Source organism: Eublepharis macularius, chromosome 5 (assembly GCF_028583425.1).
Source record: "Eublepharis macularius isolate TG4126 chromosome 5, MPM_Emac_v1.0, whole genome shotgun sequence".
In the NCBI taxonomy this organism is placed as follows: domain Eukaryota; kingdom Metazoa; phylum Chordata; class Lepidosauria; order Squamata; family Eublepharidae; genus Eublepharis; species Eublepharis macularius.
This window is the reverse complement of record NC_072794.1, coordinates 17,731,884-17,854,032: the sequence shown is the minus strand read 5'-3', so window position 1 is coordinate 17,854,032 and position 122,149 is coordinate 17,731,884. Positions and strand designations below refer to the sequence as shown.

Below are 122,149 nucleotides of genomic sequence, written 5' to 3'. Positions count from 1 at the left end.
TGACGCGTTTTATGACATCATCACACCACGATGCCGCTCTCATGGTGCGATGACACCAGAAAAAGCCCCAGGAAGACGCTATCATTCCGACTGTTTGGCACTATGCTGGTAAGTATGGATTCAGCCCTTAATCCTGGGTAAATAGGGACAGCTGGAGCATACATTGCACTCAGTTGTGAAACATAATCTTGGGTCTCAATTTTGGGAGAAAAGCAGGTTAAATGTATTTGTATATGTAGATACATGCCTTTCACTTCCTGAAGTTATTGGCGTCATTTCCCCCTCTATGCTATCGATGTGTGCTATGCATCAATAAAACACTGCAAAAAAGATCAGCCGTGAAATGTTTGCATATATAATTGCATTGGGATTCTTTTTCTACGGATGCATGTGTGTGCTATACATATTTATTTTTATTTAGTGAGACAGTTAAAGGTTGCTTTGCTTTTCTCCCCAGTGGGGAACCAAAGTAGCATTATATCGTAATTGCTGTTCTCTATTTTATCCTCACAGCAACAGCCCTGTGAGATAGGTTAGGATGAGAGAGAGAGAGAGCAACTGGTCCAAAGTCACCCAGACAGCTCCCACGGCACAATGGGGATGTGAGCCTGGGCCTCCCAGATCCTCATTAGACACTCGTACTATGACACCGTGCTGGTTCTCATGGGTAAAACACCACACAAAAAGAATCATGTTATGACCTTACACACAAGTACAATATGGTTGCTCTGGTGCTGTTTTATATAAGTGTGGACAGATGCATTGCTAATACAGGGAGGGGGGAAGGCGCAAATAAGCTGAACAAAATGAGATGTGTGTCCAATCATACATGCACAGTACTCTGTAACAAAATTTGGAAACAAAAAATGGACTGGGAAGATTTCTAGTAAATCAAGTCTTTTTTGGAAACATGACGAAGTAATTTGGAACTCTAAAATCCAGGGAAGGGGAATATTTCAGAAGTTCTGATGATTATCTTCTCTAATCTACAGAGGCCAAGATGTTCCTCAGCAAATGCGAGGGGGAACTCAGCGAGTTGCGGAAGAGTGTGGACAGTGAAGGAACGACCCCGGAGAATCAGGACGAGGAGCAACCCAAGAAGAAGCATCGCCGCAATCGGACCACTTTCACCACCTATCAGCTGCACGAGCTGGAAAGGGCCTTTGAGAAATCACACTACCCAGATGTCTACAGCCGGGAAGAGCTGGCCCTGAAAGTCAACTTGCCGGAGGTCAGAGTTCAGGTAAGAACGAGAACCATGTCAACATCCAACTGGCCAAGTGGGGCTCTCATCCTCCAAATGTTTATGCTAAAATACAACCTTGGCCGTTTTCACACTACTTACCTGCTCCCGGAACGTTGAGAAACATCACGCAAAACCCGCGGAAGATAGTGTCTTCTCGCAAGAGTTTGGTGCGACATCGCGCAAAACTCTCGCGAGAAGATGCTATCTTCTGCATTTTCTGCGCAATGTTTCACAACGTTCCGGAAGCAGGTAAGTAGTGTGAAAACGGCCCTAGTTAGAGGTGGCGATAGCTAGGGTTCTCAGGGGCCAACCAATGTGGGCAATCGCCTAGGGATTGCTGCAGCCCCCCGGAGATTTACTGCTATTGGCAGGCAGACTGGGGAACTAGCTGCACGTGCAGGCCCGTGCTCCAGCCAATGGCATCGCTCCAGGGCCAGAATCGGCCCCAAACATAGCACCCTTGCTAGTTCCCCCTTTTTCTGTTGTGCCTGTGCAAAGCTGTTTTCAGAGTGTCCCTGCAGTTCAGAACTACTTTCCGCCCCCCCCCCTTCTGTTCTTAGCTGCACTATTGTGTGGCTCAGCAAGAAAAGGGGGGAAAACTTATAAAGGCCTACAAAGGAGGGGGAAGATAGTGCAGGGCATCAAGCTGCCCTGTGCCATTTTGACAGCAGAACTTAGCTGTACCTTCTCCCCATAATTGCTATGGGTGGGCAAGTCCATATGGACGTTCCAGTAGGCTTACCAGGTGCCCACTGGACAGAGCAGAAGGAAAAAAAAATGGGAGGGAGGGGACAGACAGTGAACAGTCTCTTTAACGTTGGGGGATTCCTTGAGCATCGCAGATGTTGTGGTGTCACCTCCAAATGCTCCCCTGGAAATGATGTCACAGTGTCAGTAACACTTCCCTCCCCAGGCTCCGCCCCCAAATGTTCCTGGGGGTTGTTAATGCAGGACTGGCAACTCTATGTTCCACATAGAACTAACCTGGGCCCTTTTCACACTGCCTGCCTGCTGCCGGAACATTGCAAAATATTGCGCAAAAAAACTGGAAGATAGCATCTTCTCACGAGAGTTTTGCGAGACATCGTGCAAAACTCTTGCGAGAAGAAGACACTATCTTCCGGGGTTTTTGCATATTTCGCGATGTTCCGGCAGCAGGTAAGCAGTGTGAAAAGGGCCCTGCAGTTTCTCCTCTGAGCTAGAGAAAATGCAGAATTTATTTTCTCTGGCTCAAAGGGGAGAAAATCAGGAGCAACAGGAGTCATGATCAAGGTAGGCATGATGTCACCTGGATGCTCCCATTTACTGTGGGGGGCTTCCCATGGGTCAAGTGTGTGGTGGGGAAGCTCCATGTGGGAGCAGCCAAAATAAAGCCCAAAGAAATAGTAAGACGTTTTGAACTGGCTGTAAGGAACAGGGTGGAGAGTATTAAATCATGTAACGAATTGGTAACATATTCATTTTCTTTTTGAAATAAATTATATTGTTGTCACTGTTATATATGAATATCGGATCTTAAAGTCAGTTTTAATATTTTATGTATTGATCAATTAATTTTTTAAAAATAGACAAACCCCCAACCATTACAAAAGAGCAAAACAGCAAGGATCATAGATTCACAGGACAGCACAGCACGGTGTAGTACTAAGAGGGTAGTACGAGGAAGACCCAGGTTCAATCCCCCATTCTGCCATGAAGCACATTGGTTTGACTTTGGAACGATCGCTTTCATTCAGCCTAACCAACCTTGTAGGGTTGCTGCAAAGATTAAAGCAGCAGGAGGAAAACCACGCTGAAATCTTAGCGGAAGAAGTGGGATAAAACGCGCTAGATAGAACAACAACAAAAATTATCCTCCAAAATAAAAATGTCATAGTCAGATGTTGAAAGGAGGGGAGGGGGAAATCTGTCTATAAATCTGTCTGTCTCCCTTGCAGAAGAACCTACCTGCAGTCTAAGGTGGATGGGTATAGGGTTAAGTTTACATTGATTAGGTAAGATCGTTGGCGAAACTAGAATCAGGGCCAAGTTACAAGTGACGAGTGACACTTGAAAGGCAAGTGAACAGACTCACGTGTATTCCTCCCTGTTCACTTGCAGTCCACTTGATCACGTAGCGAGTCTGTTCACTTGCCGTTCAAGTGTCACTCGTCACGTGTAGCTTGGCCCTCAGTCTGATCTGAACCCATGCAGGCAGTGTCCTGTGTCTCCGGGTGGCTCTAGATGTTATTTTTCTGCACAGGCCTGCACTCGTTTTAATGTGCTCCCCACAGTCAGAGGGCAGCTGCGAGGAACTGCTTCTAAAAAGGAGAGTAGATGCCCAAACAGGCTTGGAATGGAGCCATAAGAAGAGGGAAGTCTCCTGCCACCAACACAGTTTTCTCGTGTGAAAACCATGAGAAGTTTTTTGGCTATTTTGGAGCATCTGTGCACAACAAAATAACTCTTCCCCACATTGTTTTCACACAAGAAAACGGCGGGGGGGGGGACTTTCCTTCCCCATGACTCTGTTCCAAGCCTGTTTAGTCTCTCTCTCTCTCTCTCTCTCTTTTAGAAGCAGTTTCCCACAGCTGCCTTGTTACTGCAGAGAGGACATTAAAAGGAGTGCATGCCCTTACCAAAAAAAAAGTATTATCTAGAGGCGCCCTCTGATTGGCCGTTACACCAAGCTTTTCTGGACCTATTAGTAGCACCATCTGCTGGGCAGTTATTCACTTGCACGGCATAAATGAGTGGCGTTCACTCATTTATACCGTTGCTTAAGGGCCAAGGCAGGAGGGGAGGTGACATGGTATAGCTCAATCTTATCAGAGCTTGGAAGTTAAGCAGGGTTGACCCTGGTCAGAATATGGATGGGAAACCACCAGGGATGACTAGGTTTGTTCTGTAGAAGAAGGCAAACCATCTCTGCTTCTTGCTGCAATCACCATAAACCAGTTGCAACATGACCCTCGAACTGGGTCTCTTGCTCCCTTGAGCAAGCGAGATAGCAATATGGACCATGCTTCTTTGAGTATTTAAGGAGTCCTTTTCCCTATCGCAAGTTGACACAGCTAGTGTCCACCTGCTAGAGATGAGATCATTTGCATTCTTTCATTGTTCTGTATATTCTCTCCGATACTGAGGGCCAGGGCTTTTTGGGGGGGGGGGGAAGGTGGTGGAACTCAGTGGGTTGCCAGCACAGGGTGCAACTCTTGACGGGAGGTGGTGCCCCAGGTACCACATGTGTGCGTGCAAAGTGCATGCATGCTCCCAGGGCCAATGATGTCACTTTGGGTCAGCTGGAACAAGGGGAGAGTTTTTAAAAGTTTAAATCACCCTCGTAGAAAATGGTCACATGGCCGGTGGCCCTGCCCCCTGATCTCCAGACAGAGGGGAGTTTAGATTGCCCTCCACACTGTAGCACGGAGGGCAATCTCAACTCCCCTCTGTCTGGAGATCAGGGGGCGGGGCCACCAGCCATGTGACCATTTTCAAGAGGTTCCGGAACTCCGTTCCACCGCGTTCCTGCTGAAAAAAAGCCCTGCTGAGGGCCAAGCTAGAAGTGACAAGTTACACTTGAATGGCAAGTGAACAGACTCACGTATTCCTCCCTGTTCACTTGCACTCCACTCGATCACGTAGTGAACAGGGAGGAATACATGTGAGTCTGTTCACTTGCCATTCAAGTGTAACTCGTCACTTCTAGCTTGGCCCTATGGCAAGCGCCATGAGGACTACATTTCCCAGGGTGCTCATCAGTAAAACATGCCCCAAAAAGAATCAAGGTGTAGTCTCATGTACAATCACATTCAGATTTCTTTTGCAATGTTTGATCAATGTAGTGATGTATGCAGAGGAAAGAAGAAATGACTGAAAGAAGGAAGTGTGGCGATCTGTGGATGGCCACTGTAGCCTGTACAAAATTCAAAATTAAAAAAAAAATGAAGGTACTCCAATGTACCAGGTCTACTTCATAAAAAGACCAGGTACCTCAGAAGTCCAAAACCCAGACATGAAAATCAGGTGAGAATTCTGAAAGCATCCCTACTGCTTATACACTTACAATTGCATGCTCAGATTTAATCACTTGATGTGAGTTAATGATCCTTTTTCTGCATTTCCATCACTGCCAAATAAGAGCTTCTAATGCAGAACTAGGAACTGGGTTGGATCCAGACTAGAGGTTTCCTCTGGCACAAAGATTTTTGCCCACAAAGTGCAGTTTTCCCACCTCCTCCCTCCCTCAGCAACCTGAAATGTCCCCACCAACCCCAACCTTGTAACTGGAGGAAAGGGAACTCCCAGGAAAAGAACTGGGAGGGGAGCATTTCAGAATTCTACAGGAGGAGGAGGCAGGAAAATTGCTGTCCGTGGATGGAAATTCTTGCACCGGCAGAAACATTTAGACTGGATCCAAGCCATTAATATGTACTCCAGATCAATTAATTCAGAGTACAAGGGGATGTATGATCTTATTCATATCATACTGATGGTTTGAAAAACTATTTCCTACATATCGTTGACAAGATCGTCCATGGGCAAGGGTCAATTCCAGTCTGTAAAGAATGACCCCACATCTTATGGTTAGGGGGTCAAGGCTTAGATGGGGCAGCTGGCCTGGAAGTATTAGCTGCTGCCTTTCTCGTTCCAGGTCTGGTTCCAAAATCGAAGGGCCAAGTGGCGACGGCAAGAGAAAATGGAGTCCAACTCTATGAAGCTTCATGACACTCCCATGCTGTCCTTCAACAGGCCCCCCATGGCTGCTAATGTTGGACCCATTGGCAACTCTCTCCCATTGGACCCATGGCTGACATCACCCATCTCCAGCGCCACCACAGTGCACAGTATCCCAGGATTTATGGGCCCCACCCAAGGCCTGCCACCCACCTATGCTGGTCACTCTTTCCTCAACAGCCCACCAGCCATGCCCCAGAGCATGCAACCTATGGCACCCACACCATATCAGTGCACCACACCTTTCATGGACAAGTACCCCTTGGAGGACGTTGACCAAAGGAGCTCCAGCATTGCTTCCCTGCGCATGAAAGCTAAGGAGCACATTCAGACCATTGACAAAACATGGCAACCAATTTGATGGAGGATTGACATGTCGATGCCAAACAAGTGAACTGTTGGTTCTCCATAGTAGGTGTCTTTGGAACATCAAGTTCTCATCGTGGAACTTGCAAGGGACTGGAATGTGATGCATCGCAGGCTAGAAACTTGTTTTTAATTTTACTTGAATGCTCAGCTAGTTGGACTTACATTGGTTGATGTGTGATTTTTATCTTCTGCGGCTGGACACGATTTTGAATGCGCACCTTCATTCAACAGTGTTACTGGAAAACAAATTAAGCACATGGAGGTGATAAAGAAGTAGTAGGGGAGACATTTTGCTAGTGTGTGTTTCTTGTGTCCTCAACAAGACACAAGAACTCCATTCCCCCCGAAATAAAAACATATTTTCTGCCTCAGATTGAAGAAAATTGTTCGGTTAACCAAGGCTGTGATGCGGAGGACGAAGGGCTCTAACAAAATAGGACCAGCTGTCATCCTTGGTCACAGTGGTTAAGTGGCTTGTCCTCGTGGAGGGCAGATGGGATTCCAGCTCTGAGGAAGAACGTCCGGAGTTGCCAGTAAGAGGACAATCCAGCTGGCAGTTCTAAAAGCTGGCACCTGCTCTCACCCACCTTTCCAAACTGAATGGACAACCTAGAGGGTTGGATGTTCTTACTGACCAAAGGTGGCACCAAACGGACCTCATCACGAACTGTTTCCTGTTTACATCGCAGCTTCCCTTTTGATCCTCCCTTGTGCTTCACCCACTTCCCCTTCCCTGGGTTGATATTCCTTTCACCATTTTGTCTCCCACGGTGATGCTCGTTGCCATTGTTATACTGCAAAGTTTACCAAACAGAATCGATTGGGGGGGGCGGGGGGGGGAAGAGATTTAGTTTCTTGGACAGTGTCTCATTTCTCTCTCCTCCCCCAAAGTGCTGTGAATAAACAATCTTGACTTTGCCAATGCACACAAAACACTGAGACACAAAAATGGGAGAAAAAATCCCTAACCAAAATAAAACACTTTAATTGCAATGGAAGTCAAGGTAGACTGGTCCATTACCTTACAGGGAGAATTCCTGGCAGGCTGCTGCCCAGAAGAACCAATACCCATGGTAGTCTAGAGCTACCAGCCTTGTGCTGGAAAAAGTTGGGAGGTGATGCTTGGGGGTGGAGGAATTCCCGGAGGGTGTGACGTTATTTCTGAGTGATGCTCTAGAAATTTCCTTTTTATCTCTATGGCAAGGGCCAAAGAGACTGAGGGAGAACCCTAGAGCATCACTGTTGATACCATTTTCCCTTCCCATGTTTATTCCTATTCCTCAAATTATAGAGGATGGGAGACTGAAGGCAGAGGTGGAGAACTGCCAGCTGCCCAAGGGCAAATGATGAGCCTAGAGTGGTTGCTGCCAGCTGGACGGGCAAGCGGAGTTCTTGGTAATCCCAGTCTGCCCCTCTAAACTGAATGTCTTCTCTAATTCCTCCAAGGGGGTAAGGCTGGCTACGTACATTCTAAAAGGGAAAAACCCCAACACTCTGTACATAGTCTGTGGCATTTTATTTATGCTTAAAAGTAGTCTCTGTTGTCGTTCCATCTGTGACAAGGCTCCAGTGGTAGGTTAAACGATTTTGAAAGTGGAAAAGTCTGGGGGGGACAAATTAAAAGACCTCAGAGGTCATGTGCTCTTGGTACAACAGCTCTGTGCAAGACATCAATGTGTAAGAGATAAGGTGGCCCTCCAAAAGGCATAATTGATTTGTGTCCAATTCACTGTTTTGCTTAAGGCTATAAGAAGCAGTTTGTAGACCTGATTGACAGTCCTTGCAAGAATCCCAAGTAGCAGTGACTCCCACAGGGGAAAACGGTGGCTCCTCCAGGCTGCCTCAAACTTAAGCCCAATTGCCCTCTGCTCCTTTCTTCCTCTGTTTTCCACAGCCTCTCTGGCCCAGCTGGCGTTCCGCTCTTCATCTCCTGCCTCTTTGGTGTGTGTCAGACCCAATTCCTTATTGCACGCATGGCTGCTCCCCTGGACAAAAGGCCCTGGCTCAAGCCCCTTTCTCCCAGGCCCCAGCCTGCCCTGAGACCTGGTGTCAAGTCCTTGGGAAAGACGGGAGGAGGGCTGCGTATGCCATTTTGTCTTGTTGTCAGGAATCTGTTCCCCCATCATTCTGGAGGTTTTGAAGAGGGCAGGAACTAACTCTCTCCCCATAGCCACTTACTAGTTAGACCAGAGACGTTGATTCTCAACTCTCAGAAGTAGGGTTTGTTCCCTGGATAGATTGTTAGAAGTGACATTCTTCCACACCCCTATTTGCCAGGCCTAGCCCCCCATACCACTATTTGCCTTGTGCTATGTTTGTGTTGTATTCTTTCATGTTGCATAGTTTCCTCCCAGCTGTCCACACAAATAGGATTTGTGTGTGTGTGTTATGTGTCATCAAGTTGCTTCTGATATATACTCACCCTATGAATGAACAATCTCCGAGATACCATATCATTAACCGCCTTGCTCAGATCTTGCAAATGTAAGGCCTTAAAAGTAGGATTTACCAACGTAAAACAAAAAATCAAACAAAAAAATCAACAATAACATGAAATTCTCATCCTGATTGCTTTGATTAAAAAGCCCCCTCTCAATATCACTGGTGCAAATCAAAACTTTGATTCTTTATGTTTGCATAGAGATAAGAATTATGTAATCCATCTTGAGTCCCCGTTGGGGAGAAAGGTAGGGTACAGTAAATAAATAAAATCCACAGATTACAAAACCCTCATCTCTTCCACCTTGCTCAATGAGTTGTGCGCTCAGAACTTAATGTGCAAGTACACATGGGCCCAAAGTGGATTGGGACCACAGGATGCACAGAAAGGAGGATTAAGCCTTACCTCCCACCTGCCATAAAGAGAGAGCTGTTTATTTGCCCTGTTGGAGGAACGCGCACTGATGGGCCACGTGTAAGTTTCCACAGTAGGGCAAGCAGAGGTCCCTTGAGTCCATTTCAAAGCAAGAGAAAGGGAGGAGGACTTAAGCTTCGTCTCCCTGTATACATGCAGGGTATAAATAGCAGCACAGATTTCTTTAAGTATCTACACCTGATTCATAGATCCAAAGGAGCTAGCCGTGCTAGTCTGTAGTTGTAAAATAGTAAAGAGTCCAGTAGCACCTTTAAGACTAACCAACTTTATTGTAGCATAAGCTTTCAAGAATCACAGCTCTCTTCATCAGATGCATCTGATGAAGAGAGCTGTAATTCTCGAAAGCTTATGCTACAATAAAGTTGGTTAGTCTTAAAGGTGCTACTGGACACTTTACTATTCTACACCCTATTGAATTGTTTATTGAATATCTCAGCCACTGACCTTATTGATTTACACTGGGTAATCTGCCTTGAATCTCAGTGAGAAATGTGGTCCCGGTCAAATCTGGGCTCATATGTAGCTGGGAATCAAGATCTGAGCACAGAACTCCTAGCATATGTCTACCAACATAATAGATGAGAAATTTACAACATGTGAACTGGCCCTTCCCCCATAAAACACACACAAACCCTGTTCACGCTGCAGTGAATACAGGTACAACCTGCTCTAACCTGCATACATCTGTTTGTATGAAACAGTCAACAGACATTTTCTTTACAAATGAAATTGAAGACCAGTACCTGCATAAATGTGTAGCTTCAATCATATAAAGATTGTAACCTAGATTGTAACCTGTGAACAGGGCTTCCCAATATTATACATTTATTCTATGTAGATGTGACTCTACACAAAACCAATAGCAAAAAGTAGCAAACTGAAGCAGACAAGAATACAAACCAAAATCGAGGCAACTAGGAATGTCTGCTCACCTCTACTAAAAATACTATAAAAATTAGCAACAAAGATTTCTTTAAAAACCCGATAGATGCCCATAGCTACATAATGTGGGGAGGGAGGGAGGAGAATCCCAGATCCTTCAACAGTCTCAGTATTCACTTCTCCAAGGATATTGTGCTTAAATCTTGCAAGTTCAACTTTCTACAGGATAACTCAATGAGTGGGGAATAGAGATAGGCATGAACTGGAAAGAAATGAACCATGAAGTTCGTGGTTCGGTGTGTTTCACAAACCACGAACTTTCACGAACCTGACCTGGTTTGCGAACCAGTTCATTTGGTTTGTGAAAACGTCACTTCCAGGTCAGCAAATTGTCACTTCCAGGTCAGCAGAAGGCCTGCAGAAAGCCCAACCCCCATTGCCTAGGAAACTGATTGATCGGCACCAGGCTGTCTGCAGTGACAAACCGAAAAATGAACCAAATGAACCGGCCTAAAGTTTGTAGCAGTTTGTCAGAAATGGGCTCTGACAAACTGCTGGTTCACAAACCATGAACCAGCCCGGTACATGCCGAACTTTGGTTCGTATTTCAGTTTGTTCCCATCTCTAGTGGGGAATGACAGATTAATCAGGTCAAACGCTGGCACGCATGCATATAGATGTACATGCATGAACAATAATACAGCACACGGTGCAATCCAATGTTTCACAGCCTGCAGGTATGGAGGTATATTTTGAACTGTTGACAACTGACTGTAGAAAAAGGCCATTTTTCTTCCACCAAAAGCATGAACAGCTTGTGAACACCATGGTGAAAGGAATACTTATAGCAGTGATCCTTGGGGAAGGGACTGGGAGCATTACCATCAGGCCACAGTTTTCACTTGAGCAATGGCAGAGATGCCTCATAAGGACAAAAAAACCCTTCCAGCAGAAGCCAGCGCAGGATGGGAACAATGCAGAAGAAATTAGTATCACAACACCGAGAACAGCCTTAACATATAAAATGGGGGTAAGAAGCATGGCATCATGGTTCGAGTATTGGAATCGGGAGTCCCAGCTTCAAATTGCCACTCTGGCATGGAAGCTTTCTGGGTGACCTTGGGTCACTCCCACTCTTTCAACATATATCCTACTGCACAGGATTGTTGGGAGGATAAAAGTGGAAGCAGAGAAAATGACGTTATAAGCTGCTTTGGGTCCCCATTGAGGAGAAAAGCAGGATATAAATATCTAAATAAATACGCAAACAGGCCAGTGGTAGAAAACTACCTGAAAAATAACTAAGTGACAATACTGTTTGCGTTTTTAAAATACTTCCACACATTCAAAGTGCTGTGCATACTTGCAATCCCTGTAAGCAGGGCTCATTTTGAGGGGGAACGCACAGGAATGCAGTTCCGGCAGTTCCCCAAAGAGGTCAAATATCAGGTGGCCCCACCCACCTGACTCTCGGCCATTTTGGGCCTGTTTCAGCCTGGATTGGGGCCGAAATGGCCCGGATTGGGCCTCTGATGGGTGGTGGATCACTCTCCCACTCAGCAGCGGCCCAATCCTGACCACTTTGGGCCCCTTTTCGGCCATTTTCAGCCCTTTTTGCCTATTTGGGCCCAATTTTAGCCCTGACTGGCCAGGATTGGGTTCAAAACAGCCAGGATAGGTGATGTCATGGGGTGTGGCATATGCAAATCAGTTATGCTAATGACACACGTCTGGTGATGGCAAGGAGTGCGGCATATGCTAATGAGTTATGCTAATGAGTTCCTCCAGCTCTTTTTCTATGAAATGACCCCTGCCTGTAAGAAAGGGCAGTTCCCATCTTTAGCCACCTATTGCAAGCTGAGGCAAATAGACTGAGAGCCAAGCTAGAAGAGATCAAGTGGAGTGCCAGTGGAGCGCAAACGAACAGGGAGGAATACACGTGAGTCTGTTCACTTGCCATTCAAGTGCAATTCGTTCTAGCTTGGCCCTTAGTTGCTTGGGGGGATTTTGTGAATCTGTGGCAGAGGAAAGATTTGAATCTCAACACGTCATCTCTCAGCAGCAGCAACGTGCCAGCTCTCGAATATAGGTGAGTAGATTCCCCCTCTTGCCTGGAGTGTTCCTGCACATCTCCCACCAATTTAATAGGGGGAACTTCAGAAATTGGTCCCAAAACTTATTTCAGCTTGCTGGCATCCGCCTCGCCTACCAATGTGATCCATACGCACAGCTGCGTCAAGATATTTTACTGATGCACAGTTGTGCTCTTGTGCATTGGGAAAGCACCGTGCAAAAAGAATCGTGATACAATGACACGCACAATCATGTCAAGATTTCTGCTGTATAGGTATTTTGATTAGCATGCACAGGTACCTTGGTAATGTAATAGCACGGGGGGGGGGGGGGGAGGAATTGAAGTCATGCACAAGCTCTGCCCACAACTGGGGAATTACTAGAAAAGAGGATGAGTCGTGGTAGGATCTCACTTTTAACATGAGACCCCATAGGTGTCAGCTTCAAAATTTGAGACTTTGGGACCAGGACAGTTTCAGAAGCATTCATAGGCAAGAGTGTTACCAGTTTCCTCTGAGAAATGCTGGGAGGAGGGCATAGGGCACCTGTCTAAATTTGACCAATTGGTCTGAGCAGAATTGTATACAGATGCCAAAATTCCAGACCAGCTAGCCACATAGTTAGCCGTTGGTCTGAAGGAGGGTAGAAAAGCACTCCCCTTTTCCATTTTATTCTCACAATAATCCTATGTGGTATGCTAGGCAGAGTGAGAAAGACTGGGCTAAAGACGCCCAGTGACCTTCTTGGGTGAGCGAGGATTCGAATCTAGGTGTCTCATCATTACACTGCACGGGGCTGTCATTTGCTGCAGGATATCAGCTTCGACTGCACACTTGAACAGATGTGAGAGTTTTTCAGCACCAAGGAAAGGAACCCTAAACACACTAAAGCTCTTCTTTTTCACACGGAGAAACAGGAGGAAGAAAGAAATCTCAGCCAATGCTTAGAAACACCCAGAAGAATTACCGTAAACACAAAAGCAGAGATCCTAACTGGAGCGGGGGTGGGGGGGCGCTAATGGTGGGACAAAAAAGAAGACTCAAACTCATCCCTGTGCTCCATCTTTTTTAAAACTCCGAAGCCAATACTGTTCCTTCCATTAATGGAGTGCAGACACCTGATGCTCTTGATTTCATTCATGTGTAACCCCACCCCTCCCTGTCAATCAGTTTGTCTCCCCCACTGGTGGTTCATGCTGGTCCCATTAGCCATCCCACCGGGTCACGGGAGCAATTAAGTGCACGATCACTTCTTCCCGTCGGCCCCACGCTGCTCAGGCTGGTCTCCAAATTATCACTCCCTGCCGGGTAGGCGCTTCAGGCAAAAGGGACCCACTGCAGCGGCACTAATAGGGCTTGATTGCTGTCAGCCAATGGGGTCAGGCAGGGCTGTGCTTTCTTCTGTGCTTGGCATCAGTGGAGAGGCCTGGGTGCAGCAGCTGGCGCCAAAGTCAAAAGCCTGGCGAGGAAGCAGGACTGGCCCTGTCCAATGATCGAGGAGACTCATGGGAATAGCCACTTCCACAGCTGGTTGGCGGCCCTCGTCTGCTTTTAATGCGGTGTTAATCAGGTCAAATGCTGAAACTCAGCCGCTCGGAAAGATGTCCACCCACAACATGTGGCCAGCCCCCTTACACGAACATGTGAAATTGCTTTATATTCAGTCAGATTGACCACTGGTCTGACCAAGCCACTCTTTGCTCTCACAAGCAGTGGCTCTCAAGTGAGCGTCTTTCGGACCACCAGCTACTGGATCCTTTTAACTGAATGGAGCCTGGGACCTTCCCGCATACAAAGCAGATGCTTTACCACAGAACCATGGCCCAATTCCATAAAGATTTGACTAAAAATGGTGATCTCCTCCTTGGGCTATAGGGAGGGATATATATCTTGGTCTTTGTACTAGGGACCTTCTGATTCTATCTCCAGTTAAAGGACCGCAAATACTCAATAGAGGGATTACATTCTTTGATTCTTCTTTATTTTATAATAATAACAACCATGTGCTTATATACTACTCTTCTGGATAGATTAGTGCCAGACTCAGAGCGGTTTACAAAGTCAATGTCATTATTATCTCTACAAACAGACACCCTACGAGGTAGGTGGGGCCGAGAGAGCTCTGAAAGAGCTGGGACTGACCCAAGGTCACCTCGCTGGCTTCAAGCGGAGGAGTGGAGAATCAAACCTGGTCTCTCCAGATTAGAGTTCTGCCGCTCTTAACCGCTACATCAGGCCAGCTCTTCATCATCTTGTGACCTAAGCTTAGCTGAAAGTGATCAGTCAAGGTCACCGGATGAGCATCAGAGCGGAGAGGAATTTGAATTGTGGTCCAGCCAATCCTAGTGCAGCCACTATGCACTTCCTGTCCTCCTCTTGCTGGCCTTTAGAGGGAAGAGACTTCCCCGCTGGAGGTGTCACCAAGCTAGCTGGGATGGGGTTCCTGCTTTCCTCCCAATGGCCCCCCAACATTCCTCGGTGCAGCTGGTTTCAATTCCTCCCAACAACTCCAAACCCTGGCAAAGCATTTCTGCCTCTCCGGTGTCAGAGCAGCTTAGCAAACACAAGTCAGCGGCACCTCCCTTCTCACCGCAGGCTCATTTGCCATTCACAGGCATCATTCCATGTCTAAACCACTGCTGGGCTCTTCACACATTAAAGCCGAATGAAACCTAAAGAGAATCTTTAACCACGGCATTTAGTTTATTGCACAGAACTGATTCAACAAATCAAAGAACAGTAAACTCCATGAGCTGACGTCCCCCCACCCAAGACTCAGTAGCAGCCAGCCACCAATCAGAAAACAGAGAGAAGTTACACCATCAGCCTTCAGAGCAATTGTACAAGACAGAAAGCCCAAACTTCCTGAAACCTTCTCAAAATTCACATTTTCAAAATGGTTGCTGGCAAGTATTTTGCAACAGATTTTTCCTCCACCTCTCAAAATCTGGCAAACTCTGTTTCCCAAACTCAAGATTTGGCAAACTCTGTTTCCCATTGTGAACCCCGTTAAGGAAGTTCTGGTTGGGAAGAGAGCCGATGAATCAAATAGACAGGCAGCCCGCACTGAAATGCTCCGTTCGAAGCTTCCATGTATTCCTGAGTCACACAGTTAGGAGGATCAAAAAGAGTCCAGTAGCAGGAGGAGATCCAGTGCCAGTTTTTCCATTACCTTTCTAAAAGGCAATAAAAACTACGCTTGCAAACGGCACCTGAGAACATTACAAGAACAGCATCTGTAGGACTCCACTGAGTAAACAGAAACTTAGATGAACAGAACCTTGAGAACGTTAAAATCTTGCCATATTCGAAATACTCCATGCACACAATTACACTCCCTTGGGGGTGGGGGGGGGGGGAAGAGCTACGACTCTCCCAACGGAGAGTGTCCTGTCTAGCCGCGTTCCATTTTGGTGATGTGTAGTCACCTTCTCGAGACCAATGTGTAATAGCAATACTGCAAAATCTGCATTTTGAGAAGGCCTAAATGTATTTTTATGCCCCACCCCCCAATACTTTCAGAGATGGGAACAACTCCCATGCACAGTTTCAAAAGGAGGGGGGCTAAGTAGTATCAATATTACCCTTTGTCCCAGTTTTTTATTGTCTTCGATTGATGCTCCCCCACCACTCCGCCCTGTCGACCCCCAACGCATTCAACAAACATTTAACAGACTTCAGAAGAATTAAGTCAACCATTCCAGATCAGAGGGCAGAGGCAAAGTTAGGAGCTGCTTCCTTGTTTCAAATACAAAGCGGCTGGTTAGCAGGCCCTGCAAACGTCACTCACCTTTGTTTTGCAGGGATATTTAAAGGTTGCCGCTGAAAACGTTCTTGACTGCAGATCTATAACGGCAACAGCACTTGAGAGGGAAAGAGGAAGACGATCTAGGTGTCCCCTTGCCCTCTTCCCAGTGAACCATTTTTTAAAAACAGGGAAACACTTTTAGCTTCTTAAAGGGGTTCAATTGTTTACATTTCTGAACCGCACCCTTGTGGACTCCCACAGACCCTAAAAGCAGTGACGCCTCCTGCTGGATCTTAGGAAAACTATACGAGATCGCTTTGGGCGCCAGTGGAGAAGCAGCCAGCACTTCCTTTGGGGGAATGGGAAATAACACTGCTCGCTTGAAAAACCAAAATAACAGATGATTTCGCAAAGAATTTGCATTGGAAGTTGTGTTGCCAAAACATGGAGCAGAGGTGGGGGGAGAAGAGACCCGAGAGATGAGAAAAGAAGATGCCTTCATTCACAGGTGGGCAAGCACGTTTCTTTCTGTAGCTCATGGCAGGGAAAATCTAGAACTTCAGTCTTTTTTGGGGGGGTGAGGTTTGTTTTTTTTAAAAAACCAGTCATCACGTAGGTCTTCTTTTTCGAAGGCTCATTTCATGGCTTCTTTGGATACTGCAGGGAAGGGAAAAAAACACACACAATCAGAATAGCTGTAAATAAGAAGGAAGATTTGGAACCATTCAGGGCCTTCTCTGGATGCCACCTTGCAAATGGGCAAAACCAACAACTGCTCATACATACACATTCTCTATAGTGACGCCCACCTTATGGAAGGGGTGGCCACAGCAGATGAGGTCAGGAAAGCTCCCACTCTCCCCAGCATTTCACAAACTATGCAAAATGGAATTATTCAGTACAAACACAAATTATAACAGAATGCCTCCGGAGAATGCTTTAATGAAGCTGTCAACTCTACATTAATGGATGTAGTACATACTGTCTGTTGCTGTAAGTATGGCCCTACTATGCAATTTTTGCATCGTTTAACATGCCGTGTTAATGCTTATGCTTTAGTTCAACTGTTTTCAGATTTCTGCAATCCAAATCCTATTGCCTTGTTTCCTGGATGCCTCCTCTTATAGACAGTGTGTGATTCACTTTCAGTCTCAGAGAAAGCAGCAGTTTATAAATAATGTAAATAAATAAGTAGTAAGCTGGTTTCTTGGAACCAGAGCTTCTGTAGACAAACTGGCTTGAAGGCGAGGGGGCGGCCGTGGCTCAGAGGTTGCACATTAAAGATCCCAGATTCCATCCGTGGCATCTCCACCTTGAAAATGTCAGGTGAGGGTGGGCAGCCTTGCTCTGCCCGAGACCCTTGAGAGCTGCTGCCAGTCACATGAAAATGAGCTGGGTGGGCCATGGGGTTGGTCTAGTATAACAGTAGTTTTAATGTGCTGGAAAGCAAGAATCTCTTGCCTTTAGCCATGGCTAAAGGCAAAATACACCTGCACTGCGTACAGAAGGACTAATACTAGTTTTAAAAAAATATCTCTGGTAGCAGAAACTGCCTGTCAGAGTAAGCCACCCTGGGCAAGGCGGATCAATAGTCTGACTTGGGGTGAGGCAGCCTCATAGGTGTGTATATGGGCCAAAGTCTCAGAAGCTGAGCACACATCTTGCATGCAGAAGCACTGCAGTTCAGTTCCCAGGATTGCCGGCTAATCAGCCTCAGGGCCAAGCTAGAAGTGACGAATTACACATAGTGATCGAGTAGTGCGCAAGTGAACAGGGAGGAATACGTGCAAGTCTGTTCACTTGCCATTTCTAGTGTAATTTGTCACTTCTAGCTTGGCCCTCAGAGAGAGGAGCTGCCTAGAACCCCAGAGCCACCTCCCCTGACTGGCAGCCACGGCAAGCTAGATAGTCCAAAGGTCTGTCTCTGCAGAAGGTAACTTCTAGACTTGACCTTCTGGAGTCACGAAGAGACTAAAAATAGCCTCTGCCTCTCTCCTCCCCCCACCCCCAGATATCCCAGCCGGTGTGTTTCATTGGCAGGAAAGCACAACGCCTCTCTAATCCACTTTGCATGCTTTGGTTAAGCCAGAGCTGAGCTGAAGGGGCAGGTTTCTACTGGTTGTGTGTGTGTGTGTGCGCGTGCGTGCGCGTCGGACACAGTGAGAACAGAAAGGGAGTCACGAGATCTGATGTCACACCCATTTTGATGCACTTCTGATTGTGGTGGATGTCATATTTATTACAGCAACTTGACAGATGTCGGGGGGGATTACATAGTGCTTTAAAAAAAATCTCACACACAATCACAGTAAGCCACACAACAATCTTGTAAGGCAGGCCAATAATGATACTAAAAAATATGCCATTTCAAAGCACTTCCCGTAAGTTACCACACTTTTACAGCTACCTGAAAGGACAGTTGGAAAACATTCCAGGCTGGAACAGACGTGAGGCCAGCAATGGAGATTTCTTGGGGGTGTTCATGAATTTCCTTTTCACTCCAAACTGAACTGCTGCTTACCCATGTGAAATTGCACTTGGTCATAGCCATGTTTATGCCTTCTTGCACTGCACTCCCCCCAAATTTAGACCCCAAATTTAGACCGTCATCTCCTTGGGGCACTGCCCAGACTGATGTTTATGCTACTCTGGGAAAGCACCATGCATGAGGACGGTGGTTGATTATTCATTTTTAAAAGGACTTCTAATGAAATAAGTCTCTGCACTCCTGGAGCACTGCAGCCTTCCCAAAACACAGGTGTCAACTTGCTGCAATCCTTCCAAACAACCCCAGAGGTGGGCCCACATTGCTATTCCTATATTGCCAACTGGGAGACAGCAGCAGAGAAAGAATGTCTGTGCCAGAGACGAGACTGAATCCTCCTGGATCACAGCTCAGTCTGTCTGCCACTCTATCTTTCTGGCATTTGTTACATTTTGACACTGCACTACACCAATGAGTTTCCCCTGGCACCTGGGACTCTCTTGCCTGCCTACTGTTTCGGCCTTCCTGGTCTCTCCAATTTGAGCTTCAAGATTCACAGTTAGTCGTGGCTATTTTTTAAAAAAAAATATTTTGTTTAACTTATATCCTGTCCTTCCCGCAAGTGGGCACAGGGTGGCTTCCAACAAAAATATACAATTAAAACATACAATAAAAATCCAGGTGCTTCTAAACAATCAGGCTACTACAAAATCTCTATAAGCCACAGGCGCCGCCATGATGGAAATCCAGTGCTGGCCCCTAATCAAAGCCCCAGTGAAACATCTCTGTCTTGCAGGCTCTGCAGAACTTGTAAAAGGTCCCGCAGGGCCTGGATCTCCATTGGGAGAGTGTTCCACTAGGCTGGGGCCAGGGCAAAAAAGGCCCTGGCCCTAGTCAAAGCCAGCCAAATGTCCCTTGGGCCGGGGGCCACCAGAAGCTGCTTATCTGGCGAGTGCAAGGCCTTGCAGGGGACATAATGGGAGAGGCAGTCCCATAGCACCAACCCTTGACTTCGATCCGCAGCTGTGTGAACAGAGCTGTGCTTAAGGCAGGTGAATCCTTCCCCAATGCAGTCTACTCTGCCACTTCCATGGAGGTCTTGCAGGGTGGGGGCAATGTGAGTTTGCAGCAGAAGGAGAAAACTGACAAAAATCCTCCTCTTCTCCACTGCAAACTGAAGGTGCTGTTCTATCGGAGGAACGGCCATGGCACTTGATGAGGATTAAAGCCTTTGTACTGAACCCAAGGTTTCTAATCGGATAACAGGCCATTTGCGGTTGAAGCCTTTGGTCCACTTTCTTTTATCAAATACTTGGCTTCTAACATTCAGAAGTTTGCTCTCGTTTCTCCAGCGCAACGGCCTCGAGAAAGGCAGACAAGACAATGGGAAGTCAGGCCTGCCAGATCAAATGTTATGCTAAACAAACCTGGCTTGTAAGACGCTTCAAGCCACGGATTCCAATTTACCAAAGGTTTGCCCATTTATGCACATTCACCACCAAGCCACAGATGGGCTTCCTTCTTCAATGCATTTTGGCACAACGTCTGAAAACAGCAGACTAGTGCACTCAAAGTATATAACCCACAAAGTGTCAGGGACTAGATTTTCATCTTCCAGAGAGGCCTCCCTCCGCAACACACACACACACCCAGCAGAATGAATCTCTCCCCTGATTGCCATGAAATGCTGCTCCTGGAAGACAGGAAGGCCATGAGAAGCAACATGGGGAAGGGGTCCTGCAAAGGGAAGGGGAAATTGGAGGAAATGGCTAACTTAGTCGGGATCCAGCCCAGCTTCTGCTACAATTGATGTGCATCTCCTCCCAATCCATTACCAATATTGCACACACAAAACAAGGATAACACATTACAAAAAGCAACAGCAATATGATTGCACACATGCCCCCGCTTCTACGGCAGTTCACCAACCCACACTATTCCCGTACAATAGGTAAAGCACCTCACCATGGAATCTTGGCACAAGCATGCATGTGATCACAACGAGACTAATTTTTTTTAGTGAGAAACATTACTGTGTGCACTGATTGTGTGGGGGTGGGGGTGGGGGTGGGGGGAGAGAGAAATTATCTGCAACCTTTGTCAAGCCACTCATTCCCAGCTATCAGCACTAAGCTTGAAAATGGAAAAGTGGAACAAAGCAGTTTCCTCTTCGTTCCGCTTTGGATATGAGAATCCACACACCCGCGGAGTGTCCCAGCGTTGCGCTAAATGTTCGCTAAACACCCGGAAATCAGAAATTGCGCTAGAAAGACGCTACACTTCCGGGTGTTTAGCGAACATTTAGCGCAACACCAGGACGCTCCGCGGGTGTGTGGATTCAGCCCAGGAAATATGGAACTTCAAAATCCAGGGAGCAATTTGAAAGCATTCCAATCTTCTAAAAGAAGAAGGGCCCTGTCCTCGAGTCATGGCTAAGATTTCCCATAGTCCAGCATTACCAGGTTGCTTCACCCATCCTCGCAAGACAACCTGGTTTCTGGACAGCCCTGCTGGTTTGATAATTCCTGACGTACTGCAAAAACGAAGTTTTACATGTAGAAGGTTCCAGCTGCCTAAACAGGTTTTTAGAAACTTAAGTGGCATCCATAAATCCTGAAGGATTGGAGTGGTCAGGTGCCTATCAGGTGCCCTGTGCTTCTGCATCTTTGGTGACACTGCATAGCATCCTTGTTTGCACATTTCAGGTCACCCTGTTCTGCAGAACCGTCTCATCTCAAGCTGGCCTACCTTCCCTGGAAGCTGCAGAGGCTACGTTGAGGGCTCTGCCGCTAAGGTCACTTAGGACGTTGTCCACTGTCTGGTGGTGCTTCAGGAACCACGGACGGATGAAACCACGGTAGAGAAACTGGGAGCCGTTCCACGAAACGGGAGCCATGCACCATACCAAGAAGAGACACTTGGAGAGAATTGGGAGGTAAGGAGTGGGGAGAGAAGAGATGTTGAAAGAAGAACTGGGAACTACAGATTTGAGAATCCAACAGTGGGCCCTCCGTAGCAATTAAATGAGTACTCTTCTCCAAGGATGCCTGTCCATTATCTGCACACCAAACCGTACACAATGCTGGGAGATCTGGGACCGGATCCCCAGAAGGACGTTTCATAAAGTGAAAAGCCATTTGTCTGCTGGCTCTTCTGTTCTCTTCTTTTTTGCTCCTCTGTCCCGACAATCTTTGTTATATAAATAGTACTGTTGTTGCTAATGCTAATAATAAATCTTATCACTTCTTTTGCATACAGCACCATTTTAATGGCTGATTCACACATTACCAAGTCCTCATGTTCCCCACATGTCCAGAGGATGGGGAGGTTTAAATCCCCACACTTGGGCCCTGATCTGAATCTGGTCCGCTCATGCTTGGAAAACGAATTCCAAGCCTGGAACTTCCAGCTCACATCTAATCGACAGGACTGGGGCAGACATGGTTTTGGTTTTGACCTATAAAGCCCTTAGCAGACAGGGACCAGCATACCTGTGGGACCACTTTTCACTGTATGTACCCCAGAGAGTGCTTAGATCAGCTGAGAAACCATCTATCGGTGGTCCCTGGCCCCAGGAAGCTTAGACTGGACTTGACCAGAGCCAGGGCCTTTTTGGTCCTGGCTCCAACCTGGTGGAACTATCGGTAGATACAGGGGCCCGCCAAGATTTTTTATCCTTTCAGTTGTTCTGCCAGGCATATGGTTGAGGCCAGTCCTGTATCCCTCTGGGAACCTCCCTGCTGGTCTTTTATCTGGGAAGGGGCAGTATAGTATCTTGGCCCCTCATATGAGTTGTAGGGGGGTAGAAATGATGGTTTCCTCCCCCCACCGTACACTGCTGGCAGGGGTGGGCTGCACTAAGTTACTGCTCTGCACTGCGGTTTTATTATAACTGATGCTGTTGTTGATTCTATTGTGATTTTAATATGTATTGAAATTGTCGTAACCCGCCCTGAGCTCAGTTGTGGGGAGGGTCGGCTAGAAGTTTAATGAATGAATGAATGAATGAATGAATGAATGAATGAATGAATGACATGGAGGAAGGAACACGAGGAATTTTTAACATGTGACTCAGCCCTGATCCAGTTCAGGTGCCAATGTATCCTGTGTTGTCATTTAAGACTTTTCAGAACTGTAGACTTTGGGGGTTCTCTGTGTACCTTGAAATATCTATTTGCTCCGTCCTCTTCCCTGTTTTCGTTTCTCTACTGAACATGCAGCCCGGTGAAGCATTCTGAGGAACTCGGAAGCTGGCCAATTATGTGATATTTTGAGTGATTCTAATAGACCATCACTTCCACTCGCATTTGAGTACCAGGCCAAGACACATTTATTGATCCAGGCTTTTGGATCAAATGTTAACCTAGCCATTTGCTCTACATCACATTATCCATATCAATGCAGGATGCAGTAGAGATCTTGGTTTGCTGCCTGTTGGCTGTGGTCAAATGGCCAGAAGTGAACAAACTGGAAGTGATGCTGGTTGGGAAGGCAGAGATCTTGAAGGGCGCTGCACATTACCCATTTTCAATGGCGTTTGTCTGACCCTTGCAGACTCAGTTAAGAGCCTGGGGGTTATACTAGATCCAGCTCTGCTGCTAGAAAAGAAAGTCACAGCAGTGGCAAAAAACATTTTCTACAAGCTCAAAACTAGCCTGGAAGAGGGTCCCTACCTCGAAACAGCCAGTCTGGCCACCTGGATCCATGCCATGGTAACATCAAGACTTGGTCTAAAACATTGCAGCTTGCTTATTATCAGGAGCTAGGAGGACCATGAATATCACTCCCATTCTGCAGTCACTCCATTGGCTGCCTATATACTACTGGGCTCAATTCAAGGTATTGGCTATCACATACAAAGCTTTCCATGGCCTTGTTTCATCTTATCTACAAGCCTCCCTATATTCCACCACATCCGCTTTACTCATCTGAACAAGGCCTTCACATGGGCAAAATCAACAGCTGCTCGAACGTGTGCCTTCTTGGGAGTGGCTTCCACTTTATGGAAAGCCCTGCCTGAAGAGGTCGGGAAAGCTCCCACTCTCCTGGCCTTCCACAAACTCTGCAAAACTAAATTATTCCAGAGAGCTTTACTCAGATAGGAGGGCTGTACTGTAAGGACGTGTTCTCAAAGAGTTGCATAAGTAAGGAGATAGGGACTATAGACTTTACTACTATGTACTGTTTGTTGATGTCAGTATGACCGTACTGGATAGTGTCTGTGTTGTTTAATATGTCAATCTCAGGATTGCTTACGCTCTGTTTTAGCATTTCTTCAATTCTGCATTGGATTCTTGATAGTTTTAAATATCTGCAATTTGCATAATTTTATATACAGTGTTTGAAAATGACTGCACTGATTTACACTGTGGAATCATCCTGGAGTGCCAGTAAGAAAGACAAGAGTATACCTAATGAAAATAAATAAAATAAATATTGAGCTTGGTCTAGCTTCTCACCTGCTGATGTCCTTACGGCCTGCTTTTTTCAAATCAATGATTGGTTTACATGACTGATTTTAGTGAAGGACTGCTGATTTTAGCATACATATTGGTACAGTTTAAAGACTATGTACGTGGTTTACTGAAAAGTTTTTAAACCATTAAACGTGTGTGTCATTTTAAAATGTCTATCATTTGTCATTGGGGATTCATTGGTCAATTGCTGCGAGCAAGAGACAAGAATAAGGCAGCTAAATAAATACCGCATACTAAATACTACTAAATACTGCATACTAAATAAATAAATTAATTAATTGTTTTACAAGCCCAAGAAAAAAATGTAATGAGAATTTCAGATGGATCTCTAGAAACTAATGAAATTTATGCACAAGGCCCGGTGGAAACTCACATTTCAACTAAACCCGTTTTTTTGTTTGCCCGTCCCATCTTTCCCTGTAGCTTCCTGATTCTCTGCTTACCTTGCCAGCATAGTAAAATGGGAACCAGTACAGGAAGGTGTCGGAAAAGAATTCAGCAACGCTGAAGAGGCCATAGACCACCCAGTAGGTCAGCCACATTGTGTCATCATCCTTGGTGGAGCTCTCAATGGCTTTGATGCTGAATCAGCAATCAAGAGAGGAGGACAAAGTCAGGCCGAGAAGATTAAATCCACCCCATTCCCCAAATTTTGGTAATGCTTTCGATTTTGCAAAGATCGGTGTAGTCTTGTTGGGGTCAGACGGCAAGAAGATCAGTTTCTCTCTGTCTAACCTACCCCTTGTTGCGAAGATAAAATGGGAGAGCAGAGACGTCACCCCGAGCTCCTTAGAAGAATGGATGGGATAAAAGCGTTACCAATAAAGAAATAGATGGCTCTATTTGGCCTGGATTATCTCATTCTGCTTCCCAGCATGGCCAAATCCCATAAGAAATCCCCCCCTCTATTATCTTGGGAATCCCATTGCTGACCCGTAACTTCTTTTCTGGCAGAAAGACGCTGTATGTGCATTTCATTGCTAGTTAAAGTTGCCAACTGATCAGGAAACCAAACATTTACACAGTGCCTGATTGGTGCCTTTCATTTCCAAGCAGGCTGGTCAAATACCAAAGACAAGCCCGGTTTCCCCCTTCCCCAAAATGTTAAAAAAAGCTATATTCAAGAGGTGAAAAGAAGAAATTCTTCTCTCCCCTTCCCAGATCTCTCAGAGGCTCCATTCCACCAAGCAAGATGGTCACGTGGTTGTAAATTGCTGGCTAGCAAGTGAGCAGTTCTCTGTTTCTCTATTTTATCTGCACCACTGTCCTGTGAGGTAGGTCACAGAGAGAGAAAGACTGACTTTCTGGTCAGCCGTGGAATTCATGGCTGAAGAGATTCGAACCCAGGACTTTCTGCCTTAGTCCAGTACTTGGTTCACAATACCATACAGGCCTCTTCCAGGACTGCTTCTGATGCATAATTCCCAAGACAAAACAGGAACAAGCCTGAGAAAAGAAAATCTGGTTTTCGAAACGGACACTTACGAGACGTAAGCTGGATAGGTGAAGCCAATGAGATTGCAGAGGAGAGAAGCCCCATATCCAAACATCAGGTAGAGTCCCAGGAAACCAATGAAGCCTGTGGAAGTTGAAGGGAGGTTGTTGGCAAAGAGGTATAGAGAATTCCTTCATTATTTAATGCATTTTGTTTGACCCAGGCTGGCCATAATTAAAAGCGTCCACAAGGCCACGCCCTCAAAATCTAAGCAAGCTGAGCACCAGCTGCTTAAAAATAGGGACCCTCTTGCAAAGCCCCCTATCTCTCAACAAAGATGAGCCCCCATCCCACAGTACCGCTGCACATTGCTCAAGCCTTGAATATAACAGTCTGGCTATTTTAACCTCTCCTCAACTCAATTAAAAGCCAATTTAAACCAAATCCATTTTTCAAGTCCATCTTGCAGTATGTTCTCAGTTCAAACTATACCACTGCAGTGAATTAAATGGCAGGCTGGGCACTGCATGCGTTCATGAATGCACATATAGGGTTGCCAACCTTCAGGGGCCTGGAGATCGCCTGGAATTACACCCGATCTTTTCTGGAGGAAATGGCTGCATCGGAGGGTGGAATCCAGCATTATATCTCATTGAGGATATATATCCCTCCCCAAATCCCGCTTCCCCCAAACTCTACCCCCAATCTCCAGGAGTTTCCTAACCTGGAGTTGGCAATCCAAATCAACAGACTTGTGAGCTGAGATAAAAGTCTTTCCTTTCCTCTTTCAGAGTTTTCACTTCCAGAGACATGGTCTCCCTCATAAACAGGGCTTTTTTCTGGGAAAAGAGGTGGTGGAACTCAGTGGGTTACCCTTGGAGAAAATGGTCACATGGCTGGTGGCCCCGCCCCCTGATCTCTAGACAGAGGGGAGGCTGCTCCAGCGGCGCGGAGGTCAATCTAAACTCCTCTCTGTCTGGAGATCGGGGTGGGGCCACCAGCCATGTGACCATTTTCAAGAGGTTCCGGAACTCTGTTCCCCCGCGTTCCCCCTGAAAAAAATCCCTGCTCATAAAGCTATTCAGACATAGTGTATGTCTATTTTCTTTTAAAGTCAGTTTCTTCCATTACAAGGTTTGATCTTGCAAGTCTGGTTCTGCAATGTTCAGCTTTCAGAGGTCATACAAAGTGCTTTGTTTTTATAGGTCTTTCTCCCTCCACGGATCATGGGGCATACATCGTTCTCCCATCTCTCAGTTTATTCTTACAACAACTCTGCGAGGCTAACAAAGAGATTAACTTGTCCAAATCCACCTAGTGAGTTTTTAGTAAGTTTCATGGCTGAGTAGGGATTTGAACTCGGGACACACTAACCTGGTGCCAGTTCTGACTAACAGTCTCCAGACCTTGGACACAGAGGTCTTCAAGCAGCCAATCCCACCCCTTCGAGTTGCAAAATCCCATTGCTATTTGCACTACTTTGCAAAACCCTTAAATAGAATTTGAAGAGCATACTATCATATTTAGTTCAATTAGGAACAATAACTTGCGAGCAGCAGTTGCATTAGTTAAGTACATGTGTTAATTTAATTAAGTTCCCTTTATGAACTGGACTTTCCGTCTCCCCAAAAATTTACCTAGGGCGCTGGCTGGTCTCTTGTCCAGTGGACAGGATGGCTTTACAATTCTGAAAAGGCCTCCCGAAAAATAGCACTCTATTTAAAAAAAAAAAATTGAGTGGATCTGAATTTATTTTCTGTTGGGAATTTTGCAAAAGCCTCCAAGACAAACCTGAGCAATGAGATGTTGGGAGGCTGCGAATGGAGGACTAGAAATTGATGCCTTAGAGAATCTTAAATGGAGGAGACGATCATCTGGGTCCTAGCTAGAGGTGGGCGTGAATCGTAATACACATTAAAATTCAGCACGAACTGGGCTGGTTCGTGGTTTGTGAAAACACGGTTCATGGGGCCGCATTTTCCACTAACTATGACTTTTTTGGCCCGTTTGTGTGAGTCGTGAGCGGTTTGTGAAGCCAGATAGGCTGGTGCCGCTGATCCATTAATTCCCACGTGGGGTGTGTGAAACTGACAGCCCCGTTCTTCTGCTGCCCACGAGCGGCAGGAGAAGGGGACTGTCTGTTTCAAATGCCCTGTGCTGGGTTCAGCCAATCGGCTGAAGGCGGCGCAAGGTGTGTGAAAGTGACAACCCTTCTCTCCTGCCACACGCGAGTGGCAGGAGAAGGGGGTTGTCACCCCCCCCCCCGCCATGCTGGGTTCAGCCGATTGGCTGAAGCCGGTGCAGGGTGTGTGAAAGTGACAGCCCCTTTCTCCTGCCACCCGCAAGTGGCAAGAGAAAGGGGGCTGTCTGTTTCAAATGCCCCACGCTGGCTTTACCCGATCGGATGAATCCGGCGTGGGCTGTTTTGAAAGTGACAGCCTTCTCCTGCCGCTTGCAAGCGGCAGGGGAAGGCTGTGACTTTCAAACACCCTGTGCTGGTTTCACCCGATTGGATGAAGCCTTCTCCTGCCACTTCCGGGTGAAAGGAGAAAGGGGCTGACAGTTTTTAAACACCCTGTGCTGGCTTCAGCAGTGGCGCCAGGTGTTTGAAATGCCACGAACTGATTCGTGAACCACGGAAAGTCCATGGAAGTTCATGGTTTGCGGAACGTGACGAACCACGAATCACGTGGTTCATTTTTTTTGATTCGTGCCCATGTCTAGTCCTAGCACGCAGAAGGATGAGACCAGAACAGGGTGACAAGGTAGATTATGCCACTTCAAGACTGCAGCCAAAAGTTTGCAAAGTTCCTATCTTTGTAAATAGCAGGATTTGGGTATATCCTGAAAATCTTTGGTCTCTAAAGTGCCATTGGACTCAAATCCTGCTATTCTACTGCAGACCATCATGGCTACCTACCTGAAACTATCTTTGTAAGTAGAAAACCAGCACAACAAGTGAAAGAGCAGGCTTCTAACCTCTCTCCTTGCTGTGCTTGTTTGTTTTTTTTTATTTGCAGGGAGTTTTTAAAATGGGGAACAATATGAAAGCAAATCTCTCCCACCTACAGTCTGGAGGCATGAGCCATTTTACACCTCTCTCCCCTTGATTTTATATAGCCAGCACCTTAGCAGTAGGAGACTAGGCTTAAAATGGATCAGAACCAAACAAGAAAGGAGACGAGATCCTTAGTTTGTTCATTTATACAGTACACTGCTTGCATCTCCAATGTATCCTCACAAAAAGCCTGTGAAGTATGACAGCAGCATCAACAACTGTATTTATATACTGCTCTTCTAGGTAGATTAATGCTTAGTGAACAAAGTCAGTGTTATTATTCCCACAATATATCTGGAGGGGGGACTGGGGCTGAAAGGAGTGGCTGACCTAATACCCCTTTTTGATGTTATGGCAGTAGTGGAATTCGAACCAGCAGAGCGCTGATTCTCAGCCCAACCTCCTAATCACTTGAACATCCATGGCAGATCAAACCTGAGTCTCCCAGACCCTAGTCCAACCCTTTAACCATTACACTACTAGTAGGTTGCAATTAATGTGTGCAAGGCAAACAGAGCTGAAATCAAGTAAAACAAGAGATCAAAAGTCTCCCCCAATATCAGTTTCAGCATTCCAATAACCCCTCCCATAAACACAGTATATATTTGCAAACGAAAGCAATGCCTGTGTTCAAAACTGGGCTTCTCTGAACTCACCAACTTTTGTTACTTTTCCCATTTAAAGGGCCCATTTTGTAAACACAAGCCAACATAAGCCTTTCCAACCTCGCACAGCAGCAAGGGGGGGACCACAGAGGGTAGCCATGCCCTACCCAAAACAAAACAAAACTGCTGGAATAATGCTTGATAAGGGAGGAGGGATGAACTTCCATTCACCCGCCCCCAAAGATCAAGAAATTATCTCAGCAGAATGAGTTAAGGAATCAGTAACCATCAAAGGCAAAGTCCACACCAGCTGCAAAGCGAGCCAGGAAAACAATTGGAACTATTTTCTGTGTCCATTGATCAAGAGTGCAGAGGGCAAGGGCAATGCAGAACTCAGTTTTAAACACACACACACACACACACACACACGAGTCCACATGTTCAAACTGTCCCGATTTACTAAAGATGTGCCCAACTTCTGGGTCCCAGTGCATCACAATCCCAGCCCATTGCTTTCTGCTGGGGGAGCGGGGAGAACCTTAGTAACATTTTAAATGCAAACTTCAATTCCCTCCCCAGTGCCTCTCAAAATTATACTTCTGAGTAGCACATGCACCGGCATGCACCTTCACAAGATCCATGCTGGAGGTATAATTTGAACTGTGAGAAGGTATTCTGCAGTTGTGGCTTCTCTCATACCTTTAAAACAGATATACACTCAGCTTCTAAATCAATAGAGGAGAGATGACCGCACAGTAAGTGAATCCAACATACAACAATCAGAGTATAGCTTCAGGTTTCTGTAATCGGAAGAGCCTTTAGTAGCATATAGGAAAAGGTTGCCAACATATAAACATGGCGTGGGGGCTGAGCTGCCACCATGCATCTGCCTGTATCTACATGACCCTCTTTTCTCCCTTCCAAAACTCTCATTCCTTCCTTGGTAGGGGGCTTGGAGACTTCCCGGGTCACAAGTCCCTAAACCCTCTGTAGCTGCCTGGGCGGGGGGTGGGGGGTGTCTGACTCTAACCAGCTTTCAGACCCACAAAGTTAGACTGCTTACCTGCCTCCTGTTTGTAAGAGGAATTATAATCAACCAGGCAGAGAATCCACTGCCATACACGCGCACAGATATAATGCAACATCCTGGCTTTCTGGCAAACCAGACCAACCTGTCTGGGACCTCCCCAGGCAAAGACATCAGCTCATTTGCTTTCTCCATTTTCTGCTTCTGCTTTTTGCCTCTCTTAGGCACGGAAAGATCATCCCTGGTTTCTTAGCAGAGCTGAACTTATACTCCTGAAGGCTTGCAATCTACTTAAGGCTGGAGGGCTGCCAACCTCCAGGTGCCACCTGGAGATCTCCTAGAATTACAGCTGCTCTCCAGATAACAGAGAGCAGTTCCTCTGGAGAAAATGGATGAGGGTGGACTTAAGGCGTTCTACCCCTCTGAGGTCCCTCCCCAAACTCCACTCTCCCAAAGCTCCACCCCTTAAATCTCCAGGAATTTCCTAACCTGGAGCTGGCAACCCTACTTGACCATTTTTTTTTAAAACAAATCTACTTTCATTCCTTGTCATACAAACCATCATGTTAAATAAGTGGCACCAAAGTTTAAAAGTTGATTAAAAAAAACTTCACATCACCCCTGCTTATCAAACCAATGGTCCCTCTAGCCCAGCACTCTGCTTCCAGCAGAGGCCTGTTGGATACCCCAGAGGCAGAGATGCCGAAGCCTCCCCTGCTATTACAGAGAGGTTCTATCGGTGATCACAACAACAACAAAAAAGCCATCCATAGATCTATCTTTCAGGACTTTTAAAATCATCACTATCTCCAGCAGCAGCAATTTCTACAACTGAATGATGTGTTGTGCGAAACCACATTTCTTCTGCCCTGCATGCTCTCTCACTGCTTTTCCACAGCTGCTGCCTTCTGTATCTGCTCAACCCTCAACGGAAAAAAATGTACCTTACAAAAATGTGTTTCTCTTGGTTGTCTGAGTATTTCTTTACTTCATTGAAACCTGACGTTTCTCCCTAAGGAGGACACAAAGTGACTTACGACATTCTCTCGTGCTCCATTTTATCCTCACAACTGTCCTCTCAGGTAGTTTAGGTTTGAGAGTATGTGACTGACCCAAGGTCATCCAGATAGCTACCATGGCAGAATAGGGACTTGAACCTGGTTCTCCCGGATCCTAGTTCGACCCTCTAACCACTGCACCACACCGGCTGACCAATTCTTGGATACATTCAAGACTAAACAACAAATCTGTAAGAGCATGGGTTGTGATAAATACCTCATCCCAGACTGTGGGAGCCCCTGGTTGATCTGCCAAGTCGTATGTGAAGGTGTATTTGCCTCAACAATGGGGAAGTCAGAGGGGCTGGGCAATGAAATGGCCCCTGACAAGAGACAGGGCCCTCTTGCCATGGTGACAGTAATGTGGTTCTTGATATCTAAAATTGTTTATTTACTTCATGTATATTGCACTTTCCTCCACCATGGGAACCCAAAGCAGCTTACATCATTCTCTTCTCCTCCATTTTATCCTCACAACAACCCTGCGAGGTAGGTTAGGCTAAGAGTGTGTTGACTGTCTGGCCCAAGGTCACCCAGGAGCTTCCATGGCGGAGTTGGTATTTAAACTCGAATCCTCCAGATCCTAGTCTGAGAGGCTTTGCTCTCTCCAAGACGCCAGTTTAGCTCATTCTGCCAGGCTCCCAAAGGTGAACACATCCATCAAATGTTCTACATTGGATTGCAAGTATTTTGTGCATTCTTGCACTGCCATCTGGGAACTGTAGTTCCATTTGGCTAGTTCTGAGCATGTGCCTGTACGATGGCTGTCACCAACCATTCAAATGCAGTTGAGAGCCTGGGGCATACATAGCCCAAGCAAGTCAGTAACTCATGTGTGTATGCCAATGGTGACTACCTGGCTGGACACCACACCAAATGCTAGCTGTGCAGCTGCAAGACTCCTTGGAATGCTGTTTACTTTCAGCCAAGTCGAGCATCCCACATGCTTGCGCTGATGACCTGCTTGCCATTCCAAATGACCACTGAGAGCAGAGTTAATTTTGATTTTCCAACAAATTATAAGGAGGTCCAGTGGGGTAGTCCTGTGAGAACAACACTCTCCTTTTGTGGAGGGGGAGAAATTGAACCAGGAAGAGGGGAAGAGAAGCCAGTGAAATTAGCAACCCTTGAAAGATGCAAAGATGTATTGTTAAAACATATGACTTATAATTTAGCCAAGAAATAGGGAAATAGGCAAGGGGGAGGCAAGAACCGATGGAGGAGGATCTAGATAGAACAAAGAGAAACATACAGGTAATTGGGGGGGGGGGTAAATAGCTGACCTGAGCAACCTCCCCTCCCTCCTGGTTTGCAAGCTTTCATTTTAACCCTGGGTGGATGGGTGAGCCATAATTACTGAGGGCGTTAGTTTGCACATGCTCATTAGTAGGTCTATTAGCAGAGCAAAAGCCCTCATATTGAAAAGGGTGGGAAGAACTTAAACTTAAAGCCAGGCTATACTGAATTAAAGAACTTATGTCTCCCATCCCCAAGAAGGAACAAGAACATTTCTGAGCATGTGCAGAGCTCCTCACCTCTGAACACTGTAAGCCATACGACCACCAGTGATTGGGAGCGATTAATAATTGTTTTGCTATTAACAGAGCCTCTTTAACTAGGGTTGTTGTCAGCCTCCAGGTGGTGGCTGGAGATCTCCTGGAATTACAACAGATCTCCACGTGACAGAGATCAGTTTCCCTGGAGAAAATGGCTGCCTTGGATGGTGGACTCTATGGCATTATACCATTCGGAGGCCCCTCCCCTTACCAGCCCTGCCCTCTCCAGGCTCCACCCCACAAATCTCTAGGAATTCCCCAACCTGGAGCTGGCAACCCTATCTTTAACAATAGAGCCATGCAGCACAGTGCAGTTTCCTAGGCAGAGAAGATGCAACCAGCCATCTGCCCCAAAGAGCTTACAGTTTTAAAAGTGACACTGATGGGGTGGAGTGAGAGATGGAGGCAGGTAAGCAATATGGTGGGTAGAATGAAGACTCATTAGCCACTGGCTGCCAAAAACCAGGACATCTGAGCCCCAGAAACTGAGAAATTAAACACCAACAGGCTTCCTATTCCAGTTCTGCTAAGGCTACATTGCTCAGGAGTAAGAACATGTCCAGGGTCTTGAATACCATAGACAAGCTCTTAGCCCCAGAGCCTATTTTTCCCCAAGGGGAAAATAAATGCTTCTGAGCAAGTCCAGAACCCCTTAGCTGAACAGCTTGCCCCCCCCCCTCCAAGAAACAATGCCTCTGAGCAGGCATAAAGTCTTTAAACCACAGACCCCTCCTTTTTTCTTTTTACAATGAGAAACAAAGTTTCTAAGCAATCCTCTAGCTTCAGAGCCTATTTACTCCCAAGGGAAACTATATTTCTGAACAGTTCTTTAACCCCAGGATCTCCTTTCCCCAGAAAAGAGAACTGATGCTTCTTAAGAAGCTCAGAGTCCTTCATCTCCAGGTTGGGTCACCAGCTCCAGGCTGGGAAATTCCTAGAGATTTGGGGGTGGGGGTGGGGTGGAGCCTGGAGAGGGTGAGGTTTGGGAAGGGGAGAAACCTCACTTAGATATCATTTATTTATTTATATTCCACCGTTCTCACTGAGACCCAAGGAAGATGACACAGTGCAAGAGAACATAGTATAATCGACAGCTAGGCCGTTTACTGAGCAAAATGCGAGATGATCAAGTTAGGACATTCAACAAACTGATGCAAAAGAGTATGGTATCTAATAGAAAATTCGAAAACAAGCATGAAGCCAAACACAGAGACGAAACCTTTCCGAAACAAAGCACAACTAATTAACACGTCCTCTTTATGCTATAGAGATCACCCTCCAAAGCAGCTATTTTCTCCAGGGGAACTGATCTCTGTAGCCGAGAGGTCTGTTGCAATTCCGGGAGATCTCCAGCTACCACCTTGAGGTTGGTAACTGAAGCCCCAGGACGTATTCCTTCCCTCCCCGTCCTCTCTTGAGAAAAAGGGATGAGTTACACTTTTCTAGGTTTTAGGAGCAGAGCAAGCTTGTTTCCTGACGCTTACGACCCGTTCCAGAACTTCATCTTCCCGGGGAGCCCGGGGGGTGGGGGCGCGGACAAGGCAAAACAGCTCACCTGCGGCCAGGTAATAACGCTTAACGCCGCTTTTGGCTTCCAGGTGACCCAGGAGATCACCCAACAAGCCTGGCCGGTTCAGAAACTCCTGGAAGCTCTGCTGCATGGCGCCCATCGCAGGTCCTCTGGTCGTTGGACTGCCAACTAAAGAGAGAGGAGGACGCCGCGGCTAGATCCGCTTAGAGCTAACGGTGGGTAGGCCGGGCAGGCCACGCCTCTTTCAGCTACGGGGGCGTGGCGGACAGGTGGCACGTCATAGCGGACAGGTGCTCAGCCAGCAGGTAACCTCCACCTGGTTCCTTCCTGCAGCCAAGAAGGGAGGGAACAAGAATGCCTTTGAAGATATGCAGGGCGCCCAGAGACGCAATTGTTGTCTTAGGGCACCATTCCAGACCTTTTTTCCGGGGATAAAAACACGGGTGCAGGTCCTAGGCATGCTTACTTGAGAGAATAATGATGATGATGATGTAGGTTCCCATCTTCCAGGTGGTGGCTGCAGATCTCCCGGAATTACAACTGATTTCCAATATTTTGGGGACAATAGCACTGACTTTGTTCACCGCTCAGGATAAACCCTAATCTGCCTGGAAGAGCGGTATACAAGTGAACAGGTGTTATTGTTATCATCCAGGTTGGAAAATTCCAGATTTTGGGGGTGGTGCATGAGGAGAGCAGGTTTTGGGTATAATGCCATAGAGTTCATCTTCCAAGACAGCACTTTTCTCCAGGGGAACTGATCTCTGAGGTTGCCAGCCTCCAGGTGGTGACTGGAGAACTCCTGGAATTACAACAGATTCCCAGGCCGCAGAGATCAGTCAGTTCCCCTGGAGTATAATGTATGGCATTATGCCCTCCCCTGCCCTCCCCAACCCACCCTTTTCAGCCTCTAACCCCCCCCCCCCCCAATCTCCAGGAATTTCTCAATTTGGAATGGACAACTCTATTAGCAGCTAGGGAAAAATTATATTAATTAGGTTTTTGGCCATGTTTTCAAACTCTTTCGTCCGTTGCCATTCACATTGGGACAGTAGGGTATATCGATTCAACCAAGCAATAAAGAATTATGTTCTGGGGGGGCCAAGCCATGAAATCCCACAACTCATTGCTTTCAAGTAAAGTTTCAAAAGAAAACTACAGTTCCCGCCAGTCTCCGTGGTTATTTGCAACTCTTCCACTCTTTAGGTCCGCGCATGGGCTCATGGGATTTGCAGTTCCTGTTTTCTCAGCTTTCAGCTTCAGGTTGCCATAGCGACACGCGCGCCTCCGAACACGTGGAAAGACTGAGGCCGCTCCAAGACTCCTGGGGGTGGGCGTGAAGTGAAAATCGAGGCCCAGGCTTGAAAGAGAGTAGTAGGCCGCAAGCCAATATAAGGACCCGACGCGGCTTAGTTGGGGCAAATCATGAAGGGGGTGGTGGTTACAGAGGTCGGGCTTTGCCTGTTGCTCCTCTGGTGCGGCGCCTCCAGGGGGCGCGTAGGGCTACGTATCTTCTTGAGCAGCTGGGCTATCCGCGTCCCCGGAGGCGTGCTGGAAGTACAGCGCTTGGCACGCAAGCATGGGCTGCTCTACCTGGGCCAGGTGAGGGAGGGAGGAAGGAAACTCATCTCTCCTTCTGCTGCTGCACCTAGAATAAGTGGGGGAGGATTTGGATGGTCTGGGTGAACTTGGAAAAGGTGTGGCTCAGAGCTTCTGAGCGCGCACAGAATATCTTAGCAATGTGTTTGAACAGACAGGGTGCTTTGGAACACATGCAGAATGCCAAAAGGTGTTTGTTGTTTAGCTCAAGATGGGTACCCGTGTTTGTCTGTAGCAGTAGAAAAGAGCAAGAGTTCAGTAGCACCTATAAGACTAACAAAATTTGTGGTAGGTTGAGAGCTTTCGTGAGCCACAGCTCACTTCTTCAGATATTTCTTCATGAGCCTTCTGAACATATGCAGAGTGACCTTAACTGAGCAAGGCGGTGTGGGGGGGTGGGATGTCTATTTAAACATAAACAAACCATTAGTATGGTTAAAAGGTCCCTGAGCATGGGCCTAGATCCATAGGAGTTAGCTGTGTCAGTCTGTAGTAGCAAAACAGAAAAGAGTCCAGTAGGACCTTCAAGACTAACCAACTTCATCGTAGCTTAAGCTTTCAAGAACCACAGGTCTCTTCATCAGATACATCTGATGAAGATAATTGTGGTTCTCGAAAGCTTATGCTACAGTAAAGTTGGTTAGTCTTGAAGGTGCTACTGGACTCTTTTCTGTTGAGCATGGGCAGTATGCCTTTCCTGAGCTGGAGAAAGGTATCTGTATTTTAAAAGGCTGCAGCCAGGCCTCTGAGCACATGCGAAGTGTGGTTCCCTGAACTGGACAAAGTGTGTTTAAAAAGCCTTTTGGTAAATTTCTTCTGCATATATATAGAGCCATTCCACCGAGCTGCCTGGTAGCATCTTGTAGAGATTATCATCGTTATAGTGTTCTCGATGTGCATGGTGCTATACAGAGTAACTATCAAGAAGTCAGATCTCACCCTGTCCTAAAGTGCTTACAAGCCATAATTCAATCCCGGGGGAAGGATACAGAGGGATAGGATAGGGATGCTGACTCTTAGTTGGGAAATTCCTGGAGATTTTATGATATGGAAAGAGAGGTTTGAGGAGGGGAGGGACCACAGCAGTTTATATTGCCATATACACCATTCAAAGCTGCCATTTTCTTTAGGTAAACTGATTTCTGTCTTCTGGAGATCAGTTATAATTCTGGGAGATCTCTAGGCCCCACCTGGAGGTTGGCAGCCTGAGGATAAGAAAAAGATACAGCTGATTTCAGCACAAGGCTGTCTCTGTGTGTAATACATCTGAGCATGTGCAGGGGGCCTTCTCTACATGGTGCACACTTTTTTTTAAAAAAAAGACAACCCATATCTTTCAACAGTAATGCAAGAATAAACAACCAAACAGCTAGTCCCATAGGCTTCTTTTTTTCTAGCTTTCCACTCACCAAATTTGGCAACTGAACAGCTGGTAGAAATTCTTGCCAAGCTGACTAAAATCAGCTTGATTAGCAGCTCTAAAGGGGAAGATTTTCTTTCTCAAATGAACGCCCAAGGGCTATGTATTCCTGAGCATGTGCAGAGTGCCGTGGCTTTTTAAAAAGGGGGGCCCTTGGAATGGGTAGCGGAAGAGGCAACCCCCCCAAACCAGCAAGTTGTGCAGACTTTCTCTGTTGTATGGTTGATTTGGTTGCCACTTTGCACTGAGAGTGATTGAATAACCAAGTTGCATCTGGTGCATAGCCCCATTAAGGACTGATTGGTATGACGTGAAACCAGCACTGTGAATCATGCAGATGTGCAGTGGGCAGCCTCTTTGCTGAGAGAGCTCACAAGCACCATGAATTTATTCCCTTCTTGTATTGTACAAGTTAGGGAATGTCTGAGCTTATTTTGGTTATTCCCTTAAAATATTCATGCCCTATCTGTCTTCATGAAGTCAGTGTGACTTCCAGTTATTAAAGCCATATACATTAAAAATACATAATAATTACCCTCATAAAAGCCAGATCATATAGAGACTGCTCTCTTGCCAATCACTTTTTAAAAAGGCCCCAAAGCAAAATAGCAATTAGAAATAACAGCATCCTAAATCAATTGGCAGGAGTGGAAGTCTTTCCTATTGCACCAGTGTTTATGGGGAAGGGTGACTGAGGGGGTGGCAAAAGATTTGGGGTCTGATATCCCTGGCACTGATGAGATCTTATTTTTGTATAAGTATAGCACTTTTATGACAGCGTTAGAGTTGTTGCTTGCTATTATGGAACATTAAAGGATTTTTTTCCTCCTGATGGACAAGTTTGATGTAGCTCCTATAATGAATGCATTGATTTTGCTGCTGTTCTGAATTATCTTTTAAGAGACCTGGCCCTGGGGGAAGGGTAAAGGGGACACTTTGAGCAAGCTTCATTTTGCTTTCACGTTTTTGAATGATTTCCCCTTCAGTTTCTTTTTACCTTGATTTCTTTTATTTTGTCGACTCTTTCAGCTCTCTGCTTTTAGTTTTCTCAATACAGTTGTCTTGCATTTGCACATCATACAGATTTTGTATGCCGTATACAGCAGATGTCATATTTATGTGTCCTGGTGACATCTTGGCACATGTAGCTATAAAAACGGGTCTGTTTTGCAGCAGAAGGTGTCACAAGACTCGTGGATTTGATTTTCCTGGAAGGGGGGGGGGGGAATCAAGAGGCGAATTCGAAACACAGCTAAAACAAGCGGGATGAGACATTGGAATTGATTTGAATTAACCTTCTCTCTGTGTCATTTTTGTGGCTCAGGTGAATCACACTGTTTTTGTACATTGTTCAATTGTACCTGCAGGTGATCGAAGGGGGAAATTATTACCACCTTGAACACAGAGGTGTAAAACAACAGTCTTTAAATCCACACTGGGGTTGGCATGTACGTCTGAAAAAAGAACCTAAGGTAGGCAGATTCTTGATTAGTACTGTGTCGCCCTTGTGACATAAATTAGTTTGGAGCACCTGTTAGTCATACGGCAGCTATCTGCAATCCATCTGGGCCCCTGATTCGAATTCCTGCTTTGCTGTGATTCACTCAGTGGCTTGTAGCAAGCTGCTTTTTTGTCTCATCCTCGCACCCTTGATGGCCTACTTTGCAGGCATGTTGGAAGGATTACACTAACACGTGTTTGATGTAGTGGTCAAGAGCGCGGGACTCTAATCTGGAGAACCGGGTTTGATTCCCACTCCTCCACTTGAAGCCAGCTGGGTGACCTTGGGTCAGTCACAGCTTCTCGGAGCTCTCTCAGCCCCACCCACCTCACAGGGTGTTTTGTTGTGGGGATAATAATAACATACAGCTCTGAGTGGGTGTTAAGTCATTCTGAAGGGCGGTATATAAATCAAATATTATTATGAACACTAAAAGTACCACCTCAAATTCAGAGCAGAGTATGTGCTTGTGTGAAGTGGAGCTGGCTTAACAGATCTCTGTGATCACAACTGTGCTTTGTTGTGTTGTGGACCAATCTCTGAAACAGAGACTGTTTCCTGCCCTGTCTGGTGCAGTCTGGTGACATTTAAAACAGGAAACAGAATCATTGGGATTCCGGAACAGTGTTTAAAGTGGTTTCAAAATTGGCTTTAGGTCCATTGGTTTGAGCAGCAGATTCTGAAGAGACGGTCACGGAGGACTATTGCAGTGGTGCCCACTGACCCGTGGTTCCAGGAACAGTGGTATATGGTAAGCGGCCTGTGGGATAATTGGGCCATGAGCAAAGGACAGCATGTGTGGGTGAGTGAAGAGCCTAGAGCACGAGGAAGCAGTTGCCAGCCTCACAGAGTGCAACGAGAAGGGAAGTCATTTGTTTATGTCCTAAGAAATGCTGTCCCCTGCCAATGGGGAGCCAGGATGGTGTGGTTAAAGGGTCAGATTACAGAGACCCAGGTTCAAACCCCGGTTCTGCCCTGGAAGCTTCCTGGGTGACCTTGGGCCGGTCACACTCTATCAGCCTAACCTACCTAACAGAGTTAATGAAAGGTTAAAGTGGAGGAGGGGAGAACAAAGTCGTAAGCCGCTTTAAGTCTCCGTTGGGGAGAAAAGGGGGTATAAATAGCTAAATAAATACATACATACACGTAAAAGGCAAAGGAAAACACTTGTAGAAATCACTGTAAACTCTAAACACGTGAAAACTTTTTTTCTAACCCACTCTGAACTATTGGTTTAGAGTGGGCCATGAATACCTTTTATCTCTGGATGCATTTTGAGTCCGCTTTTTCACAGTGAGCATTTGAGACAGCTTGCAGTGCATAAAAGTGGGGTAAACAAAATGTGTCACCGGAGGCTGAAAAACTGAAAAACTGCTTGTTTTGTTTTTGAAGGGTGTGTGTTTGTGACAGGTTAATATGGAAGCAGGTGGTCATTTAGGGATCCGTATGCAGGGCTATTTAGAGCTTCCTAAGTAAAAATCAGTATGCAAAGGGTGTACTTCTTCACATGAGATATAATTAGCTTGTGGAACTCACTGCCCACAGGATCCAGTGGTGGCTTCAAAGGGGTGGGGGATTGACACATTCACAGACGACAGGTCCATCAACAGCTATTAGCCGTGATGGCTAAATGGAACCTCCATGTTCATAGGTGATATACCACTGAATGCTAGTTGCTCGAAGAAGGGGATGGGAAAAGAAGTTGTGAATTTCCTGCATGGAGGGAGGGGGAAGTAGTTGTGAATTTCCTGCATTGTCCAGGGGGTTGGACTAGATGACTCTGGAGGTCCCTTCCAACCCTATGATTCTGTAAAGAGGCAGGGGAGACTTTGGTCTCCGTACTCGACTTACGGACTTCCCTGGAGCCATTGTGGGGAACAAGATGCTGTTGTCATCTGGTTCCAAAACAAATCAGAAGCCTTCTTAAGTCTTGGAGCACAGGCAGAATGTGCATGTTATGGCAGATCCTAATCCTAGGCCCCAGCACTTTGTACACACTTCAGAAATAAAACAACGGTTCATAATATATCAGTCCCACTTTGGAAACAAGATTCAATATCACAGAACTCCAAAGCCTGAGGAAGCATTGGGATGTGGAGAATTTTGAAAGCATCCCTGATCTCTTCCTCTGCTGCCTTTCTCTCCCCGCTTTTTTTTTTTTTTTAGAATAACGATGTGACTCCAGACCTCAATGTCCTGGCAGCCTGGAGCAGAGGCTACACCGGATTAGGGGTGGTGGTGAGCATTCTGGATGACGGTATTGAGAAAGACCATCCCGATCTGGTAGACAATTATGTAAGTAGAGCTGGGGATACGGGGCAGTTCTTGGTGATGGGGGGAATTGTTTCTGAGTTACCGATCAGCTTTTTCTAGTCTCCTGTGGGGTGGTTTAAATCAAGATTAGAGATTTCTGACTCTTAGAAAAGATGCCTACTTTCCATTTTTACATCGGTCGTAAGTGGATTTTCAGATCTCCCAGCTGTCAGCACAAAAATTGTTATCCGCCATGGCTCACCTCGCTGATCTTGTATGCACGTGTAATAGTTCCCTCCCCCCATATTTCCGTTCTGCCTGACAAAGAGTTCTGTGAAACTCAGAAGCCTGCATACATTACTGACACCAGATTTTTTAAAAATCGCTTCTTAGGGATTGAGATGTTTCTAGGATGGCATTAGAGAGTTTAGTTTGGATGAAACTATCCTGGAGGTTTTCGGTTTCATTATAATGTAGGTGTGCTTCTGAAAGTCTCCACATCTGAATTTCTTCCCCTGATACTGGTGTTCTAGATTAGCCATTTTGTCACATTTTTATCCCCTGCTCCCCCAGGTGGTCAGTGTGACAGTTCTTCCCTCATCCAGTTAATCCTCACAACAACTCTGTGAGGTAGGTTAGACTAGGAGACTGGCCCAAGGACATCTAATGAGCTTCATGGCAGAGTGGAGATTTATATCTGGGATTTCCCAGTCCTATGCCAGCATTGCATCAACCACAGCACACTGGGTAGTTTTATTTGCAAACTAGAGCAGCTGCTTTAGGAATCCTCCCTTGCTTCTTTTTGTCTGTTTCTGAGTTTTGTGTGGCACACTGCACGTGTGAGTTGCCACACCTCTGTGTTCCTTCCATTTCATTGCATCTCTTCTAGCCTCAACATTACATATCCGTGTTCTGATAAAAACTAGCAACAAGAGAAATATTTTGTTGTGATTGTACATAGGCTCTTTTGTGATTGTACAAAGGCTGGGATATTTTAGCAACGTGCAGAGTGTATGAGCCCATCAGCCTAAATAACATGAAGAAAAGTATTCATATGATTGTACCAAGGTTGTTTTTTAGCAGTGCTTTATCAACAGGCAGGAGCGTAGGTGCACATCAGCACAAATGAATTCCCAGATCTTCCATCTGAGCTCTGCCCAGGTCGAGGCCAACTTAGCTCCAGCAAGGTTGCAGATCGTGTGCTTTCAGACCACACTTGGGGACTCTTTCAGATCTATGTGACTGACATCCTTCTGCAAATTATACTAAGGGGTCCTTTTTCATCCATGCTCTTTCTGTGGTTTCAGGATCCCCTGGCAAGTTACGATTTTAACGACAATGATCCGGACCCTCAGCCGCACTACAATGCTTGGAATGAGAATCGGTGAGGTCCTAATCGTGGTTTGGGGGCTCAACCCAAATGTCCCTATTGAGAGCCGTACAGCCAAAGAAAGACAGTATGTTGGTAGGAGTGGGGGACACAGACAAGAAACGAGCATATTTCCCTCCACCCCATTCCTTGATTGCAGGACAGAGTGGAACTACTGCGCATTCCACTTCTGAGGAATTATAATTTAACTTTTGCCTCTTGGGCACGTTTTAAAGGGAGCTCTGTGTCTCCCCTTTCCTTCCCACCAAACATCCACATCTTGTTGGGAATGCCCCACTTCCAGTTCTGGAAGTCCAAGGGGGAAAAAAGGGAGGATACTTAGAAAATATAGGGGATAGTCTCACAATGATGTCCACTTTTCCATCCAGGCATGGAACTCGCTGTGCTGGAGAGGTGGCTGCCGCCGCCAACAATGGCATTTGTGGAGCTGGCATTGCACATAGAGCTAACATTGGGGGTAAGTGATCTATTGTTTTTGAGATGATCAAATTTCCTCCATTCCGTTCCTTTATTTGTTCCAGAGTTTCTCCCTGCGCAGCAGTTCAGTCCTCTTTAATTTTTGCTTAATTTGGTGAACTTTCCAAGTTGATTCTAGAAATGGGTGGACATTTCCCTGTTTGCCAAAGCTTTGAGTTCCTTCTTTCCTATGCATCTTCCTCTCCCCCCTACCCCATCTTACTAATGTATGCTGATAAAACACTGAAATACTGTCCTGATAGGATCTATGTAAGATTCCATTGGTGTGGTGTTTTTCTGTTGCTCATGTGTGCTCTTGCACATTGGTGAGGCATCACTCAATAGGAACCTTGACTCAACTACAGCTTATTTGCTGTGTTTTAATGATGTGCACCTTGAGATTGTAGAGGAGGGAAGATACAGATGGGTTGACTGAAAGCTGTGGCATGCAGCACACGTGCAAGGCTCTGCAATGGTTCTGTGTTGGATTAGGAATGCGAGGGAGAGCAAATCTGGGCTTGTTTGCACCAGTCTGAGGATCCTGGGTAGCCACTCAGGACCTGGGGTTACTGGAAAGGGTTTGTAAATGGGAGCATGGTCCAAGAAATCGACCCAATTCTCAGATCTTCTCTCCCAGGCATAAGGATGCTGGATGGGCCTGTGACGGATATCGTGGAAGCTCAGTCCTTGAGTTTCCATCCCCAGCACATCAGCATATACAGTGCCAGCTGGGGCCCAGAGGATGATGGGAAAACGGTGGATGGCCCAGGGATTCTGGCCCTTGAAGCCTTCTACAATGGGATCATCAATGTAAGCCATGCTCTAATGTATCTCTGGGTTTGGAGGAACAATGTGTGAGATAAGGCATCGTGCAGGAGAGAGATCTGTATTGGACTGGTCATTTCTGGCCTCCTTCCCTCAACCCTGGAGTGGCGGCCCCAGTTCCAGCTGCCACGTTTGCTTATGGTGCTTCGCGTCCATGTTGTCTTGTGTGAGGATGTGGTGTATGTGCAGCTATTTAATCAGGTTACCAAGATAGGGGCACCCCATTGTAAACATCAGGTGATCTTCCTTGGGATGGCCAGTCACATGTGATCTGGCCTTTCTCTCAATTTGAGTGTATGAACCTGCTTTCGACCAAGTCACACCATTGGCCCATCTGTCCCAGTACTGTCTACTCATAAGAGGTGATGACTTTCCAGGGTCTTGGGTAGAGAGAGACCGTTCCAAACACCTGTGACTTGAGGTCCTTTTAAGATGCTGGCTGGTAACTGGGAACTTTCTGCATTCAAAGTGCGTACTTTACCACTGAGAGCCAGTTTGGTGTAGTGGTTAAAAGTGACGGGACTCTAATCTGGAGAACCGGGTTTGATTCCCCACTCCTCCGCTTGAAGCCAGCTGGGTGGACTTGGGTCATTCACAGCTCTCTCAGAGCTCTCTCAGCCCCACCCACCTCACAGGGTGATTGTCTTGAGGATAATAACACATTTTGAAAACTGCTCTGAATGGGCGTTAAGTTGTCCTGAAGGGCAGTATATAAATCGAATGTTGTTGTTGTTGTTATTATTCGCTGTTGGCAAAAACAGAAGAGTGTAGCTGAAGATTTTTGTTTATGACCCTACAGAACGGCCTTGTCTCAAGTCAGAGCATAGATCCCTCTAGCCCTGAATGGTCTCTGACTGCCTCCTGTTTTCACAGGTGTTTTCCAGCCCTGTTAATGATAATTAAAGATGGTGAACGTTTTGCCTGCAAAGCATATTCTGTATCTTTGGGCTATGTCCCCTTCCCAGATTTAACTGAGCGGCGCTCGTGTGCAGCCTCCCATGTCTTTTGCCAGAATACTTGTTCCCTTTTTTTAGATCTCTAGAGGTTCGTGCCTCTTGTGTCATCCTCTGTGCCTGGTCCATTTTTTTCTGAATAATTTGTTTAAAGAATATTATAATGTTTAGCGCTGGATAGAGCCTTTCAGCACAATCATTTAAAATGAATTGTGAATGAGTTGTGAATTTCCTGCATTGTCAGGGGGTTGGACTAGATGACCCTAGAGGTCCCTTCTAACCCTATGATTCTATGAGTATGTGAAAATGTGTCCCTGCCATCTCTTTTCCTCCGGGACGTTCTGCTAGGATTCTGATTCTGTGGTATTTTCCCTATCACAGGGCCGTGGCGGTCTGGGCTCGCTCTTTGTCTGGGCCTCCGGCAATGGCGGCTACCGCTATGACAACTGCAACTGTGATGGTTACACAAACAGCATCTATACCTTGTCAGTGGGCAGCACGACTGAGAGTGGTCATATTCCCTGGTACAACGAGGCCTGCGCTTCCACGCTCACCACCACCTATAGCAGCGGGGCAAAGGGGGAAAAGCAGATTGTAAGAGCTTTTTGCTTATAGTCCCTTGAAAAAGGGACAACTGCAGCATGGATCAGGCCTATCACCTCCTCGCTCTCTTCCTCTGGTTAAAGGCTGTACTTTTAAAGCAGTGTTTATTTTCACCAAACTGTCCTTGGATTAGACAGACTTATGTAAAGCAATAGTGCCTCCTATTGACAGTTACAGAAATTAACCCCTTGGGGCTTTCCTATGCACTTTTTGGTAGCACAGTTCTTAGAAACGGGCAAATTTCACAAGTGCCTCAAAGTGCATTCGAATTTCATTCTGTTTTAGGAGTGCATGTATGAAAGGCAGAAAATCAGTTTTCAATTCACTTGTACTGGGTTTTTAATGATTGCTGGCCTGCAGGTAAGGTAGCATTGGCCAGCATCCATGCAGAACAAGTGGAGAATATCTTCTTTCGTATCAGCTGAAGGGCGTAACATTTCAATCTCCTTGTCTTTTTGTGTCCCTTGTGAACAAATGCATTCTGTAGTGCATTTTTTTTAGACTTCAACCCCATCATTTTTTCAGATGTCCGCCTCTCTCCCTGTGTAGAGGTTCACAGTACAGTTTCCCTTCCCCGACCCCATTTTCTGCTCTCCGGGGTAAGCATGCAGGTCTGGGGAAGGATCTCTTTGTTTTTGCTGGTGAACCCGAGAAGTATTTTCTTCTCACCCTGTCAGTTTCACTGGAAGGCAGAAGACTGATGATGAAGAAAACAGATGGGAGAGGCTAGAAGGAACCCTGTGAGATTACACGGGTGTGGGGGGGGGATGTAGAGTTGCGGGACAATATTGGGCAGCAATCACATAGAGTATCTTAACCCAAACTGTCTGGAAAGCAACATGATGTTAAAGATCAGGGAAAACATAACTGGAGTTAGATCCAGAGGAGTTAGCCATGTTAGTCTGTAGTTGTAAAATAGTAAAAAGTCCAGTAGCACCTTTAAGACTAACCAACTTTATTATGGCCTAAGCTTTCGAGAACCACAGCTCTCTTCATCAGATGCATGCATCTGATGAAGACAGCTGTAGTTCTCAAAAGCTTGTGCCTCGATAAACTTGATAACTGGAGCTGGATCCCACATATGGAAAGGAGATGATTTTTGCCAATTTCCCCCCTTTTCAGCAGACTTCTGATTCCTTCCCTCAGGCTTTCTGGTTGCAGTGGGAGGGGAGGCAGTGAAATGATGCCCTGCTGAAGGAAGAGTTTTCAGCAGGATCCAAGCCCTTGTGAAAGGGGTTTACTGAAATAAGGGGAAGTTCCTCAGCTCCTTTGGGGAAGAAAGATGGGCAAGAGGCTTTCAAAAATAGTGATCATTCAGACCTTATTGGCAGCTGTTTTTAACCACCTCGTTCAGCACAGCGGATGAAATAGCTGCCGAATAACGTCCAGCGCTCTCTGAAGTATGTGACAATTCTGTCCTGACCCATTCCTTCCCGCCTACCTGCACATTATCTGGCTGTAGCTTTGACGGAAAATGCCCATGTGCCTTGGGTTTTTGCAGGATGACCCCAGAAGAGAAATGGTTGGGAGAGGAGGAAGGAGGAGAGCAGTATAGTAGTGCAGATAATGGGAGATGGTTAATGTGCAAATATAAAGGTACTTTGTACAGGATCAGGCACTGACCTGGATAGCCCAGGTGAGCCTGATTTCATCAGATCTCAAGAGCTAAGTGGGGTCATCCTTGGTTAGTAATTGGATGGGAGACCTCCAACAAAGACCAGGGCTGCAGAGACAGGCACTGGCAAACCATCTCTGTCAGTCTCTTGCCTTGAAAACCCTGCCAGGGGTTGCCATAAGTCAACTCTGACTTGCGGGCACTTTCCACCACCACTTACAGGATCAGACCTTTGGTCCATCTAGCCCCAAATCCGGTCCTCTAACTAGCAGTGGCTCTCCAGGATCTTGAGCAGAGAAAAGCACATCCCCAAGACCCTGTTTTAGCTGGGGATGGAAACCTGGGACCACTGCACTGTGGAAGAGATGCAGTTGGGCCTTGAGGTCTAGAAGCTTGAGCCGGATGTAAGATGTGAAAGGGAGAAGGATTGGTGCCTTATGGAGGAGGGTGATGCCAGGTTAGAAAGTGGGAAGGAAAGGGGTGTGGGTATATGTGTGGAGAAAGAAGGCATTTAAAAAATAATAAACAGCCTTTCACCTTAAAACCTTTTTTTGAAATTCTGAATGTGAGTTCAAGCTATTCAGATGACTTGAACAATCAGTTTGTTGTAATTTATGAAGCGATGCTGGTTTTATGAGTAGATGCGGGGAAATATTTTATTTGCTTATTTATCACATATTTCTATGCTGCTTCTTCAGGTTGCCATATGAAGCAGCTTACAATTTTGAAATGCGATATAAAACCAAGCCGTTGAAAAGCTATTGACACCACCCTCTGGCTGAAGCATCCTTGGCTAGAGAGTTCCTGCTTCCTCCTGACTCCCTTTCGTCCCTTTCCAGGTGACAACCGATTTGCGGCACAAATGCACCAGTGAGCACACAGGCACCTCTGCCTCTGCCCCTCTCGCAGCCGGCATGATTGCTCTCGCTTTGGAGGCCAAGTAAGAACAAGAAACACAGCGGTTTCCAGGATCCTTGAGTTTTAAATTGCCTTTGGTATTTTGGCTCTTCACCGTCTCCCTTTGGGGTGGCCGCCTTTCGCCCAATATGAATTTTTGCAGTTCTACAGGGTTTCCCCCCCCCCCTTAAAATTCTCGCGTATCATGCAAGGTTTCAAAGCACAGTCCTTTACCCTCCCCTTCCTCTGCTCTAAAGGGAAACTGAATGGGCTGGGAGCAGGCTTGTCTTGTTTCCCTGGTGCTGGTTTCCTTTATCGGTTATGGGTTTTTATGTACGCGTCTTGCTTGCCCTACAAGGATTCCAGACGCAGTCGTTTGCCCTGTCCCTTCTCTGCTCTCCAATGAAACTGGCAAGGTTTTCCTTCTGTCTCGTCAGTTTCACTTGACACCGTTGGGGTGGGGACAGTGAAGGAAATGGCAGGGGTGCAGGATAGAAAAACACCTGTGAGATGGAATCCCAGCTCCCTAGCAGAGAGGTGTTGGCCTGTATCCAGGACAGTTAGATCAGGCATCTGACGAAGAGAACTTGATTCTCGAAAGCTTATGCTAAAATAAAATTGGTTAGTCTTAAAGGTGCTACTGGGCCGTTTCCAGACGGCCCCCCGCCTCGCGAAACGTCGCGCGTCGTCGCGCAGAAAACGCGAAATATCGTGTTTTCTCGCGCGAGTTTTGCGCGATGTCGCGCAAAACTCGCGCGAGAAAACGCGATATTTCGCGTTTTCTGCGCAACGACGCGCGACGACGCGCGATGTTTCGCGAGGCGGGGGGCCGTCTGGAAACGGCCCTGGACTCTTTTTGAGTTAGATGTAGGAATGTCTTCTTCTGGACAAGCTGGAGACAGTAAGCTAACTTCTTAAAATTGGGAGGAACAAAACTTGCCAAGGGTGGGTACATGCTTTAACTCAAGGGGAGGAGCTGTGGATCGGTGGGAGAGCCTCTGCTTTCCATGTGGAAGTTCCCCCAGGTGCAGTCCCTAGCGTCTTCAATTAAAAGGGTGAGGCAGTAGGTGATGTGAAAGACCTCCAATTAAGATCCCAGAGAGCGGCTGCCAGTTTTGGACAATATTGACGTTGCTGGACCAGAGATTTCATTCAGTATAAGGTAACTACATGTGCATATACCTATGTGTATATGAAATAAGAAGATTCCAGAATGATCATTCAAGTGCCTGGAAACGTGCATATGATTTCAGCCTGACAGTGCCGATTGGAGTCTTGACGGCTGCTTGCCACAGTTCTCAGGAGCTGTTTCCCTGCTACGCACATGAAGCCCCTTCTCAGTCCTTCTTTGTGTTCTAGCCCAGGACTGACCTGGCGAGACATGCAGCACCTGGTGGTGAGAGCTTCCAAGCCAGCCCACCTGCAGGCAGGCGACTGGGCTGTGAATGGAGTGGGACGCAAAGGTGAGTCTGGAGCGGGTTGCTGCGGGCATAATGGGACTTCTTGGAGGTGGTAGGTATACTGCCCCTGTCTGGACTGGCTCAGAACTGGGATGTGGGGGAATTCTGTCTTCCCTTTCTTATCAGTTGCTTTTGGTTTTGGTTTTGCTTGCTACTTCTCCACCAGAAAAGTCAGGACAGGTGGGCGCTTCCCTTCCTTTCGCCACTGGGATCAATGGCGGGGAAGGGCAGCCTACCTGTCAAGATGTCGGCCAGGCTGCAGGATGGGCAGGCAGTTCCCTTCCCTTCACCACTGGGATTGACAGTGGAAAAGGGCCGCCCACATGGCCTTCCCACCACCTCCGCGGTGGCAGTGGGACTGCGCTGCGCCTCCCTGCTGGCTCTGCGGCCCTCAGAGGCCTGCCTGCAGAGCTGGCGGGGAGGTGCAGTGTGGGGGGCTCCCTCTCCACGTGGCCTTCCTGCTGCCTCCGCGGGCAGCAGGGCCTTGGGAGGGCCACACCAGCACGGCCCTCCCAACGCCCCACTGCTAGAGCCCATTGTATTTATTTTTACAATGGGCTCTGCTGCTAGTATTAGATAATTTTTTTATGAGGATACAGTTGTGCAGGTGGAAAGCAAGTAGATTGCATCAGTCGGGCTAAGCTAAATCTGACATCCAGAGGGAGTGTTGCACTGTAGTTTGGGATGTCAGCCGGGTACTAGGGAAACCTTGGTGCAAATCCCTATCCAATCATAAAGCTTCTGTGTGACTTTGGACCAGTTTCTCAGTCTCTGCTACTTCACAGTGTTTTAGGCATACTTTTATCTTAACAGAAGGTTTTTTATTTCACCTTTCCTCCAGTGAGCTTAGGGAAGTGTGCATGGTTCTCCTTGTCTTGGCCTCAAAACAACCCTGTTAGGTAGGTTATGCAGGGAGATTGGGAGAGGCTGGGCCAAAGTCACCCAGTGAGCTTCCTGGAAGCTTGGGGGTTTGATCCTAGTCTTTTGCAGCTACCAGTGCGCTATACAGGAAGAAGGATGAATCATAAAATGAAGGATGGGATAAAAATGTGATAGAAAGTGAGTGATTTCCCCACCCCCCTCCAGCAACCACACATTCTTGTAGTTTTCTATGGCCACTTCCAGGCCAGCTAGTTCCTAAACCTGGTAACATTAAAAAACATGTACTTTACTTTTCCGGTATACAGGATTGAATTAGTCCAGGGCCTAAATTATTTATTTGCTTCATTTATACCCAACCTTTCTCCCCAATGGAGACCCAAAGTGGCTTACATAATTCTCCTCTCCTCCGTTTTATCCTGTGGAATATGTCAGGCTGAGAGTGTGTGACTGGTCTAAGGTCATCCAGTGAGTTTCCGTGGTAGAGTGGGGATTTGAACCCGGGTCCCCCAGATCCTAGTCCGACATTCTAACCACTACATGACACTGGCTCAGTGATAAAGTAGCTCCCAGAGAATCCCCCTGGAGATGAGATCCCAAAGCTAGAGTGCCACCATAGAAAAGGTCCTCTTCTCTCTAGCCAGAGAGAAGAGAAAAGAGTCCTTAATGTTTGGATACATTTGCATGGAAAAGATGGTCTTTCAGATCTATTCAGACTCGGAAGTCCAGTGGCATCTTAGAGATTAACGAAATGGATTTCACCATAAATTTTCATGAGACAGAACACGTACCAGGAGCAAGTCAATGGTGCTCCTCTTTAAGGTGCCCTGTGATTGGGATTTAATTTTGCTGCCACAAACTAATACTACTGACCCCTCTGGAATCAGCCTCAGACTGTATATGTTTTGGAACGCATCTCCCAAACAGAAAACATGGGCTGAGCTCTGACCCACCTGCTAGAAAGGTAACTAACTGGCCACAGTATTCATCTGAGCAAAAATTTCAATTAAAACATCCACTCACCCACCCATTATTTGAAGGATTTTAGCAGATCAATTGAATCTCCTGATTTCCCCAAATATGTGGAGAATGGCAGTGTAAAGGTAACTGAAGCTTTAAAAAAAATATTTTTATTATTTAGGGAATTCTCTCCAGAGTCCTACTTGAGGTGGCTATATGCTATATTTGAATGTTACTTTTAGCTTTGACTGTGGTCTCTTTCTCTGTCATTCCTTTGAACACACATGATGTTTCATACATAGGCATTCAGAAGCTGGGGTCCTACGAGGAATCGCAGAAGAAGGAACAATTTGGAACCCCCCCCCCCCCCGCTTCTATAGATGCAGTGACCTAAGCAAGCAGTGGCATAGTGTGGGTTAGTTGCAGGCACTTGGGGCAATTCCTGGCAGGTGGTGCCCCTGTCACCACACGTGCGTGCACACAAAGCACACACGTGCTCCCAGGACTGTGCAATGATGTCACTTCCAAGAAGTGATGTCATTGTGCAGGGCACGCCCGCCCCTCAGGAGCGTTCTCACGATTCGGGCTGCTTGCCTCCTTGCCCGTTACCAGCCTCCCCTGCCGCTGCAGGAGGCGGAGGGCCAGCTCGGTGCCCAGCAAGCCGGCTGCCCTGTCGGCATGGCAGGTGGCCAGGGTGGCGCAGGCGGCCTCCCAGCCCTTCCGCGCAGCCACCCGCACTGCTGCTGCCAGCTGCACATGCTCCCAGCCAACAGCTGCTGTAGGAGTTATTACTATGGGTTATTTATTCACTTCATTTTCTCCCAAAAGCAGCTGACATCATTCTCCTCTATTGTATCCTCACAACAATCCTGTGAGGTAGGTTAGTCAGGTGTAGGTCCCCTGAAAATTTGGTGGCGTTTGCTTGAAAAATGCTACTCCCAGCCCCTCTCTGCAAAAGCGGCAGGACCTGCTGTTTCTTTGCAGGGAAAGAGCAAAGGTACAGCCAATCCTTGTTTACCAAATTTTACCAAATTAATTTGGTGTCCTGAGTTCAGAATACTGAATCTGATTATGTATTGCCTATTTTGATCTGGAAAAGCTGAATTGTACTAAATTGGGTGGGGGAGAATCACCCTTTTCCTCGAATTCTGGACCCGAACCCTAGTCTTGATCTCTTGGAGGACTGATACCAGAATGGTGCTTGTGGGTCAGCAGAGTGTTGTGTGACAACTGCAAAAAAAAAGGGGGGGGGGTCTTGGTACTTTCATATGTATGACTACATAATAATATAATAACATTCAATTTATATACCACCCTTCAGGACAACTTTATATCCACTCAGAGCAGTTTACAAAGTGTGTTGTTATTAGCCCCACAGCAATCACCCTTTGAAGTGGGTGGGGCTGAGAGAGCTCCAAGAAGCTGTGACTGACCCAAGATCATCCAGCTGGCTCCTGGGGGGCGGAATCCTGGTGGGGAATCAAACCCAGTTCTCCAGATTAGAGTCCTGCTGCTCTCAACCACTACACCAAACCACTACATCAGTATTCTTTTTCTATGCAGTATATTACTGAAACACCCATTTGCTCCTGTGCATTGCTCAAGCACCATACAAAGAGAATCTTGATACAGTACACAATCACATCAAGGGTTTTTTTTTTTGTAGTGTCAATCTATGCCTTAGTATCATAAAGGTGACACAAATGAAGGAAAGAAGCTGAAAACTGTAGCAAATTGCATGCACGCAACACGGTACAACATTCAGAAGTTTGAAAGAGAGGATACAGGAGGCTTTCTAGTGCATCTGTTCCCTTTTGGAAGCCTAATCAGATAACTCAGAGCTCCAAAATCTCAGGAGAAATTTGGATGAGAATTTTGAAATCTCTAGCTGTAGCAAAATATTTCTGTTGCTTCCTTCACTCCTGCTTTTCTTTTCAGTGAGTCACTATTACGGATATGGGCTCTTAGATGCTGGAGAGCTGGTGGATCTAGCCAGGAAGTGGACGCCGACTCGGCCCCAGCAAAACTGTTCCGTCAACGTTATCTACAAGCCGCTGTAAGACCCACCCAGATTTCTGTCTCACTTGATCAGTAGAAGGCTGGAGACGATAAAAACCAAGCCCTTTTCCACATAATGCATAAGTAACCTTGGGAACTTGCTGCCGTAAAATGTAGAGAATGGCTGCATGTTCCAACCATATAAGATGATGGAAGATTCAAGAAGTATCTCATGCTTGCTTTCTTTACTGGAATGTAGGCGGGGGAAGGGGGCACTGTGAATTTTGTAGTGCTTTCGGAAGTCACACCTGTGGTCCGTTTTTACTGTTTAATTGCGCGTGCACTTGGAAAATTACTTGTTTTTCTGTTAAGGATTTGTCATGCTATTGGGTGGTAGGGCTGGGTAAGGATATGGTATGTTGAACGGGCTGAAAGCAGAAAGTGAGGCTAAAATCCCACCTCTCTCTTCCCAGAGGAGTTTTGAAGCTTTAAAAAAAGAGGAGGCCTGAATGTCTTTTGAATCACAGAAAGATGCAAGCAGTATTTTTTTTTTAAAAAAAATGTAAAGGCAAACAGTGGAAAGGTGCTAACTGAATAATTTGATCCCTGTTTAAAGCAGGAGGAAGCTTGTTGATCGTAGTGTAAAAGTGACGGGAGAGTTGGGCTTGCCCCCTTTCCGAGACAAAAAACTCATGCTGGTTTCAGGCCCCCTCTGACGGCGCTTTGGGTCTCTTGCTAGGGCATTTAGCTCAAGGCTTTCCATCTCTGCAAATGCCTCTACCTGCCACGGGAAAAAATCTGCCATCCTTTCTCTGGAGCACGTTCAGGTCCAGCTTTCGCTCAGCTACAGCCGGAGAGGAGATTTAACCATCTTACTGACTAGTCCGATGGGGACCAAATCCACCCTCGTGGCTGTCAGGTGAGCTAGAGCGAAGGTAGTAAAGTGTTTCGTGTTGGACTAGGACTCGGGAGACCTGGGTTCAAATAGCCTTCCAGTAGTAATAGCTGAGCTGAATGGGCCTCTCTCTCTCCTACTCACCACGCAGGGGAGTTGTGAGGATAACATATTGATGAACCCTTGTATACTACCCTGAGCTCCTTAGAGGAAGGACAGAATTGAAATGCAAAATTGCTCATTCAGTACTTCCCTTGAAATGTCCCAGAATTTTTTTGTGCACTGGGCCCCATTTCCCCTTCCTTGCAATCTAACAAGGAATATTTCTAAAGTTAACAGCAGAATTGCTGCAGAGCTTTCTGCTCCTTCAGTTTGTTTACCTTTTCCCTTGTCTGTTTTAGCAACCATATGCAGGCACGGAAGCACAAGAGCACATCAAGTAAAACATAGCACAGAAGCAATTATAATACAATCACATGAAGGGTTTTTTTCCCCATCATTAAGGGGAGAAATCATGCTAAAGAGCTGAAGGAGCAGGAAACTTTGGGAAACCTTGAACATACAGTATGGTGTACAAAATACAAAAATAAAATACATTGGAAGATTCCTAGTGGTTCAGTAGTTGATTCATATCTTTGTCTGCTAGGCCTTATGACACTAGTAGTGATGGGTATGATGACTGGTCTTTTATGTCCACACACTATTGGGATGAAGACCCACGTGGCACCTGGACCCTTTTGCTGGAGAACAAGGGAGATGCATACAACTCAGGTAAACTGGCCACCTTCCTGAACTCAGGTAAGGGCAGGTTGCTCCAGTGTTCTCCTGGTTTAGCAACTTATTGTTCCAGATTCCTTTCTGTAATGCTCAGCACCTTAAAGATGTCACAGAACTTGGCCCCTTCTCCCCACCACAGTGCACACTGGTAATGCTGAGCTGGGAGAAGATGCACAGGAACCCAAAGCTGTGGCTCTCTGTGTATGCGCCGTGCTCCGTGCAACAATTGAAAATAAAAACAGGACCATGAAAGATTCCTAGTGCATTGTTCCCACTTTGGAAACAAGCCCAGGACATTTGGATCTTCAAAATCCAGGGAGAAATTTGGAGGCTGAGAATTTCAGAAGCAGGTTGCTGCAGAACATGTCCTGTCTTTCTGGAGCTCACGTTTCTATCTTCTTCTGCACCTCTCCGAAGGCTTCCTCACTAAGTTTGTATTGAAACTATATGGGACAGATGAGGATATGTCAGCGAGAAGGGCGGCTGCTGTGGTAGTGAGCGAGTGTGTGAGGCGAGATGTTAATGGGACGTGCCAAGGTGAGTTGTTTGCTGCATTCATCTTGCTTTCTGTTACTAGTGAAAGACCTTTTTCAGAATGCTGCAGGGGAGCTACCTTGAAATCCTTGCCACAAAATGTCATGAAAGCTAATAATGTCAGTGGAACTCTTTATAAGGTTCCACTTCCAAACTCTACGATCTGCTTCCCTTGAGGGTAGATTTTCAGTTTTGCCACATCTGTATAAATCAAGAATTTCCACGTTATATATCTAATGGGCATTATAATGTCCCATGAGCTAGACTTACACTGCATGCTGAGTGTGAAATGACACATTCCATATAAACTTTACAGACGAGTGGTTTAACTCCTTATCCTCGCCTTTTATTTATCAAGACATTTTATACTTTGCTTTAGTCCCTAATTGGGGTGGGGGGCAACCCAAAGAAGCTGACAATATTGTTCTCTCTTCCTCCTATTTTATCTTCACAACAACCCTAAGAGGTAGGCTAGGCTAAGAAAGAGTGATGGGTTGTCCTGCTTAACACTGATCCCTTACCCAATTGCTTTTTACCCTACTGAAGAAAAAGAGATGGGGAATGATTTTGAGCAGGGGAATGGATTACGAGGAAAGAGTTACACTTTCTTCCCCATCAATGGGAATTCTTTTAGTCTGAAACTGCCCCCATGTATCCTATTTTGAAAAAATCCTCAGTTATTGGATATGTTATATGTATTTTCCCAGAGGTATCTGTAGGTATCATTGAGTCAAGGTCAGGGAGACCCATCCGATATCTGGACCACTTGCATGTCCTCTTTAGAGTTTAATGTAGCCATTGTGTGGATGGAGCTGGATGGAATCAGAATGGAAGAAGCTTTTAGATTTTTAATTGCCCCCTCCCTAATTCAGGGATGCTGCTGAATTTCCAGTCGCTGCGATCCCACCCACTCCTAAAATTCCTTATTTTTTATTTCCCTGCTTTGGCAAATTGAAGTTGCAATTCTTTTTTTCCATGCACTGAACTTTTCCCAGATAATGTACGTGTTCTTCCAGTTGTGTTCATGCATTAATAAACCCAGCAGTATTTATGACATACGTATTGTATGTATAAATGACAGCCACTGTGTGTATCAACTGTGCACTGAAAGCCATATCTACAAAACCCAGAGCAAAAAGCGGAAAGTGCTGATGGAAGTCTAAAAAGAAACATAATAGGGAACATTAACTTATCCCTCCAGACAGTTGGTGTTCACTCTGCCAGCGAAAACATACCCAGATGTATAGTTTTGTCTGCTTTATATACATAAATACGTATGTGCTGTTAAATCGCAACCAACTTATGACGACCCCAGTAAGGGGCTTTCAAGGCAAGAGAGAAGCAGAGGTAATTTGCCGTTGCCTTCCTCTGCAACTTGTGTGTGTGTGTATTTATGTATAAAGAAAAGGCCATACAGTGATCCATTGCAAAAGAGGAGACCTCCAACCAGGAACTTGGTCTTTCTGACTTCCATAAACTTCTCTTTTCCCAGAGTGCACCAGCCCATTCTACACGTTCCAGCACCTGTGCCTCACCTACTGTCCACCCAGGTATTACAACCACACTCATCATTCACTTGATTCCAGTGGTACTGTCCGTACCGTCCGGGTATGTGCGGCCTGCCACTTCTCATGCTACACGTGCCAAGGAGGGATGGCCAATAACTGTACTGCCTGCCCGCCCTTCAGTGCCTATGATAAACTGACTCACACCTGTTCCCAGCCATTCTTTTCCTACCTGCCCCATGGTGGAAACCTCATCCTGGGACCCCAGCGCCTTCTGCTCCTGATTGCGGTGATTCTACTGTGTGTGGGTCCTATTCTAATTGGCATCCCCTGGTTGGTGTACCGCTGGCTGTCCCGTGGGGGCCTATGGCAGAAAAAGCCAGACCCTGCTCCTGAATCCCAGGCTGCTAGCTTGGAATTGATCCGCTGCAACTACATTGGCTCAGAGGAACAGCCAAAGGAATTGGGACAGAGGCTTCTCCCATGAAGCACTGACCTCTCCGGAAATACCAGGATGCAACTTGCATTATTATTATTTTAATCTCTCTAAATTAATGCTGCTTTGTCTGACTGCAATAAACAGCTGGCTTTAGCTGGTTTCGCTTCTGGTGATGTGTCTGCTTGCAGTTGAAGCAATCTGTTTCTGACTAAGGATGTATGTAGTTCAGAAGAGCCTTGTAGAATTAGAAGATCCATGTAAATTCACATCCTCTTTCCAGTAGTGGCCACCCAGATGACTTCTAGAAGATCAAAAGCAGCAAGACAGAAGGTAAAAGTCCTCCCCCAGTATCTATCCCTAGCATTTGTTCCCAGGTAGAGTACCTCTACATATAGAGGATCCATTGAATTATCATGACTTGTAGACATTGCTAGATCTTCCCTCTCTAAACTTATTGAATCCCATTTTACTGAGAACATCAGAAGAGCCCCACTGGATCAGGCCAAAGGTCCATCTCTTCCAGTGTCTTCATCTCAAGAGTTGCATCTCACAAGCAGGAAAAAGTAATGGCTCTTTTCTCTACAGAAGCTTAGAAACAGGAACCCCTGTACCAAGTTAGATCATTGGTCCGTCGTACTCGGGATGGTCTACCCTGAATGGCAATGGATGGCCTTTTCCAATATCTGCCACTTGAGATCCTTGCAACTGAGCTACCATGTCTTTAGAAAGCATTTTAAAAAATGCTCAGGGGTGGGATTTTTCCATCAATAGAGGGAAGGTATGAGTAGAGCTGTGTCCTGTGAGTGCATTGGACCAAGAGCAGAATCTTGTTTCAAAGGCATACCATGACATGTAAACCAAGGATTTTATTTTGACTGCTTCTCATGTTGAGTCAGAGAAGACTAATCTCTTTGTGTGAAATCGAGTGCCAGATTCCCACGTTCTGGCTTGTTTTTCTGCTTTGTTCTGGTGTAAAGAAACAACACTGAATTTGGATTATAAAGCAGCTCAGCATAATATCCCATAACCACAGAGGTTTTTATTTCAGCTGCTCTACCTGGAATACTGAACCCAGGAGAACTGGACTAAGCCAGTTTTGCTACGTTTTCACTGCTGGAGCAAGCTGGGGAGGGGGGGAGGGCCGTGTCGGCCCCATGTCTCCTTTAACATACACCCAAATTGTGAAAGCAAAGCCCTGTAACAAAATCAGGGGGAAATGCAACCTGTACATTCCATGGTGAAAAAAATTCTCTATAGATGAAAAACTCAGTTTTTTAACTCCAGTAAACATAATGGTACCTGTCCTCTTCGCCAACCCCTATCCCATCCCTGTGTACTACTTCTGAACATGGAGGTTCCATTTGGCTGGCAATAGACCATGAATTTGTTTTATCCCCTTTTTGAACCATGTAACCCAGCAGCCAGCACTGTATCTGGTATTAAATAAGTGTGTGAATGGGCGGGCGGGGGGCGGGGGGGGCGGGGGCGGTATCATATCCCCAGCACACTGCTTGGATCAGTTCACAGCCAATAGTGAGAGCTTCTCCCATACTTGTTTGGGAATACCTGTTGTGACTGAACAGCGGTCAGAGAGATGCCACTGGTCACATATGCCAGTTCTCTAATTGGCTTGAAGATTATACATTGTGATTTGAGTTCTGTCCTCCAGACCTATGTAGCAGTGGGTAGAGAAATACACTCTGCATGTGTTCACTGCAACTTTTAATTTGCTACCTTTTAAATAATTCATGGGGTTCCATCCTTGAAGCAGCAACCCAGTTTTTAGAATGTGAGCTGCAGGGGCTCAAAGCCTCTGTTGAAGTCAGATGATGCTTCCCTTTCTCTCCCAGATGGGAGGAGGAAGATACATGCATTTTGGATGTGCTCAGAGATGCTCTATACAACTACTCACCTGCCACCTAGCAGTGAAAATACCACAGGGCTAAATTTTGTTTATTTATTAACAAGATTTTTGCCTCACCTCATACGGCCAACACTAAATGCTAGGAAGCCCTGGGAGAAATGAAATACTGTTCTCTGCACAAGCTCAGAAATACTCTTAAGTATGCTAATCACATGCCCTGCAGTGGAACCCAAACATCAAAAACAGCCCTGGTAGGTGGTAACAAAACCTGGCAATTAAATATGGCTTCATGGACATTTTAAAATCCTAACAATAGCTCTGTAAGGTAAGCAAGTATTCTAATCAATATACTGCAGAGATGTGACTGAAGCAGAGACAGTGTTGCCTAAATCAGCCTACTCAGTTGACAGAGTAGCAATTTGAGTAGCAATGTCCTCCGGGACTGTGCCTGCTTCTCTCAGTCACTGTGGTACACCAGCTCCTGAAAGGGATGGGCTTCCTCTATCGCTTGGACTTCAGCAACTGCTTGTTCTGAGATAGATTGCTTCTGTACATAGAAGATCCATTGTACAATCACACTGCTGTTTTTAGGAAGCCAGAGAGCTGCTCTGGAAAGTGAGTACAGAAAAGAGAAAACAAACCCGGATCTCTGGTTTTGAAGTTTGTGGGCGGCGGAGGAATCGTTCATCCCTTTGGAACAGTCCCTTCGAGCGTCGGGGTAGGAGTGGGGTGGATGTAACCCACTGGGGCAGGTATGAAAAGGAAACCAAGGCCCACCTCGTAGAGGCAGAAGAGGTTATAGGCGGTCAGGGAGAGGCTGGGGAAGAAGGAAAGTCCAAACCCAAAACCTCGGTATGCACTGCAGAAATGCAAGGTCACCCAGTAGCAGAATCTGTAGGACAAAGGAGAGGGAATGGAGAGGAAGAGGTGAGTTGGGGCAGTGGAGCACCACTGCCGTGGTTCATCAGGCCCCGTCTGGTCTCCTCTCATTAGCAGCAGCTCTCCAAGGTCCCACAACCTTCTACCTGAGATCCTTTTGGGTGGGAATTGAACACAGGACCTTCTGTATGCAAAGCAGGTGCTCATCTGAACTAGATGGGGTTGTCCTAAAGGCTCCACCTCTAGTCCCACAGGCTGTGCCCCATCTCCATTAGGCTGGAACTATGCACAAGTAGGCTCTGTTTCCTGAGCCAAAGGATTATGTCTTTGGATATGGGCCATTAGGCTCCGCCCTTATCCCTCAGGACTCCAGCCCTTAATGCACGGCTCCCCCAACCTTTTTGAGCCTGCAGGCGCCTTTGGAATTTTGAGAGGGGGTTGATGAACACCAAAGCTAAAATATGGAGAATATGGAGCCAAACACAATACCGCCCCCTACCTTCCTCGCCTTGCAAAATAATTGCATAGCAACTATGGAACACAGGGAGCAGCCTTATTCAGAGTCAAGTCACTGATCTGTCAAGCTTAATATTATGGTCCAGCCACTGGCAGGACAGCAGGCCTGGAGGAGGAGTGGGTGGGCTTCTACTTCCAAACACTCACCTTCCGTCATGCAACAGCCCGCCTACTTTGACTCTATAACTAGTTCACTCTCTGCTTTGCAAAATAAGCTCATGGCAACAGTTGGCCAGGTCATAAACTCCATGCTATCATGCTCACCCAGGAGACCAGAGGGGCACATACAGGGATATAGGCTTAGCAAGTTCCCACTGGTGGTGGATACCCAGAAGCCAATGGGCCCTTCCCACCACATCTACAGCTGGTTAGCAGGAGCGAAATGGGAGGTAGGGGTGGGAGGCAGTGTCCAGATGCACTGACATCACATCACCAAAGAGGCTCCCCGCCCACTGGTAGGTCTGCTTTGTTTCCTGAGCCACAGGATTATGCTCTCTGATATAGGCCATTAGGTTCCATGCTTATTGCATAGGACTCCACACCTTAATGCTTGGCTCCAACTTTTTTGAGCATGCAGGCGCCTTTGGAATTTTAAGAAGGGGTGGGTGAGCACCAAACCTAAACTAGCTGCTACAGAATGTGGAGCCAAACACAATACCAGGCTACACCTGGTAATGCAAAAGTGGGTGTGTGGATGTGTGTACTATCAGGCAATGATGTGATACTTCCAGGGGAAATCCAGAAGTGAAATCACACCTCTCTAGGAATTGCCAGAAATTCTATGGTAAAACCGCAGAGTTTCTGGCATTTCCTAGAGTGAGTTTTCCCCAGAAGTTACGTCACACCATTTCCTTTTTAAATATTACTTTTCTCCTGCTGGGTGCAGGAATGGTAAATGAGAGCTAGGGACAGGGACTCCCCAACTTCTGGAGGGAAAATGGCAGCTTTACCATCAATCCCTCTGCCTCATTCCGCAAGGAACACATGAAGAAACTTTCTGCTGAGTAAGACAATTGGTTTATCACGAGCTTATACCTGCTCTGACTGACAAACGTTTTTGATGACATTCTATCTAGGGGGACATTCATGTTATTCAAATTTCTCTAAGCTTTCTTTGTCAGTAAGCGGGGAAGGAGGGGGGACTTTTTAAAAAATATTTTTTCCTGGGCTCAGACAAGAAAAACTTGTTACATTTGGTTTCTCAAAGAAGAGAAGGGGATTAAAAGAAACAAAGGAATGGCCAGAGGCAGGGAGGGAGAGGATAAAAAGAAGGAAAGTGGAGTCAGGGGAAAGAAGGAAATGGATTGATGGAAGCCTGGGTACATACTAGTCCTCTTGATTCTTCAGTGGCTGCAACTCTTATTACAGCTAGCGAAAACCCTTTCATTTGATCGAGGGCAGCCGATATCAAGCCCTGCCTTACAAGGGTCCCACCCACTTTCTGAAAAGCTCAGCAGGCGCCTTTGGAGACCCCCAGCTTAATCTGATGAGGTGTTTGGGTCATATCCACGGGTGCTTGTTCTCATGTGCGGAGCTGCAATTTAAGCTCTTCTGGGATTCCAAGGGAATTGGAAATTCCATGTCAAGAGGTCAAAATCAGGACTGTGCGCATTATTTTTTTGCTCCACATGAGAATGTCTTCTATTAACTCCACCCTATGTCCATTAGGCTCCACCCCCACGGGATAAACATAGGAAGCTGCTTTTGGCCAATCCAGGCCCTTGGTCCGTCTAGCTCAGAAAATCAGGCTGCAGTGCTGAGGGAGGCAGCAACTGTGGGAGGCTTTGGATTTCATGCTCTGTTTGTGGGCTGCTGTGAGAAACAAAATGCTAGGCTGATCCTGTGGGGCTGTGGGTGCTTGGAAATCTAGGGTGGAGGCCCAAGAGACATGGAGCTTACCTGCCTACGGAAAAGAGCCCAGCAAATATTGGCACGAGGCGGAGATGCTCTTGTGGGAGGAAAGTGGCTGTCACCACCACGTTGAGGCAGAAGATGACAAACTGGTCTACAGAGCCCGCAACAAACATCCGGTGAAGTAGGACGGGTCGGGAGTGAGCATCCAGTGGACCAAGGCTGTCCAGACACAAGACAGAACAGGCCCTCAAGGTGATGCCTGCAGAGTGGGAAAAGAAAAATCACTCTGTGGGAACTTTGACAACTCCCTTTCCTTGTGTGTGTCAGCTCATGGCAGCAGTGTGCTGACAAGACCACAAAGTGAAGGGGAGTCGAAACTTATTTTTAAAAATGAGAGCAGAATATTCAGGGAAGGGCCTGGAACTTTGGCATCCACAGAATCTGTTCTGGATGTACATTTTATTTACATTTGTGGTCTGTCTTTTTCACCTGGTTACACAGTGCAAGTCAATACAATCAGATTGTACTCCTTATTGTTTAATAAAAATAAAAATACTATTTACAAAAAAAATCCAATACAGAGCCAAAAACAATGCTGAAATAGAATGTAAGTAAAAATCAATACATAAGTATATGTATTTCTGCTCTCCTCCTTCCTTCTTGGGCTGTTGAATTTTGCTGGTTGTATTTGAATGTTATTAATGGAGGTATTTATTGACTAAGGATGTATAAAGAGGCTCTTTTTTGTCCCTTGATTTTGGATGCTACTGTCGGAAGCCTCTTTGTCGCTGATGTTCCCAAATCAATTATTTCTTGAATGGCATTTTCATCTTAAAGTTTGCTCGACCAAATATACCACTCCAGAATTCTGGTTTAACTCTGAGAATTTCTGGAATTCCTTCCCTTATTGCGTTGTGCACACTTTGCTACAGTTAATTTTGATATCCACCCCCCACAAATTACCAAAGCAAACAAGAATCTTAATATGATCATACACATGATTGAGAGGCATCTCAACAATGTGCATATATGCTCCTGCACATTTATAAATCGCAGCACAAAAAGAATCTTGATAAGTCACAGAGAAATTGCTTTCTTTAGGCGATAGTTTCAGGTGGGTAGTCATCTTGAAAATTTAAAGGGGAAATCTCCGAATGAAATATCAAACAAGGGAAAAAACCAAAGGAGACTGAATACAATCTATGCACTAAGTACAATTAGTCATAAACATTTATATACAAAGTGCAAGTGTTCCAAAATGCCAAAATATAACAATAAATTACAATGAATACTAAAAATCCTATTACATCATTTCATTTACAACCATTAAAGAGGGTATTCACCCCATGTAAATATCAGAAATCCAACTCAATGCAAAAATCCAGACTCAATATTCAAAATCAGTAAGGTAAGCATACAGAGTAAGTTCATAAGTTTTCCTTATAAATAATGCTGTGTGTTCATTTCACATGGATGTTCACCTGAACAAGATTTGGGTCCAGTAGCACCTTGAAAACCAGCTAGATTCCCAAGGTATGAACTTTTGAGAGTCAAAGCTCCCTTTTTCAGATATGAGGAGTATCTGATGAAGGGAGCTTTGACTCTCAAAAGCTCATACTCTGAATATCTAGTTGAACTTTAAGGTGCTACTGGACCCGAATCTTTCTTTTCGGCAGTATTTTTTCAATGCACCCAACTACAAACACAGCAAACACTACCTAAAAAGCGTCTTGGTACCATTGTATCATTTCCCCCCAGTCAAGTGTCTTATCAATGTGCATACGTGCATATGTGCACCAGCAATTTAGGAGACAGAAACACAAATGAACAAAAGGAAGAAAGAGCTGTAGCAAGTTGCCTGTGTGCAATGCTGTGTACAGAATTTGAAACTAACATAACATAATTGGCTCAAAATGCATTTGGTTCCACTTTGGAAACAAGAGCAGCTCCTTCAAAACATCATCACCTGGGGAGAAATTCAGATACGTGGGTAGGGAAAGCTCTGTCAAAGTGAGACAAAATAGGATGGAGGGTTTTTTTCCAACTTCCACACACCAACCATCTAACTAACAAAATGATGTTTTGTTTCTGAAAAGCTGCAATTAACAAGACCTAAACGTTCTTTGTTGTACTGAAGCTGCTCTTGCACACATCCCATTAAGACAGGAATGCTCAGCTTGGAGAAAGTTCTCTGGAGTTTAACCGTCCCACTCTTCCCCTCTATTCTGTTTAGAGAAATAACCAAAGAATGGCATTTGCCTAATTAAAATGGAGGAGGGAAAAGGGCAGAGGGAGAGAAAGAATTCAAGCTGCCCAGTTTGAGACGCAAGAATGATGACAAAGAGGTCGAATGATACATGGGCAAAGAGTACCGGGAACTTGTGCAGCCGGGAGGTTACATAGCTGAACATTGGCAAGACTGCTTCCAAAAGTCTCCTCATATGAATGCAACTGTAGATTTCTTAGGTTGGAATTACCACCTCTTGTTTCCAAAGTGTAACTTGATGCAGTCCTTTATTCTTTATTTTTGAATTTGTACATGTGTGGTTTGCTGCAGTTTTGTTATTTATTAGTGATGAGTGAACAGTCCTGTCCTCAAACCAAAACGGCTTGCATTTTTGCAAGCATCCATATTTTTGTGAGCATCTGCATGAAACACTCCATGCACATTTGTAAGGGATGGAAATGTGTGCATCTACACACAAAATACCGTACCGCTCCCTGCAAGCCTTCCTTCAGTCCTCCCTCTCTGGGACTAATCTTTCTGCAGGAGGAGGGGAGTCATTTTGTTCAGCCCTGCACTGCATTCCACTCCTCCTGAATTCTGCTGTGAGGATGGGGATGGCTCTACAACAGCCCCCCCACCATCTTTCCAATAAATTACTTTTTCAGTGTGACTTCCTGCCTAGGTGGATTTTGTAGGTTAACATCATAAGAAGAGCTACAATTCTCACAATCATGTAATTTGTAAGCATGTGCTAACACAGGGTTGCCTCCAAGTGGTGGCTGGAGATCTCCTGCAATTAAAACTGATCTCCAGGCTACAGAGATCAATTCCCCTGGAGAAAATGGCAGTTTTAGAAGGTGAACTCTATCACATTATGTCCAGATGAGGACCTTCCCTTCCCCGATCCTTGCCCTCTTCAGGATCCATCCCCCAAATATCCAGGAATTTTGCAACCTGGAGCTGGCAACCCTATGCTAACGTCAGCTGCCACAGTGAACTGACCACCCAGGTTCAAATATACTTTAAAAAATCCTCCTCCTGGTTTAAAATTGCCAGCAAATCAGTAATTCAGATTATGGCCTGCTAGACTTGAAATTGGGCACTGCAAGCTGAATGTTTTCTCTTTGAACATGCTTTTTGCGAGGATTGTAACATCACTTGTGATGATTTATAGAACACCATTAACTGCCATGGTGCTTAACCAATCACATGCATGACTGCATCAGGATCTAGGGTTGCCAGCTCCAAGTTGGGAAATTCCTGGAGATCTGGGGGGTGAAACCTGGAGAAACCTGGAGAAAGTGAGGTTTGGGGAAGGAAAGGGCATGGCATAATTCCATACAGTCCACCCCCCAAAGTAGCCATTTTCTCCAGGTGAACTGATCTCTGTGGCCTGGAGAACAGTTGTAATTCCAGGAGATCTCCAGCCACTACCTGGAGGCTGGTAACACTGTCAGGATTGCTTAGAGATCTCCCAGAATTACACTTGAGCTCCAGGGTACAAAGATCAGTTCCTTTGGAGAAAAATGGCAGCTTTGGAGGTTGGTCTCTATGGCATTATACCTGGCTAAGGTTCCTCCTCTCTCCAAACCCCGGTCTCAAATCTCCAGGGATTTCCTAGCCAGGAGACAATAACCCTATTTGCCAGTGAGAATCAATGAGAGGGCAAGAACCAAAAGAATTCTGTAGCTGGATCTGGTATATGTTGTGCCAAAGTAAGGCCCATTCCACACGTCCTTAAAAGGATGGCCCACTCACCAAATGCTGGTGGCTTTTCCCTGGACTCCAGATGTCTCCGTTTTCAAAATGGTTGCAGCCTCTTATGCTTTCGTTTATTTGGTGCCTTTTCTGGGAGCACACTTTCCTGTGGTCCCAGAAGCAATGCTGAAAAAACGGAAGCCAAACAGCCTGCAACCATGTTGAAAACGAAGATGTTTGGAGTCAAGGGGAAAACCGCCAGCGTTCAGTGAGTGGGCTGTCTGTTTAAGCACTTGTGGAAAGGGCCTAAGTCTTAAGAGTTCAGTAAAGTTTTCTTCTGAGAAAGTACCTAACTGCAAGCCAATACACATTGTAAACCTCACTGAACTATTTGAGACTTACATCAGAGTAACTAGATTGGGCTGCAAGACTGCAATCTAGTCACTCTTCCTTGAGAGTATGTAGCATGAAAAATAACAATTGGCTTCTGGGTTCCCCTCGGATGCAATAGAAATCTTAGATCACTGTCTGACAGCCATGGTGAAATTGTTGAAAAACAACAAATTGAAGTTGAACCCAGACAAGACTGAAGTGATGCTTGTTGGGAAGGCAGAGATCTTGAAGGATATTTTACTCCTCACTTTCAAGGGAGTTTGTCTGACCCTTGCAGACTTGGTGAAGAGCCTAGGAGTTATACTGGATTCAGTGCTATTACTAGAAAAACAAGTTAAGGCAGTGGCAAAAAATGCTTTCTACAACTTCACTATAGCCTGGAAGATGGCTTCATATCTTGACATGGCTGACCTGGCCACCTGGATCCATGCCATGGTAACATCAGGGCTTGACTATCGTAATGCTCTATACATAGGTCTCCCTTCTAAGTTAACTAGGAGGCTCCAATTAGTGCAAAATGCTGCGGCTCGACTGTTATCAGGAGGAAGCAGGAGCATGAACATCACTCCCATCTGAACAGGGTCTCCTACAGGTGCGAGGTTGCACATGGGCAAAATCAAGAACTGCCCATACACAGGCTTTCTCTGTGGTGGCCCCTACCCTGTGGAGTGACCTGCCTGAAGAGGTCAAGAGAGCCCTCACTCTCCTGGCTTTCCAAAAACAATGCAAAACCAAATTATTCAAAAAGGCTTTTTACTCAAATGGGAGGGTTGTATTGTAGGAAGAGGCTTCTCAGATGCTTCGTTAATGAGTTAGGGACCATAGACTTCACCATTATATTGCCTTACATATCTGTTGCTTTAAATATGTGCTCCTATGTACTACCTGTGCTTTATGTTGTCTAATGCTGGTCCTAGAATTGATTATGTTCTGTTTCAGTATTTCTTCTACTCTGTATTGGATTCTTGCTAATGCTATATCTTTTAAAACTTATATCTATTTACCCTATGGCATTGTTTATAAAAATGTCCTTGATAATGTATGAAAATGTACTTGATACTGATTGTACTAATCTCATACTGTGTAATCCCCCTTGAGCCCCAGTGAGAGAGGCGGACTATAAATGACATAAATAAAGAACTTTTGGAATTGGCTGATTGAGCTATTGGGCACATGCTCATTGCTACTCATTTATATTTCATGTGTTTTATTTAGAATTGACAACAGCCTGATCTGCTCCTCTGCTTTTAAAAGTGGAGATTTGACCTATAGAAATTAGATAGTGAAGGCTTTGTTTTTTTCTAGGTAGATAAACAGCATCACTGGCTCGTGGCTGAAAATCCAACTTCTGTTAAAAGGCACAGTTGCAGGAACCAGTTTGAAAGTTGGAAACCATAATTTTAAAAAATTATTTGAATTTACAAAAGAGCAAATGTCCCGTAATTTCATTTGTTTCCCCATTCATTGTCTTACTTGGCCAACCCAACCCAGCTTGATGCTATCAGTCACCGAGGTCAAGGGACAAATCCTGACATAGTGGGGCATGCAGTTCTATGTGGCTTCTGAGCTCTGCACCAAGCCTTACCCAATGAAATGCACCCACAACAGCCAATTGATTCCGCACACGTTGGATAATGCACTTTCAATGCACTTTAGCTATCAGTTGGAAATGGATTTTTTGTTTCACTCTCGAAAAATTCAGTTCCGTATGATCTCTAAAGAGGATTGGAAGTGCACTATCCAACATGTGCGGAATCATATTCTGACGGCATCCTGAGAGTGAACTGAACGTACGTGACATCTAAGATGCAAATGATTTTGTCTGCAAAATGCATCCCAAGAATCACAGCATGCCTGTACATCTTTCAGGTCAACATCCTCAAGGGCCTGGGAAAACAGCCCTCTTTCACAACCTAGAAAAGCTCCACAGGACGGCATTGTGCAGATGCAAGACTGGCAGAGAAGTAAGCTTGCAATGGCATAAGGAACTACCGAATAGCATGAAAACAAACAGTCCTGTTACCAATTCTTGCCAAGGGAGCGAAGAAATTGAAATGTGGATTTTCTAGTCAAAACAACGATGAGAAATATGGAGCCAACGCCAATAATGAGAACTGGGCTTGTTGTGCAAGTTGTGTTCATCCGTTTTATAAATTATCTACACATTTTTATGCAGTTCTTCCTCCACAGAACTCCTAGGCCTCCCCCTGCTTTTTATCCTCACGATAACCCTGTGGAGTAGACTAGGTTTAGCGGGAGTTACTGGACTATAATCATCTTGTGAGCTTGAGGCAGGGTTAAGATTTCAACCTGGGACTTCTGATCCCAGTCCCAAAATATGAGAAACATCTACCCAATAGCAGTAAAAAAAAATTAGTGATGAGAACAAATTTTCCAAGCTGTCCAGCTTAATACAACAATCTCCATTGTGCTTTTCCCTACTCAGAAGTAAGTCTTAATATTTGCACTTCTTTCTTTCCCTGCTGTGAATTTTCCCCATTAAAAATGTGTCTCTCTCTCAACATTAGGCGCATCAGTTGTATTTATGTGTTGTAAATACGGCGTGAAAAGGGACCAGAGAATCATTCCCAAGCATGACGCCAAATGAAACAATTCAGAATACTATCTGGAATTTTTTAAAAATGGAAATGGCTAGACTGGCTCCCCTCTCTTAGCAACCCCCTCTACCCCACTAGGAAACCCACATCCACTGTCATCCCCTCCCTGTTTTTACCGAGCAGGATAGGCATGCCGGCGATCAAGAGGCAGCGCAGTGCAAATGCGATGCGACTGGCGAGATCCGGACAGGCAGGGGCTCGGAGAGGCAGGAAGTAGTAAAACCCATAGAGGAACCACGGCGCAAGCAGCAAGGCCACAAAGGCAGAAGCCACAGCCTTCATGTGGTCACTGGAACAGCCACGACAACACTTGCCTCCCTCAACATGGGGACAAGGGGCCGAGTCCTCCAAACCGCGGTGGGAAACGGGGTTTGCAGATCCCACCTCCAGGAAGGGCTGATGCTCATGGGGATCAGGCATGTCCAGAGCCTCAAGTTGGCCCTCCTGGACCACGTATGTCTGTGGGCTTCCTGATGGTGGCTGGACAGCATCCAGAAATGATGTCTCTTTGGGCATCCTGATGGCTACAGTATGGCCTCCGTCTTGTAAAGCAGCACCCTCCACCAGATTTCTGGGTCCTTCCACCATTTCTGGTGGCCCAGGGTTCTCTTGTGCCATCGAAATCTGAGATTCTCCCATGTGGTCCACTCTTACCAGTTCTGGAAATTCCACTGGGGCTAGGCTGAGAATATCTTCCTCTTTGTCATCCTCGTCCTCGGTGGAGTGCAGCTCTTCTACAGAGGATTCAGGGCTGTCTGAGACGGGGGCCAAGGAAATCTGGGTGTCCAAGTCAAGAAAGGGTGAGAAGGACAGGCGGCTGTGGTCAATGTCATGTAGCTGGCCAATGATGTCTGCGAGCGAATCATGGACACCGTCACGTTCTTTCAGCTGACACTGGCTGGCATGTCTCTTTGCAGTCATCATGGAAGGAACCTGGGAATGCTGAAGGGGACAAGAAACCAGTGAAGATGGCTGGAGACCTTAAAGTCCTTCTGGAGGATTAGAGCCTTTCTGGCCAAATATCTGGCTGGATCATCCATCATTGATCATCATTTCCACCACCACTTCTTTTGCCATCCAACATCCCCAGATCTCTTTAGCCTGCCTCTTAGCCCTTCCTGGGCTCTCCAGATAGCCTTCATCTCATTTTAAATATTTGTAATCAAGCTCTAAAAAAAGCATTAGCAATACTGGGCTATACATTTTTAAATATCCCAGGCATATTTATTTCTAGACGAACACAATTTATTTGCTGAAAAACAACACTGTCAACATTCTATGGCACGCCGTTTCTCAAAGAGCAGTTTAAAAATGTTTCAGAGCATTCCGTGATAGCTAATCACCAATTAGTAGATGACGGTCAGATAACAGCCCGCTTGTAGCCTGTCTTATATATAGTCAGTTTGGTGTAGTGGTTAAGAGCAGTGGGGACTCTAATCTGGAATACCTGGATTGATTCCCTACTCCTCCACTTGAAGCCATCTGGGTGACCTTGGGCCAGTCACAGCTTCTAGGAGCTCTCTCAGCCCCACCTGCCTCACAGCGTGATTGTTGTTGTGGGGATAATAGTAGCATACTTTGTAAACCGCTCTGAGTTGGCATTAAGTTGTCCTGAAGGGCAGTATATAAATCAAATGTTGTTGTTGTTATTATTATTATAAGAATTCTGAGGAAAAAAATGAAGAATGTATTCTGGGGGAGGGTGAACAATGTTATATACTCCCTTATCCACAGTCCCGAATAGAACAAATGGTTCATTTTGTAATTCAAATATCTATGATGGGGAGGGGGAGAATTCTGAGGAAAAAAATGAAGAATGTATTCTGGGGGAGGGTGAACAATGTTATATACTCCCTTATCCACAGTCCCGAATAGAACTAATGGTTCATTTTGTAATTCAAATTTCTATGATGGGTGTGTGTGTGTCAATCATGTTCTATCCTCTAACTCAGATGGACCTCTTTGTCTCTATAATAGGACATGTAAAGGTAAAGGTAGTCCCCTGTGCAAGCACCAAGTCATTACTGACCCATGGGGGGACGTTGCATCATGATGTTTTCATGGCAGACTTTTGTTATGGGGTGGTTTGCCATTGCCTTCTCCAGTCATCTACACTTTACCCCCAGGAAACTGGGTGCTCATTTTACCGACTTCAGAAGGATGGAAGGCTGAGTCACCCTGGAGCCGGCTACCTGAACCTGGCTTCCGCCAGGATTGAACTCAGGTCATGAGGAGAGCTTGAGCTGCAGTACGGCAGCTTACCACTCTGCGCCTCGGGGCTCCTAAATAGGACATGTATGGTTGTCCAATTGGGGAAGTGACGCCTGACATGATCAGAAGCATTGCTTCATGTTTTCTAATGCAATGATTCAAACACAGGGTGGGAGGCTGTATCTTGAATTCAGTTAATGTGCTCCAGGACTCACAACCTCCCTGATGTTTTTTACTTCCCTAGATTCATCACCAATTACCACCCCTCCACTGATTGCTCTAACTACTAAATCCTCTCCAGATTTTTCATAAGATTTTTCATACTATTTTTCATAAGAACCAAAATATACTCTCCATAGGAATCAAAGAGAAGGTTTTAGCTGCCCCACCTCCTTTGCACTATGGCTCAAGATTGGTCCTCATGCTAAGGAACCGTGCTAAGGAATCTTCTGCCACCCAACATTTAATGGGGTGTGCTAGTAGGGCCTGGGGTTAAAAATGGCAAAAACGGGGGTATGTACCCATTCCTCACCTGCCATTCCCTGACCTCACCCCCAAATATGACATTGCCCCATTCAGCTCCAGATTCTGACGTAGCCACCCCAAATAGCTCTTTCGTTAAACCTCAAGTGCTCCCATAATTGCTCAACTACCCCTCAATTTAAGCCCCAGGTCCCAGCTCTCCCCATACCAATCCCCTTTCCTATCCCCACCCCAAGTCATCATCTCCCTGTTAGAGCCCCATTCATCCCAAATACTCTTGGTATACCCCCAAAGCCCTCCTCTAGATCTCCGCTGGTCACGGTCACAAATTTCCCCCACCAAAAAGCCCCCTGCACAGCCCGCTGTCCTCCTTTACCCCCACTTCTGCATTTCCCCTTCATTTATTCCCATTCCCCAGCCCCACAGCAGATATGTCCCAGTTTGGAACCAGCTCCATCCCCAGCTGCCCCTCTTCTCCTGATTCTTTCCGCTTCAAACAGACTCCATTACTCTCCCCCTCCCCGAGTACCCTTTAGCCCCACACGAGATCTGCCCCATTCAAAAACGGGTACCCCTATTACCCCACCTGGCTTTCCTCCCTTAAGTCCCCCAACCGTTTCGCACCCCACTCCTATACTAGATCCCCTTCCCCATCTTGGCCCCTCATTCCAGTCTTTGCCCCACTCCCTCCCCCTCAGATGTGCCTCCACTTCGCTGGCCTCGGTTTATCTCCCGTATTAGGTCCCTCTCCCCAAATCGACGCCAGCCTGAGTCTCAGCCTGCCTTTCCCATTTTGGATCCCGGGACAACTCCCAGATCAGATGCGCCCCAATTGCCCCCATCTCTCAAATCTGACCTTCCCCAACTTGCTCCGCTTTTCCAGCGCTCTCCTCATTCCCCTTCCCAAAAGGACCCTCCTTTTCCAGCCCTATTTCTTCACCTGCTCCCCCTATCCTCCCCATACACCATGGGAGGGGGGGTCCCTTCCTGTGTCTTGCGCTCTCTGACCCCCTTCCCTCCGTTTACCCTCCTCCGGACGCACCTCCTGGCGCGGCAACAAAGTCCCTCCAGTTGCGACAAACTTTGTTCAACTTCGCTGCCAACTTTCACTGATTCAGAATCTCCCCTCCCCCCTCCCCACCCCCACCCTCAAACAGCCAATCGCTGCTCTCGAATGCAAACCAAAGACTTTATCCCTGCATTCCAACCCCTCCACCCCAGTCAGTCCAGAGAAAGGGGACGAGGCTGGCTGCGTTCATTCATGAGCGTGTGAGTTAACACGAAGATTGGGGGAGGGGGCTACGGACCCTTGGCAGGATTGCCCTGGTCTCTCTACAGTTTGGGGAGAGGACTTAATCTGTTCAGCTTTATTTCATGAGGTGGCACTTGGAATACCTTTTCAAAGATGTAAAGAGTCCAGTAGCACCTTTAAGACTAACCAACTTTATTGTAGCATAAGCTTTTGAGAACCACAGCTCTCTTCGTCAGATGCATGGAGGGTATGAAGAAAGTGGCCATATATATATAGGGGGGAGAGCTTCTCCCCCCCTCCCCTCACCACCTATATATCTCTGGCCAGTTTCTTCATACCCTCCATGCATTTGATGAAGAGAGCTGTGGTTCTCGCAAGCTTATGCTACAATAAAGTTGATTAGTCTTAAAGGTGCTACTGGACTCTTTACTGTTTTGCCACTACAGACAAACACGGCTAACTGGATCTTTTCAAAGATGAAAGGCTAAACAAATATGGGGGGAGTTGAAAGATGATTAAAGGGGTTTATAGGTATGCATAAGATGGAGAAAATGGACAGACAGGAATTTTTCCTCCCTTCTAATTTTAGGGGTAACCTGACCAAGATACCCCAGGCAAGCCTGATCTTATAAGTTCTCAGAAACTAGGCAGGGTGGGCCTGGGTTAGTAATTGCATGGGAGACCTCCAAGGAAGACCAGGGTTGTAAAGGCAGGCAATGGCAAACCATCTCTGTTGGTCTCTTGCTCTGAAAACCCACCACGGGATACCGTGACTCAGCTGTGACTTGAGGGCACTCTCCACCATGCAGAGGAAGGCAGTGGCAAACCACCTCTGAAAACTCCAGCAGGGATCGCCATAAGCCAGTTATGACTTGAGGGCACTTTCTACCAGCACAATTTTAAGGATAATCCCAAGAAATGAAGCAGTGGGTTCAGATCAGACAAAAGAAAGTAGTTTCTTCACACAAAGAAACTACTTTGTGTGAAGCTCACTGCCAGAAAAAAGTGGTGTGGTGGTCATGAGTTTAGCGTTAACAAGGCAATTGGATAAATAAATAGATGGGGGGGGGGAGACCTGGATGGCTGTTAGTCAAGATGGCTTAATGAAGCCTCTGTGTTCAGAGGCAGTCTATCTCTGATTAGAAGAGGGAGATCAAGTTGGAGGAGGCTGAATCTTTGCCTTCCTGGCCTGCTCGTGCACTTCCCAGAAACTTCTTAGCCATCATAGCTAAATGGAGCCTCCAAGTTCAGAGACAGCCTACCTCTGAAGACAAGCTGCAGGGGGTGAAAGAAAGCAAGAGGGCTCTTGCCTGCCCTGAGCTTCTCTGTCAGAAACAGGATCCTGGGTTAGATGGACTTTGGGGTCTGATCCTGCAAAGGATAAAGCAGGAGAGGACATGTGTCCTGCTCCTGGGTTCTCTAGAAGTGCCTGACTGGCCTAGGCTACTGTTGCAAGCAGTGTGTTGGGTTTAAAAGTTTTCTTGGTATAATTCAACAAGGGTCCCTCCCTCCCTCCCAGATAAATCAATACCTTTTAACCATCATAACTAAATGGAACTTCCATGTTCAGAGGCAGTCTACCTGTGAGTGCCAATGGCTGCTCTTGCCTTTGAGCCTTGCTTGTGGTCTCTTCCTGGCAGCATCTGGAAACTAGGCACAACCCAAGGTAGATCCAGCTGATCTTGTGTTTATTTACAGCCTCTTTGAGCCTCTCACATTGAGGGGGTTTTTTTTTTGGTCTTGAGGAGGGTTCTCAACTTATCAGATGGAGAGGGAGGTTTCTCTGCTCGAAAGCACAGGGCTTTTAGAGTTGCATTTCCTTTTCTATGGGTCTCCACGAAACTGTGGAATGTCTTTCTTGGCTTGGGAGAGGATGTGTTGGTCCGAAAGGGAGGAGGTGTTTGATCTTTATTCCTTTTCAAAGAATTGTCTTCAAAGCTTTACACAAAAGGAAACAGTAATAAGAACTGAAAGTAAGCAGGTGCAAAACTCCTTATAAAAACACGACATGGAGTTCATCTGTCTCTTTACCTGAGACACCTGTTCGCCAAGTGTCAGGAGAAGCAGTGTTAGCTGGGAAACGTAGTTTGGAAAGACAGAGCTGGCAGAGATCACTCCAGAGGGGATGGATTCTCTCACAGCCCTCTGCAGTCGGGCATGCTGGACTGTCTCCCCTTCAGAGCTTTTACCCTGCCACCCTCGCTGCTTAAAACTTTAAATTAACTGAGCCTTGGCAGGGTAAATGCTCCAGGAAGGACTAATATTGCATCTCCTGACATGTGAAGAACATGTGTCAAAAGTATTGTGTAGAGAGACTCTCAGACCTTTGAAGAGCCACGAGTTTAAACAAAGTAAAAAAAAAATGCAACCAGAAAGCATAAGATATCCAATGAACAACCCAGTACGACTAGGATTACAGAATTAGAAAACATCGCAAATGAAAAAGCTGTTTAAGGCATTGGATACCATAAACAATGCAGAAGGTGGATTACCATGGTAGAAGCAAGATGCAAAAGAATGATGCACAATAATGATGTCCTTGTTAACCCAGAAATGACTTTCATTAGTGATGAGGTGGACGAGGGAGTGAGAGAACTGATCCCATGTGACCCTGACAATACTGCTGAGGAAGAAGGCACAGGGATCTCAGGAATTTCTGCAAGAATTACGAAGTGATGAGAGCTTGCATGAAAGGAGAGCTCAACACACACACCCCGATCTTTCAGATATATGCAGATCCAGGTTTGTCATTACAAATGGATTGTTATATATGTTCATCTGTGCCATCAAGTCACAACTGCCTTATGGCAATCCCAGCAAAGGGCTTTCAAAGTGAGTGAGAAGCATTGCCATTGTCTTTCTCTGCAGGGTCTTCTTTGGTTGTCTCCCATCCAAGTACCAACCCTGCTTAGCTTCTAAGATCTGATGAGATCAAGCTATGCCATGCTTCCTTCTCTTCTGGATTGTTATATAGATTGTTAACTAAGGGGTATTAAGGCTGCTCAAGAACCCTGCAGTCAGTTAAAGGTGCCTAAAAAATATTAAAACAATATCAAATGAAATTACTTGGTCTGGCACATGAAATACCCATTGCAAGACACTAAGGACATGGACTAGGGTGAAAATAACACGGGACTTTTGTTGGTCTAGTGTAGGGCAGCATGTTATGAATTTTGTCAGTCTGGCCATATTTGCCAAGCTGTAAGTAACCATGTAGATAAGACCAAACTTAAAATAGATTCTTTATCAGTATTTGAGGTACCATTCCAATGTACAGGAGTGTCTTTGGATCTCAGAATACCAAAGGATTATAAGAAACTTATGAAAGGGGTACAGGGATTTCGCAACCTTAAAAATAAAATTGATCATTATGATTCTCCTTACAGAAGAGAATACCTGAAGAAACCAGGTCTTTATTAAAGCCCAGATGAGAGAGAGGACTGTAACAGATGTGGCCAAAGGAGTTTTAGAGAAATGGGACATGGTGTTTACAATGTATGTAAAATAGTTGTGGCTTTGAAACTAATAGACTTGTAAGGGAGATGTCAGATTGCAGCCTTCTCCTGAAATAGTCTGAAGTATCTCCCCCCTCTCTTGAGTGAGGGGGTCCTTGAACAGTCCATCCAGCCTCATAGCAGACAGAAGTAGCTGCCAGATCAGAAGGGTCTGATTTGAGGCCTTGCCCTGGCTCCAGGATGGCATAATACCTGCAGAGCTGCAGAGCCTCAGGCTGCAGAGCCTCAATTTTTATTTCATTTACTTCATTTTTATCCCACCTTTCTCCACAATGGGGACCCAAAGTAGCTTTTACATCATTCTTCGCCCCTCCATTTCCCCCTCACAACAACCCTGCGAAGTAATTTAGGCTAAGAGTATGTGACACGCTTCCATGACAGAGTGAGGAGTTGAACCTAGGTCGTCCAGAACCTAGTCCATCACTCTAGCCGCTACACCACCTGTCTTTTGGGTTTCCTCCAAAGTGTAGGTTACAATTGCCCCTCAGCCATGATATGTAGTGGTTAACTTGGGCTAGTTACTCTCTCAGTTACATCATTGTCCCAGGGCTGTTATATGGATAAAAGGAAGGAGGGTAGAAAGCAGTGGCAGTCAGGGCTGGTTCCAGGTTTTGAAAGGCCTTGGGCAAAGTGTTCAGGGCCCCCTCAGGCCCACGGCCTCTTCTTGGCCTCCCACCCACATGCCCCAACCTGCCTGAGCACTTTGCCCACTGTGAGTCTTTGCCCACTCACAGGCTCTCCCACCACCACCACATACACATTGCCTGCATGGCCTTTCTTTGATGGTGGTGGTAGGGTTGCCAGGTCCCTTTAGCCTCCTGGCAGGAAGATGGGGGGGCCTAGCACTTACCTCATGCCAGCGGCAAGGTCTTCTGCGTGAACATGCTCCAGCGCCTTCCGGAAGTGATAATAACATTTGATTTATATAATAACATTCGATTTATATACCACCCTTCAGGACAACTTAATGCCCACTCAGAGCGGTTTACGAAGTGTTATTATTACCCCACAACAATCACCCTGTGAGGTGGGTGGGGCTGAGAGAGTTCCAGAGAACTGTGACTCTCCCAAGGTCACCCAGCTGGCTTCGTGGAGGAGTGGGGAATCAAACCCGGCTCTCCAGATTAGAGTCCCGTGCTCTTAACCACTACACCAAACATGTCATCATGCTGGGCATGAGAGCGCTCCCACACTCCGTGCGGTGCCAATTCAACCCGTTAGGGACCCAAATCATCCCCACAGCTGACGTGACAATGTCATTCTGGAAGTGACATCGCCACGCCTGTTGGGAGTGCACGTGTGTCGTGCATTCCTGAGGTGCCTGCTGGTGGCGTGCAGCCTCTGGGAGCTTACCATCTCCCGCTGACCACTGGCGGGTCAGCGGGCAAGGTGGCAAATCCCCAGGAGTTTGCTCACCACTGACGGGCACCTGGGCACCCTAAGTGGTGGGTGCAGCAATGAGTGCCACCGCCACAGCTGCCAGGAATGCTGCTTCTTTGTGCACTTCCCACCTGCCCTTCTCCAACAGCACTAGACAGCATATGCAGCTGGGAGAAGAGGTGACAAAGCACTCACAAGCAGTCAACAGTGATTGTCATTAAAGAAAAGATGCTGCCACTGCTGCGAGCTAAGAACCAAACTAAAACACACACACTTTTTAAATGGGGGCATGTTGTTATAATTTAGTTCCAAAGATTTAGTTCACTGTTTTGGAAGCTGCTTTAATGAAATGAAATAGCTATTTCAGGATGTATCTCTGGCTCATTTTTTAAATTTTGCACACTCCTAGAAGCTACTGTTTAAATAACCAAGAGTGAAGTCCCTGCTCCTCATTCAACATGGCCACTGAATCGGGTCTGCCCAAACTGCAATGCAATCTAGTGGTTTCCATTGAACCATCACGTATGTTTACTGAATGCTCTCTGGAAAGCTTGGCCCAGAATAGCTCCTGCAGACCAGAAAACAAAAGAAGGAGAAGGGAGGGGGGGAAAGGAGGGGAGGTCTGATCTAGTCAAGGTTGCCTTTTGGTACACTTGTAAAAAAATCATGTTGGTTATAATGAAGGGACTCTGCCAGCTGAAGTTCAATGCTTCTAGCTTAAACTCTTTGCTTCTAGTTTAAACACATCACTGTGTGGTCTATATTATAGGAAGGAAGTTCCCTAAATTGGCCTTATGGAATTTCTGCAACTTTTCTTCCACCTGTTCTATTTTGTCTTTTGCCTTTCCTCTTCTGGTTCATTCATATGAAATGTCGCTTTAAAAAACAAACAAACAGCGATGGCTATAATACCACCATCCCAGCTTATTTCCCCACAAAACATAACCCACACCAAAATAGTCATTTTATATATAACTATACCCCCCTCCTATTCCATATAAATGGTTTGATTCTTTGTGCTTTCCCTTAGCTCATTCAGTGATCCAAGAAAAAAGCAAATGAGATCCTTTAAATTTCTTTTAAAGAATACAATGGCAATAGTTTAAAAAAACTTAATTAAAACACACTAATTATATAAGTGTGCTTTTAATACGATTTGATATTTTTCAGGCCTGTGTGTTGAATAAAAAAACTTGCTAGCAGTGAAACACCACAATACAAAAACAGAACAAACAGTACAAACACAATGAAGATATAGCATGGATCTTGGTTCTGGGTTTTGATAGCAAATTTTTTTCTCCCATATTTATTTTGTAAGGATAAAAAACTAAGCAAAATTCTCTTTCCCAACAGGAAAACATGCAACACTTAAAACAAATTGAATATAAATATAAACACTTAGAAGGGCCATAAAATATGTCACTCTTTCCACCCCCCCCCTACTGATATATGTTTGCCCTTTTATCATAGTTTTATTTCTCTCTTTGGGAATTATCCCATTTGCAAATATCTGACCCATTTGATTAAAAATAAGGCACGAAAAATAATACATAAAAAGGGGAGCTCCCCCCTGCCCCACTGGGAGAATGACCCCAGTCATTAGCAGTCCAAATTCAATCGAGAGTGAAAGGGAGAGACTTCTTGTGCTCTTTTGGCAGGTAATTTATTACTTTTTTTCCTGTTCACTTAAAACTCCACAGCTTCTGTACTTTAAAAAAAAAAAACCTCACCGAAATGCAACCTCTTTCTAGGTCTCCTGAGATCCCAAAATTAAGTGGTTCTGGCAGTTTAGATTTGGGTCCTTTAATCATTATAACAAATCCAAAAGTTAACCCCCCTCCCCCCCCAAACATATCAATTTTTTTGTCTCCTTTCTGCCTCCTTTCCTTTTGGAGGCTGACACAAATTGCCGCTTCCTTGGAACAAGAGCACAAGCCTAGAATTTGCTCTGACTTACGGTGCTCCTATTCCAGGAAATGTGATATTTTCACTTGCTCCTAGCAGAGCACTTTCAACTTTTCCCTTAACTGAGTTGTCCTCCCCATCGCCCACTAGGATGCCTTGTGCTGTTTCTTGTTCTAATCAATGAAGCAATTCCCTTTCCTTCCTAGCCCACTACTGTTGTTGCTCTATTTCTTTCAATTGCACCCTCTGATCTGCTCGGTTTCTATGGATGTCTCCACCTGGAGTTGAGTCTGCTTCTCCTCTTTTGCCTTTTGACTTTCTCTCTCCTCATTGGTCATGGCATGTTGAAACACTTCAAAGCCTCACAAGTAGCCAGCAGCACCATATTTCCCACAGCAAGGTCTGGAGTTGTCCACTATATCTATATATTCCCTTGACCTCCTCTAATGTATTACAGCCTTCAACTACCTTTTCTTCCTGCGGAGGCTGCTGTAGAAGTTCCAGGTCCATCTCCCAAGAAGATGGCCTGGACTTTTTCTTTTTGAGGACCCCATTCCCTACGTCAGGCTATTTTTATACTACTATGCCCTGGAGATCCCTTAAATCTCTGGACCATAACATTCTTGGTCAACCCACTTCCCTTGAACCTTAGCCGACCCTATAAATTATTCTTTGGAGTGGCACACTACCCTTCAGCTAAGCCTTCCTCCAAATCTTGGTTGGCCCACTTTCCTTTTGATTCAGCCAACCCTATAAATTACCTTCTTTAATGGTGGAAATGCACGTTACTAAGTAACTAGGGACGCTCAAGTGAACCTCATTTCACATGTCCCCCCTCCAACTTTCCATGCACTTGCTTGCACAGTCACACTTCAATTTGCTCTGCATGAATACATTCACACATTCCATATCAGTTCCTCCTCAACTGCTAAAAGTATCCTAGTTTCCTCTACCTCCACATCCATTCATTGAAATGCAGATCTAAACAGTTCTCACACTTCAAAGAAATGCAGATTGGCAAGTCAAAGGAGCCTACAGTACTTGTTCTCCCAGTGAAAATAGACCCAAATCGGTGCTCTGCGCTCTGGACACACTTGCACCTGCAATCACCCATTGATATTCATTGCTTACTTTCTCTTGACAAGTGTATGTAGTATTTATTTTCGCTCTGTAAAGAAGGCTTTATAATTAACAATATACTAGGTTAACCCAGAGTTTAAAATGAAATTACACTCATTGTTTTCATGCATGACCAGGTAGCTTTTGTGAGCAAAGAAGGTATCTGAGCCAAAACTTTCTTTGATCTGAGGTGTGGGCAGGTTTCTGGTTATGTTGCACCATCTTGTGGCCAATCTCATTGCAGTAAAAGCATTTCAGGCTTGCTTTGTCCCTGGTTTAGCAGGAAGTGTTCCTGGGGGGTGGGAGCTGCATAGTAACTTGATCTCCCCTTTTGTTATACCTGCTTGCAGCTGAAGCCACAGTCCTCCCACAGTCCTCCCACAGTCACCTTGTGAGTGATTTCAACACAGAAATCTTTCTTCCTTCTGGCTAGGGTTCTTTGTCTAAAAAACTCACAAATCTGTCCAGCTGCATCTTGGAAACTCATGCTAGCTTGGGTCTCGAAAGAACTTGTGGTACGCGTAAATGAGGGTGGCAGACTGAGAAATAAAGGAGAGATCTCTTGCTTTTCATCCAATGCCAATTTACAGTGTTTCAGGTGCCCAAACAAAATTGTGAGCTTCGCAACATAAGCATCAAAGTTATCTCCATTTGAATACAGAGTTCTCTCTGCAGCTGAGTAGTTATAGCTAGAGATGGGCACGAACCGCATTACGACTTCAAAAACCCACAAGATTGGTGATCGCACGATCGCGATCCAGTGGTTCTTGATTGTCCTCGTCCAACGAACCAGCGTTCGGAAGAACCCTGGTTCAGTGATTTCGGCTGCGATTCGGGAAGCCAGACAGTCAGGCGCCAGCAATTAATTCCCCTGGAAACGGAGCTGGGGGAATGCTTGAACTCTGTCTGTGCTCCTTCTGTTGCCCTGGAAACCCGAATGGAAGCCCAGCTTACCTTGATCGGCAGGTCTTCCTTCCAACCACAGAGCTGCAAAGCGGTTACAAGTTGGGAGAAGACACCCAGAGGAGGGAGGGGGAATGGGGTGTTCTGTAGCCATAGGCACTCCAATCTCATCCCAGCAAACCCTGATAGGCAGCTCTGACGGCCAAACACAGACCTCCTGAGTTGCTCAATGGGACCTGTGCTTATGAATAGCCATGGGCTCGCAGGCTGGGTTTCACTTTCAGCGAGCAGTGGAGTGTGACAGAGCTCTTGCTTGCCACTTGCTAGCCTTTGAGAAGAGAGACTGAGAGTATAATTCAGCTTGGATTTGGGGGATAGGGATCTATCTCCTCTGGTTCCAGGGCTGCTGCCAGGCCCTGGGGCTAAGCTCAGTGGGCACCTCAGCTGAGGGCTCACACAGTATTATTAGTGCCTGATCTGGTCAGATCTGTGAGAGTGGTGGGCTAGGGCTCTAGTCCCTCCCTCCCTCTGGTGCTAGGGCTGCTGCCAGGCCGTGGGGCCAAGCTCAGTGGGCACCTTGGCTGAGAGCTGTGCCTGATCTGGTGGTCAAAACTACAAAACCCACCAAAATTATAATTTTTAGTTTTAATTTATAAAAGTGCCAAAGTGCAATGCAAAAATGCAATATCAGTGAAATAACTTAATAAATACATAAATAGGTGTTCAAAATACAGAAGGTGCATCCATACATTATATACAAAATACAATAAATGCAATCAACAATTCACAGTCCGAAATATAGGAGTAAAGTGCAAAGTTCCAGCGAGGTAGAAAAGTGCTGCTTGGTGGAGAGCCAACCGAGTGTCTTCTCATGAAGATTCACAGTCCCAAAATAAACCCGTTATGGTGCCGATGGGGTTTAGCAAGCAATATTTCTATTTAACCCGTTTCGTGTGGCAAACTCACTTCATCATCAGGCATGAAGCAATTAGGACTGCAGACCAACTTTGGAATGGTGGGAGAGCAGAGCATAGAACTGTTGTGAATTTCATAGTCAGTCGACTCATGTCCATCCCGCAAAAGGCAGGAAGGTGGCCGATGTCAGGTGCTGCTGCTGTCCCGTTTCTGTCTCCCTCTCTCAGGAACCACTCTGACCTGTCCAAGCAATGTCTCCTGTCCTGCCCATCCCCTACTTTCTGCAAAGGCAGGATGGTGGGTCATGTCAGCCCCCACTTCATGAGGGACTATCCTGCCGCTGCTCCCTCCTTTGTCACAAGGGACAGCTCAGCTGTGATTGCGCAGCCCATTGTGTCATATAGGAATAGAGTCAGTTGCACAGCGTGGTGGCTCCCCTGTCAATGGGACTGACGGGACCCCTTTCCACTGGGTGGGAATGTGTCCCGCAACTCCTGTCCTTTCTGTCAAGGCAGGAAGGTTGGTACTGTCAGCTGCCACCATATTATTCCTCAGTGGGACCCTCAGGTGAGGACCCACGGCTGCTGGGGTATCTTCCCCCTCCCCCTCCTCATGTTGGACAGAACATGACAGAGAGACAGATAGAAAGATGTATTGAAAAACAAAAACAAAACCATTTGAAAAAGATGGACACACAAGCCTACGTATGGATGATGATAGAGAAAGGAATGTAGAAAACAATATAGTTATAGAAAGAGAAAAGAAGACAGCTAGAGATGGAAAGAGATAATAAAGGGCAGATATACGTAGAAAGAGATAGATTCAGATAAATAGTGGTGGAATCACATAGGAAGAGACAGAGAGAGACAGAAAGTTGCCAATAGACAGTGAGAGGGAGAAACAGATAGAAAGGGGCACACAGTTATCAGCCATTCTAGAAGTAGAAATAGAATGCAAATGCATCAAGGAGATATTGAATCGAACAGAACACGCCACATCCATGGAGAAAAGGATTGAAAATCAAAAACAGAGAAAGAGACCAACAGTACAGAATGTATCAGTATAATGAAAAAGACACTAGAATGTATGCACAAACATTATGTTAACAGTTAGAGAATGGTATATGCTTGGAGAACTGTATGTATAGACAGATAGAGATTGAAATAGAAAGAGGGGGGATATCACCCGCCCTCCGCACTGGGAATACCAGCACGCTCCTCTTTGGCCTGGCGGTTGCGGGGGGATCATCCCACTTACCCCCCACATAACACACCCTCTCCCTCCCATCGTTTCCAGCAAAGCAGGAAGGTGGGTACTGTCGGCTGCTGCCGAAATTTTCCTTAGTGGGACCCTGAGGTGAGGACCCGTGGATGCTGGGGGATCAGGCCCCCATCCGAATGTCCTCTCCCACCCACGCCGGGAATACCAGCACACTCCTCTTTGGCCTGGTGGGCGGGCACATGGGGGTGCCACTGGTGAGTGGCCAGACCCCCCGCCCCTTGAGGGAAGGCAGCTTGTCACCTCCTCCCCGTGCCTGCCAGGCCCAGCCGCCGCCAGTACCCACCTACCAGCCTGCACTGAGAATACCAGTGCGCTCTTCCTTGGCCTGGCAGGTGGGCACATAGGGGGTGCTGCCGGTGAGTGGCCAGACCCCCCACCCCCTGAGGGGTGGTGGCTCGCTGCCACCTCTCCATGCCTGCCAGGCCCGGCGGCTGCCGGCAGTACTCACCATTCCTACATTGCTGGGAATACCAGCGCACTCCTCCTTGGCCTAGCGGGCGGGCACATGGGGGGGGGCTGCCGGCGAGTGGCCAGATCCCCCACCCCCTGAGGGGAGGCATATCGTCGCTGCCTCCCCATGCCCACCAGGCCTGGCAGCCACCATCACTACCCACCTTCTGTACACTGGGCCAATGTCAACCGGTGGCTCTAAGTGTATTGAGTGACAGTTTCCTGGGGGCTTTGGATTGGAGAGGGTATAATTCCAAGATCCCTTTTGCAATCTTGTCCAAACTTGGGTGATGGCTGTAGGAGAGTTTGCAAAACACCCCCCCCCCCCGGAATATGGGCTCTCTAAGTGCCACGGGGGGCGTTCCGCACCCCATGAATTACGAACTGTGAACTGGTTCGGCAATGGAAAATGTTCGTTGCGGTTCGCGACCTTGGGATCGTCGTTGGCACCAAACCACGAACTGAAGAGTCATTAAATTTTTTTGGTTTGTGCCCATGTCTAGTTATAGCCCACCCACTTCATTTATGGGATGTTTCCAGGATGTGGTACTTCTCTTTGGCCATCAGGGCACCATGGATGAGCAACAAATAATAATCTGACATGGAAGTTGTTACATATAATAAATTGCTGTCGAGTCCAATTCATCCCATGCAAGTTTCTGACGGGGCAGGGGGAGGTCCGTTGGGGGAACCTTCAATGTTCCGAACAAAGTTCAGTTTGGCAAAGTTCAGTTTGGCTTTCCAGGTACTGTGACTTCCTGGACTCAGTGTGGTCAGTTGATGCTTCCTTTTCGTGCTCCTTCTCATTTTCCTATTCTAGGAAACTATTCTTTTTCTGACATCTGTCTACCTGAACTCTTGATTCACCTTCTGTTGCAGGTGTGTATGCAACTTTTGGCTGCCTTTTGTGGCTCTGAAGAAGTGAGCTGTAGATCACGAAAGGTCATAACCTACCACTAATTTTGTTAGTCTCATAGGTGCTACTGGACTCATGCTCTTTTGTCGCTCTATAAGTCCGGGTACTTGTGTGTGCATGGTTGTAATTTCTCTTTTACTCTAACAGCATGTAGTGCTCTTTCTTTTCCTATCTGGCACCTATGATGCCAAACTTTACTTTTCATCATGTATCACCAAATTTGGAATGTTACCAGCAAGAACAGTAGGGAAAGACTTCCCAATTGTTGTCTCTTCAAGACAGATTGCATGATCTTATTTCACATCCACATCTACACACTAAGAAAAAATAACACCCAAATTGCCCAATATTAATGTAGGTTCATGAATATGGTGGAAACAATATTCTGCCTTATGGAATGCGTGCAGGTCAACATTGCTATCTTTTCATTGTGGTGTTTTTATCAATCTGTGCCCTCATAACCATTCTTCTAATGTTGAATGTCATTTTGACTAAGGCTTGAGCTAGACCATATTGGTTGAGAGTGGTATTTACACCTACCTTGTGAATGGGAAATTGGATCATAGACTGGTCTTATTGCTGCTCTGTTTGTTGTAACGTGTTTTTTTATTATTGCTTTTGTTATTATACCTGTATATGTCTATCTGGAGCCAGTAAACATTTTTAAACCAGAAGAACATGAGTTGTCTAATTAGTTCTTTTGAAGTTGGCCAGATGATGCTAATTCTCCAATAATAAAGTAGGAACACAGGAGAATTATGAAATTTTTCTCTCCTTTGTCAGAGGTGTTTCCCTCCAATAACCAGGGAGAACCCTACCACTGAACCCTGGTATACATAGGAAAATATCGCAGTATAAAAGTTCACCCAGTGATGTTATGTTGGTTTGCACTTTGGCCATGCTCAGAGGGGCAACTTTAGAGGCCAGTGGATGAACTTGGATAGCCATTTGGGTAATACCATGTTCCAATATAAACCTACCCCATTGCTTGAGATCCCCCCAAAGGTGTGCCAGGTGGGTAGTGCTGGTGGTGTAATTGGCATCATTTGCATGCCATTTCCCATAATGCATTAGTGTGGGAGAAATTGTCACGGTCTGATTATGCTACACAGGCCTCAGTGACAGGTTCAAGAGAAGACACGACACACCAAGCTTCAGTACAAATGGTGTATTACACAATTTACAGGTGGATATATTTACATACTTTATTACGTTGGCTGACAAAGTGCTTCGCCAGCAACCCGCAGAGCTGGAGCACTTTACAGTAAAAGACTCTGCATCATTATATATTAGTTAGTAGCCTATCCCAACACAGTGCTGACTCACTGTGCCTGCCCAGGTGTCCTTGACATTTACAGAGAAGTACATCCCCTGGCTGGTATCACATGATAGCTACCTGTCATCACTTTGTAACTACTGATGATTCTGATCAGTCACTGCTAGCTGCCTCATCTCAGTGTTTACTTCATTATCTTGACACTCCTCCTAGGCAGCTTAGAGAGACTCCCAGTTCATTTCTTAACTGCTCAGTATACAAACATTTAGTAAACATATCAGCAATATTACGTTCAGTTGAACATCTCTGCAGCTTTACAAATCCTTTGCCCACACTGTCCTTTACATTCTGATATCAGATCAGAATGTGCTTGCTTCTTGACTTGGCTCCAAAGTCCCCAGCTAAGTGTTGAGCTGCTGTGTTGTCACATAAGATGGAAATGAGACCTTGATATTCAATCTTCATGTCCTGCAAAAGCTGAAAAACCCACTCAAAATGTATGACACATTCGCTTAATGCTGCATATTCCGCCTCACAAGTGCTTGTAGCAACAAGAAATTGCTTGACTGACTTGTGCATTGTCAGGGCATTGCCTAGGAAAATTACCAGACCTGTCGTTGACTTTCCATCTGGACGGTCTGCCCAGCTTGCATCACAATACGCCTGCACTTGTACTTCCCTAGACACTTTGAGTACAAGTTTGTAACTTATCGTTCCCTTCAGATAACGTAAGATAAGCTTGGCCGCTGTCCAATCCCTTCTATAAGGACAGGCTGCTCTCTGACATAACAAGTGTACTGCATAGCTTATGTCAGGCCTTGACCAACAGGATAAATATAACAAAGAACCTATCAGGGACTGATACCTCCGTACATCTTCCCATACTTCATCGTTTGGCTCTTTTATGTATCCTGTAACCATGGGTGTAGCCACACTCTTGGCTTCTGAAAACCCATACTCTTGCAGCAGTTTTGCAATTTTATTTTGTTGGCATAATTCATAATACCCTTCAGGGGTTTGTGTAATCTCTACCCATAGGTAATTGCTTACAGGCCCTAGGTGTTTGATCCTAAACCACCTCTCAGCCATATGTATGAACCATTGTAATTGTGTGTCATAACCATACACATATGTTTACCTTAAGATCAGACTCTTGTTTAGTGTCCAAACTCTGGAACATGTTGCATATATATTTCTTCCTCCAAAGGGGCATGTGAATATGCTATTGTGAAGTCATGATGGTCTACTTTTTACTTTGAATCCCTGCCTTGCACGAGGCAACCTTTAGAGACTCAGACCTTTGCATGGCTTGCAGCCATAATTGCTTCTCTTCCCCCTCAAGAGTAAGCACTTCTTGGTAATTACTTGGTTCTCTGGCACACACATAATTGACCGTTGGCTCAAAGCCATATCTTACTGGTGGAATTCCCTTTGTACTCCTGCTGGATACATGTATCTGCTGCCCAGAACTCTGTGCATCCTCTGAGGCTTGCCTCCTTGGTGTAGAAGCCTCCTGTTTGAGCACCTCAGACCCTGGGTCTGTACTCTCTCCACCATTTGACAAAGGTAACAACACTTGTTGCTTGCTTTCATAGCCATGTAATCTTTCCCAATTTCCATTTTCACAAATACTTTCTAACTGGCTGTAACTCAGCTTCTTATTTTCATTAGCAAAGCTATAAGACTTCATGTTATTCTGATAACCCAGGAATGTTAGCTTAGTTGTTTTGGCACCCCCCCCTTTCTTCTCAGCTTCAATGGGATGTGCACCCAAGCTGGCATACCAAACACTCTTAAGAAGCTTAGACTTGGATCCCTTTTGTATAGCATTCTGTAAGGGATGTTGTCTATAGCACTGGTCCACAATCAATTAGTTACAAAACATGCTGCTGACAGAGCTTCAGCCCAATAGGACATTGGCAAACCTGCATCTGCCAGCATAGCATACAACCTTGTTTGCAGAACTCCCCATTTCCATTCTGCCAGACCATGCTCCTTGGGTACACAAGTATTTGTTAACCTCTGAACAACACCATTACATTTCAGCCACTGGCTGAACCTTGTTGACATAAATTCCACACCTTGATCAGTTTGGATGGCCTTCAGGTCCACTCCCCGTTGCTTTTGTACACGTTTTGCGCAATAACTGAATGCGTCAAACACTTCTGACTTTTGTTTAAGTGGGTAAACCCAAGAGAAACAGGAAAAACCATCAGTTATTATCAAGGCAAAACGATTATTAGAATGACTCTTTGGATAAGGACCTATAACATCCAAATGTACCAGTGCCAATGGCTTCTGAGACACCCATTTGCTTTTCTTGGCCACTGGAAAAGCATTAGTTTTAACTTGCTTACAAACTGTGCAATCTAAATATTCATTACAGCGGGAAACCTTCTCATTTGTCAACAGTGATAAAGTTTTGCTTACTTTTTCAGAAGTAGCATGCCCCAAACGACGATGTAGTAAATGTATACAATTCATATGCTTACTCTTATTTGTAACTACTACAGCCTTGGCTGCAGCACTATTCACCATATACACACCGTTTTGGAGCAAACCTCTTATCAGCACTTTGCCACCCTTAGATAGTGAACACACATCTCCGACAAAAGCGACTGAGAACCCAGCCTTCATTAAGGCACTAACGCTTAGTAAGTTGTTTTCCAACGCAGGATTACAAAGGACACCTGTGAAAACAAACTCTAAAGCAGGGAAGTGTAGCTTTCCCTCACATAACACATCTGCAGCACTTCCGTCTGCTAAGGATACATGCTGCAGGCTGGACTGCCTTGTTTCATCCAGCAAAGCCTCTGATTTCCTGAAATGTTGTGTGGCTCCCGAATCCAGGACAAAATACTGGCCCTCTCCAGCCTTCTCCGTGGTAACAAGCCTCACCTGCTCGCCTTTCCCGGGACGCTGAGGTGCTTGTTGCCTCCTCCTCAGCTCCGGACATCTGTGCCGCAGGTGTGCCTCCAACCCACAGTGGAAACATTTTCTCACAAGGGAAACAGTTGGCTTGCTTGCTTCTGGCAGTCGGCTGTCATCCCTCACAGAGCCCCTTTGGCTGGCCCCACTGCTCGGCTCAGGCTTGGCTCGGCTCCTGGCAGCTCCAACTTGCTGCTCGTCCTCCATCAAATGTCCACACACATACGATAGTGTTAGTTGGACTGTGTCCAAGGACTCAAGAGATGTTGTTAAAACATTGTAGTCCTCAGATAAGGAACTTAGTAATACATACACTTTGTCCAGCTCCTCCAGGACTTCTCCTCTTGATTCCAGCTGCTGAAAACATTCAGTCAAAGCATTTATATGTCCTTGCATAGAGTCTCCCTGCTTCATAACCAGGCGATACAGACGCCTCGTCAGGGCTATGAGGGAGCCAGCAGACACTCTTGCATACACAGTCATTAAAGCGTCCCACGCTTGCTTTGCCATTGTTTTCCCCCACACATACAGCAGTTGGTCATCAGCCAGACATAACACAATGTGCGCAAGGGCCTTTTCCTCGGCAGTTATCTCGGCAGCTGTGGGAGCAACTGGAGGGTCATTTACATACCTCCAGAGTGACTCCTTCTTTAGATAGTGTTCCATTTTCAAGGACCACATAGAGTAATTTGTTGCTGTAAGCTTATCCACCAGCACTGCCGTGGACTGTGCCATCTCACCCACTTCAGCAGTCACTGGAAGCTCAGCAACACCATCCAACATGTCCTCTGGGCTGCTCTCACCATCAGACGTGGACATCCACCTCCTGCTCCAGGCTCTCTCATTCTTTCTCTCACTTCAGAACCTCTACAGCCTAGTGCAGCTATGTGGGAACTGGGCCCATAACCCTGTCGTGGTCTGCTTACGCTAGCACTGGCCTCAGTGGCAGGTTCAAGAGAAGACACGACACACCAAGCTTCAGTACAAATGGTGTATTATACAATTTACAGGTGGATACATTTACATACTTTATTACGTTGGCTGACAAAGTGCTCCACCAGCAACCCACAGAGCTGGAGCTCTTTACAGTAAAAGACTCTGCATCCTTATATATTAGTTAGTAGCCTATCCCAACACAGTGCTGACTCACTGTGCCTGCCAAGGTGTCCTTAACATTTACAGAGAAGTAGATCCCCTGGCTGGTATCACATGATAGCTACCTGTCATCACTTTGTAACTACTGATGACTCTGATCAGTCACTGCTAGCTGCCTCATCTCAGTATTTACTTTATTATCTTGACAGAAATTTGTGCAATGGGGCAAGGCTGCCACAAATTCAAAATGGGGCACCATTCTTTCTCTTTTGCTTGCTGCCTTTTCTCTGACTTGATGCCTTCAGCCATTAAAACCAGTTGTTAAGACTTCTTGCACATCCCAAAGCTTACACAAGCCAACGGCAGAGCTGTGGTCTTTCCACAATCACATAGCCAAATAGCTAGAAGATCATATCAAAGTTGAGTAAAGCAGAAATCACTGCATGTCTGGGCTAAGCCTATGAGTTATGTATACAGTTGGGATGATGAATTCTATGTGAGCATCTTGCCAACACTACTCCAGTTCTAAGACATGGGTTGGTGCCTTGGTAGCACCCCAAGCCACTTCCTACAAGCCTTCCCCTGCTCTCTCCCTTAAGTTTCCTACACCTCCATCTTGCCTTGCACTGTTCCCAGGACTCTGCATGCTGAAACCAAAGCCTGCATCACATGCTTCCAAAATTCTCTTCCCCTCATTTTTTCTCTGTATTTTAGTGTTGACTTGATCTTATTTCTAAATAGGGTCCAACCCATGAGAAGTTCTCACTTTTTTCATGCTTTAGTGGTGACCATTGAACAGAGTATGGTGTGCAATGCACCCTGTATCACTTTGCTTAATTCCCTTCCTTTGCGACTTTGATAAAATCCTGCTCCCATACAACCTTTCCCAGGCACAATGTTCTTCATCCTTCTTTATTTCCCCTTAAGCTTTGGTATGCTCTCTCAGTCTGGGCACCATTTTAATGCACACAGCTGGCTTTTAATTCCTTGATTGATGGGTGGTTTTGCTTTTCCCCCAGCCTTCTGTTTTCTGCTGTCCTTTTGATTTGTTTTAAGTGGATGATGTGAGTTTTCTTTTAATTAGTGGGCTGTGTGTGTGTATGTGTGTGGATCCTACTCTTTAAAGCTTTCTGAGAAAGACTGTGAACTGCATATTAGTTTTTGTTGTATGAACCATCTCTGGAGCTTTGTTAGCGAGGCATGAGAGAGAGAACTTGGGGCACCACAACGAAGTTGATGGGCAAATAGAGTTAGGATTAATCAGATTAATGATTGATTAATCAAATTAAGTTAACCAAAGTAAGTGGGAGCCAGTTTGGTGTAGTGGTTAAGAGTGGCCGCACAACTCTAAACTGGAGAATTGGGTTTGATTCCCCACTCCTCTGCCTGAAGCCAGCTGAGTGACCTTGAGTCAGTCATAGCTCTCTCAGAGCTTTCTCAGCTCCAGCCACCTCACAGGGTGATTGTCGTGAGGATAATAATGAAATACTTTTTAAAGCACTCTGAATGTGGCATTAAATTGTCCTGAAGGGCAATATATAAATTGAATGTTGTTGTTTAGTTGTTGCTGTTATTACTTAACAAGTAATTGAATTGTGGAATTCACTATCAGTTAATGTAGTGATGGCCACAAGCTCAGACAACTTTAAAAGGAGGCTTAGACAGATGGGATCATTAGTGGCTATTGATGAAAGGGAGCTTCCATATTCAGAGGCAGTAAACCTCTGAACATCACTACTAGGAGGCAACATTGGAGGGGGGGCCTTGGCATCTGTGCCTTGTTTATTGACCCTCCTGTGCAGATGCCTGGCCGCTGTGTGAAACAAGATTCTGAACTAGATGAACAATTGGTCTGAACCACCAGGGCTCTTACAATTATTTAGGATGCCATTTTCTGTATTTTTTCCAGGTCTACCTTGTCTTTTTTAAGATGTGGCAATCAGAACTGTACACAGTATACTAAAGGTGGCCACACAAAAGATTTATTCAAGGAAATCACAATACCGACCAATATGTAATAATAATAACATTTGATTTATATACTGCCCTTCAGGACAACTTAATGCCCACTTAGAGCATTTACAAAGTATATCATTATTATTCCCACAACAAAACACCCTGTGAGATGGGTGAGGCTAAGAAAGCTCCAAAGAGCTGCGACTCGCCCAAGGTCACACAGCTGGCTTCAAGTGGAGGAGTGGAGAATCAAACCCGGCTCTCCAGATTAGAGTCCCGCACTCTTAACCACTATACCAAACTGGCTCTCCATCCCTTTTTTGTATCCATCCCTTTCTTGATCATTCCCAGCATGGAGTTGGCCTTTGTCATGACTACCAGATCACCATGACATTTTCATTACCTACTTCACATAACATAACCTTGGCCGTTTCCACACACGTTAGATAATCCACTTTCAATACGCTTTAGTGCACATTTGTAACTGATTTTCCATGTGTGGAACAAAAAATCCACTTCTAAAGGATAACTAAAGTGCATTGAAAGTGCATTATTCAATGTGTGTGGAAACGGCCCTTGAGATCTCTGACATGGCCAGTAGAGATGGGCACGATCTACATTATGATAAAAAAAAACCCACGATAATGGCAATCTCCCAATCATGACCTGGTGGATCGTTGTCTTCCATGGGAAATGATCCAGCAGTTGGGAGGGGGATGGACCGGGGCGATCATGATAGGATCGGAAAGCTAGACATTCAGGTACCAACAATCTATTCCCCTGGCAACGGAGGCAGGGGAATGCCTGAGCTCTGTTTGAAACTTGATAATATTTCCCCTAGCGAGGAAAAGCAAACAGTTGTGAGTGAAAAGGTGGCTTCCTGAGAAAAATATAAGCAAAGTGATTGGGAGAGGAGAGAGAGAGAAAACTTTGAGTGCGGCTATCAGCAGAAGCTGTTTTGTGCTTCTCCTGAGTTCATTCAGTGCGTTGAAAGAGTTAACACTGAGAAGAGATCTCTTCTCAGTGTTAACTCTTTCAGTGCACTGAATGAAAACAAAAACTCCTTGCTTTGTGAGAACAGCTATCAACTGAAGCTGTTTTGCGCTCCTCTCCTGAGTTCATTCAGTGCGTTGAAAGAGTTAACACTGAAAAGAGGTATCTCTCTCCTCCTGGCTTCTCAGCCCAGTGCCTGCTTTTTGCAAGAAGTTGATATGTGATTTGATGTTTCATTTGTGTTTTTCCTATTTAAAAAACCATAGGATCCGCGAGGATCCGTGTGGATCCTGGTTTTATTTTCTTCCTGTTTAAAGTATGCTTTTGGAAGACTGGCTGCTTGCTTTTAAAATCGGGTGGGGAGGAATGGATTCTATCCCTGCTTTTAAAAAAAACTGGCTGAAACTTGTTGATGGGGTGTCTCTCTCTCTCTATTTGGAGAGGCAGGGACAGGTTAAAAACTCCCCCCCCCTCTGCTCTAAGTGCGTGCGTGTGTGTGTGTGAGAGAGAAAATGTCTCCTCCCTGAGGGGAGGTGGCTCGTCGCTGGGTTAAAAACTCCCCCCTCTGCTCTAAGTGTGTGTGTGTGTGAAAATGTCACCTCCCTGAGGGGAGGTGGCTCGTCGCCAACTACCCCCTGCTCTAAGTGTCTGTGTGTGTGTGTAAACGTCCCCTCCCTGAGGGGAGGTGGCTTGTCGCCAGGTTAAATTTTTTCCCCCATCTGCTCTAAGTGTGTGTGTGTGTGTGGGGGGGTGCCCCTCCGATCCCAGATCCCAGATCGGAAATGGGACTTGATTGGAGTGAATCGGTGATCTTGGGTCGTCACCAGTGCAGATCCATGAACAGCTTGATCGGTATTTTTTTTTTATCGTGCCCATGTCTAATGGCCAGTCACCCTCTGGTCAGAACCCAGCATTGGAGAAGTAACATTTCCTCTCAATGGACATCACTTTCCACATGCTCACATTGAACCTCCTTTGTCATATTGTCACCCAGTTTGCAGAGTCCCATTTAGAGCTTTTCTCAATTTGATGTTATCCTCACCACCTTGAATCATTTGGTGTTGCCCCAAAACTTTACCCACCTCATGACTTGATCCAACTTCAGATCATTAAGGAATTCATTTCATACCGTCTATTCTAATACCAATCCCTTCTTCCTTCCATTGCAAGAATGACCCTTTACTCCTATTCCGCTTGTTTAATCAGTTACTTATCCAAGAGAGGATCCTATCCTCTTAACCCATTGCCATTAATTTTACCTAGTAGCCTTTGTTGAGAGACTTCATGAAAAGCATTTTGGATGCCCAAGTATATGTCTATCAAATCACCTTGTCCAATTATTGCTCTCCAAATACTCCAAAAGGACTTCTCTGTACAACACTCATGCCAATTCTTCCTCAGCATGTCCTGTTTCTTTAGGCACTTTAACCATTCTGTCTCTGAACATGTAACCCAATGGGTTTGGATCCCTGGTGGAATTTGTGGTGGAATCAATGGAGATGTCTGAGGAGGAGAGAGATTTCTGAGGAGAAAGAGTGTCCTGTGGAGAGAATGGAGTAGCCTTAGAAGGGACATCCAGAGCTCTGCAGCAGCACCAAGAGGCCCAAGAGTAGCTCCATCACCACAGACAGACAGCTAAGCTGTGGGAAAGACCAAGTGTGAGAGACTCTCACAAGGCCTCAGACAGACTCTTGCCTCTGTGGTTCCAACTTTAAATTGTGTAGCCTATATTATTGGGAAAATACATTTATCATGTATATTATGTGCATTAGTTGATTTGTTTTATGTTGTTTTAATGTTGTAATGTTAATTGTTAATTAAAATTTAAAAAATTTAAAAAATTATGTAGCCTAAGTTTGATGTTTCATGTATCTGAATCCCAATTTTAAATAACCACTCCTTCTTGTTGAATAAACCCTGTTTGTATTTTGAGCTTTATTTGTGAATGGGTAAACGGTGATTATAGGATCTGGGGAATTGCTTTGAAAAGTGCAGGGTAAGGAGCCAGAGAACTAGAGGCACCACTACCGTCTCATTTTCAAACCCCCTCCCATTTACCAAACTAGGGTCATTTCCATAGTCATTAAAATAGCACAATACTCACGGAAGGTTGCTGGCTTCCTCGCACAATTTTTGATGCCATCTGTTTACAAAACAGACGCAGGCAGTGATGATGGCACTTTTGTGACGTTTTGTAAACAAATGGTGTCAAAAATCACACAAGGAAGCCTCAGCCTCTTGTGAATATCACGCTATTTTAAAGACATGTGAAAATGCCCAGGTCCCCAACTTTCTTTCTTCAACTTTGATTGCACCAGCGGGATTATTCTGTATATGTGGGTGAGGTAAATAGTGTGGGTTTTGCAAAGTTATTACAGATAACTTATAAATAACACTCCCCACCCCATCATACTTCTGTAAATATGGCAAAGTCTAAGTTGGGGTGATGGTGCAGGTAGAAGAATCTTTTCTCTAAACCTCACTAAGGCTTTAAAATAGATTGCATTCAGAAGGAATATTCCGTGATTGGATCTGTTCAAGATATTCTTCAGATTTTAGGCAATGTCAAAGGGAGAAGTTGCTTTGAAGTACAGGTATATAAGTCTACCACTGTCTCAGTACTAGCAATGTGGAAATTACTACTTCTCAATTCCCATCAATAATAGAAGAGTCCACAAAAGGGATTCCATGGATACTGACTGGCCTCAGCACACCACCTAGTCCTTCAGAGTCTGTAGTCTCCTCCTCAGCCAGTTTTCAAACAAGCTCTATTCTTTCTTACCAAAGGAAAAAAACATTGCTCAAGATGAACATAATAGACATTCCCTGCACTCTGGAGGCAACCGTAGAAGCAATGGGAAAAGTCCTTACAGAAGTTATCAAAGTACACAAGAAGATCAGCAGCCCCCACAAGAGATTGTGCCTGTTCAGTGGCATTCTCCACCTGGAGAAGATTATTTCTATTCTTCTTTCAATCAAGTAACACAGATCCTACCAGAGTGCTCATGTTCTGATGCAGAAACAAGGAGAAGAACTGTTGCAAGTTTGAAGGCTGTAATTGTTCGTATACCCTGTACACTGGGAAGTGCCTATGTACAGCATGACTTAAAATTAAAATCCTCTCCAGCATCAGCAATGCCAGAGGAGGAAGATGTAGCCCCCGGGACCCTAGTTTCATGGGGACACTCATTTTGATCCCCCGTTTTGCCTAGCAATAAAAGTTAGAGTCTGCATTAAACCAATATCAAGTGGCAATAAGCCACATCAGGAACCTTATACCAGGTGGCTGTAAGCCATGCTAAGTAACAAAAGACAATTCATGCCACAAGTGTAACAGAATGTAGGAAGTCCCATCCATCTGATATGCAGAGCTCTTCAAAAGAAAGATTAAACTGGAGGGACATAACCTGCAAGGATTTTTCAGTCTACTCCCTGAATAATTTGACCATAATGGAGACCCAGGTTTCCAAGACAATAAGCAACAAGTTGACCACTGCTAGCTCATCCCCTTATCTTAATAATGGTACAGGAAGATTTGTGGTCTCTCCTTACTTGTTGTCCTCCCAGCCTTATGGCTGTGTTTCTCCAACCTTCCAGGAAGCATTTTTAACTTTTACGAAAACCAGGAAAACTCCCCTTTTCAAGATCAGCTTCCTCTCCACTTTAAAATTGGTTGATCCTCCAGAATTAGGCTTTCTGATAACCGCAATGTAAAGCAGGATCTAGCAGGTGATCAGTCTTATCAAAAAACCATCATCCTCCCAGAGACAGGCTTCTGTCACTTCCAATCTTTTGTTCACTTTTCATTGCCTCACCTGATGACCAGCACATTTCTGATCATCTGTACTAGTTCACAGGCCCATCTTGAACATTCACCTTCCTCATAGATCCAGAGGAGTTAGCTGTGTTAGTCTGTAGTCACAAAATAGTAAAGAGTCCAGTAGCACCTTTAAGACTAACCAACTTTATTGTAGCATAAGATTTTGAGAACCACAGCTCTCTTTGTCAGATGTGTCTGATGAAGAGAGCTATGGTTCTCGAAAGCTTATGCTACAATGAAGTTGGTTAGTCTTAAAGGTGCTACTGGACTCTTACATATTCACCTTCCTGACAGTTATAGCCTCCAAATTCCCAATATTTTGCAGCAGTTTTCCCAGCCACTGACCCTGTAAATTGACACAGGTCTCTGTTTCTACACTTCACTCTTCTGGTCTCCACATCAGGCCTCTACAGGATTTCCACATTCTACAGGAAAAGTTTTATTCTCTCATCCCCCCTCCCCCTTGTTTCCCTTTATAGACAGGCAGCTGTTAGGGAAAGATTTTTGGTTTTCTGTTTTAAAATATCTCTCTGTGTATTCCATTTTCATAACAGTTGTTTAATTTGGTTTGTGTTACTTCAATACAAACCCTGACCTGGATAGCCCAGGTGAACCTGATCTTGTCACATCTCAGAAGCTAAGCAGGGTCTGCCTTGATTAGTAATTGGATAGGAGATGTCCAACAAAGATGAGGATTGCAGTGGCAGCCAATGGCAAACCACATCTCTTGATCTTTTGCCTTGAAAACCCCACCAGGGGTCGCTAAAAGTCACCTGTGACTTGAGGGCACTGTCCACCACCGCTTCAATACAACCCCTTTTGCTTTTAAGTGTGCTTATCCCCTCTCATATTTCCTTGGTATTCAAAGGGTAAAAATCCCCCAAATAGTGCCTATAAATACGAGTCCACCCTGTACGTGGGTTTATCCTGCACCAGCAAGGGGATGCCTTTGCCCATCATAGGTTTTTCTATCACTTTGGGTAATAGAGAGGAGGGTGAAGAAGTCTTCCAGAATAACAGCTAATGCACATGTGACTGAGATTACTTGCTCAAACAAGGAAGGCAAGGAAAGTCAGGAGCCGAGAGGTATGCAGGAACAAATGAAGAAAATGCAAGTGCTTTAAAATAGCATCATTAAAAGAATGGGGGGGGGACCCTTTTCATCCCAAACTACTAAGTGAACAAACCCCATAGGAATACAGGCAGTTCCTGCCAATGTGCGTTAACTGGCCTTTAATTTCCCAGAACTTTGAATCTCTTTTAAATTGCCTTATTAAATAAAAAAAAAATTCAATATAAAACTTACTCTTTTGGAAAAAATGCAAGCCACAGGATTCTACTGCTGAAATGGGAAATGACAGTGCATTCACAATGACTTTCTTTAAGCAATATGGTGTCCAAGATCTTTCAGGAGCGAGTAACCCACAGGGAAGTCTGCCGACAGCCTTTCATGTGCTTCCACTGTTGTGCTGGAGAGCACAGTGAGGAATATGGATTTGAAGAAAGGGATTTTATATACCACTTCTGTGCCTTACAGTATTCTGTGCCTTTCAGTATTACATGCCTTGCACCTTTCCTATGTTCAGGAGCCATTGTAATATTTGTAATGCAACCTGCAAGAATATGACACTTGAAACAAGACCAGAGAAGAATGTACGCTGAAACTCTGTAAGAACTGAGGACTAAACAATATACTGCTTGTAGAGATGCACCTGTAGAAATATTACACAGATGTTAAATTATCCTATAGGATTCCAATAGGAATCAATACAAGAGAGCCTTTAGTAAAAACTGATTATTGTAGCAAGCTGGGTCAGCCACTTTCAGTGTTCTCTCTCTCTCAAGGCAGCGAAAGGGAGAGAGTGTAGAAGTGGGGGAACATTCCTCTCTGCCCACGGACCTCAGTTATCTGAAGGCCCCAAGGCTGCCAAGATGAGACTTCATGGCTCCGTCAAAAGTAACATTAGCAAAAGGGAGGTGGGCAGTAGGAGGCAGAAGGTGTCCTTCCAAGAGGAACAGGCACAAGGACTAGATAAAGAACTGCAAATCTTGGAAATTCCCCAATTAAGTAGCTGACCTAGACTTGCATCTTCCAATCAAACTAACCCTAGACACCTGTGTCAAGACTGCGAGCCAATTAGATAACAAATATTAGAATATTGTAATATTATTAAAATTAACCTGAGGGTATAAATTGCTTTACATTTCTATTGTAGCTTTGATGAGCTTTGGACACAAGGAGACCACCTACTCCTGTGTAAATTTCTCCTCCATTGTTTAATGAAACAATCATCTATTGCTTCATTCTACAGGACTCCGTAGTGTGTGTCTCTTATTGTGATTGGTGAGAGGGACACCTAAGGCACAAGTTTGTGCCTGCTCAGGTCAGGCTTTTGGGAGTGGTGCAGTAGGGATCTTGACTTGGATGATGGCTGGAGGAGAGCCTGCTGGCCCCCACGAACAGCCAACAATGAACATGTTCATGAACAGGGCCATGTTCGTTGTTGTTTGTGAGTCCCTGTTCATGGATAGTAATGAACAATGAACATCATGTTTTTTTCTTCTGTTCATGCCCACCTCTAATTTTGAGTCTAATTCAACAACCCCCTTCAGCCTCTGGAAAACTACCAATCATGATACACATGTCACTCAAGAGCCATGGATTTGAAAACATCACCAACATTTTCAAAATGCACATCTCTAGTATAGAATATGGCAGATCTGGCAGAAATTGAATTTCTTGACTGTTACTCATTAGGTGTATGTTCTGAAAAAAGAACCTCTGAGTTTGAGCTCACACAACAATGAGATTAGGTGTTTACAGTCCCCAAAGAACGCTTTGGGAAAGGATTTCTCGTGAATGCTAAACAGGTGCACACACACAACTGTTCTTGTCAAGAGGGAACTGGGAAACAATTTGTGCTTAACTAAAACCCACATCAACCTTAACATTGGTCCCCCCACTCTAAAAACACATTGATCCACCAAGTTTTACCTCAAGCACAAAGGACACAAAGAAACAACACAACAATTTACCCCAAAGAAGGCAAGTGGAAACAGGATAGCACCCAAGTAGGAGAGTGTACCAACCAGCACGGTACAATGTAATTAAATAAAAATTACTTTATGATAGTGCCAGTAAATTAACTTTGAGTCCTGCTGTTGCTTGTTGATGCCATGTTTATTGTTTCTCTGAGTTTTTTATTTTCATTCCCATGTTGAAGGGCAGGAGAATCCTTCATTTTGACTTTCAGGAGACTCCTGAGTTGATGAGATTGTATCTGACCAAGCTCTGTCTGACTCTTCAGCTCTGATCTTTAACTCTGGAACCAAAAAGCCCAGAATAAACATTGGATGGCTGCTCTTTCCAGGCTTCAGAATTGAAAGCTTTCTTTGAAAGTTACTTTTTAAAAACCACAGCAGACCTTGCATATCATATCACCAATATCCCTTGCGTTTGACCCTTGAACTGTTTTGACTTAATGATTGCAGGGCCATTATTTCTGATCCTCTCCCTTAGTTCCTCCAGCATCTACACTGGCAAACAAGTTTAATTATTTTTCAAGAATCAAGGAACTCCTTTCTTGAAACCCCGAAGTCTAAAGGTCAGCTTACAAACACTATATTTCTAAACCATCTGACCTGGCTTAACTGAAGCCAAGAGCAAGTTTAGCAACCTAATTAATTTTTCTAACTTCAGCTATGCTCCTATTTACTTTTTTCACAAAGTCTCACCTCTTCTTATTTTCCTACAACAAGTTTCTTTGGGGGAAACTCTGTTCCTTGAACTCAAAATTAATTTCTGGGTTTCTAAAAAAAGGCCTAACACTTCACCTACATTAATCCAAAGGAAGCACCCTCGAAACTCTACTACACTAAGAAGCAATAAAAGAAGCAAAAAAGAATTCTGATGCCCTCCCCCAGTGACTACAACCCTGTAAATATTAAACTGTGCTACTATTAGAATACCAACAAGCAAAAAACAATTTGGACCCTCACCAACAGCAACAACAATGATTTAAATATTAAATTATAGACAACCAACAGAGATAACCAAGAAGTAAGCAAAAGATCTTGACCCGAACCCGAACCCGAACCCGAACCTGAACCCGAACCCGAACCCAAACCCGAACCCGAACCCGGACCCGGACCCTAACCCTAACACAACAGTAAATATTAAGCAGAAGTAAAAAAAACCAGTCCTGAATGCACCCCAACAGCAACAACAATCTTTTAAATATTAAACTCAGCTTTAAAACCAACACACAATCCAAATAGAACACTAATAAGGAGGCAGGAAAAAAAACAGAGGGGCAACAGAGATATGCACACCCCACCATATAGGAACAGCTTTTAAAGATTTAAATTGGGAGAAAAATAAAATCCCCCTCCCACTAGGACAACAGAAAGAATTACAAATTAAAAGAAGCAAAAAAGAAGCTGCCCTTAACTCAAAACCAGTGCTTCCCTCATCAAAAGACTTAAAAAAGAGCCTGAAGGAAAACACTAATCCCACCGCACCCCCACGACACAATCCATCACCTACTCTCAAACCAAAAAAACTGAAAAACGTTTAGATGTTTTAAAATGATGACTTCTCAAACCATGTCTTTAGCGGATATCCTCCTCTCTCCTCTGGTCTCTAGGCAGGCAGGCATCTGCAAATGGTCCAGGAAGGCAGGGGAAAGGGAGGTGTGGCTGGTGAGGTGGGGTGGGGGTGATGAGGGAGAGGATATAATGAGAGCTTTGCACACAGACTAGGGAAGAGAAGTAGAAGAAAGAACAAGTGCTTTCTCTTACAGTTTAACAGGTCCGCAGAACACACAATCCTACTATGTGTGGGCTAAATGGGGGTTAATGTGGCTTACACATCATATTGACTAAATTTTAATAAATAAATCAAAAGCACACACTGCATAGGCAAAGAAATGTGCAGCCAAACCCAGCTTGACAGAGGAGAATGTTGCTGCAACTGATGACAGTGGTGGACTCAACTTCAGAAAGGTGGGCTGCAAGGGTCAGGAGGGAGCAAAAAAAGGACTAGGGTGCTCTTTTAACCCCCCTCCCCTGTTCTGAGGGTTCTCTTGTTGGCGCAACACAGGGCAAGGTGCCCCTGGAGGGAGTTGCAGCCCTGGACTCCACCTGCAGAGGAGGAATATGACACAATCAGAGATGATGCCTATTTATGTCTAACACCCCCTTCCCCCTGGACATCACAAAGCAAGTGGAAAGTTATATATACTTGCATCTGGCCTCACGCCCTGTCCCAAGGGAAGGAGGGCAGATAAACAACAAATGGGGAAATCCTGCCTGCATGTGCTTCCCCCATTGGCTGATTTCAATCAAGCCAGTATTGCCTAGTTCTTTGTTTGAATAGGGCCAGGAGGAAATCAATCCACGGCCAAAATGGGCACAACCATCTTCTGGGCATGGAGTAAGAGTCACTCTGTGTGTGGGGAGGGGAGGTATTTTGGAATTTAATGCATTTTGCAGGGAGTTGGACTAGATGACCCTAGAGGTCCTTTCCAACCCTGTGATTCTATAATTCTATGAATGTTTCTTCTCACAACTCCACCAGAAAGTTACTGAAAAGACTGCATTCAGTCCCATATTTGTTCTAAGTGATTTTCACAACAGAAAATTTTAATGTGATGGTTTTGCTTGAAAAACAGTTGCTCTATGGAAGCTCATTCTGCAATATGGGCACATTGTGTCGAGTGAATTTGGCTCATCAACATCCAAGGGAAGGACAAAGAACTATAGAGATTATGATAGCCTCCTGTGAATTCCACCTCCCCCTCACCTAAGATTTCATAAGATACCTTCCATGGTGGCACATTGTTCTCTGCTATCATGATGCCTAGAATCTTGTTTGTTTACTTAAAAAATGGAAGAGTGGAACTAATTCCACATGTAGTTTCCAATCATTCATATATTCACCCAATAGAAGAGGGGTTTAAGACTATTGAGAGAAATCTCTAGTAATCTCATGCGCTACAGATGATCCATCAAGTCACCAATAAATTAAACTAAATCCAAAAATGTACACTTTTTTTAAAAAAAGAAAACTCTCACTGTTTTAAATACTACATGCACAGGCTGTAGGTTTAGATTAAGGGTGAGGACAATTCCCACCCTCCTCCACCATCATTCTCTCTGTGCTGAACTCCAACCCTTCTTAATTCTGGCTTAATGAGGAGAATTTCTACAATGAATTCCAGGATTGGAACATACATGATGCGGTGTGCTGACCCTGCCATTGACTTCTCATGTTTAATGCTGTCCCAGAAAGCAAATTGTGAAATGGGCATCCCACTGATCACGTTTTCTCTCTTTCACAGAACTATTGCTATGCTTCTGAGCAGAAAAATGGGGTTGGAGGAGAAGGTGCAAAAGAAAGTTTCTCCAAATTCTGAACTTGAATCTTATTACAGGACATACTGAAGGAAACCTGGAGAGGTGAGGTCACACACACACATGCTACATGACATATTTCTTCTACCCTTCCTTCAAGCGTGCATCTTTTCCTATCCATTTTTATGCTCACAACAGTCCTGTGAAGTATATTAGACTGTGACGGTCTCAGGGTCACAATGAGAACTTCATGGATTTGAATCGTTTTCAAATTAGCTGTCCGTGGAACAGGTTATCAGAGTATGTGAATGGGAGGTGCTAACAGGATTTTCACACGGAACTGGTGCAAGATGTAAATGGGATAAGTGTGGGTGTGTTTTTCCATAGAACTCTTGAGTTGTATGAGGTTTATTGGTGTGCCGGAAGCTCACCTGCAGCTCTTGGTGTGTGCTCAACCACAGGAAGTCCCCTCCTGGGTGGGAGGAAGTTCTGCTGATTGAGGCAAGTCTCTTGATAAAGCTTGGCATTGTCTGTGGTTCAGGGAGGAGCCACAGGTCACAGCTATAAGCAGAGATCAAGGCTTTAACAAGTAGGTATATACAAAACAAAACAGAAGAGGAGAGTGGCTGGTGTTGTGGAGATCTCTGACATCTTATCTGGGAGCAAAATAATTTTTTAAAAAAACTTTATTTTTAAAATTTTATTCCTCCTCCTTTTTATTTTTGGTATGAGGTGGGGAATGTTTTGATGGCCAACTGTCGGCTGACTTACAGTTATTGTTCTACTTATTCTGTTCAAATTAGTAATTTTTCTGCCATGCATACTTTTAAACTATTTTTCTGGCAAGTTTTGTGCTTATAATAAGGTTCTGTAAACCTGTAAAGTACAGACATAATACACTTAGATAAACAAACAACACAGTCATTAATCCATATGATTAATAAAGCTAAATATTAGCTATAGAGCATAAATATCTAAGACATCAATTAAACTATTACGAACTACCTACCAATGAAGATAACATATAATACAATCGTTTAACACAAATATAACAATCCATTAGCCAAATCAAAAACAATAACCATTTTTGGTAAAAAGGATTGCTTGGCAAAACTTCATATGTCTTTGGGATTATTTAATTATGCATAAAATTGCAGTCAATTTAGATATGCCAACTAATAATAAATCAGTAGAAAAGTTTATGCAGACATGGTATTGTATATTTGAATATATGTGATATCTTGCACCCATTCAGTGATAAAGGAAATGGGGTTTGTAGGTGTAATATTCTCTTTTCTGGGTTTATGTTCAACATGATATCATGGAATGTTAAGGGCATGAGGGAAGCTACTAACAGCACAATCCTAAGAAGAGTCACTCCAGCCTAAGCCCATTGATGTCAATGGGTGTAGACTGGAGTAACTCTTCTTAAGATTGTACTGTCAATGTAAAAGGTCATCTCTAAACTGAAAAATTTTAAACCTCACTTGTCTTTTTTTACAAGAAATTCATATAATAGCAAATGATAAAAATAAGTTGTGTAGAGACGCAACCTAAGGGTGTGGCTATAGTAATACATAAATGTGTCTCTTTTCAGGTTCAAGAAGTGATAACAGACCCAAATGATTGCTTTCTTATTTTGGTAGCGAAAAGCATTGATTCTTAATGTATATGGACCAAATGTGAATTTCCCAGATATGTTTCATAACTTGGTAAATCTTAAATATGATTATTTGTTAGTAGGGGGAGATTTTAATGAAATACTAGATAAAGTCTTAAATCAAAGTACGCTCCCACATAAATAAGAGTCATTGATGAGATCTACTATTAAAGCCTATATGGCTGAATTAGGTTTGATTGATCCTTGGCATATGTGACACCCAAATGACAGAGACTATACTTTTGTTTCATCTTTGCATCGTAACTGTTTTCAACTAGATTATTTCCTTGTTTCTGCTGAATTGATGCCTCAGATCAAAGCTTGTGATATAGATGTAATTGTTATTTCTGATCATGCCCCTATTTCATTAGTCCTCCAGTTTTCAGATTGGGTTAGACCACTCTGCCTAAGGTATCTTAATGTTTCTCTTTTCAATAAAGAAATTTTAAAAACACAGATGATAGCTGAGTATTGAGAATGTTTTAATATTAACCAAGAAACTGCTAGTACTCGTGTTATTGAATGGGAAACTTGTAAAGCCTTTACCAGAAGAAAGATTATTGCATATGTATCTTACAAGAAGAAGCTTAAAGACAGGGAAGAAATGATCATAAAAATAAGCTGAAATATTTGTTAACTCAGTTTACTACATCTCCCAATCCAGAACTCTATCAAGAATACAAAAGGTTAATTATGAGTTAAATAACATATTGTCTGTGAAAGTAGAACATGCTTTGATGTGCTTGTGCCAGTCCTATTAGCAGGCAAATTACTAGCTCACTGTTTAAGGCAGCAAAAGAACAAGAATTATTTTCCCTTGATTAAGGATGAGATTGTAATGCACACTACCTATACTGAAATATATCTACAGTTTTACAAGTTTTATTCTAAATTGTATCATAAAGGCAAAGAACCATTAGGAAAAAGTCTTGGAAGCATTTTTCTCTCACCTTGATCTTCCATGTTTAGATATTGCTCAGCAACAGCTTCTTGCTGAACCTTTGCATATGGATGAAATTAAGGCTGTGATGATGAATATGAGCACTGGTAGATCTCTAGGGGTAGACAGATTCTCTACTGAATGGTATAAAATCTTTTAAGATTTCTAATTTCCAAAATTATATCAGGGCTGCCTGCAGTTTCCAGCCATAGGAGTTAGTAAAATGATGAGCAAGCCCTGTTGACGCTCACCTACTTGAAGGTCCATTAACACTGACTCCCTTGTTTGTGTGTGCTGGAAACTCAATGAGTCAATGGTGGTTCAGAGGGAGGACTGTACTACCCTGTGTGATTTTGGTTCAGTTGAGTGCAAAAACAGCTGCCCCAGAATCTCCAATTGGCCCCCTTCCCCATTGGAGAGAATGGCCATGAAAATAATAGGAAGGGAAGAAAATGAACGACTTTTGAGTTCAACCTGGTAATGCCCACTAGAAAAGTAGCCAATCACTTTACTCATTTCATTCAAAAGCCATGAATTTGAAAACATCATGAAAATTTTCAAAATGCAAACCCCTATAACAGTTAAAACATAGGGGTGGGGGGAGAAATCCCTCTGGGATTGCCAAGCAAAGGAAAAATGAGACAATAGACAAAAATCTTCTTATATTTCCAATATTGGAAATTATTCTTAGCTCTTTGGTCTAGAATGCTTGGTTTAAGTATAGATTTTTATAACTGTTTCATTTATGTAATTTGATATACATTATATTATTATACACATATATACATTACACACACACACATAGTTTGTTTATAAAGATCTGATTTTTTTTAAAGACAAGAGTAAATTGGTCATGGATAAGATTAGAGATGGGCACGGACCGGGAGGCGGCCACAGACCACCGGTTCATGGTTCGGGGACTTCCACAGACCACGGACGACGAACTTTTAAACAGTCCGGCCCGATTCAGAAAGGCCTTGTTTTTCCCACAGATTTTCACTTGAGTAGGGTTTCCCCACCAATGGTTCTCATGTAACACTCCTTAATTATCACTTTTCCAAAGAGACAAACAACAACTTCCCCTCCCCTATTCTGTCTGACCCTTACCCACCCTTGGTGGAAGGAGCGAGACTTGTGCTCCTGTCCAGGAGAGGTGGCTGCCCACAAAACCCACCTACATGGGGCTGCATCAACAATAGATGCCCTCCCTGGGGGCGGGGAGACCAACTCCCCATGATGGGAAATGAATCGATGTACTTGAGTGAAAGCCAACTCCACAACAGGAGATCATGTAGCAATTCAAAGGCCCCTTGCTGGAATGGAAGGCACAGGAGGGATGGAAAGGATGTCTTCCACACCTTGAGGGAAGGAGACTTGTGCTACCCTGTTCAGAGGGAGCCTCTTTGGGCAGTGGACAACGAGTTCCACCTCAGTGACATGGTGTGTCTGCTTGCTTGGGTTAAGGGAAGGGCTCTGACCTGGGCTACTGTCCTACTTGTCACTGGACTTTGGGGATTGACCCTCAAAGGGGCCCTTGTGCTCGCAGGAGCAGGATGGTCACCGATGACACCCACTTCACCAAATGTGGTGGCGTCAACAAAGGAAGGACATATGGGCACTGCAGACCCCTCTCCCACACCTGGAGGAAGGGAGCAGAAGTGGACTCCCCAGTTGGAGAGGCCCTTGTGCTCACAGGAGCAGGAAAGTCACCAACAACACCCACTTCACTGAACCGAATGTGGTGGTGTTGGCAAAAGAAGGACATGTGGACACCGCAGCCCCTCCCCCATGCTTGGGGGAGGGAGCGGAAGCAGCCTCCCCACTCGGAGGGGCCCTTGCACTCGCAGGAGCAGGACGGTCCTCAGACTACAGCCTCTCTGCTGGAGGAGGGGGTGAAAAGGCAGAAGAGGTAAAGCACAGCCCTGCTCAATGAGAGCATTGCCATCAATATCCACATTGGACAGCAGCTGGAACGCACCTCTCTGACATGGTATGTGCACTGTGGGCATGAGTGCTGCCCAGCCCAAGAACATCCCTCGTGACCAGATGAAGTGGTGACAGGAAAGCTTGCACTCCAGATGTCATTGACACAGCATCCATCACACTGATGCACAGGGATGGGAGGCATGGAACCCAGAATGGAGGAGCCTGCTGTCCTCAACACACAACCAGGACTGTGTAAACATCAACTGTCCAAACAATTCACCACCATGGTGGAGCAGAAAGGAACAGGTGGATGGATGCCTTCCCCACCCCTGGTGGTGGGAGACCTCAGTAATGTGCCCCAGTTGTTGGGGGGTGGGTGGGCTGGAAACATGGAAAGAATGTTATTCAGAAGAAAGTGACAGCCAAAAAACACCTCTCCAATGGGAATCCGCCAGGGAGGCCTTCCCCCATCAAACTCCAGTTTTACTTGGAAAATCCAAACTGAATGACTGAGGGGGCACTACAGCCATCTGGAATCCCACCTCTATGATGTGTTGCCCACCATACGAGTATACCCCCCAGGGTCACTGGCAGCACAAGCCTTCAGGCCCCAGACAAGTGCATATTCCTCTGGCCACAAGGAAGACCTTCTTCCAACAAGACCTGCCCCTGAGATGTGGGGACCACCACAGGTCTGAGAATGACCTGATCAGAGCACTGCACCACAAGCAAGTAAGGATTTGATAGAGTGTGTCTGGTGCCGCTGGACTTGGCGGCAGGGCTGGGGGTGCCACCCTCCCACCGGGAGGCCCGGCCTCCACCCACCCCTCAGGCCCACTCCCCCTCACCTGGAAGCTGGCGGGGGTAGGGAGGCCGCCGAGCTCCTGGGGAGGGCTCCCCACGCTGCCAAAGACCGGCAGGGAGGCCCCGAAGACAGCCGCAGCATCAGGGCTGGCGGAGGCAGCGCGGCCTGCTGTGGAGGCCCCGCCCACCGTGACTTGGCCGAGCCACAGCCTGGGAAGGATGGAGCTGCCAGGGAGGAGGTGGCCTGCTGGCGGCGGTGCCACAAGTGGCTCCAATGACCGGGGCGGCCCTTTCCCCAGCAGACCGGGCAGCAGTCGGGCCAACATCCACCGGGACGATGACGCCCCGGGGGGAGGAGCCCAGGAGAGGCAAACCGGCAGGAGGAGGGGAGGTCGGGTGGAGGGAAGAGCCAGGGGGCAGAGGGATTGGCTACAAGGAGAGACAGGAAAGGGGGCAAATCCAGGTTGACAGGGCAGGCACAGAGCGGTGGGGGATGGTGGGATTGGTGGAGGTGGTGGGGAGGAAAGTATAAAGGGGAAGCTCACGATGACGCTGGGGAGGAAGTGGCTGGAGCAGCTGGAGGCGAGGAGAGAGAGAGATGGAAAGAGGGAAGCCAGAGCCCAGTAGGGAGGGAAGGTGGACGACGGGTGCCTTAAACCCTCACCTCCCGTATCTGAGGCAGAGGGAGCTACCCCTCACTGGACCCGTCACAGTGGAGGGCAGGAACGGCACAGGGGGCAGAGCCTGCGCTCACAGAGTGAAATGGGAGAGGAACCCCATAGTTTCAACTTACTCATCTGAAACGGGCCTGGGCGGAGCCCCATGCCACAAGCAAGTTCAGCACAGCGTTCTTTTACAAATTTGTCCTAGTTTAAGTTGAGTCAAAGGACAGGACACTACAGATTGCATTAATGAGATTGTTATGTGATATCCTATTAATTTGCGTTTGTATCTGGATATCCTGAATCATTGATGTGAAGGCAAAATTGAACTTGAACAAAATATTATGAAATTGAAGAAGGCCACAAGAAAGGACAGAGAGAGAAGATGCTGGGCCAGACTGATGGTCCGAAAAAAGGGACTCATAGCCTGCTCCTTCAGGACAGAGGATCTACTGAGAGAGTGGGTATTGAAATGATGGATCTTGGATTTGCTGGTTTAGGTTGCAGCAGGACGTAAGAGATTATGAAGGGAGAGGCTTAGAGATGAGAAAGAAAGTCTGGAACAGAGAGGGAAAGCAGCTGTGGTTGGGAAGAATGGATGAGTTCAGGAGGGCTTCCTAACATGGACTGGGGGTGCTCTGGAGCCTGACTTAAGGTGAAGCAACCTGCCATCGGTGCAGAGAGAGACTAGGGTTTCTCAGAGCCAAGATTCTGGGTCCCCAAGGTCCAGGGAAGGATACCTCAGCAGGGGGAGGTTGATCTTGATAAACACCAATTGATCCACTAGGGCGGGATCCAGGCGTGAGTGGCGGGGTGGAGGATGTCTCCTAGGTGGGAGAACACCTGCTCGCTCTGGACACTGGTGGGAGGGCAGGAGAGGAAGTTCATGGCCACAGACGAGAGGTCTGGCCAGATGGCAGATTTACATGCCCAATACTCCAGGGGATTGGATTCAGGGGACTCTGGCATCTCGGCAAGGTACTCCTGCACCATCACCTCTGCTGAGTCCTCTGCAGGTGCAATCCTGTCCTTCCTCATGCCAGCAACTTCCCAGTTCAGCACTGAGGACCAGTAGTTGGAGTGTTTCGCGTGTGGTGGGCTCTCATGGGCTGAAGCGCCAGGCTCATCCTCTGCCACTTCCCCCTCTTCCTCCTCCTCTGGCTCATCAGCCACCAACCCCTCTTCTGTGCCCTTTTCCCTCTGGCCGTTTCTTTTAGCCTGACACCTGCGAACCTCTTTGCGAAGCTCCTTCTTCCATCGTTCTAGCTCACACTGGTGCATGGCAACGGCACCCTTCACACGTGGATCGCACATGCAGGCCATTCTGTACGACCACTGTTTGCAGAGAGGATGCAAGCGGGCGGCCACTCCTGCCTGCAACCTCTTCACCAAGTCCCTGACACTTGGAAGGGGTTCCCCTCGCTCCAGTTCTTTGGCCAGTGCCTGGTCCAGCCCACGAATCAGGGGGATGGCTTGCCCCAGGCTGGACTGGTAGGAACAGAGGAGATCGGTGGTGTCCAGAAATGGCTTGAGGACACGTACCATTTGAGAGAGGTCTAGCCACAGAGCTGATCCTGAGCACATTTCCTGCATGCATGATGGGTGTTGAGGACATGATGTCTTCCAACACATGTCTTTGCTCCACCAGACGAGCTATCATCACATAGGTGGACTTCCAACAGGTTGCCATATCCTGGAAGAGCAAGTGCTCTGGATTTCCCCCCTCCCCCTGCTTCTTGTACTGCTGTCGGGCAGACTTAATGCTGCGAGAAAGGTGGGTGCTGAGACGATGAAAGCCATCCAAGAGGTTGCACATCTCCAACGTTCCCTGGTCTCAGCTGGGCTTGACCGCGCTACCCAACCCGAGAGCATCCCCCATGACCAAGTGCAGCTTATGAGCCAGACAGACAATGCCCTCCAGGGATGCCTCATTCAGGGCTGCTAGCATGTTTCTACCGGCGTCTGTGAACATGTAGTCACGGACAGCATCGCCTGGGGACAACCAGTGCCTCAGTGAACCCTTCAGCACAGCGGCAATGTTCTTCCCGTTCTGATCCGCATCCATCCCCCGTGCCTGGAGCAGAACCACTCTGCAGCCCACCAGCAGGGGTGGCTCCTCCTCTCAGGGCCCCAATTTGACCGCGGTGTTCCGGAGGTCCTCTGGTTGCCATCAGTGGGCAGTGATGGTGAGGTAGCCATGATGACGGCTGCTCCACAGATCTGCTGTGAACTGTATGGTCCGCCTTCTTGCTCTTGCCAGCTGGTTCCTGACCATCTCTGCCATGCAGTTGTAGATGGCGGGCAAGACTCGCTGGCCAATAGTCCACCACGAGAGCATCGTGAACCAGGGTGCAAAATGATGCAGTGCCTGGCAAAAGCCCACACCCTCCAACACAGACAAAGGAAGTCCATCCAGGGCTATCATCTCAGCCAGTACACGAGTTCCCGCCTCCTGAGCCTTTCCCCTGAATCTTTTGCTTGGCAGGGATGAGCCTGAGGGAACAAGTTCCTGAAGGGTAGGCTGCCTAGAAGTTCCACTCCCACCCACAGCACTCTCAGGGGTGTGAGTCTTACTAGGGGTGGACTCCAGTTCCACTTGCCCTTCTCCCTGCTCAGCAGCCCTCTTGACCCCACTGCTTGATGTTTTTTCTTGAGACAGGAGGCTCGGGTGATGTCTCTGCAGATGCCTGCAGAGGACACTGGATGACAGGTGTTTGGGGTCCACACCCCTACGCACCATGGCATTGCAGACCTGGCAATGCACCGAACAGGGGTCATTTGGGATGGTTCGAAAGTGCCACCAAAGTGTGGGATTAAAATGGGCACCAGGAATCTGTGGCTCAGGAGGAGGAAAAAGCCTTAATGGTTGAAGTGTGCGGCTGGGCTGGGGGGATGGAGTGCAGGCAGGGGAAGCCACAGGAGGTTGGGATGGGAAGGAGCTGGATGTTTTTGCCAGACTCTCCAGTGCTCCCTGAGATCGATCCACAGAGAGTGTTGGCAGCTGATCTTCCACGGGCAATGCGAAGAGCTCTTCTTCTTGCTCCTCGATTCCCAAAAGCAAATCTGTAGAATGAGGTGCTGCCTCTGAGGTCTCCCTGTCCCTGGTGCCACTGGTACTGGGCACCGATGGGCACCCAGGAGAACTTTTGCAATTCTTCCCACCACGACCACTCTTATTCCTTCATGGTGCTATGAGAAAAGATCTCTACAAACAAGTGAGAATTTTAAATGAAGGACAGAGCCCCAAAAGCTTGGAGCAGGGTAGGGCAAAGCCAAGTGGCACCCAGCTGGACCCCAGGTGAGGGAAGAATGCACCACAAAAGACACTCTAGAGAGGCATTGAAAGAAGTGAAGCAGAGAGCACCACAAAGTGTGCTGCCATTCATCAGAGAGTGTATGTTTCACAGAGGCCAGCAGCAGCTCCCCTGCACCTCAAAAGTCAGGCAGGAAATGTCCCCCCAAGTCACCCTCTATTTAGGGAGTGAAAGGCTTAGAAAGAAGTGAAGCAGAGAGCTCCCCAAAGTGTGCTGCCGGTCATCAGAGAGTGGGTGTTTCACAGAGGCCAGTAGCAGCCTGCCCTTCACCTCAAAAGTCAGGCAGGAAATGTCCCCCCAAGTCACCCTCTATTTAGGGAGTGAAAGGCTTAGAAAGAAGTGAAGCAGAGAGCTCCCCAAAGTGTGCTGCCGGTCATCAGAGAGTGGGTGTTTCACAGAGGCCAGTAGCAGCCTGCCCTTCACCTCAAAAGCCAGGCAGGAAATGTCCCCCCAAGTCACCCACTATTTAGGGAGTGAAAGGCTTTGAAAGAAGTGAAGCAGAGAGCCTCCCAAAACATGCTGCCAGTCGTCCAAGAGTGGGTGTTTCACAGAGGCCAGCAGCAGCCCCCCTGCACCTCAAAAGTCAGGCAGGAAATCTCCCCCCAAGTCACCCACTATTTAGGGATTGAAAGGCAGAAAGAAGTGAAGCAGAGAGCCCCCCAAAGTGTGCTGCCAGTCATCCAAGTGTGGGTGTTTCACAGAGGACAGCAGCAGCCCCCCTGCAGGGGCATGGCAGCAGTATCTTACACAAAAATAACACAACTCACTTCACATTAAAGAATCACCCCCAAAAAATTGCTGTCAAAAGCACTTTATTTCTTTAACTGCTTTAGGTTACACAGTAGGAAGGCACAACAGGGCGTAAAAGCACTCTACTACACAAAAATAACACAACTCACTTCACATCAGAGAATCACACAAACACAATTGCTGTCAAAAACGATGAAGTGGGCTGTATTATTTTGTGTAGTACACTGCTTTCATGCCCTGTTGTGCCCTCCTACTGTGTAACCTAAAACAGTTAAAGAAATAAAGTGTTTTTGAAAGCAATTGTGTTTTCAAGTGATTCTTTAATGTGAAGTGAGTTGTGTAATTTTTGTGTAAGATACGTCTGGCATACCCTTTGGTGTGCCCCCCTGCTGTGTAACCTAAAGCTGTTCAAGAAATAAAGTGTTTTAGACAGGAATTGTGTTTTTGTGATTCTCTGATGTTAAGTGAGTCATGCTATTTTTCTGTGTGGGGGACTGCTGGTGTAATGTGTCATAATGCTTTGCCTACTTGTACTTTGAAAGTGAGAAAATATTTTTTTAAAAATTTATTTTGTGTTGTTCGTGTTTTATTCTTTGATGTGCTGTTGGTTCCCATCATAGGAAACAGTACGGCAGGCTGGCCAGGCTTCTCTGTAGGTGGTGGGGATGTCAGGGGGTGGTTGTCTGTGTGTCAGGTCAGATGCTCTTTCCCAGGGACAAGTTGGCACTCAGAAGTTTGCCCACCAGTGTGGCACCCCTGGGCTGTGCAGAATTGCCCTGGGAAAGAGAGTTTAGGAGGGAACAAAGGGGGAGGGCTGGCCTTTGCCATAACCTGGGGTTATCGGTGTGAAATGGCCCCCCCAAGTGGGAGCAGGCTGAGCCTTGGTGGGGGGTGGGAGGAAAGGTGGGAGAAGGGCCCCTGAGGGTTGGGGGGCATTTTGCATGCAAAATGCCACCCCTGGCAAGACAAGCCTGCCTCTTCATTTTTTCCCCCATAGGAAATTATGAAGAAGATTAGCAGCAGCAAGCTAAAAAGACGTTCACGTTTCCCTTTTTTAGGCGAGGATAGGGGGACCTGGTTTGGGGGGCCATAACATGGCCCCCCAAAGTCCAATCGGTCTGAAACTTGGAGAGTTGTTAGAGAGGAGTTAAAGGAAGGTACCCACCAATTTTGGCTTGATTCAGTGGGGAAATGCCTCCCCCAGGCGTCCGGGAAGACGGAGGCATTTTCCCATCAAAAAGAAACCTGAAACAACCCGAAACAACCCGAAACGATACCCGAACCGCTAAACCTGAAACGGCTTGCCTTTCGGATTTAGCTGTTGCCGAAACAGATGAGAATCCAGAAACAGTGCCTTTGCACACCCCTAACAAGTATTTGACTAATAGAGATACTTGACTATGTTGTTTAAAAATGAAGGAACTTTGATCTTCAACTAAATAAATCTTGAAACAGCTAAAGGGCTAAATAAGTTCCATTTATGATCAAGGCTCCCCTTTGTAGGAACTCTGGACCCATAACTTGAGCCAAGAAACTAGAGAAACAAGTCCCAAAGTACTAAAATCATTATCTGAAAAACAGAAAAGGAACAAGGGAGAGAAGGAGTAACAATAATAATTACAGGTATAATAATGCCCCATTCTAAGAGTTTATCTAAAAGATTTTTCTAACAAGCTAAGAGACAACAGAAATTCACTAACAAACTAACAGACTTGCAACAGATTTGCCACTCCTAAACAGGGCTGGTGCAAGGGTTTCTGGCGCCTGAGGTGAGATACTTATTTGTGCCCCCCCGCTAACCAATTTTAAAAAAACAGAAGAAATGACGGAAAAATGAAAAGCACAAAACTTGAAACTTTTTACATTTTTAATTTAATTTTTATTTCTAAATTTAAATTTTAAATTTTACTTTTTTAAATAAGTGTGAGAATAACAACATTTGTTTTTCTTATTGTGAGCCAAAAATATAGTTTTGTGAGCAGAAACAGCAACTTGTATTGAAGATTTCAGCACACCTCCTTTTGTGTGTGTGTAAAAAAGTTTCCCTCTCTCTTTCTTCCCACCTCTCTCTGAACCCAGAGACTCTTGGTGGTAGAAGGCGGGCTTCTCTTACAGGGCCTGCTTGGATGAGAGATGTTTGGAAGGGAGAGACTGAGCTGAATCCTTCTCTTTCTCTCTGACCCTCTCCAAGCCTTAAAATATTGATCACCTTTGTCAGAGATCCTTTTCAGGAACTACCCTCCATGCTCATCCTTTCCCCAGCCCCTTGGGTTTGAAGTGAATGGCAGCCGACAGCTAAGCATGTGGTGTATAAATATTGAAATAAATTATTGGGGAGAGGGGAAAGGTGGTATGATATATGTAAACTAGGGAATGAGAGAAGGAAGGTGATAAAGAGGGGGGTGCAGTGTGGGGCGCTGCTCTGCTGAAGTGAAAGGGGAGCAGCATTGAGATCAGAGAATAGCAAGGTGGAGGGAGAACGAAAGGGAGAAGGGGGGAGGAAAGTAATAGAATTTAAAACAGCAACTTTAAACCCAACAACAGTGATTTGCTCCTACCTGTCACACAGGAACTGAAAGGGAATTGTGTGTGTCTCACCCTCCTTCCTCTTTGGTGGTGCACACACAACCAGCCACTCTTTCCACCAAAAGCAGCCCCCCCCAAAAAAAAGCCTGAGGAAAGGTGAGGAGTAGAATGGATGCCAGCCGGGGAGTGGGAAAGGGATGTACTAAAAGGAATTACAGGATTGCCCATTTGAAATAATGGGAGAGGCTTGAAGACACATTGGAGAAAATGGGAGCCAGGAATGCCAATTTACTTGCACGGGCTCCATTGAAATGCATTACAACACAAAAAAAGAGCAAGAGTCCAGTAGTGAAGAAGTGAGCTGTGGCTCATGAAAGCTCATACCCTACTACAAATTTTGTTAGTCTTATAGGTGCTACAGGTTCTATTCGTAGGGTCTGTCATTCCACTCTGGGGCTATCATTCCAGTCGCAGAACACTTCTGCTCCTCCCAGGGCTTGTCATTCCAGTCTGATGCCTGCCATTCCAGTCCCAGAATGCTTCTTCTACTCTCAGGAGCTGTCATTGCACTGTACTTTGGGGGCTGTCCTTCCAGTCCCAGAGCACTGAGCCTATTCCAAGGACTGTCATGCCACTCTGTCTTTCTGGTCCTGGAGTACAAACTCTATAGCTAGGGACTGTCATTGCACTCTGGGGGCTGTCATTCCACTCCCAGAGTATTCCATCTGGTCCCAGAGATCTTTATGGAAAATCCATTCCACATTTTCTTTGCAACTTTTTTTGTGTTGTGATGCATTTCAATGGTGCCCAGGCAAGTAAATTGGCATCCCTGGTTCCCATTATCTCCAATGGGCCTTCAAGCCTCTCCCATTATTTCCAATGTGCAATCCTGTCATTCCTTCTAGTACATAGTGGGGGGGGGGGAGCAAGAAAGAAAGGAGGGAGCAAGGGGGACAAAAGATCAGATGGGAGCTCACTGCTTCCCAGCCAGCTAGAGTGTCTCTTGCTCGTGGAAGCTTTGCCCAAGGCTTAAATTGAGAGACAGTGAGAGGAGGAGGGGAAAAAGAGCAGAGAGAGAAATGTCCCCACTGATGGGGCTGAACTCGAAGCTCCTCAGGCGCTGGCTGAGCGGGAAGACAGGGCTGCCCTTCTGCACTCCAGAAGAAATGCCTTGCACCAAGAGTGGAGAATTCCTGTGCAAGCGCACGGGAGCACGCAGACTGCAGGAAACACTGGTCATTGGGTGGTCGGCTTGATGCCTCCTTCAGAGTTCAGCGCCCAAGGCGGGGGCCGGCTCTGCCTCAATGGAAGCACTGGCCCTGCTCCTAAAATTCCAATCACCTACAGCTGAGCTCAGCATCTCAGTACAGCTTAGCATCTCCTGTCTACCAAGGTCAGTGTCCTCCAGATAAAATTAGAAGTTTAAACCCAAGAAAACCAAGGAAGGCATATATCAACAAGAGACAGTGACAGAGAAACAAGGTAATAAAGATAATCAGAAACCAACAGCAAACCCAACACCTACAGCACCTCCTAATTGAGCATATTTTCTTGCCAGTTAAAAATCCTCCCCTCTTCTCACCCCACCTCCCAAGACAGAAAAGAGGGAGTTAGAGGCAAAATAAATATAATAAAAAATAAATAGAACATAAAATATTTGGTCTATAGCTAAAATAAAACAAAGCTGCTCTCTCTTGACAGAGAGACAGCCTGAAAGCGCAGCCTGAAAGTGTCTAATCTCTCACATATTCTCCTATCCATTGCTCCCTGGTTTACCAGTCTTGCCACATTGCAGTCAAAGCATGCCTGCACACTCAGTAATAGGAAAGTGGTATAAAGATATTATAAGGGTCTCACAAGCATGTAAAGGATTTAACAACTATGTTAAACTGAAATACAGTTATGAGTTATATGAGCTGCTAAGTTAGGTGGGTAGCTCTATTGGTCTGCAGTAGAACAGCAAGATTTTCATCCAGTGGCACCTTAGAGACCAACAAGATGCCACTGGACAGTAAAATACTGATGTGTGTGTGTATTATGTGCTGCCAAGTCGCCTCTGACCTATGGCGGCCCTATGAAGGAAAGCCCTCCAAAACGTCCTATCATTAACAGACTTGCTCAGATCCTGCAAATTAGATGACATGGCTTCTTTGATTGAGTTAAGCTATCTTGGCTTAGGTCTTCCTCTTTTCCTATTGCTTTCCACTTTTCCTAGCATTATTGACTTTTCCAGAGAATCTTGTCTTCTCATGATGTGACCAAAGAATGGAAGCCTTAGTCCTGTCATTTTAGCTTCATTTCAGGCTTGATTTGATTTAGTACCCACTTATTTGTCTTTTTGGCTGTCCATGATATCCGCAAAACTCTCCTCCAGCACCACATTTCAAATGAATCCATTTTCTTCCTGTCAGTTTTCTTCACTGTCCAACTTTCACGTCCATATATAATAATGGGGAATACCATAGTTTGGATTATCTTGATCTTGGTTCCCAGAGAGACATTTTTATCTTTAAGGATCTTCTCTAGCTCCCTCACAGCTGCTCTTCCAAGTCTCAATCTTCTTCTGATTTCTTCATTGCACTCTCCCTTTAGGTTGATGATTGAGCCAAGAAATAGAAAATGTTGAAATAAGGTGAAGTCCAAAATACTGTGCAAAAATATGACCAAACAACAACAAAAGGAGCTGATGGATAAGGTGGAATGTGAAGTAGTGAACAAAGTCAAATATTTGGGAGTGGAAGTGACAGTGAAAAATATCGATTTATATAAGAATAACTATGACAAGTTATGGCAACAAATAGATAAAGATATGATTAAATGGAATAAAATGAACTTGTCATGGTTAGGTCGTATTGCAGTAATCAAGATGAATGTCCTTCCAAGAATGATGTTTCTACTACAGACAATACCTATTGTTAAAGATAGTAAAAAATTTGAAAAGTGGCAGAGAACGATGTTAAACTTTGTTTGGGCTGGAAAGAAACCCAGAGTTAAAATGAAAGTACTGTATGATGCAAAAGAAAGAGGAGGTTTACAATTACCAAATTTTAAATTATACCATGATGCGGTATGTTTGGACTGGTTAAGGAAATGGTTGACATTGAAGCATTTGAAGTTATTAGCACTGGATGGATACAATAAACTATTTGGATGGCATGCATATCTATGGTATGACAAAGTAAAAGCAGACTCTATGTTTTTACATCATTATGTAAGAAGAAGCTTGTTTGATGTATGAAATAAATACAAGAAATATATGGAAGAGTCTATACCAATGTGGATTATCCCTGCAGAAGTAGTAAACCCAAGAACAGAATATGCAGGGGAAGACTGGTTGACATATAAAGAGATTCTTGAGATAAAGCGGAACAATTATTTGCTTAAAGGTAATGATGAATTGCCATTCCAATATGGATAGTTTCAATATATGCAGATAAAAGACTTATATGAGAAAGACAAAAGGAAAAATGGTTTTAGATTACAAAATTCTGAGATTGAGAACTGTTTGCTTCAGGGGGGAAGAAAATAATTTCTAAAATATATAAGATATTACTGAAATGGTTTACAGAGGAGGAGGTCGTTAAAGTTCAGATGGTCAAATGGGCAATAAATTGTAATAAGGAAATTTCAATGGAAGCTTGGGAAAAGGTATGGAAAAATGTAGTTAAGATTTCAGCATGTACCACTGTGCATGAAAATGTATACAAAATGTTGTATAGATGGTATTTATCACCGAAGAAGTTGGCCAATGGTAATAGCCAGATGTCTGATAAATGTTGGAAATGTAAACAGCATGAAGGTGCATTCTATCATATGTGGTGGACTTATGATAAGGCTAAGCAATTCTGGGGGGATATAGTTAAAGTTATGTCAGATATTTTACAAAGGAATATAAATAAAACCCCGGAATTGCTGTTATTATGTATGAACCTAGAAGATTTTGATAAGGACAGAGTTGTGGTGTTTTATATGATTACGGCGGTCAGAATGTGTTATGCACAGTTGTGGAAGACTCAGGAGATACCATCTATGGAAGATTGTATTCTGAAAGTTTTGAATATGGCAGAAATGGACAATTTAACAAGGAAATTGAAAGAACAAGAAGAATTGGACTATACATTAAGCTGGGAAAAATTTAAGAAATATGTGGAGAAAAAGTGGGACATGAAGGGGAAACTGTGGTCTTTGGAGAATTAAAGGGGAGATAGAAACTTACTTAAGTTTAAAAAGGGGTATATTTTACTGTATTTTATTGGATTAGTATAGTATATTTACAGGGGAGTATAAGTTTGAGTAATAAGGTTATAGGGAGTATATGTGAAATATAGATAATATAGATAATTGGTATGTAAGGAATAGTACGTTACACATATATATGTATTTTTTTTAGTTAGTATATGTACCTATTATTACTTATATAATTTTTATATTTTTAATTAAGATAAGTAATATAGTAAGTGTAGATAGTTAAGATAAGTAAAGAGATTTAATTAGTATGTATAATATAGATATACATTATAGACTAAGAATTTATATGATATACTTTTTAGATTAAGTTGGGTATGGAAAACTGCTGGGAGTCACCAGAAAAGGGGGGGGGGAAGGATGCGGAAAATGTTATAGGGTAGAAAATGATAATGATTTCTGTGTATGTTTGTGAACCCATCCAATAAAAATTTTTCAAAAAAAAAAGAAAAAGAAATAGATAATATTGAACAACTTCAATTTCCTCATTGTCAGCTTTTTTGAAAAAACTTTATTTTTCAATTTTCATTTTTAATAACAACAAAAATAACAAGCTTACCATCACAACTATGGTGTAATACAGACAACACTGTTGATGTAGAATATAAAACCTGAAAACCGTTATTTTTTAGATTACAATAATGTTATCTATTAACCATGTACAAGTCATAGATACGGCTCATAGTGTGGACAAAATCGTAACTAGCATATTGTCTGGGATATGAGATTGGTCTGACTGTAGTATATATGCGAGGTAAGGAAGCCACATATTTACAAAGTTGGACTGAAAGTTTGTGTTATCTAAGGAGTGAAGATGGTCAGTTAGCTTTTCCATTATAAAAATTTCCCATAATTTATTGAACCATATAGATATCGGGGGTAAGGAAGCTTTTTTCCATGCAGAGGCTATGATCATTTTGGCGGCTGCCAAAAGGTACATAGTTAAATCTTTGCTGAGTTTTGGGATGCTGTCATCTCCCCATAACCCCAGCAGTACTAGTTCTGGCTGCCTGGGGATAGTATATCCAACTATTTTCTCGACATAGGAAAAGATTTCCCCCCAGAATGTATGAATAACTGGACAGTTCCACCAGCAATGTATGTAGCTTCCATACTGGCCACTCTTCCTCCAGCATAATGGGCTGTAACTCTCTTTTATTTTGTGCAGTTGGCATGGGAACAGGTACCATCTGGCTAGGATTTTGTAGGAGAGGGTGTGTAGTGTTACCGCTCTGGAGCTGAGTGGTTTAGCTTTCCAGATTTCCCCCCACTGAGCCTCGGATAAATTAAGGCCACAATCCTTGTCCCAGAGTGACTGGTACTTTAGTGGTAGGTCTTTCTTTTTGTCTGAGACTAGTTGGTATAATTTAGATATAAGACCGTTCCTTTGTATATGGTCTTGGTTAAGGATAGACTCAAAGT

At 45.4% G+C, this 122,149-nt stretch overlaps 3 protein-coding genes across 5 annotated transcripts; 2 read left to right on the top strand and 1 right to left on the bottom strand.

Moving 5' to 3' along the window:
* Nucleotides 1-997: 997 nt before the first annotated feature.
* On the top strand, nt 998-6,323 carry LOC129331208 (retinal homeobox protein Rx1). Its single transcript, XM_054981627.1, has 2 exons — nt 998-1,243; nt 5,880-6,323. The coding sequence occupies exons 1-2, from the start codon at nt 1,001-1,003 to the stop codon at nt 6,321-6,323; spliced, it is 687 nt and encodes a 228-aa protein (XP_054837602.1). The 5' UTR covers nt 998-1,000.
* An 8,519-nt stretch (nt 6,324-14,842) lies between these two features.
* REEP6 (receptor accessory protein 6) lies at nt 14,843-34,348 on the bottom strand. Of its 3 annotated transcripts, none has more exons than XM_054980808.1 (5): nt 34,165-34,348; nt 25,356-25,449; nt 24,314-24,452; nt 21,142-21,310; nt 14,843-16,565 (listed from the first exon to the last, which is right to left on the bottom strand). In XM_054980808.1, exons 1-5 carry the CDS (start codon nt 34,277-34,279, stop codon nt 16,543-16,545), a joined length of 540 nt encoding a protein of 179 aa, XP_054836783.1. In that variant the 5' UTR covers nt 34,280-34,348; the 3' UTR covers nt 14,843-16,542. The 3 variants fall into 3 exon arrangements, with proteins under 3 accessions (XP_054836783.1, XP_054836785.1, XP_054836784.1); XM_054980810.1 differs by lacking the exon at nt 34,165-34,348 and adding an exon at nt 30,032-30,310; XM_054980809.1 differs by lacking the exon at nt 14,843-16,565 and having other exon boundaries at nt 21,128-21,310.
* A 1,217-nt stretch (nt 34,349-35,565) lies between these two features.
* PCSK4 (proprotein convertase subtilisin/kexin type 4) lies at nt 35,566-57,147 on the top strand. Its single transcript, XM_054980293.1, has 15 exons — nt 35,566-35,742; nt 38,527-38,631; nt 39,316-39,411; nt 40,827-40,955; nt 42,221-42,297; nt 42,672-42,760; nt 43,397-43,569; nt 44,919-45,131; nt 47,595-47,695; nt 49,012-49,115; nt 52,890-53,007; nt 53,689-53,868; nt 54,491-54,615; nt 55,039-55,158; nt 56,648-57,147. The coding sequence occupies exons 1-15, from the start codon at nt 35,566-35,568 to the stop codon at nt 57,145-57,147; spliced, it is 2,307 nt and encodes a 768-aa protein (XP_054836268.1).
* The last annotated feature ends 65,002 nt before the right edge of the window (nt 57,148-122,149 follow it).

Excerpts from the sequence above, each read along its gene's own strand:
- PCSK4 (XM_054980293.1), top strand. The coding sequence starts at position 35,566 with ATGAAGGGGGTGGTGGTTACAGAGGTCGGGCTTTGCCTGTTGCTCCTC. Across the intron at positions 38,632-39,315 it reads GTCTGAAAAAAGAACCTAAG|GTCCATTGGTTTGAGCAGCA; the intron begins GTAGGCAGATTC and ends AATTGGCTTTAG. Across the intron at positions 39,412-40,826 it reads TCCAGGAACAGTGGTATATG|AATAACGATGTGACTCCAGA; the intron begins GTAAGCGGCCTG and ends TTTTTTTTTTAG.
- LOC129331208 (XM_054981627.1), top strand. The coding sequence starts at position 1,001 with ATGTTCCTCAGCAAATGCGAGGGGGAACTCAGCGAGTTGCGGAAGAGT. Across the intron at positions 1,244-5,879 it reads TGCCGGAGGTCAGAGTTCAG|GTCTGGTTCCAAAATCGAAG; the intron begins GTAAGAACGAGA and ends TTCTCGTTCCAG.
- REEP6 (XM_054980808.1), bottom strand. The coding sequence starts at position 34,279 with ATGGGCGCCATGCAGCAGAGCTTCCAGGAGTTTCTGAACCGGCCAGGC. Across the intron at positions 24,453-25,355 it reads ACCTATCCAGCTTACGTCTC|CATCAAAGCCATTGAGAGCT; the intron begins GTAAGTGTCCGT and ends TTGCTGATTCAG. Across the intron at positions 21,311-24,313 it reads CATTTTACTATGCTGGCAAG|TGTCTCTTCTTGGTATGGTG; the intron begins GTAAGCAGAGAA and ends ATTCTCTCCAAG.